Source organism: Osmerus eperlanus, chromosome 19 (genome assembly GCF_963692335.1).
Source record: "Osmerus eperlanus chromosome 19, fOsmEpe2.1, whole genome shotgun sequence".
In the NCBI taxonomy this organism is placed as follows: domain Eukaryota; kingdom Metazoa; phylum Chordata; class Actinopteri; order Osmeriformes; family Osmeridae; genus Osmerus; species Osmerus eperlanus.
The window spans coordinates 2,397,705-2,541,199 of NC_085036.1; the positions used below are offsets into that span (position 1 = coordinate 2,397,705).

General features: G+C 40.5%; 5 protein-coding genes and 1 long non-coding RNA gene across 8 annotated transcripts; 4 read left to right on the top strand and 2 right to left on the bottom strand.

The window, feature by feature from the left end:
• The first annotated feature begins 40,267 nt into the window (after nucleotides 1–40,267).
• Nucleotides 40,268–41,120, top strand: LOC134039284 (histone H2A). The gene has a single exon (XM_062485039.1). The coding sequence runs from the start codon at nucleotides 40,358–40,360 to the stop codon at nucleotides 40,742–40,744; it is 387 nt and encodes a 128-aa protein (XP_062341023.1). The 5' UTR covers nucleotides 40,268–40,357; the 3' UTR covers nucleotides 40,745–41,120.
• Nucleotides 41,121–41,221: 101 nt separating this feature from the next.
• zpr1 (ZPR1 zinc finger) lies at nucleotides 41,222–47,555 on the bottom strand. The gene is made up of 14 exons (XM_062485038.1): nucleotides 47,257–47,555; nucleotides 46,972–47,133; nucleotides 46,799–46,889; nucleotides 46,391–46,461; nucleotides 44,196–44,282; nucleotides 43,893–44,015; nucleotides 43,598–43,657; nucleotides 43,455–43,521; nucleotides 42,752–42,822; nucleotides 42,553–42,642; nucleotides 42,198–42,308; nucleotides 42,018–42,107; nucleotides 41,803–41,868; nucleotides 41,222–41,567 (listed from the first exon to the last, which is right to left on the bottom strand). The coding sequence occupies exons 1-14, from the start codon at nucleotides 47,374–47,376 to the stop codon at nucleotides 41,451–41,453; spliced, it is 1,326 nt and encodes a 441-aa protein (XP_062341022.1). The 5' UTR covers nucleotides 47,377–47,555; the 3' UTR covers nucleotides 41,222–41,450.
• A 6,520-nt stretch (nucleotides 47,556–54,075) lies between these two features.
• On the top strand, nucleotides 54,076–76,030 carry si:ch73-261i21.5 (zona pellucida-like domain-containing protein 1). Its single transcript, XM_062486151.1, has 11 exons — nucleotides 54,076–54,182; nucleotides 54,685–54,788; nucleotides 55,345–55,571; nucleotides 55,682–55,866; nucleotides 56,435–56,507; nucleotides 56,600–56,697; nucleotides 56,936–57,016; nucleotides 73,915–74,086; nucleotides 74,408–74,516; nucleotides 74,798–74,818; nucleotides 75,191–76,030. The coding sequence occupies exons 2-11, from the start codon at nucleotides 54,695–54,697 to the stop codon at nucleotides 75,340–75,342; spliced, it is 1,212 nt and encodes a 403-aa protein (XP_062342135.1). The 5' UTR covers nucleotides 54,076–54,182; nucleotides 54,685–54,694; the 3' UTR covers nucleotides 75,343–76,030.
• A 182-nt stretch (nucleotides 76,031–76,212) lies between these two features.
• hyou1 (hypoxia up-regulated 1) lies at nucleotides 76,213–86,906 on the bottom strand. 3 transcript variants are annotated; one of them, XM_062486148.1, is made up of 24 exons: nucleotides 86,727–86,906; nucleotides 85,512–85,584; nucleotides 85,157–85,250; nucleotides 84,859–84,937; nucleotides 84,526–84,680; nucleotides 84,210–84,286; nucleotides 83,922–84,103; nucleotides 83,702–83,817; nucleotides 82,878–83,064; nucleotides 81,921–82,055; nucleotides 81,717–81,799; nucleotides 81,301–81,433; nucleotides 80,968–81,155; nucleotides 80,630–80,768; nucleotides 80,437–80,494; nucleotides 80,260–80,336; nucleotides 79,890–80,078; nucleotides 79,332–79,513; nucleotides 79,096–79,183; nucleotides 78,656–78,912; nucleotides 78,425–78,509; nucleotides 78,066–78,315; nucleotides 77,834–77,935; nucleotides 76,213–77,624 (listed from the first exon to the last, which is right to left on the bottom strand). In XM_062486148.1, the coding sequence occupies exons 1-24, from the start codon at nucleotides 86,889–86,891 to the stop codon at nucleotides 77,575–77,577; spliced, it is 3,144 nt and encodes a 1,047-aa protein (XP_062342132.1). In that variant the 5' UTR covers nucleotides 86,892–86,906; the 3' UTR covers nucleotides 76,213–77,574. The 3 variants fall into 3 exon arrangements, with proteins under 3 accessions (XP_062342132.1, XP_062342130.1, XP_062342133.1); XM_062486146.1 differs by having other exon boundaries at nucleotides 79,332–79,516; XM_062486149.1 differs by lacking the exon at nucleotides 86,727–86,906 and adding an exon at nucleotides 86,512–86,720 and having other exon boundaries at nucleotides 79,332–79,516.
• A 299-nt stretch (nucleotides 86,907–87,205) lies between these two features.
• vps11 (VPS11 core subunit of CORVET and HOPS complexes) lies at nucleotides 87,206–97,865 on the top strand. Its single transcript, XM_062486150.1, has 16 exons — nucleotides 87,206–87,387; nucleotides 87,863–88,011; nucleotides 88,148–88,283; nucleotides 88,385–88,548; nucleotides 88,656–88,903; nucleotides 89,092–89,293; nucleotides 89,376–89,527; nucleotides 90,434–90,620; nucleotides 91,765–91,908; nucleotides 92,182–92,379; nucleotides 92,737–92,898; nucleotides 93,087–93,220; nucleotides 93,372–93,574; nucleotides 93,769–93,940; nucleotides 95,559–95,781; nucleotides 97,251–97,865. The coding sequence occupies exons 1-16, from the start codon at nucleotides 87,246–87,248 to the stop codon at nucleotides 97,416–97,418; spliced, it is 2,784 nt and encodes a 927-aa protein (XP_062342134.1). The 5' UTR covers nucleotides 87,206–87,245; the 3' UTR covers nucleotides 97,419–97,865.
• Nucleotides 97,866–131,641: 33,776 nt separating this feature from the next.
• Nucleotides 131,642–132,387, top strand: LOC134039923 (uncharacterized). Its single transcript, XR_009932840.1, has 3 exons — nucleotides 131,642–131,735; nucleotides 131,833–131,928; nucleotides 132,010–132,387. It is a non-coding gene; the product is annotated as an uncharacterized LOC134039923 (long non-coding RNA).
• Nucleotides 132,388–143,495: the final 11,108 nt, after the last annotated feature.

Sequence of the window (143,495 nt, forward strand, 5' to 3'; positions counted from 1 at the left end):
ACACATTTAAGTGAACGAACACAACAACTGAAATCCCTTGCACAGCTGTTGTAACCAAACTATTTTCCACAGCTATTTGCGTTTTTGGTGTGCACTGCATGCTGGGTACCCAAGGGCGCTGACGCTACAATATTTATTATCTAGCTGTCTTCCGGCTGTGTAATATGACGAGATGCTAGCGATGCAAACATGAAAGCTTGTCTCGGGGGGTCATGCATGTGATCTCACTACAAGCTTTTGATTACACGTGAGGACTGTTAGCAAAGTATTTCTATTCGTGTTTTGTTAGTGATTGAATGGTAATGTCAGCTAGCTAAAAACAATGTTAGTTAGCTTGGCTAAAATGGTTTTCATAGCAACAGATATCAACAAATCAGATCAATCTAACTTTATTCAGAAGGGGGGGGGGGGAACATATAAACTAGAGGTGAAATGGTAGGCATTGTTCTGCCTTGAAGCTGCGTGCGCATCCTCATTGTTTGTAACCACCAACCCATCTATATGTAAAGACAACATCCAAGGTAGCAATTTCGCCAAATTTGACTGCAGATTTTTTACACCATATGTACTTCGTTATGGTTTTTGAGTCAAACAACTTGCTAAATGATTAAATGTCTGTTAAATGTCAAATCCAACTTTAAATGTATAAAAGAGAGAATTAAACCTAGAGGTTGAAAAGGCTACGTTTGTCTAAACTGACATGCACAAACTCAGAGCACTGAGTTTCAACATCCATGTACACATTTTGTCTCTATTTTTTACTCTACTCTTTAACGCATGACTATGTTTAACTTAATGTCAGCACCTCTCTGTCATCAATTGTCTCTGGAGTGGGGGATGGGGGCTTCTTATCCAACAAATTACATCCCTGAACTTTTAAAACATATCAATGGCCTACTACAATTGTAAACATCCTTTGGCCTTCCCATGCTGGGAAGAAAACTACAGTTTTTCTTTGATTAAACGTTGACCTTGAATAAACGCTGCACCAAAAATGAACATTGTGTAATAAATGGCACCTTCGATTAAACGCCTCCCCCAAAAAATCAGAAAACGGTTATTTAATTGGTTAAATTAAAACACAGTATTTATTACACAAGTAATTTACAAGTGTAGCATACTATTATCCCATGAAACACTGGCAGGCACAAGTGTCTTTCTTGCTACAGATTTATTTGAAGCTTTTTCTCCAAATCCACCGTTAAAACTAAACTCACGCTGTAATGAGAAAATAAAGACCACATTAGCTTAATATGAACATGCAATGACATGCGCAGCATGTAAATAACATTCACCAAAGTCAAATACAGACACAAAACAACATACTTTGTTGGCTGCATGCTGTAGCCTACACAAGGGAATAGAGGTTTCCTTAGATTGCTAACAACCTCTATAACAACCTTAAACTTATCACTTACAGTGAATGTGCATAAAGCTCCAGGACCTGACAACATCCCTGGCTGTGTTCTCAAGGCCTGTGCTCCTGAACTGGCAGAGGTGTTCACTGACATCTTTAACCTCTCCCTGTCGCAGTCTGTCGTCCCCAATAGGTTCAAGGGGGCCACCATCATCCCAGTCTCTAAGAAACCATCAGTGAGCTGTCTCAATGATTACCGCCCTGTTGCCCTGTTGTGATGAAATGCTTTGAGACTTTAGTCAAAGACCACATTACATCCTGCCTGTCACCTGCATTAGACCCACTCCAGTTTGCATATAGGCCGAACAGGTCTACAGATGATGTTGTAGCTTTGGCCTTGAACACTGCTCTCTTTCACTTGGATCAGAACAACATATACGTGCGGATGCTCTTCATCGACTTCAGCTCCGTTTTCAACACCATAGTATGATATGGAAAAATTCTAGCGGCACTGTGTAGATTTGAATAGTCAAGAGATGGCGGTTACAATAAATTTATTTTGCTTGTACAAATCAAGATTGAACAAAGTACTTTGTGATCAGTCATAACGAAGGAGGTGCTAGCCACAGGTCGTTCGCCAGAGTGATACAGAACAACCCCAAAACCCTGCCTTATATAAACTTTAGATCAAATGGTTATTCTGAACTCTGTGATTGGTCAGCACTGCTCAGTGACAGTGACTTCATATCAAGTTCCCACGGTTCTTCATTGTGGCCTCTCTCCCCAAACCAGTAGATAGTAAAACCACAGGGGTTCACCAGTCAAATGGTCAACTGTCCTTTGTGTGGGCCACTTCAAACAAGTCTACAGGAAGGGTCAGAGCAGCAGATCACAATAACAATACAGTTGAATCCACATTTGTCTCCAGACCAACTGTCTCTTCCCCCCAGGTGACAGAACTCTCTCAGGTCACCCAGACTTCCCGTCTCCTAGTTATAAAACTGCAAATGGCATCTCTACCAAATGTAGTTGACTCTTAATCAACTTTAGACTTCCGTTAAAACACATTCCTCATATATGAAACACACACATTATAACTGTATTCCAAAATTTCCATGACAATTACCATCCAGGCTCATCATAAAACTACAGGACCGAACATCAGTCCTTCCATGTGCAGCTGGACAGGACACAGGCAGTACGGTTAGGTAACATCACCCCACCAGTCTAACACTCAGCACTGGTGCCCCACAGAGTTGTGTGTTAAGCCCACTGTTGTACTCTCTGTTCACCTATGGTTGTGCAGCCACAAAAAGGTCCAACACTATCATTATGTTTGCTGATGACACCACCATTATCGGCTGCATCAAGAATGGTGATGAGTCTGCCTACAGAGCAGAGTTGACAACAATGACATCCTGGTGTCAGCATAACAGCCTGTTGCTTAATGTAGCAAAAACCAAGGAGTTGATAGTGGACTACTGGCGGCTGCAGGGAGAACATGCACCCATTCACATCGCGGGCACAGCTGTGGAGAGTCAAAAGTTTCAGATTTTTTGGTATCAACATCAGTGAGGATCTGAGCTGGACACCATATTGGTGTGGTTACAAGGACAGCGAAACAGAGGCTCTTTTTTCAGCGGCGACTGTGGAAATTTGGCATGGACTGCACTATACTGACCAATTTTTACCGGTGCACCATTGAGAGCATACTGACTGGTGGCATTACAACATGGTTTGGCAACAGCACTGCCCAGGACAGGAAGACACTACAAAGAGTGGTCAAATCTGCACAGCGTATTACAAGGACTGCATTACCATCCATTCAGGACCTTTACAGCCAGCGGTGCAGGAGAAAGGCCAAGTGGATCATTTCTGACCCTAGTCATCCCTGCCACAGTCTTTTCTCCCTCCTGCCTTCTGGAAGGCGATACAAGAGTATAAGGTCCTGTACCAGCAGATACAGGGATAGTTTTCTCACACATGCCATCAGGATGCTGAACTGTCCTTGAAATATCTTTTTGCACTACAATTTTTCTTATTTTTTCTACCCTTTTTCTCCATTCTTTAGTATTAAATTTTTTTATTCTGCAAGTTGAACGGACATTGAGCACAAAGAATTTCATTACTTATAAATGCTGTTTATGAGTATATGATAATAAACTTGAACTTGAAACTTTTATCAGAGCTTTAAATTGTCTGTGCTTCGCTTGCTGTTGTCGACTCTCTCACTCATGAGCGTCCCAAAAGGCCTTCAAAATAAAGTCACGTAATAATTCTGAATACAATTATATAATTCTAAATTAAGACATTGCTTGAAAAAAAATTATACATTATTATAATGCAATTGCGACAATTGCATTCAGGCCTATAGATAGTTATACATATTGTATACAATATGGCGAGGTAGCTGACTTAACCATTCCTGAATGTGCTTTTCATCAACACCAAGTTTGCGTGCTATAGATCTGTTGCTGGTGGTGAGTGCTTTCTGCACAGGTTTCTGTTTGAAAGCTGTAAGAATGTTACGGCATGCTGCGTCAGATTTGTACACAAAGTAGAGACACGCGCGGCATACATTTTACACTGGGCTTTTGTTTGACTTCCTTGTCTATTCTGTATTTGTCTATGGCTGCACTGCAGCTACAATTCACTGAATCTCTCTTACCAATTAAACGTTGCCCTTGAATGAACGCCACCCTCGAATAAACGCTGCACCACTAACTGCTCTATTAAAAGGGTTCACTATGAAGCAAACCATTCTAACAAAATAATAACAACATTTACAATGATTTCAACAAGAAGTCTCTCTGACTTGACAACTCTCTAAACAAGCAACTTTCCAAAGCAATCTCTGAAACAGCTGACCAGTGTGGTAATTTTATGTTGACAACTAAACCGCTGATTGGAAGTGCGCGGCTGATTGCCAATCACGAGATAGGGAGACTGATAGCCAACCGACAACAAACGCTGACTAGACCATACCTGCATGCAGCGAATAGAAAGAAAGAGGGGAGAAAAGAAAAAACACACAACCACAACTATACAGACTGAATTAGGACATTTTAAACATGGGTCCGTAACAAAGACGTTGTTAAAAATGCTCATTCACATTCATTTTTCTCAATTAATCTTATCACTTAAACACACTGGTTTAGCATTTTTTCCCACAAGGAAGTCTAACCTCAACAGTGGATCCTTGGTCCCTGGATCTCTTGCTGGAACATGGCATCTAAAAAACACATAGAAAAACCATCAAAAACTATGAAATGTAACATACCACACTACTGCTTAACAATTTCATAGTCTTACATTATCATAACTTCATACTCAACAGTTCTAGTATACAGACCTTTAAGAAAATATTGAAATGGTTAGGATTCTCAAAACACCAATCTCTGTACTTAAAAAAAATATTTAGACATCCATTATTTACCTTTATTCAATTTACACTGTCTACATTCAAATTTAAGTCTGTAAAATGTAAACATAGAGAAACGGACTCGACTATAAATACAAATTAAGACCAATTGAGAACAATTTATCTTGCAAATGGTTTTTACTTTAAATTCATGTTTCACCAAAAGAATCATCACAGTTTAACACAAATAACCAAACCTTACTGTTAAAATACTGCCAAGCCACTGACTCACATTAGAAAATTAAAACAAATAAACATAGCCTAGAAGATGTACCTGTAGGTCAATTACATAATCAAGAGCATGGAGTAGGAATGGATGGATGACAAAATACCCCGCCGAGCCCAATCCATTAAATATTTCCTACCCATAAGTTAATTTCCTGAAATGCAATAATTCACCAACATTTTGACAATTTCATGCTCCAAACTTTGTGGGAACAGTTTGGAGATGGCCCCTTCCTGTTCTAACATGACTGTGCAACAGTGCACAAAGCAAGGCCCATAAACACATGGATGAGCGAGATTGGTGTGGACGAACTTGAGTGGCCTGCACACAGTCCTGACCTCAACCCAATACAACACCTTTGGGATGAATTAGAGCAGGGACTGCGAGCCAAACCTTCTTGTTCCACATCAATGTTGGACCTCACAAATGCACTTCTAGAAGAATGGTAAAACATTTCCATAAACCTCTTAAACCTTGTGGAAAGCCTTCCTAGACGAGTTGAAACTATTATAGCTACAAAGGGTGGTCCGACATCATATCCTATGGTTTAAGAATGAGATGTCACTCACGTTCATGAGCGTGTAAAGGCAACCGAGCGAATACTTTGGCAATTTAGTGTATAAAATTGATACAAATATAAAATGTTATCAAGAGATAGGAAATCGTGCAGCATGGTACAAAATGCCGATTACAAACGTATTGTAGGTCTATAGGCTTTCAATGGAACTCCTAAACGATCAAACCATGAACCCAAACAAAGCTAGCAAGCAAAACAACCATGGTACCATTGCTACTTGCTTATGCTAGGTAGCTCTAACTGTGCAGCAAACTAGGCTACCTAGCTACAGTTTCAAAAAGAATAACTTACGATGTGAAGACCGTCAGAAAAACTTGGAACGAACAAACAAAATTACATCAACAATGACATGTAGCTAAAGATAGAATAACCCAACCGTAGGTACGTACAGTACATAAATTTGAAACGCCATCCACAAAAGCAAAAACTAGCCTTAAGGGTTATAGCTTGCTCGGCATTTGTTTGACCTCCTTGTCTATTTGTTTGTGTATGGCCGCACTGCAACTACAATTCACTGAATCTGTCTTACTAATTAAACGTTGCCTTCGAATAGACGCCGCACCACAAATGATCATTGTGTAATACACGCTGCAGTGTTTAATCGAAAGACACATTTGGAACTCACCGTACTAATTTAAATTACATCAACAATGACATGTAAAAATAGAACAACCCAACCGCATAGTTACGCACAGTATACAAATTTCAAACGCGTCTCACAGAAGCAAGTATAATGTTAAAGATTTTACGACTTGCTAGCCTGTAATACTGTCTGTGCAAAGAGATATCCTTAGCTCAGCTAGCCTAGATAGATTAGCTGCTATCCTGTTTACGACAGTATAAAAGTCTTCAAGTTATCATACGAATACAAACGCTAAAATACATGTTTTGTACTGCCATTGTAGGATCTTATTACTCACTGTCAAATGTAACAATGAAAATCTCTGAGGGCTGCAGGAGTTCTCCAACGATAAAATAAAATGGTCGTCTTCTTGTGCGTGTACCAAGCTCGCGCGTGTGTCAAGGGGCTCTAGCCCCTTGTGTGTGTGAGAATGTGGAGCACGCGCGCACAGGAGCAAAGGGAGAGAGGATTTGGGGAAACAGCCCTAGAAATTAGCCAAGCATGCATGTTTCAAATATTCACTAAAAATCGAGTTTTCATGTTACAGTCAACTTTTTCTCAGATTTGTGTACTCAACATTCTCAAGAGTCTTCATATGAACTAGTGATTGAATCAGAGTATAGTTTTTTGGCCGGCGGATGTGTAAAGCATTATTTTAGCATTAGCAATAAATTCAATTTGCTTTATATCAATCATTTTTAGAGGTATGAAGTTGCCTTTGCACATGGTAACATGTTGTAGTGTCTTCCACGTGACATACCAAGTTTGGTGTTGATATCTCAAAGATTTGCTGAGATTTGACCAAACGTCCTGTTTGGTTGCTTTGTTGCAGATTTTGATTGGCTCTACCGGACAAACGGTTTTGAAAATCAGAAATCCCTACGATAACTTTTGTGAGGCTCAGTCTGGATATCATCTATGGCAATTTTGAAGAAAATTCGACCAAAAATGTAGGAGGAGTAGGGAAAAAACGCGTTTCCTTAATCTTTATTGTACAGACAAATTCAATATGGCGGCCGTTATAGCTTCTTGAGGCTTTTTTATTCCTCATGAGAAATAAGGCATATGTAATGAATTTCAGAATTTTGGGACTTATGGCCTGCAAATGGCATCAATTTGAAAATTGACATATTGGGGCGTGGCCTGTAGCGCCACCTATTGTCTCACATGGCCCATGTTTGGTATGGTAGTTACTAATGGTCTGCAGTTTCAACATGCCAAATTTCAAAACTTTTTACGGTACTGGTCTAGGGGCTGCCATTGACTCCCATGGGTAAAACATAATAATAATACCACCAATAACAATAGGGTTCTCCTACCGGAGGAACCCTAAATATAGCTGCAAGCAGCAATGGAGGGGCCAAGCAGTCCAGAGCAGGACATGGCCTCCATAGCACTTGTGCAACAATTAAGTCACAACAACCTGTTGCACTCATGCAACACACCAAGTTTGGTTGAAATATATGTTTGCGTTCAAGAGTACTGAGAGTTCAAAGTTATTTTTCTGGTATAACACTGCAGGCCTCCTCTGCTCCTCATGGGAACGATGGAACCCAAGTTTGGTGACAATCGCGCAAATGGTTGCTGAGATATGCTCTTGCGCCTCGTTTGGCGGCTTCGCCACCGCTTTTGATCGTCTCTACCAAACAAACGTTTTTGAAAATTGAAAATTCTTCTGATTGCTTTTGTGAAACTGGGTCTAAAGATCATCTTTGCCAAATTTGGTAAACATTGGACAAAAATTGGGGCGTGCAAAAGGTTTTTATACTTTTCCATGAAATCCAAAATGGCGGCCACGTCCGTTCGAATTTTATGAAAAGTTATTAATAGTCAGGCTTGATATCTCACAAGACATCAACAGACAAAGAAATTACTTTATTAAGGTAAACACTTCAACAGTTATTAGCCAAAACACGTTTATGCTTCCGGCCACGCCCCCTTTTAGTCACATGACACAATCTTTGGAGGACATCCTCAGAATAAGTTTCCGAGGCGGCCTACCAAATTTAGTTTCACTGCCTCAAACAACTGCTGAGATATGACTTCACTTCCTGTTTGGTGGCTTTTCTGCTGATTTTGATTGGCTGTCACGGACAAACGGTTGTGGGTATCAAAATGCTCTACCATAACTTTTGTGCGGCTTGGTCTGAAGAGCATATCTGGTAATTTTGAAGAAGATTTGACAAAGATTGTAGGAGGAGTAGGCTTTCAAAGGTTTTTGATAAAACCGGAAATAGCGGAAAATCTATAAACCGGAAATTGACGCCATGGTGTGCATTGAATTCGGCTTGATCCAGGGAATCCAATGGAACCTCATTTTTGAAAATGGGTCATACTGTTTAAAAGTTGCGTGTGTAAACACAACTCCAACTTTGACCCATTGGTGGCGCTAGAGTGCCCGAGTATGGGACATGAAACTTTGTGAATTGGACCAGGGGACTGTCCCCAATGAGTGTGCCAAATTTCACAACTTTCGACCAAGCGCTTCTAAGGCCTGCCATAGACACCCAGTCTTAAGAAGTATAATAATAATAATAATAATAAAAATAATAAATATAGCTGCAAGCAGCAATGGAGGGGCCAAGCAGTCCAGAGCAGGACATGGCCTCCGTGGCGGATCAGGAGCATGACGGTTCTTTGTAGAACGCAGTTTGGGGATTTGCGCAACAATTCCACTGTCTGTGTCTGAACACTCAGTAGAATGTGAGCCAGCATGGCTGGTCTCTTCACTGTCTTTGTTAGCGGTGTATTGCCTTGTGGCACAAAAAGGGGTCGCTGCTTTGAGGACAGATATGGCCTCCTCGCAGCTTCGCTGCTTGGCCCCTAATAATAATAATAATAATACTAACAATAACAATAGGTGCCTCGCAGCTTCGCTGCTTGGCCCCTAATAACATTAGGTGCCTCGCAGCTTCGCTGCTTGGCCCCTAATAATAAGAAAAGGTAGAAACACTTAAGTGGCTTCGCCGCTTCGCGGCTTGGCCACCAATAATAAGAAAAGGTAGAAACACTTAAGTGGCTTCGCCGCTTCGCGGCTTGGCCACCAATAATAAGAAAAGGTAGAAACACTTAAGTGGCTTCGCCGCTTCGCGGCTTGGCCACCAAATACAAGTTATACCAATCTACATTTACAGGTCAGGAACCATTGTGAGTTTAGCTAAAACCTAGAACATTTACCACCAACTCTATAAAACACACAAAGGTACATACTGATCCACAATACCCAATACTCATCCACACAAAACTCATGGATGGACAAACCATATGCACTATGCATATGCAGCTAAAGGAACTGGAGCAGCAACAAATAAACTGTCCCCAACGAATCTTTGAACTACAACAAAGACTAAACACAGGGGTAATACAGTAGGAATGAAGCAATATCACAATTTGGACCTGAATTAAGTAAATGTAAAAGATAGTTGGAATTGCATGTAATCACGTAAAAAAGTTCAAGGTTTGTTTGTCTTGATAAAGGCTCAGCTTATGCTGCATGAACAATGGGGGAGGCCTACCCTTTCCCAGATCCCAACATTTGGACTCAGTGTGACCATTTCTTAGACAAGCATGACAAAATCTAACTTTGTTGTTAGCATAAAACAAGCGTGTGGGCTGAATAGGCATATTTCTACCAAGATCCCAACATCGCATTTCGGTGTGTCCTTGTCTTTTACAGAAGTTACACTGTATATGAGGGTCTGCTGGGGCTTGGGTTTTACCTCTGTCGCCATTTTTATGGCAGCAATGCGTGGCGGATCAGGAGCACGACGGTTCTTTGTAGAACGCAGTTTGGGGATTTGCGCAACAATTCCACTGTCTGTGTCTGAACACTCAGTAGAATGTGAGCCAGCATGGCTGGTCTCTTCACTGTCTTTGTTAGCGGTGTATTGCCTTGTGGCACAAAAAGGGGTCGCTGCTTTGAGGACAGAGTTGAGAAGACATTTGCCAATTAAATGTACACTAATCTTCAATGTTTGTTTCTTTTCTGCTTTCTTTTTATGGACTCCTACAGTTCGCCAATGTTCAATTATTTCTGCTAGCGTAAAATCAGTTTTAAGACCGTTCTTGTCTTTCTTGCTCAATTCAAATCAAATCAAATTTATTTGTATAGCCCTTTTTACACGCAAGCATGTCACAGAGGGCTTCACATACGCCCATAGAACTGCCCCTCAACCAACCTAAACCCTCAAGGAAGACAAGGAAAAACTCCCAAAAAACTCTCAACAGGAGAAAAAAATTGAAGAAACCTTGGGAGGAGCAATTCAGAGAGGGATCCCCTCCTCCAGAGAGGGTTGGTGAGAGAGAGGAGCAGAACACAGGCTAAATTCAGATAACGTTCGGTTAACGCTAACTTCTTCCCATAGGTTAAGTAATTTGTTAACTTCAGTTTCCCATTCAATTTTTTGTTCTTTTTATGCAGGAGCTAATATCAGAAACTAGTAATAGGCTTCTACCAACAGAACCAGGCGGAACACAATTAATGTACATTTGTAAATGCTTACTCACCGCACCATGGTTTGAAACTCCGGTATACCAAACTGTAACTGAATTGCTCGAAACATATCACGTAGTCGGGTCACCAAAACTGTAGGGGGTTAAATATTGTCCAAACAACCAAAACGAATTCCCCTATGGTTTAAAGGAAGATGGGAAACTGAATAGTGTATTAGCATGAACCAAATCATGCCAATACCAATAGAATTCCAGGTATTTGACTCTATGGGTTAAATCAGAGCAAGAATGGTCAAAGTACGGTTAAATGAAATACGCATTTAATAACATTGCAAATGAATGAAATCAATTACAAGGCAAACATGTTACAATATGAAAGCTTTAAATCTTACATACTCTACCATGATCATTGTAAATCAGAGAGAAAGCAAGAGGTGAGCAAGGAGTAGGACAGTAGGACAAGGGAGAACTGAGGAGAAAGTCTCAGGAGATGAAGAATCCACAGAACAATGCATTACAATTCCCTTTATACACAAGGACAACCAATCAGACCACATCTTGAATGGGGTGTGAGGGCCATCAAGTTGAGACCGTCCAGAAACTCCAGACTTTAGCATATGAGAGGTGGGGGCAGGTTTGACACCCAGCCTTACACCACTCAACCAATCTTCATTGACTTAAAGGAGACATGACATGCTGTTTTTGGATGCTTTTATATAGGCCTTAGTGGTCCCCTAATACTGTATCAGAAGTCTCTTTCCCGAAATTCATCCTTGGTGCAGAATTACAGCCACTACTAGCAGTCCCACAAGGAGCTTTCCTCAGAACGCGCTGTTTTGGTGTCTGTAGCTTTAAATGCTAATGAGGAGCGGAGGGGCGGCACCATGCGCTAATGTTTACAATGGATGTATCGCAATGGCTGTAGCCCCATTGCTGTAAGATGCTTCGAATTTGCCCATTCTCATCTGATAACCCTGGTTTGTAGAGGTACACAGTCAGTCATTTCAATGAGGGGAAAGGCGCGCGCCATAACACCAACAGCAGAACGGTTATCCAAATAACAAAGAAGTGTACAACACTCACGTTACAGCATGTGTATTCACACACATACTCGATGCTATATACCTTTCCATTAGCGACAGTAACTCAGATGTTAGCTGCAGAGCTAATGTTACAGCCACATTCTAAGGGTAGCAAGCTAGGTAACCATATACAGTAAAGCTACAAAATGATATAGCGTTAGTTAACTTACTTGTCCGAGGTTAGTAGCTGGACGAAGGAGAGTTAGTACTGATCCAGAATTTAATTTCAGCAAGGCCAATTTTGTATTAGCTCAAGTTGAGGAAACAGTCGTGGCTGAAGTGTTTGGCGCAGACATACAAAACAAATGCGCCTACAACAGAAGTTGTGTAGGCGCATTTCCAGAGAAAATAAAATTAAGATACTGGGTCTTCATCAGGCTTGGATGAAGGAACTGTAAAAAGATTTTTGTTTTCCTTTGTACATCCAAACTGAGCAAATGTAATGCTTCGTTCGTTTACAAGCCATGATGTCTCTCTAGGATAAAAACACTTGCACGGTCGTAGCTCAGTTTCTTATTGGCGGGCCAGATTCTCTGGGCGGGCAAAGCAGAGAGAGGGGAGGTAACCTTCCTCCTTGTGATGTAACAAAGAGGAGATTTTCAAACAGGGCAATTGTGCTTTCATTTTCTGAAAGGCGGAGAAGAACACCCAGGGCTTGAAAATTCTAGCCACTGGGGGACCAAAGGCAGGCTAGGGGAACTCATATTAATGTTAAATAACCTCCTAAAGTGAAGTTTTCATGTCATGTCACCTTTAAGGTTAACAAATATAAATTGGCAGTGACATTATCAACAACTGTACGCTATTTTGTAAGCTACTGGTTAATTACTGAGAAAATAATTAACCCTCGTGCTGCCTTCGGGTCACATGACCCAAAGGTTCATAACGAACCATCGTTGTGTTTACCCAATTTTACCCAATACAAAAACAAATTAAAATAATTTTCTTTTAACCTTTGCAATGTGGGGGGTCTGAGACAGCCTAGCTGTTAAAAGAAAATGCTTCACTTTGTCTTTGTATGCGGTAAATTTGTCGCAATACGACGGTGGGTCACAATGACTGATGGGTCAGAATGACCCGAAGATAACACAAGGGTTAAGCTTGTATACTATATCACATTCATATTTCAAAAAAAGTATACATTGAAGATCGCTAAACTTCCCACTGTGAGAGCACAAATGGTAAGGGCAGAGCCTCTGGCGTCTGTGATGGGGATACCCAAGGATAAATTGTGGCGCAACAGCAAGCAAAATAACATTACAAATATAGCTGCAAGCAGCAATGGCGGATTCCTCCTCAAATAAACACTCATTGCTATGTTTTACAACCGGAGGATTGAGCAGAAGACTAGAAACCGTTCTGTCAGAATAAAAAAATAAATAAAAAATATATGCCTGTGACTGGTTTTCAACCTATAACCATTCACATGTCAGCACAACATCTCATCCAATTAAGCCATTCCCAGATGAGGAAATGTATTGTTCAGTGTAAAATAAGACATTTCTACAATGGCAAGCATTGTCAGATTTGGTCCAAGCTCAAACAGCTGTAATTCAGTCATATTTTCACATATGGTGAAACTTTGCACGGTACTTCAGGGGGGTGTCACCTTAAAGCCTATTAGGTTTGAAAAACCATCATTCTAAATGACATTTGATTTAGTGACACAAACATATTGAGGCAATGTGGACATTTACATAAATACACCCCTTTCAGCCATGTTGTATTTGATTCAATTGTCCCAAGTAACGTTTTGAAATACATCAATTATACAAATCTGTACAAGATGTCAAGTCAATTGGAACTTTGGTTCAAAAGGTTTTCCCAAATTATCACTATACAGGAAAATCCATCATGGCGGGCCTTATGGGCAGGGCTGGACTGGGACAAAAAAATGGCCCTGGCATTCTTGCTCAGACCGGCCCACGGTACACCCACCAGTACACCACCCACCAGTACACCAAAATAGTTAAGAGATGTGATTGGGCCACCCCAGTGTTATTAAGGAAAATGAACCAATGGGCTGCTGTCCTGCTTCATGGGACGGCCGTTGGCCAATTTTAAGTTTATAAAAAAAATATATATTAAGATTTATATATTAAATATCATAACGGCCCCAAGAGCGTCGGCCAGATTACCAGTCCAGGCCTGCTTATGGGTCATTGAGGCTTTTTTGTTCCTCATAAAAAATGAGCCATGTACACCAAGTTTCAGAAGAATTGGAGCAATGGGGTTGCAATGCCATCACTTTGAAAAGTGGACATTTGGGCGTGGCCTGTGGCGCCACCTATGGTCTGATGTGGGCCATTCTTGGTGTGGGTTACTCAGTGGGCTTTAGTTTTATCTACCGGAGGAACCCTAATAATACCAACAATTCCAATAGGTTTCTTCCTGACGGAGGAATCCTAATAAAAAAGGTTAGGAATACACAGGTTTGAAGACAGCTGGACAGTACACAGAGTAGCCTTATTCAAGAAATACAACACAGGTAATACCCATGGCAATATACAAGTAATATCCAACACAAGGAATGTACAAAATACTTTTAATGTAATTGAAACTAAATGAAAATGTACAGGGTCTGTTTTCCCCCCCTGGATAGGGATGGGAACCTACAAGGATAGAGACCTGTGTTAGTCAGAGGATGTTTGAACGGAGTTGCAAATTAGTGGAGCAAGGAACAGAGTGACATTAATTAAACCCGAGCAAGGAGCGCACATTATTAATGGTCCAGTTTCCCAGACATGGATTAAACCTGTAGAAGGAAGATTGGAGCAAAATAGTTTTTTGACCTCTCACTCACTCGTACTCTCACTCGTACTCTCACTCGTACTCTCACTCGTACTCTCACTCGTACTCGTACTCTCACTCGCTCTTAGATATACTTGAATATTTTATGTACTTTATGGATAATTTCATTTGTTTGTAATGTTGCTTCAATAGTTTCAAGTAAACATTTAAATACAAGTGGACTCGTGGAATCTTTTCAAGTGACATGTGGTATGAGAGACAAAGTCGAGCGTCAAGCTAAAGCTTCAAATTGGAACCTAGGAAACTACATTTAGTAAAAAAACTGGCTATTCACGGATTATTGGATTCCGAATTGGACTGGCTGGATAAAGAGGATACAATTTCATGGACTTTGTGGCCTTTCATAGACTATTGTTTGAACGAAAAACGACGACAGTAAGTTGAATATTGCTATGGATTGGTATTCTACTGATAGCTAAAAGGACGACACATGGGAACACGTCTAAAGGACGACACATGAGAATGCCCTCCTCTACGGGGAATGTCCTCTCCGAGCTCGGAGAGGAATGCCCGAGAGCTCGACGTGCACCGAGAGCTCGACGTGCACCTCCTGAATTTTCTAACTATCCGTCATAATTTCGGAGAGCTACGGAGACCCCCTTGGCTGTGATTGGTCAGTATTAAGAACCGCTTGCGTCAGGGGCGGGGTTGCCGTGATAAACAAGAGGAACAGAATCCTTTGACCGCCATTGCTGTAAGTTTTTAGAATTCATATTTCAGCTAAACAGTACATGTAAATCAGCATCTGAATTCAAATGTGACGAGAAATGGGCAGTGTAGTTGCTGAAAATGTGCGTATTTTATTGATGAAACGGCTAATTTGTAAATTTGCTCCGACTTCTCGATAACCTAGGTAAAGAGTTTTCAGAAAATCAAAAGAATTGGTTTGAGCCTCGGCAAGCATCAACTATTGATTTATTTTGGAAATGCAAAAAATGGATGAAAGATGTTATGGCGCGTACTGAGCAGTCAGAGGAACGTGCAAGAGTGCAACGTGATGAGTCTGTGTACTCAAAGGCTTCAAGTAAACGTTCTAAAAGGTCGAGTTCACATAGATCAAGTATTATTTTGGCGTCCTCAATGAAAATGAAAGCAGAAATAGAGCGTGCATCACTAGAGGCTAAAGCAGTAGCTTTAAAGGAGAAACTGGCAATAGAAGAGGAGGAAGCGGAGTTTGAGGCAGAGCAAAAGAGAAAAGAAGCTGCAATAAGGGCTAAAAAGGAAATGCATGTAATTCAAACAGCAATAGCGGAGTCAGATGCAAGTTGGAAGTTTTGCAAAAATATGAGGATGCACATGATGATGTGAGCATTTGTGAATCTGATATTTCAGAAGATAAAGGACTATCAACTTTTTTGAGGCCACCACAGCATGCCACGCTTGCACAGAATTATTCCCAATTTGTTTCATTTAATCACAACTTGTCAGCAGGAACAAAAAGAGTGTCAACGAATGCAAATAGGCATGACAATGATGGAAAAGTGCTTGAAAGTTTGTGCAAGGCCATATCGCAACAAGCCAATGTGACAGAGTATCTAGTGAAGAATCACAAGGCATCTTTACTTCCTGATCTCACTATTAAAACATTCAAGGGTGAACCACTGGAATATAAATCCTTCATCAGATCCATTGAACATGGAATAGAAAGTCGCACTGAGGATGACCGTGATCATTTACAGTTTTTGCTGCAGTACACAAGTGGACAGCCACATGAGCTGGTAAAGAGTTGCATTCATATGCCACCTTCGACAGGCTATGCCAAAGCAAAACAAATGTTAAAACAATTAACTTTGGTGATGAATACAAGATTGCAGAGGCATACATAAAGGAAGCCATGGACTGGGAGACAATCAAGTCAGAAGATGGTGCTGCACTACAGTCCTTCTCATTGTTTCTAAAGGGTTGCTCCAACACAATGTTAGATATTACCTACATGGAAAGTTCGCCTGCGACCTGCAAGAAAAGACAAAGAATCAAATCAAATGTATTTGTATAGCCCTTTTTACACGCAAGCATGTCACAGAGGGCTTCACATATGCCCATAGAACTGCCCCTCAACCAACCTAAACCCTCAAGGAAGACAAGGAAAAACTCCCAGAAAAACTCCCAACAGGAGAAAAAATTGAAGAAACCTTGGGAGGAGCAATTCAGAGAGGGAACCCCTCCTCCAGAGACGGTTGGTGAGGGAAAGGAGCAGAACACAGGCTAAACATAGTCATACAGTGTCAATGGGTTTTGAAACACCAAAATCCATTGTTCAACTTTATAGATGTAGGACAGGACCGGGAGACTCGCGACCAGGTCCAGCGTTGGCCGACCGACGACCAGGCAGGTGCTGACAGCTCAAACCCCCCACACCACAAGGGATGTGTGTGGGGGGGGGAGCAGAGAGAAGAGAGCAGGGATTAGAGAATGCCAGGAGCAGCTAACAGTTACAGTCATAATAGAATGAGATCCCCACCAGTCAAGTGTGGACTGGTGCAGCAATTTAACAGAGCAAAAAAGAAAAGAGTAGGGTTTAATGACTTTGTTGAATTTGTTAACAAGCAAGTCAAGTACGTATTGCACCCTCTGTACAAAAACATAAAAGAAAACGTCTCTAACACAAAGGATTCAGTCCGACAGAGGGCAAAGGGACAACATACGGAAAGGCCTACAGCCAAAAGGGTTTTCACAACATCCATTGCCTCATCAACAGAAAATAAAGATAAGAAGAAAAATGAGAACTCAACATCAGACAAAACAAAGGCTGTCTCAGTGGATGTCAATAGCAAACCCTGTCTTAACTGCAATGGAGAACATCATAGCCTCATAGCCTGTAGAGGATTCAAGAGCAAGCCACATAAGGAAAAACTTGAGTTTTTGAGAAGAAAAGGACTGTGCTTTGCATGCTTGAAACATGACCATATGAGTAGCAGCTGTCAAGAGAAAGCTCAGTGTCAAGAATGTTCTCGTTCGCATCCCACCTTGTTGCACATTGCATTCAAAGACTCAAAGGGAGAAGCAGCGAAGGAAATGAATGATCAGCAAGCCGTAAATAACACTCAAGCTCAGAAGTCAGAAACGTGGTGTCACCGGGGCCGGTAAAGAAGATTGTTATCTTTCAATCATTCCAGTACAGGTCAAGGCACAAAAATGGACCAAGATAGTGACAACGTATGCGTTTTGGGATTCAGGAAGCTCTGCTACCTTTGCTACAGAGTCACTAATAAATCAGTTGAACATGAATGGATGCCACACAAGCATCTCATTGCGAACCATGGGAAATGAGTCGGTGGTGAACACACACATTGTGACAGGACTTGAAATCAGTAGCCTGGACGGTGACAAGTGTATTGAGCTTTCAGAAGTGTTCACTCAGAAGGCCATTCCTGTGACTAAGGATAATATCCCATGCCAAGAGGATGTCATCAGTTGGCCTCACCTGAAGAATGTGAAACTTCCCGCCGTTGAAGCAGAAGTTGGACTATTGATAGGAGCTAATGTTCCCAAAGCAATAGAGCCACTTCAAGTGGTGAGTAGTGTGGATGATAGACCGTATGCCGTAAGGACAGCATTAGGCTGGACAGTTAATGGACCTCTTAAAGGAGGAAATGATGGACTGAGGTCTGATAGACCGGCAGCGGTTACAGCAAACCGAATCTCAGTAACTAGGCCAGAAGAGCTTTGGCATCAACAATTTAAGATGGACTTTCCCGATGCAAGGCAAAATGAAGACATTGAAATGTCCAAGGAAGACCACCAGTTCATTGACATGGAGTCTCAGTCATCACAATTGAAAGATGGTCATTACAGTATTTGCCTTCCACTAAGAAACAAATCTCTGTGCATGCCAAACAACAGATCAGCGGCAGAGCAACGTGCACTGAACTTAAAGAAGAGATTTTCTAAGGATGCAGATTATTGTGCAGAGTATGTTGCATTCATGGAAGATGTTGTCAAGAAAGGCTTTGCAGTGAAAAGGGACAAACTGTTGAAGAAGGAGCTTGAATTGGAACTTCACAAGTCAATATATTGGACAGATAGCACAGTTGTGCTGAAATACTTGAATAGTGAAAGTACCAGATTCAAGACTTTCGTTGCTAATAGAGTGTCAGCCATTCTGGAGCTCTCGGAAGCTTCACAATGGAGGTATGTCAATACCAGCCTGAATCCAGCGGATCACGTCTCCGACGGATCACGAAATGTGAGAACTGGCTTTCAGGACCGAGTTTCTTGCTCTGCGGTGAAGACCAGTGGCCGAAGAATCCAGATGCGGAAATGATAAAGGTGGATGATCCAGAGGTCAAAAGAGTACAATCACATGCCATTCAGATGCAAGAGCACCAAGATCCTTTGGGCCAGCTGATGATGTATTACTCATCCTGGACAAAACAAAAACGTGCAGTAGCTTGGTTTTTGAAATTGAAAAATATGCTGAAAGAATTGAAAGCAAAGAAAAAGACAGAACCAAGTTCATCTAGCAGTGAAAGAAGGAATCAGTTCAAGAACAAATATAAAGAAACACGACTTACCTGTGAGGATTTGAACAAGGCAGAGACAGAAATTGTGAAATACGCCCAAAAGCAAGGATTCCAAGAAGATCTAAAAATGCTACAAGAACAGCAAAAGGTAAAGAAAAGTAGTTCGCTTCATAAACTGAATCCAGTACTACAAAATGGGATTATGAGAGTGGGCGGCAGATTGAGCCGAGCGGCAATGCCAGATGACTCAAAGCAGCAATCCATCCTGCCCAAGAACTTGCACATTACAGAGCTTGTTCTTAGACACACATGATGTTACAGCGCATGAAATCATATGCTGGCTCAATTGCGGCAGAAATTCTGGATCCCAGGAGCAAATGGAGCCATTAGGAGAATCTTGTCTAAGTGCATCACATGTAAGAAGCTTCACGGCACAGCTGGCAAGCAACTCATGGCAGATCTACCAAAATGCAGTGAGTTCTGCCTGACGATCCTCCATTGACGAGAGTTGGCATCGACTACTTCGGCCCATTTCTGGTAAAAAGTCAGGTGGCTGAGCGGTGAGGGAATCGGGCTAGTAATCTGAAGGTTGCCAGTTCGATTCCCGGTCATGCCAACTGACATTGTGTCCTTGGGCAAGGCACTTCACCCTACTTGCCTCGGGGGAATGTCCCTGTACTTACTGTAAGTCGCTCTGGATAAGAGCATCTGCTAAATGACTAAATGTAAAATGTAAATGTAAAAAGGGGAAGAGGACACGTAAAAAGGTACGGTGTAATCTTTACCTGTCTTGCCATTCGAGCGGTGTATTTGTAAGTAGCGTCTTCTCTTGACACTGATGCATGCCTGAATGCAATTAGAAGATTCCTAGCCAGAAGAGGACAGGTCAGAGAGATGTATTCAGATAATGGGACATATTTGAGAGCAGCTGACAATGAGATGAAGAAAATGATAAGTGAGTGGAACACCAGTAGGATTGAAAAACACTTGCAACAGAGGGGTATACAGTGGCACTTCAACCCTCCAACAGGTTCTCACCACGGAGGAACCTAGGAGCGGCTTATCCGCTCCGTAAGAAAAATCCTGAATTTCACAGTAAAGGAACAGCTTATGGATGAAGAGAGTCTTCACACCCTTTTGTGTGAGGCTGAGGCCATCATAAACAGTAGGCCCATAACTAAAGAATCTTCTGACATGAATGACTTAGAGGCCTTAACCCCTAATCATCTTTTGTTACTGAAAGTAAAACCTGAGCGGCCTCCAGGAGTGTTCAATAAGGATAATCAGTACGCAAACCGAAGATGGAAACAAGTCCAGTACCTCACAGACATATTCTGGAAGCGCTGGTGCAGAGAGTACCTCACACAGCTCCAAGAACGTCAACGATGGACAACACCTCAGAGGAACTTCTGCGTCGGTGACGTAGTGCTGATTGTGGATGACACGTCGCCAAGAAAGTCCTGGCCACTTGGAAAGATCTTAGAGACTTTTCCTGACCGGAAAGGATTAGTTCGGCAAGTGAAGGTCAAGACCCAAGCCAATGAACTTTTGCGCCCGGTAACAAAGCTGTGCCTGCTGCAAGAGTCTGAAGAGGATTAATTGACTTTTCTGTGAATATAGTTAGTTCGTTATCTACCGCTTGTCCGGGGGTCGGGTCGCGGGGGCAGCAACCTAAGCAGGGAGGCCCAGACTTCCCTCTCCCCGGCCACTTCCACCAGCTCTTCCTGGGGGACCCTGAGGCATTCCCAGGCCAGCCGCGAGACATAGTCCCTCCAGCGTGTCCTGGGTCTTCCCCGGGGCCTCTTCCCAGTGGGACGTGCCCAGAAAACCTCACCAGGGAGGCGTCCAGGAGGCATCCTGATCAGATGCCCGAGCCACCTCAGCTGGCTCCTCTCGACGCGGAGGAGCAGCGGTTCTACTCTGAGCCCCTCCCGGATAACCGAGCTTCTCACCCTATCTCTAAAGGAGAGCCCGGACACCCTGCGGAGAAAGCTCATTTCGGCCACTTGTATTCGCGATCTCGTTCTTTCGGTCACTACCCACAGTTCGTGACCATAGGTGAGGGTAGGAACGTAGATCGACTGGTAAATACAGAGCTTCGCCTTTCGACTCAGCTCCTTCTTCACCACAACGGACCGATGCAGAGCCCGCATCACTGCGGACGCCGCACCGATCCGCAGTGATGCGTGTCGTGTCAACCAAGACAGCCCTACAACATCCAGAGCCTTAAGGAACTCCGGGCGGACCTCATCCACCCCAGGGCCCTGCCACCGCAGAGCTTTTCAACCACCTCGGCGACCTCAGCCCCAGAGATAGAAGGTGATGAAGAAAGTGTTTTGTCCGTCTCTTCATAAACGGCGTGACTAAGTTCAGTTGAGTTGATGACAACACGACACCAGGCTTAGGTCTCAATCATGTCTCTCCCCCTTGGGAAAGCCGGAGGACCATCTTTTATAGGGCACAAGAATGTAAACATAGATAGTGACAGTCAGGCAGTAATGACGTTACAACAGTCTCAGAAAAAGAGATTCACTGCTCCCAACACATGACAACTCTCAGACTAGAGAGTTCATAGTTGGCGCTCTCCTTGTAGTCATGACAAGGGACGTTTAGCCAGTACTTTCTCCTGACCCCGAACATCTATTAACCTGACACATAGACACAATATACTCTTATTATTAGCAAGCTTACATGAGAACGTACTAACTAGTATCCAATGACTAGTTCTATTGATTAGTGAATAATGTAAGCACACAGGAAATCCCAATTTCTTCCACAAAGGGCCCCCCTCCGATGTCCCCAGACTCTGCCTCCACGTCGGAAAGCATGTTGGTGGAATTAAGGAGGTCTTCGAAGTATTCCTTCCACCGATCCAGGACGAGCCCCGTTGAGGTCAGCAGCGCACCATCCCCACCATATACACCAGGGGTACTCAATTAGAAATCCAAAAGGTCCACTAACCAAATTTCCATTCAGTCCAGGGTCCGGAACAATTATGGTTTATTTTTCTGGTCCTTACCTCAGAGTTCTGGGGGTAATTTTGTTCAAAGTGTCCATGCTTTGTGTCATAGTGACCATAGCCGCGGGAACATAGAACATAGGATATTTTATCAGGGGGGTGCTGCTGGGGGGGGGGGGGGGGTGTTTGATGTGATGCTAGTTCGTGAGAATGCTAGGATACTTAATGCGAGCGCGCGTAGCACGCAAGACCATTTTTTTGCCTTTATTTGAGCACAAAGTAGTTTTTTGAGCTTTATGTAAAATGAACATAGCCGTTTTTCAATTGGTAAAACCTTGTCTAGTGAAGGTGATGTCTTTTTGTCTCAATGTTTCAGCCCCACCCTTACGTTTCTTAGCCTGGTTTTCCATTGTTATTCTTCTCCCGGTGCTCCCGATGACCAGTCCGCTACTGCGGGGCTGGGCTGTGCCGCGGTGGTGAATTTGGTCATATCATCGGAAATTCTCGTGCTGTCAGGGGGTGCTACAGCACTCCTAGTTCCCACGGCCATGATAGTGACGTTTCACATTAGCTACCATGACAAGGGCAACCGTCTCATTAAACACATCGGTTTTGTGCGCCCCACCGGCAGCACAAATGCATACTTGTCTGAAATTAGGTATTTTTGGATTTGAATTTTCACCGGGTTTAGAGCACTCCATGTTTTTCGCTAAGGAAGAAACGGGTACTGTTAGCAAATCGATTAGCCTGCGTTGTTGTGAATGACACACACAACCTGACCCACAGAGGTTGCAACCGACTTTCAGTGAGTGAGTTGTCATGGTGATTACAGTTATTAAAGCTCCTGATTGGACCTTTGTATTGGACAAGTAAGATAGAAACCACATTTAGTTGGAACAAAAAGATGTGCCGGTTAAAATGGAAACGTTCCGTCAAAATGAATTAATTCCATAATAATATATCGGTTATAGGTCCGGGTCCGGATAGGGAACTGCCTGGGTCCGGACCCGGACCGCGGTCCGCCAATTAGTGACCCCTGTCCTAGTGGAAGCACTTCCCTGTCTCTCGGTACCAACATTACTGCTGCTGTGTGTGAAGGCGAGCATGGTTTGAATGACAGCAATCCAATGCAGCCTGTTCTGCAAATGTACCCCATGTGCATTTTCAGCCAAGGTCCTAGGCATCGCTCTCAAACTTGGTTAGAGAACTCAGCCAAGCTACATGCATGTTTCTGCTTCCCCTGTCGACAATTTGGATCCAGAAATGATAAAGACATCACCTTCATAGACAAGGTTTTTACCAATTGGAAAACGGCGGCGGTTTATTTTACATAGAGCTCCAAAAACTATTTTGCGCTCAAATGAATGCCCAAAAATGTCGCCACAGTGGCAATGAAGATTAGGTTAGTAGTCAGATAGTTTCACCTATTGAAAGACTCTTGATTTAAGTAAGGGGAGTGCCGAACATGTTCTGTCGCCGTTCGACTTCCTAAACAGCTGTGTATAGATGTTTTTGTAGTGTGTCTCGCGTAGGCTACAGCGTTGCAGTGAGCAACACTGGTTTGAAACCACAGGTAATGATAATTTCACCAACAAATCGTTTACTTGTAATGTAATATCATAATAAATCCTACAATGAAAATGTATTTGTGAGGAATGTTTATTTTAACGATTGAAAACAGATGCATCATAGACCACTGTAGTATGTGTTGCCCGGGCAACAGAGGCTAATGTTATGCTAATGCTTCAGTGAAATAGTAGACTACCGTTTCCGAAAGTAGATGTGGGCCTAGTTAGCTATAGTTAGCCTAGCTATCCCCAAAGTTAACAGATGTGAAACAAATGTTCTGCTACAGGTAGTCACGTGTGTTTTCGTGACGTTAGTGACGTTAGTAACGTCAGTGACTGTGGCTAGCAAATTAGCCACCGTTAGCTTCACTTTTCACCACAAAAACTTAACATGAGCCTAAACCATGCAACGGAACGTAAATAAAAATACAAGCAATTCAATCGCTACCAAGACGAAACTTTTGACACCTAGGTTGTCTATTTAGTCCAAATATTGACGAAGATTTAGGGGTGGGAAAATAAATAATAATAATATATATGTGAGAGAACAAAGGTTGTGCCCTTGCCGAAGGCAAAGCACACCCAACTAGAGAGGATACAATTTCTGGGGAAATTGTAGGGTGTGTTTGCTTGCGTCGGTTGCAGATGGGTCCATTTAGTAAACAAGCTGAACCCCCTTTGAAACAAGCTATTCTAACCACATTGTCACCGGCAACAGTGGCACCTTAATGCACGGGCTTACCTGGGCTTAAGCCCGGGGCCTCGACCAATCAGGGGCCTCTTAATAATAATACAAAATAATAATGATGATAAATGTCCGTATTCGCGGTGTCATTACTCTGCTCTACAGTGGCATCTGGTGGTGTATGTGCAGGGAGGGGAGCCCCCCCCTCCCCCTTATCTAAAAAAAATGTAACAAAATGTAACAAAAACTAGAGAGGGTACAATTTGTAGGGTGTGCTTGCTTGCCTCGGTTGCAGATGGGTCCATTTAATATGAAACAAGCTGAACCCCCTTTGAGACAAGCTATTCTAACAACGTTGTCACCCGCAGTATTTTTCAGATGGAATCGCGATTCAAACGGTACCATCTGCTAACTGAAAATATGCCCTCAGTCTAGAGCCCTGCGTGGAGAAGTTGAATTGTGCTACGAGCAAGCTAGCCTAGCTGCTGTTGCTAGCCAAACTTCACTGAGGGGATTGTTTGAATGCGTCAGAAATTAAAAACGTTTCTTTTGACACAAAGTTTAGGCTGTGGCATTGAATACAGCGACGCACAACACAAGCTTGAGTTTAAATACATAATTTATTGTGACATTACTTACTGTACATGCAAGTCTTGAATTGCTTAAATGTATAATGCTGCTAGTACACCACGGCACGATACGATGCTGTGCAACAGCAATGCACGTTGTATCCATGCGTCGTTGCTAACGTGTGCTGACGTTGTGACGTAGGCTAGCACTGAGTTCCCTTCGTTGACACAAGGCACTTTTTGCCACAAAAACTGAATTTCAGCCTAAACCGTGCAACGGAATGTAAATAACAATACAAGCAACTTGTGCGATTGTGCGATTAGCGTGAGGGGGGCCTCAAAAAATGAAAAAAAAAGTCCATAGCCCAGGGGCCTCAAGTGCTATTAAGACGCCCCTGACCGGCAGTATTTTTCAGATGGAATTGCGATTCAAACAGTACTAGTACCATCTGCTGACTGAAAATATGCCCCCAAACATGTAAATAAGCTTGATATTTATTTAGGGGGAATGGCTAATTCAAAAAAAGTTTGCTGGAAGCGATCATTGTCAGTAACAAAGCCAAAAGCGACTTTTTGGTCTCAGTCTAGAGCCCTGCCTGGAGAAGCTGAATTGTGCTACGAGCAAGCTACTGTAGCCTAGTGCTAGCTGCTGTTGCTAGCCAAACTACACTGAGGGGATTGTTTGAATGCGACGGAAATTAAATGCTTTCTTTTGACATAAAGGTTAGGCTGTGGCATTGAAGACAGCGACGCACCACACAAGCTTGAGTTTAAATACATTCTTTAATGTGACATTACTTACTGTACATGCAAGTCTTGAATTGCTTAAATGTATAATGCTGCTAGTACACCCCGGCATGATACGATACTTGCTGTGCAACAGTCTCTATGCACGTCGTATCTAATGCGTCGTTGCTAACGTGTGCCGACGTTGTGACGTAGGCTAGCACTGAGTACCCTTCGTTGACCTAAGGCACTTTTTTGCCCCAAAACGTAATTTAAACTTAAACCATGCAATGGAACGTAAATACAAATACAAGCAACTCAATCGCTACCAAGACGAAACTTTTGACACCTACGCTGTCTATGTAGCCCAAATATTGACTGAGGCTTAGTGGTGGGAAAAGAAAGAATAAGAATATATATGTGAGAGAACAAAGGTTGTGCCCTTGCCGAAGGCAAAGCACACCCAATGAGTAAATAGTTATCACCCTGGCCTCTTTGCTTGTGGCGTTTCTGCAGCTGCCTTGCAGTAAAGCCATAGTTAGCCTACCCATCTCCCAGAAGTTAATGATCTGCTAAACTAATGTTCTGTGAGAGGTAGTCACGCGTGTTTTCGTGACGTTAGCAACACCAGTGACTGTGGCTAGCAAGTTAGCCACCGTTAGCTTCACCTTTCGACACAAAAACGTAATTTCTACTTAAACCATGCAACGGAACGTAAATAAAAATACAAGCAACTCAATCGCTACCAAGACGAACCTTTTGACAGCGACGTTGTCTATGTAGCCCAAATATTGACTGATGCTTAGGGGGGCAAAAAGAAATAATAATAATAATAATAATATATATGTGAGAGAACAATGGTTGTGCTCGCCGAAGGCGTGAGCACACCCAATTACATACATTTGTAAATAAAAACTTTTTTATTTATTACTTTTTTGGGGGGTTTTACTTCAACTTAAATATTTAAGTTATACAATATTGAGTGTTCTGACTAGCTGTATGTAAAACAATACAAATCTGACTGTCTTTAAAATAAATATAATAATAAATATTCAATAAATTATCGTCCGCATCCAAGCGCTTTTTGTCAATGAAACGCCTGTAGCAAGTGGAGTGAAACCCAGCGTCTTCGGGAACATTGTCAAACTCAACTTCTAGACAATGTTTGTATGTTTCTGCTATTCTCTATACACTGCAAGCCAAGCCACCTTTTGACGCTGTTTCTGAATGTATCCCACCGTGTGCGGGTAAAATCCTTTGTTCTTTCTTTATGGACGTGAGATGCATATAGCATTGTTTAAAATCCTTTCCACGTAGTTTTGAAGTAGGTCTGGTCGTAATTTCCTCGTTTTCGCTACGTGATATTGCAGACATCCCAACCTGCAGAGACTCATTTCAGGGAGGTGGTTTCTCCCCCCCCCCCTAAACCAGCTTGCCACACTCTCCCTAGCATCAAAATCCTATCTCCATGGGTTAGCTCCATGGCCCAGGGCCGTAACTCGGGGGGGATAATTCATTTTTACAAGGGGCCACATGAAAAAACCTGAAATGGGCCGCATCAACGATAACTTGAACTTAATCTTGCTCACTATTCATTTTTTCCTATTGTAAAAAGCAGTGAAGTATATATTTTGATTATCTGCTACTGGTTATATTCTGTAAATATTTATATAAATATTTTAAATTTTGGTTTAGGTAAAATAGGAAAAGACTATAGAACTAATAAACAGTAAAAACAAACAAAAAAATAATTACATCAGTGTTTCATTTTATTTGTAACTAGTTAATCTTCACAAACACTGAAAAGTTGTTTTGCAGTATGTTAAAGATATGCAATTGATCAACTTTATACAAAAAGCAATACTTTTTTTCAGTTCATTTTATTCTGTGAGAGAAATCCAGTGGGCTTGAACAAGTGCATCGAAATCTGGCTGAATGTCTGAGGTGGATATGCGAAGGACAGCTGACAGGTGATGATCAGGGTCTGCAGTTTAACTAGCAAACCATCAGCCCGCACCCACTGAATCAGTCAAGTTCTTATTATGTACGCGTTAGTTTTTTTTCTTTAGTGCCGATTCAAATTGAAATCCTTCAACACAGCGACCTGTTCTCCACAAACTAAGAACACAACTTTGACTTTGACAGCTTTGACTTTGACTATGGAACGCCAACTGTGCCAAAACGTCTGAATTGTCGTTCGTGTACAGACGTTACATTTTAATGTACGGCTGCTGTTTTTAACGTCTGTACACGTTTTGAAGTCTGTACACGGCCGTTTTTAACGTCTGTACACGTTTGGACCATCTATGCTTCCATGCTATTGGTTGGGACCAATATAGCCACCCCCCATTTTGACCTAGTGTCTGCGCTAGGCTGTATATAGTCCTACTGTGATCATGTGGGCCAGTGTGCAAATTATACAATGACAATCGGGGCTGTCAACTCAGTGCCCCCCCCCCCGCCCCGCCTCCGGAACAACGTTCACCCCGGCCGCCGCCCCAACCAAGTAAACGGCAATGGCACACACACGCACTACTAAAACTACAAACACTATTGTAGTCATTTCTTTCTGAAATAAAAAAGTTGATATTTACAAAACTACCAGAGGAACATATCTGACTGTTCATCACAAAATACGGTAGTTGGAAATCTCTCCAGATTCTGACAAGCAATGAGACAGATAAATTAAGCTATTGCTTGATACAGAGCTAGCGATAGCTATCTTTTAAGTTGGTGGGTGGTGGGTGGACAGATTTTTGGGGGGTATTAGATAACTTGCCTTTCTTGAACTTTCTCATGACGCGGAATGTACCGCTACGTAGCTACACTGAGGTGATTGAACCAGCACACTGCCTGGTCACTCGCGCTGTTTCTTGAGTTGTATTGGGCACTTGTCACTCGCGCTGTATTTATTGAGTGACTAGTGATTTATTTTGACTAGATGGCAGTCAGTCTGTGTGTGATATTCCCTGCCATAAAGTCAACATTTCTGTGTATCGCCAACCTGTTACTGAATGAATATGGTAAATATATTGTAATATTTACGATTACAGGTAAGAACGATATATAAATGTATCGACCCCCCCGACCTGTGGATTTTACCTCTTTTAGGGGGGTCCGAGCCTTAATCCCCCCCCCCCGTAATTCGCACACTGATTTCAGTTAATCAAACACCTGCAAGACCCAGTGAAATGTTATAGACTAGCTAGCTCTAGCAAAATAACGCTAGCATCGCTAACAACATTACTAATTCAACTTTGGTAGTGTAACCGAGCTCTGTGTAAGTTCGTTTTAGATCTAATTGTATATGATCATGTGGACAAGACACGGACGCGGCAACTCCCGAGGGACAAAACACTGTTGGGGAAATCAAGACGTCCGTCCGGTAGTAGAAAAAGGAGTCGAAGACAAAATACCTTTTAAACAGCTCAGGGCAGCTTGATGGTTTATTTCGGAAAGGCAATAGCGCATTCACAAGACATACAGGAAAAGACCAAGACCAATGCCCCAACTCTCATGTTTTATAGGGTAAATGAGAATAATCCCCCGCCCTGCATAATAATGATGGCACTATACTGGAAAGTTCTGAACTTTCTTGTAACCTAACTTCCTCACCCCCCTTCCTCCTTGCGTGTATTGCTTTGGCTAGTAATGATGTTGATGAACTTCCCAACAGCTGAATGTCAGAAATATTAATCTATCAAGCATTGCACAGTCAGTCGGTGAACAAGTTTAAAGATCCTGTAAAGTGGACCTTGAAACTAGTTTTAAGTTCGCCACACCACAGAATAATGTGTTATTAACTACCCATCCAAATTCGAATGAAAAAATAACACCGACAAGTATGTTAAATTAGGCTTTGAAATCGTGAAAAAATCAGCAGTCTTCTCTTCTTGAGACTGGGGGGGCGTGTCGCCTGAAGGAGCTGAAACTCCGCCCCTCGCTGCCTAGTGCCTACCTCCGACCCAGATAATGGACGCTATGTCAAGCCGAACAAAACCGTAAAATTAGAATTTATTTGTTCAATGAGTGAAACATACAGATGCATATAAATTAAATGTTCCCCTGAGCTGTAACAGTAAAAATGGACACCAGAGACAGCAGACAGTGAGCTCTTCAACTAGGCTACTTCTCACACATTAGCTACCATTTCACCAAAATACCATCATTCTACACCGAGTAGCCTAATATCAATTTAGCGGTTTGCACTAACTCATAGCAGAGATACCTCTGGAAAAGTTATCTAGTATAATTATAACAAGCACACAGAACTGAGTGATGAACTGCTGGCGGCGGTGGATGGTCCAGGTGCGACCGGAGGATGAACGGCCGGGGGGGCGATGCTCGGTACGGCTCCGCGCTGCAAGAGAAGCCGTGTGTTGGTGAACCCCGTCTGTCTCTGGTCCATGTTACTGTCTGCCGTGAAATGGTCAGTGGCGCAGAGGCGGTTGTTGGAGTTTAACCGGAGCTTTCCATGAGCGTGGCTCTTCACAAAATCTATCCACCTATTTTTCCTTTCATTATCAAAAGGGAACTTATAGCGTTGCAGCGCAGCTGGAGTTCTTGCATCCAGGGAAGATGCAGTTGCGGGTGGTGGGAGACATCCTGAAGCTAGCTAGCTAGCCGATGTAAGCTACAATAAAGGCCGAAATATGCTTCTGCGTCTCTGTTTACGGATGGGCGGGCGCACGGATACGCACGGATACGGACGGATATACTTCGTTTATGGTTCTCCGTAGGCTGTGGGTGCTGAAAACAATTCGCCGCCAGAAGAGTAGGTGGCGCAATGGTTTTTTGTAAGTCGTCGTGGAGTGTTTATTTACCTAGGTTATCGAGAAGTCGGAGCAAATTTACAAATTAGCCGTTTCATCAATAAAATACGCACATTTTCAGCAACTACACTGCCCATTTCTCGTCACATTTTAATTCAGATGCTGATTTACATGTACTGTTTAGCTGAAATATGAATTGTGAAAACTTACAGCAATGGCGGTCAAAGGATTCTGTTCGTCCTGTTTATCCCGGCAACCCCGCCCCTGACGCAAGCGATTCTTAATACTGACCAATCACAGCCAAGGGGGTCTCCGTAGCTCTCCGTCACTCTCCGAAATGACGACGGATAGTTAGAAAATTCAGGAGGTGCACGTCGAGCTCTCCGGGGCTCTCCGAGGGCTGACGGAGAGCTCGTAGAGGGCGTTCCATGGAGACGAGGGCGTTCCCATGTGTCCGTTTTTCGAAAAACGCAGAAGCATATATTGGCCTTAACAGTACAGCAGGAGCAGCCATTCAGTGATCTGACGTAGATGGGGCAAAATGACGTAGATAGGGCATTTTTTGGCTCCGCCCATTAAAACCTGATCTGAAAACGGAAGAGAAACTGTTCTTCGGTCTAACTCCACATTTCAGTGTGACAAAGTTTTAGCGCTTTGCACATGCTTTCAGGAACTCATTTCACACGTATATAATGTACTTAGAAGCAAAACATGGAATTTACTTTACAGGATCTTTAAGAAAGCTTTATTGCTTGCGGACGGCCCACAAGGAGACAAAAACATCACACGCCATTGTGCTTCAAAGTTTGTCTGGTTCACAAGTCTTCAGGTACCATTTATTGGTGAGAAGTCTCCTCCCCTGCATATGAGCTGTCAATATGATCGATCCCAGAGACAGAGTGCGCGTGCACGTGGAAACTTACAGAGTTCTCCGACCCTAGGCTTGACCATATGATTCACTCAACACAGATAAGGTTTATTGCACCTCTAGTATGATAATGGTCAACCTAGGTCAGTTTGTTTACGTAAGCCTAGTGTCATCTATAGGTCATGTGGGGAGAGGGCTCTCTACTGACAAAAAAATGCTAGCACCAGTATTTTCAGAATATAACCTTACATTCTAAATTTCTCCGACACTGAATCACCCATCTTCTTCGTACTCCCCCTCCAATGTTCCAGGCCTATGGCCTTGGTTCCCATCATAACAGACTCTGTGTCTCTCTCCATCTCTCCTAATTCGGCCTGGTTCAGCATAACCGATCACTATTGGCAATGACAGTGGTCCCATGAGATTAAGCTCCCCGTACGTTCACCCCTACTCTTTACCCCCTGTCTCATCTTCTCACCCTTTCTTGACAGGCCCTTTAGAGCCGGATGACCTCACCATAGGCTGTTGTGCAATAAACGCAATAACAGCCTATCTTCCCAGGAATACCATTTCCTTTCTCAGACTTAGTTTGCCAAATCAAGTCCCCCACCAGACATTTTCATCTATTTGGAGAAAACCAGTTTCAAGCGGAGTTTATCAACTGCATGGTGATTTTTACCTACGCAGTTAGGAGTCAGCTATTTTAGGCCCCAGAACCTAACCTGGGGTTACCTTCTTCTAGTTTGCCTTGCCACCCCATAATCAATCTCCCACGACAACACCCTTGTCCGTTGTCACATAGAAAGGTCTGCTACAGTAGGCTATTGGTCCGTGTACCTTGTGGCCATTGTTTTTTCTATTTTGCAACCCGTGTTGACAAACGCAAAATAGGGCCGTAATATCGTTTTGTCACTTTAGTAAATCAAACACACATTCCCTGATCGGGGCTGTCCGGTCCCTGTACGACCGGTGCCAGAGTTTGGTCCGCATTGCCGGTAGTAAGTCAAACTTGTTCCCGGTGAGGGTTGGACTCCGCCAGGGCTGCCCTTTGTCACCGATTCTGTTCATAACTTATATGGACAGATTTCCAGGCGCAGCCAGGGCGTTGAGGGGGTCCGGTTTGGTGATCTCAGGATTGGGTCGCTGCTTTTTGCAGATGATGTGGTATTGTTGGCTTCATCGGGCCGCGACCTTCAGCTCTCACTGGAGCGGTTCGCAATCGAATGCGAAGCGTCTGGGATGCGAATCAGCACCATCTGAGGCCATGGTTGTCGACCGGAAAAGGGTGGAGTGCAATCTCCGGGTCGGGGAGGAGATCTTGACCCAAGCGGAGGAGTTCAAGTATCTCGGGGTCTTGTTCACGAGTGAGAGAAGAATGGAGCGCGAGATCGACAGGTGAATCGGTGCGGCGTCCGCAGTGATGCGTACTCTGCATCGGTCCGTCGTGGTGAAGAAGGAGCTGAGTCGAAAGGTGAAGCTCTCTATTTACCAGTCGATCTATGTTCCTACCCTCACCTATGGTCACGAACTGTGGGTAGTGACCGAAAGAACGAGATCGCGAATAAAAGCGGCCGAAATGAGCTTTCTCCGCAGGGTGTCCGGGCTCTCCCTTAGAGATAGGGTGAGAAGCTCGGTCATCCGGGAGGGGCTCAGAGTAGAACCGCTGCTCCTCCGCGTCGAGAGGAGCCAGCTGAGGTGGCTCGGGCATCTGATCAGGATGCCTCCTGGACGCCTCCCTGGTGAGGTGTTCTGGGCACGTCCCACTGGGAAGAAGCCCCAGGACACGCTGGAGGGACTAGGTCTCTCGGCTGGCCTGGGAACGCCTCGGGGTCCCCGAGGAAGAGCTGGTGGAAGTGGCCGGGGAGAGGGAAGTCTGGGCCTCCCTGCTTAGGTTGTTGCCCCTGCGACCCGACCCCCGGACAAGCGGCAGATAACGAACGAACGAACACACATTTAAGTATAACGGCTTGGTTTTGGTTGTTTCGTTTTTTGGGGAATAATGAAATAACCATATAACACAAATGGTATAACGAGCCATTAAACGATGTTTATTCCATATCCTTTATGCTGATATCTGCAAAAGATGAAATATAGGCTTGTAATATCGATTTGTCCATTTCGTATGTCAGAACCAGATGATGGGGAAATGCGTGGTTTCCGTTGTTTTGTTTTATTTTTGGAATAACAGAATAACCATCTAACACAAATGGTATTACGAGCCATTTACTCGTTTGTTTGATTATTCCATATCCTTCATGCTGGTATCTGCAAAAAATGATAAATAGCCTCGTAATATCGTTTTGTCCATTTTGGATGTCAGAACCAGATTATGGGGAAAGGCTTGGTTTCCGTTGTTTTGTTTAATTTTGGAATTACGGAATAACCATATAACACAAACGGTATAACGAGCCATTTACTCATTTGTTTGATGGCACAAGTGAAAAAGAGAGAGGGGGAGAGATGTGAAACTATTGGGGGTGTTGTTACTTCCAAACACCAGAGGGCAGCAACGACTAGCTTTTTTTTTTGTTTTTTATCTGTAGGCCTACAATCTTGACAACATAGCAGCAGGTTCTTTAGTAGAAGACACACACACCAAACTGGAGGCACATGTTGACCGAGTTTGCTAGTTGATACTTAGTTAATAAATATTTGATGAACCCTAGTTTCTTTAATATATATTAGAAACATTACAAGACAGGGCTCCAGTGTGTGTTCAAACAAGGCCAAAAGTGCCAGACGGTATCAGTTGAAAAAGACAATCACACCCGTGCAAGAAACACTCCCCAACCCTCCCCCCACCTAAATTACCGCTTTCAGTTCTGTTGTACGTTTTAATGAAGTGCATTGAGGCAATCATAGTAAGAAAGTTGAGGTCATGTGAGGCTACCTTTGCAGTTTACATAGACACACAACTGACAGAGACTGTTGTGGATACTTTTTTCAAAGTTTCAAAGCATATTCTATGTCCAAATTATACTTCTTCAAAGTCCAAAAACAGCACGGAGCAGCAACGAGAGGGTTCCCAGGAAAATCTGATTTTCTTTGTCTGTGCTTCACCTTTTATATCCAACAAATTACACCCCTGAACTTTTAAAAGAGATCTATTGGCGTACTACAATTGTAAATATCCTATGACTTCTGCTCCAATTGGGCCTTGATGCAATGCCATCGAATATTTTCTGCTGTTTCTGCCACGTTTTTAGGGACTAACAAGGATTTTTTTTTAAAGCTAGTCGTTGCTGCCCTCTGGTGTTCGCAAGTAATAACACCCCCAATAGTTTCACATCTCTCCCCCTCTCTCTTTTTCACTTGTGCCAGTATACATAATACGGCCGATCAAATAAATGAGAAAATGGCTCGTTATACCGTTTGTGAATCCGTGTATCATTCGTTCTTTCATTTTTCAATTGATAAACCAAAAATTATTCGTTTTTCCGTTATTCAATTGAGAAACCAAAAACGAGAAACCAAAAACGATTGTTTTTCTTGTTATTCAATTGAGTTTGCAGCAAACTGCGCGCAGCCAACGGGCGTATGAGTAACAACTTCCGGGTCACCAAAAACACAATTTCTAAATCATTTTCGGTCAGTGCCCCGTTTTTGGATTTGGTTTTTGGATTTTGGTTTCTCAATTGAATAACAAGAAAAACAATCGTTTTTCGTTTCTCGTTTTTCGTTTCTCAATTGAATAACGGAAAAACGAATAATTTGGGGGTTTTGGTTTTTGGTTTATCAATTGAAAAATGAAAGAACGAATGATATACAGATTTTTGTGTTATATAGATATTCCGTAATTCCAAAATTAAACAAAACAACGGAAACCAAGCCTTTCCCCATAATCTGGTTCTGACATCCAAAATGGACAAAGCGATATTTTTTGCAGATACCAACATAAAAGATATGGAATAATCAAACAAACGAGTAAATGGCTCGTAATACCATTTGTGTTAGATGGTTATTCCAAAATAAAACAAAACAACCAAAAACAAGCCGTTATACTTAAATGTGTGTTCGACTTACGAAAGTGACAAAACGATATTACGACCAGGAGTGCCAGGTCTGTGTGACAAAACCAGCCCGATGGCCAATCAAAACCAGCCCAAAACCAGCCCAATGGCCAATAAAACCAGCCCAAAAACCAGCCCAATATCAGAACTCAAAATATGCCCCTGCCAAACCATATACACTGCTTTTAAAGTCCAATCATTGCCAAATGTATTGTAATATCTACAAAGTAACACCAAATGTTTAGTATGCCAGCATTAAAAGCAGTTTTCAGGAGGTTTTCTCAGGAGACTGAGAGCATTAGGCACGTGTGCACACGCACAGTGCGTATGTGTATGAGGGCATGTCCCATGTCAATATGTGTACGTGCTGATCTGGAGTCAGTTTGGTAGAATTTGGGTATAAATAATTTCATTTAAAATATGTATTTTTATTTAAAGATATTCATGTAATTTGCATGCAAAATAGGTCTACCCGAAGCAGCGGACAAAAAATTAAACCCGCGGCAACACTTCAAAAGTAGCCCAATTCCGCAGGAAAACCGCGGACCTGGGAACACTGATTACGGCCCTATTTTGCGTTTGTGAACACGGGTTGCAAAATAGAAAAACCAATGGCCACAAGGTACACGGACCGCTATCCTCAGGATTTGCAAGTTAGTTAAACTTATACTATATCTAAAATAATTTTGTACACATAACAATGGATTCTGCCACTAAATGAGTGACTTGGCTTTATTTCTGGACATACTATCCACAACCGAAGTGTGTTACACAATGCTGTAGATCGCCTATACTCGTGCATTGCTCTTGGTACCCAGAATGCCATGCGGCAAGCTGAAAACCTTCTAAGGACATTAGCATAGTTTAATAAGCATTGTTTGGAGTTCTATAGTTGTGTTTGTTCTGTTTTGAAATGTGCAATGCTATTGTCTTTAGATCATTTGAGTGTTCACCCTAATTGGGAATGTTGTCTACTTAGATGGCAAGTAATAAATCGTGAGCAGTGGTCTGCTCAACGTTACCCGGCACAATGGTAACATTGTTTGCTTTCAAAGTGCGTTTTATATTCCAGTGCGGTTTATACTCCGATTTACAAACACAAAGTGCTCATTCTGGGGGGGGGGCTTCTTATACACGAACACGATGCGGCCTGTTTTCCGAAAAATACGGTAATCAGATAGACGAGAAATCGGTTCCCAATTTAGCCTAACATTGTGTTTACATCTGTGTTAGTAGGTATAATAAATAATACCTGCACTGTGTAGCTTGTACACTGACATTCTAAAATTATACATCCAAAGGGTTTCTTATCACACAGATTTAATGTGGTCTTGTTTAGGCCAATTCCCAAACTTTTCTTTGCTATTAGTTAGTTAAGATAATATATGAACATAAATATCATACTGTAAATTTGTAATGTTTTTGGGCACCAAGTTATTTATATTCCATAAGTCCATAAGTCCATCTGCTTGATTTCTGCTACCTGTCACGTCAAATTGCAAATTGTTTTTTTGGGTGTGTAAATTCACTTTGTTTTGTAAATAAACTATGCACTGTGTTATTTCTGTAACACAGAAATGCTATTATAAGTCCCTGGTGCTTGAGCTTTTTTTCCTAAAAATATTTTGGATGTTCCAGCACTTATAGACCCAGATTATACTGTATATATTAATGAAAACAGTGACCCAAGACTCTGGACTATGGACCCCCTGAAGTAACCTTGGCCACCCCTTGGCCACCCCATGTATAAAACTCTAGTTCCGCCACTGCTTGCAGGAACCTATGAAGTGACAGATCTTTCTTTTTTACCTGGCTTTTTCAGTTCCTCCTGGCATCTTTTTCCCATCCATTTTATTATTTTCGCATCAGCTTAATCTTGATAACTCCGTCCACAACAATAAATGATGGTTTCGGGTTGTCTCCATGAAAACAACCTTGTTACACGCACTTGTGTTTGAGAAAGAGAGCATGCGCGACAACTGAAAATGGCACTTTTAAATGCACGGTCTGATCATGCGTTTATTTAGAATAAAACCTAGTGTAGCCTATTAGCATACTTATCAGTCACACAGTAACTTAACAAACTTAACCCTCGTGCTGCCTTCGGGTCACATGACCCAAAGGTTCATAACGAACCATCGTTGTGTTTACCCAATTTTACCCAATACAAAAACAAATACAAATAATTTTCTTTTAACCATTCCAATGTGGGGGGTCTGAGACAGCCCGACAGTTAAAAGAAAATGCTTCACTTTGTTTTTGTATGAGGTAAATTTGTCGCAATACGACGGTGGGTCACAATGACTGATGGGTCAGAATGACCCGAAGATAACACAAGGGTTAACACATCGTTTTATTCGGTGTGTGAAAAAAACAAAGAGAAAGCAGGCGATCTGCTGGCCCAATTAATGAGCGGGCAGAGCGGCCCACCGGGAATTCTCCTGATGGCCACTCCGGGCCTGAATACTATTACTAAATGAGCAATATTTTAGAGGGTGTTATCGGCGAAGCGCCCGGACGTGTCAGGATCAGCTACGGTCGGCTACGACTGGCTCAAGGCTGTTCACACCAGACGCGCATTTCTCCGTGCCATTCACCAAGCCTTTCAGCTACTCTGAGCTTTCCTTTACGCTGACATGGTACATAAACATGGCATTGGCTATATCCCAGCATTGATCCTTATCTAGCCTACGTTGTCATTGTAAAATTGTTGCTGGGGTCATACAACTCCCTGTGCTTTTCAACTTCGAGAACAAATTTTATGTCATCCATCTCCTTGAATTTCTCGCTGATTTTAGAAATTGACTTGGGGGTTCTCTCTCGGTAGGCTATATCTGCACGCGTGTGTGTTGCGTGCAACGCGTGACAACTCGTTTCTCTCAAACAAACCATCTACGGGCATGGTAGCTCAAAAGATCAATCCGTTTCGAAAGGCCGTTCGTTACCAACATTGTTAGGTTTAATATAGGGTGAATATTGGTACGTAGGCCTCCAAAGTAAAAATCATTATAAAGTCTACAACTTTACAAATGTTCACCGTAGTCTACAATTAATATAGTAAAATCTTAATAACATAGGTATATCAACTAATATGGTGTCTTTTATCATCCTGCAGCCGATTTCGCATAGCCTGATCCAAACCAGACTCTTGTACATTTCATTTGTACAGAGAGTCTGGGCTCGCTCCATTGGCAAGCGTTAACTTCCTTGAAGGTGGGTACTCTGTTGAAGTTCAAAACTATTGGAATTGCCCAGAGCCACTCTGGATCTGCCATAACCAATCGCTAGCGTCGGCCTTAGCCAACTCCTTCACGGAGCTAGCTGGAAAATCAAACGAACCCTGTGGGGATTGTTCTTGCTCCGGCTTTAACTTCTGGATTTTCGGCAGCTTTGCCACAACGGACCAAATGGCTTCGCTCGCATCTTTCTCCGCCGCCATTACAGAACTACAACACAAACTAGCGCACAACATCAACGTCATCGTTCTCAGACACTCCCTCTGTTCGCTGATTGGACTTAGACCTAGTACAGAAGCATTCACCAAGCCTTTCATCTACTCTGAGCTTTCCTTTTTCACATTACGCTAACATGGTACATAAACATGGCATAGGCTACATGTTATTCCAACAGCATCCCAGCAATGATCCTTCTCTACGTTGTCCTTGTAAAAAATCCCTGTGCGTTTCAACTTTGAGAAATAATTAGATGTTGTCCATATCCTTGAATTTCTCGCAATGATCCTTCTCTACGTTGTCCTTGTAAAAAATCCCTGTGCGTTTCAACTTTGAGAAATAATTAGATGTTGTCCATATCCTTGAATTTCTCGCTGATTTTAGAAATCGACTTGGGGGTTCTCTCTCGGTAGGCTATGTCTGGACGCGTGTGTTGTGTGCAACGGTGACAACTCGTTTCTCTCAAACAAACAAAACAACTACGGGCATGCTGGCTCAACAGATCAATCCATTTATTTTCATTCGTTTTTATCGGAGTATACCACATGGAACGGTCGTTCGTTACCAACATTAGTTAGGTTTTATAGGGTGAATATTGGTGAAGTACATAGGCCTACAAAGTAATGTTAAAAAATTATTATAAAGTCTACAAAATGTTCACCATAGTCTACAATTAATGTAGTAAAATCTTAACATGCTTTTTTATACAAATATATCAACTATTTTATCATCCTGCAGTCGATTTCGCAAGCGTCTTGCGAAAAAACCCGACCAGTTGCCGAAACGATCGTTGCAGAAACGACTCTATTTTTAATAGATTAATACAGCCTATAAAAACTAAATGATTATGAAATAATGAAATTTAATTGTATTTAAAATAATTGACTAATTCAAAGAACAACGAAAAAATACTTGTAGGCTTAAAGGCGCACACGATCATCGTCTGTTCCTGTCAATCCTGCATGAGGGAGGGCCGAGCCAACTCACAGTCAGAGAGTTTACATTTATTTAGTCATTTAGCAGACGCTCTTATCCAGAGCGACTTACAGTAAGTACAGGGACATTCCCCCGAGGCAAGTAGGGTGAAGTGCCTTGCCCAAGGACACAGCGTCAGTTGGCATGACCGGGAATCGAACTGGCAACCTTCGGATTACTAGCCCGATTCCCTCACCGCTCAGCCACCTGACTCCCTAGAGAGTAGTCAAAACTCGGAGGAGAGCCATGACAAATCAATGCATTTTTAAAGATATGTGGTTACGGTTGAGTATGATTTCATTTCATAATTTAATCGAATTGTTTTCACACCTATCATAGTCAAATTCATAGTTAAATCATGTATTTTTTAAAGAGCCGTTAGGGAGCCAAAAGAGCCGGCTCTTTTTAGTGAGCTGAGCCATACGAGCCGGCTCACGAAAAAGAGCCGGAATGCCCATCACTATTTGACCGTGAGTAAACGAACAGTCTCGAAACGCAATGTCTGCCTTGTATTTATAAGATCGCAATGCAAATGTAGACGAAAATATCCGTGAACCCTATTGGAAACTCAGACCCTGTGACACGTTTGTCTGCTTGTACAATTGGTTGGTGCATTTCCATTAGAGTCGTCCAATCAGAAGACACCTTGTGGTACAAATAGGCCTACCAATCCCTCCAACGTTACGTCAATATACTCTTAAGTGAATTGTTAATGAAAAAGGTAGGCAACGCGGTTTGATTAGACTGTCCAGGTTATTCAATATGTCTGGAAGGGGTAAGACCGGTGGAAAGGCCCGAGCAAAGGCAAAGTCCCGTTCATCGCGCGCCGGTTTGCAGTTTCCCGTTGGACGTGTACACAGGTTATTGCGCAAAGGCAACTATGCGGAGCGCGTTGGTGCTGGAGCCCCTGTGTATTTGGCTGCTGTACTGGAATATCTGACAGCTGAGATCCTCGAGTTGGCAGGCAACGCAGCCAGGGACAACAAGAAGACGAGAATCATCCCCCGTCATCTCCAGCTGGCTGTCCGCAACGACGAGGAATTAAACAAGCTTTTAGGTGGTGTTACCATCGCTCAAGGTGGAGTGTTGCCTAATATTCAGGCCGTTCTTCTACCAAAGAAGACTGAAAAACCAGCTAAGAGCAAGTAACCAGCAGGGACCCACAAATCAAAACAAAGGCTTTTGCCTTTCACCTCGCTTTTTCGCACTCACTGAAAGTGGGATTTGTTGTAAATGGACAATGCTTCATAATATTGGTTTTTGTAACGAACACAATTTCCGACAGAATTTCGACAATTAATTTTAGATGTACTCTGCATACGTAAAACCGTTTTGCCTATTCTTGTAACTGGACTAAGTATGGTGGCGCATTTAAGGGTGGGGTGGAATAAACCACGAAGACAAATGGGACCAATTTTGGGTTTCCTATTTAGTGATGTAGGCCTAAGCCCTGAAGACATTTTGTGCAAAATGTGATGTTATTTGTTTATTTCAATAAATGTTATGTTCTGGTATAGCGCAAGCAAAGGTCACCAGTCTGTTGTTTTCCTTATCCGGGAACTTCTCCATGGACGGCTCATGAACAAAGGAGGACACTGATGCATAGCAATATGAGATATACAGCAGTAATGTATATATGATTTATTCTCTTCAACACAAGACTCTGGAGTAGCACATTCAATAGAATGCCAACATCAACATTTCCAGTAATTTCATGACTAACCATGACTGTCAAAGGGACTTTAAACCAAAACGTACCTTCCTTTTAAGTACATATTTAATACTCATATCCAAAACAATCTGTCTGAACATCAAGTTTAAGTGTAAAATATATGTATCTCAACATTAGCTGTCTTCACTCCTGATATCCTTCCGTCTTCATATCATTCAAACCAAGGTCTTCATTCTGCTCAAATGTTCGATTGTACTTTTCAGTTGTCATCTCTGGATCTGGGTCTGGAGCATATACGTTCTAAAGAAAAACCCAGTTAATAATTATACTTGTGACGCTCAGTATGTTTACTTTCAAGAATATGTATTATATGTATATATGTAAATATTTGAACACATTTGTAACATACATATACATTCCATGATGGTTTCAGGTATACTTTTAGTAATTCAGTATCATTTTCAAATAGTTTGGTATTTTGATGTGTCATTATTTAAATAATTTATATAAATATTGTCAAAAGAAGTTGTTTTACCTGGATATAGCTGTTCCCTGTAGGATCATCAAGAACTAAATGGACATTGAGGTTTCCTTCGATGATCTGAATATTTGGTGAAAGACGACACGGATGCATTTATATAAGCTTCACAGTCTAAACTCCAAATATTCCAATATCTTAGGTGACTACAGTCTCAAAAAGCACATGGGAAACATTGAAAACAAAGTTCCTAGTTTGACAAACAAGAAAACCTTGTCAATCTTCTGGCCAAACTCTTTTAGTTTCTGTGTCCGGTCTGCAGTGGAGCTATCTCCACATAAGAAGGGATTTTTGGAGACAATCTGTAGGGAACAGCAACAAACTATGAACCAAACATTGCAATTGCACCAATGTCATTTTAAACAAGCTAAGGTGACATCATAACTGCTTACCAGGTCTTTGATATCTGTGAGGATTCCCTCTACCGTAGTAAATTTGCCACCCAGAGCTGCCATCCCCATCTCAAACTCTAGTTCAGGAATGAGGATGCCACATGTCTCTGACTGCAAACAGCAAGAAGGATTTGTTTTGTATTTCACTCAAGTAAACAAATAAATGTGACTGATGCAACGATTCTAGTTCAAATGTAAGAGGGCCCTCATGAGACAAGCTCAATTTGGTGTTAATGTCAGACCTTTTAATGTACAACGGATATACAATACATGTAATCCATCCACACATTCACATGGGGAAAGTGAGAAGTTCAAAACAAGCAATCATAATACTGAGGGGTTGTGAAAACTGTACCTTCAGTAAGTCTCTGGTCATGTCAGAAGGATCTGTGATGTGAAGAGTGATCTTGGTGCCCTGCTGTTCTGTAGCTCCTCCAGATTTTACCTTCAAGGTCATACAAGGAAAACATGCTACCACTCCCACAAGGCTTTGGCGCAATTAAGTATTAATAGTTAGGGTCAATTTAGAGAAAGAACTGCAAGCAGTTTTGTACCTCATTGGTGCGTAGTCCACACGCATCACAGTTGGTTGCCATGATGATAACCTCCTTAAAATGAGGGATTTCTAAGGGAATGTCAAGGAATATTCAAATATTTGCAAGCACACAACTTAATCCAAACTCCAAAGTTTCTCATGCCTCATTTTATAGACTTAAAACATGCATGGACTAGCCTGGGTGCCAGCCAAACTTATCCCGCCCACAAAAAAAATTTGGTCGGGAAGTTGGGTCTGGGGTCGCTCAGTTGGGGAAAAACTATGTCCGAACAAGAGCTGTTCAGACCAATCAAATTGTCAGGGCGGGCTTTATACGATGATGGACAGATGGTCAACAGTAACGTAATCAACCACATCACCAAAGAGCGCTTGGGTTGAATTTGTTTTCAACAAACAACATACTACGTTGCTCTGATTGGTTGTAGGTCTATCCAATTGAGCGAAGAGGCATTTCTTTCCGGGTTCGGTTGAAACACGCCCCATACTCACAGCCCAACGGAGCGGTATCAGACTCATATTTTGAATTATGAGTATGACAACATCAGGCTATGCATGGACATAAGGAATGGACACAAATCCAACATATTTAGAGTGGGCAATAATCAAGTTGACCTTAATTGAAATCTGACCAAGAATTGCATTAAACATTTTAGCAGTACTACCAGAGTTGAGGTCTACCAACAAAAAGTTTAAAAGGATACGAACAAGCTTCATGTTTGTGGAGGCTGGCGCATTGCATCCTGGGCAGTTGGTATTAAACCTTAAAACCTGAGAGAAACGCACAACCAAATTTTAATGTATTTCTCAAAATTAAGAACCCATTTCAGTGCATCCGATGCCTCACCTCATTTCTCATACTGTCCAAATCATTCCCAGGCTTTTCCTCCTCTTCCTCCTCTTCAGCCTGTGCAGGACATGGAATAAAAACACAATCACACGGGCTCCCATGATGACGTTGACCAGAAAGTAGGCTACATTTTGAAGCACCTTTCAAAAAACGTCAGAATTCCCCTCATCAAATTAATTACTTTTACTTAAGCATCACCTTAGTACTCAAGTGTTTACATTAAAACAAGACAATAAGCAAAGCCCTAACCAGGAAAAGCCATTTTTGTCTGTCAGCTGTGGTTCAAGACTACCTTCAAACCCAATGTGATATCTTGTTGGTCAGTCCTGTTGTAGTGGGTGACTGTTAGAGCCTCGTCCTTCTGAGGAGCCATGGGGTTTTCCACAAAGCTGTTTCCAGATGGATCATCAACAACCTACAAAATATAAATTACATATGAAATTTGCTTGACAGAAAAGGAAACCTTCACCATTATATTTATGATTGTATTTTGTGTAGTTTAGACATTATTAAAAGATGTAGTCTGAATAAACGTATTCCAAATCTAAATTTGACACCCTCTCCCCATTCCTGATCGAGTCAAAATTGGACTCACCAGTGTGAATTCACTTTCAACATCTTTCAACTTCTTGAGTTTTTCAATAAACTCTTCAATTTTCTCTGCAGCTTCAGGGGCAGATACCTTTATGAAGAGGAGTGAGCATGACTTCATCTATGACAAGCAACCAACCTAAATATTTTACATAATTGAAAGCATAGTTCTGTGAAAAATTTGATTCTGTATTTTTGCATATTTATACCCTGAATGCCATTAAATGTTCTACCAAAATTTATGAATACATAGTGACCCTTTAATTTTATTTTGAATGAATACATGTTTGTAATGTTATATAGCACCTAGATAAATAACTTGCTACACCCCCATTAGCGGCAATTACTGCAACTCAAACACTTCCTGTAGGTGTGTATGAGTTCCACACTGCTGGGGAGGTATTTGGCCCTAACCCTAAGTGCTTCAGCCCAGTGACATATGTGGACTTTTGAGCATTATCTGCATGTTTCAGGTCCTACCACACCATGTAAACTTGCCTGTATGTCTCAGAGCATTGTCGTGCTGCATGACATAGCAAATGTAAACTTGCCTGTATGTCTCAGACCATTGTCATGCTGCATGACAATGGTCTTAATTTACTTAAGGGTGCTGCACAGAATCCCTTAAATGGTTTCCTTAGCCAAGGTGAAACATTAATGGATTTACTACATTGAACGTGAGTTCACAGCAGTAAAATTTGACCGTTTCCACGGAGAGCGGGTTAGTTCAGTTATATCGCTAGTGCATCACCTTACAAAAACTAGAGCTTGTTAGCTCTACCTAGACCTATGAAAAAAATTGAAGAAACGGCAAGAAAACCAAATTGCTCAGAAGAGGAAAATATTGTGCTTCTACAGGAATACAACAAAAGAAAGCACATACTACAAAGTTAATTTGATCCACAAATATCTGCAAACAAAAAACTAATGTAGGACGAAATTGCAACAAAAATAAACAAGAAGTTTGGTGAAGCGATCAATTCAAGAAAAAAAATTATATATATATATATGATATAGATTGGTATGTCCAAAAAAGAGAACCAATTACAGGAGGGAGTCCAATAAAACTGGTGATATCAACTTTACTTGTAGGTCTTGTTGCTACACAGTAACGTTTAAGTGAGAGCTACATCCAACTGTAGATCAAAATGAGATCAACAGTTACTCTGCATTTACCGGCTTGAGTCTAGATACTTCAAGGCCGTAGCCATGGAGTCAACATTGGGGGGTACAATCTGCTGGGGAGATTTCATTTCCTTCTTTTTTTGAACGTTTAGTTATTAAATTTGTTATGATAATTTTGGACAGCGTGCCTGGTGGCCTGTCGTAGCGTAGCACATTTATATTTTATAGCAATATTTCTATATCAATATATTGGGGGGGACATTTTGAACAAATTTGAATATTGGCCCTGAGCTACTTACAGCGGTAGCCGACGCATAAATAGCCTTCATGTTTAGACTGCAGCACAATAGCCTAACAGAGTGCTATAGGTGTGGGATGGGTTCATATATCTCCATAAACTCAGCCATGTTGCGGTAAAGAATAAGTCAGAGGTACCTTAAGTTTTCTTCCTTACTTTGTTTGCTAAGGGCTTTCATGCAACGCTTTAACAAACTTAACAAATCCTTAAGTACAAGACCAAGATAAGGAGAAAACCTTAAATACTTAAGGGAACATTTAAGGAAACCTTAAGGGAAAGACTTAAGGGTGCTTTGTGCAACCGATTATATTTTAAGGAAACCGTAACTCTGACTTTAAGGAAAATCTTAACTTAAGGTGTTTTGTGCAACCGGCCCCTAGAGACTTAAAAATCGCTTTGTCACCTTTACCAAACTGTTAAGCATCAACAAATTGTTTTTGCAAAGGTCTTGAAATGTCCATCCTTTGAGACATGACACACAAGAGAATCGCAGGGCAGTGGAGTTCACTGTGAGGGCATGTGTCTGATTTATATTGGGCAGAGCTGCTCGTTAACCAAAGCTTTCATAAATAAGCAGTTACATTCTGGGGGGAGAAGAGACTTTCCACACCATAAGATAGCATGATTGAAACTTCAAACACCAGAGAAATGAAAAACTTGAACAATGTGTACATTTTACCAGCAGTACATACATATAGTACCACAAACAAATCTGAACACCACATACAATGTAAAACAAAAATAATAATAATACCTTTTCACAGCACTGTACATACCCTTCTAAGTGGTTGGTCTTGCTCCAACCCTGCAACAGCTCGGTCTAAGAGGCCTTCAATGGTGCTGAGAGCTGGTAATAGAGAACTGATTTTAACCAAACAATGCATGCACACAACATTAATGAATAAAATGCAGTCAGTTAACCAAAAGCAAAGAACCAAAGAAGTCTGTTTACCCTAATGACAGACCTCTTCAACTACAATAGTATGAGTTGCTCTGAAGCTGTTCTTGTGTTTGAATTCCATTTTAGATTAATTTGTTAATGCCATATTTGTACATTGCATTGGACAAAAGCATCTGCTAAATCAATAAAACTTAAAATGTAAAAAGCTTAATATGCTAATTCTTTAGATTTAGATATTTAGATTCTTTAATTCCTTTCAACATTCATTTTTATTGATTCTTACCTCCTTTTTGAGTGTATGGAGGAATTTCAAAATCCAATTCTGGGATTCTAGTGGTTGCACTGTCTGACTTCACCACTTCCCGGTTCATATCCTGTTAAGAGGCAAACGTCTCAGATAGGAGTTGGTAATAATTAAGGCTACAATGTGTCCACAGTCCATTGAGCAATTCTAACCTGTTTAGACTTGATTTTGAGTGTATAAGTAATGCCTTGGTCCTGAATGCGACCTGCAGATTGGATTTCAGTGTTGGACCAGTTACAATTTGGACAGGAGAAGGAACTGATGATGATTTCTTTGAAGAAAGGAATCTTCGTCAGAAGCAGACGTGTTGTTCCCTGTGTGAAAGCACAATGACGTACACTTCATCGCCAATATACCTATGAGCTACCAAACGCAGCACTAAATGTAGGCCATTATAAAAAATAATACAATTTAGCAGAAATTGTGTCCGCACTTACGTTTTTATAACAATTCATGCACAGAGACTCGATTTCAGTGGGCTGTGAGTCTTCGTCATCAGCGTTGATGTCTCTGAAAACAGCACCACCTCGCACATTCTCCTCGCCTATAACTGACATTATTGTAATAGTTATCTATACTAAAGGTAAAAAGTACGATAAACCTGTAATTAAAATAAGAAAAGTAGCAAGCTGGCAAAAGCCAAACAGAATCTTAACGACTTGATAGCTCTTCAGACTTCCAGCAGTTTCCACCGGTTTCCACGCGTTTGCGCCTGTCTTCACCGGAAGATGTCAACGGTAGGTTCTTATTCTGTAAAGAATTACAGAAATGCGAAATCTTTATGTAGTCACCGCTACTGCGCCTTCAGGATAAATGCAGTACTACACCTTTTTTTATTTGGCTGTAGTAAAAAACAAACAAGATGATACAAGATGAACTAGAGAGGGTACAATTTCTGGGGGAATTGTAGGGTGTGCTTGCTTGCGTCGGTTGCACAGGGGTCCGTTTTTGAATTACATTTTTACAACTGATATTTCTGTATATTTTATATAAAAATGCATACTTATTATTTATAAAGATTACATAGATTTAAAAGCATTTTTTTGTGCTGCTCGTTTACAACTGAAAATACGAGTGAAGTGTAGAAATCTGATCAACGTCTTCTCATGTCCCCTGCAAGAGGCAGCCTCATAGCTGAATCAACGAATAAATTTGGCAGACCAGTGTAAAAATGGACCTAATCTCTATGACTTAAACGTCCTTTTAAGTTTTTCCCTTCTCTGATATTTTCAGGCATTTAGCCTACTCATATTGCATTCATTCATGAATAAAGAACGCCCTTTGAAGATTATTCTACGACGTTACCGGCAGTAGAAGATGGAATCGCGATTCAAACAGTACCATCTGCTAACTGAAAAAATGCCCTCAAAAACGTAAATAAGCTTGACATTTATTTAGTGGAAAATCGCTCATTTATAAAAAGCCCACTGGTAGCGATCATTGTCAGTAACAACGCAAAATGCGATATAGCCCTGTGTGGAGAAGCTGCCCCGGTAAATTGTACTACTACGGTACAGTACTAGACTACTGCTGTGTTCGTCTTGGTAGCGATTGCGTTGGTTGAATTGGATTTAACGTTCCGTTGTACGGTTTAAACTGAAATTAATTATTTTCATGAACAGATTGACAACGTTTAGGCTGTGACAATGAAGTTCAGGTTAGTAGTTAGATAGACTTTTGATTTAAGTAAGGGGAGTGCCGAACATCTTCTGTCGCCGTTTGACTTCCTAAACAGCTGTGTAAGTTAGATGTTTTTGTCGTGTCTCGCGTAAGCTACAGCGTTGCAGTGAGCTACACTGGTTTGAAACCACAGGTAATGGTAATTTCACCAACAAATCGTTTACTAATGTCAGAATAAATCCTACAACGAAAATGTATATGTGAGGAATGTTTATTTTAACGATTGAAAACAGATAACGCTACATCATAGACCACTGTAGTATGTGTTGCCCGGGCAACACAGGCTAATGTCATGATGCTAATACTTCAGTGAAATAGTAGACTACTGTTTCCGAAAGTAGATGTACTTCCTTAATAATATCAGCTTATACTGTACATTACACATCACAATTGTGTGTCATATCACAAAGTAAAATGAGTAAATAGTTATCACCCTGGCCTCTTTGCTTGTGGCGTTTCTGCAGCTGCCTTGCAGTAAAGCTATAGTTAGCCTAGCTATCCCCCAAGTTAACAGATGCGAAACGAATGTTCTGCCAAAGGTAGTCACGCGTGTTTTCGTGACGTTAGTGACGTTAGTAACGTCAGTGACTGTGGCTAGCAAATTAGCCACCGTTAGCTTCACTTTTCGCCACAAAAACTTAACTTCAGCCTAAACCATGCAACGGAACGTAAATTCCAATAGAAGCAACTCAATCGCTACCAAGACGAAACTTTTGACACCTACTTTGTCTATGTAAGCCAAATATTGACTGAGTTTTAGGGGGGCGAAAATAAACAATAACTAGAAAAGGCTGTTCCTTACATTTTGTTAAAATGTAAGCCTATTTTTTTATGTTCTCAGGTTACATGACTGTAAATATTATTTACTCTTAGCGACACAAGAGGGCGCAAGAGCACACAATAATTAATGTGATGAATGTTCATGTATTGTATTGTGACCTAATGGACTTCCCGTACATGGACATTTTTATGCGTAACGTCTTTACTTTAAAAAAGTTAGTTCGCGATCAACCCAACTGGCAGATGGCCACATTTCATTGTTCTGAAATAAATGTCCTATAATGAGAGAAGTCGTCAGCCTCCTTCATACGCATGGTCAGCAGCACCACTCTGCTGATAAAATTCAACAGTGTTTATTGAGTAATCGCATAACTAATTACACATGTAAACGGAGTAATCGTATTATTGGCATAAACTGACAATTGCTAGTAATCGTGTTTCTCATGGTCAAGTAAACGTACCAATCACCTGTGTGAGAGACTGAGTGGTGCTTGTCTGTTGTTACGGTGATGGTGCAGCTATGATTGCTAATGCGCTGAGGGCAGAGAATAAGAGAAATGTAGCTAGAATCCACACCTCAAACAAGATAACCTAGACGCAAAACTGTACGTCCAATCCAAAATATAAGGATATTTTCCGAGACCCAAGACTCTGCCGAAACCAGAGATATTCTTTATATATCTGTGCAGTCAGAAATACGACTCTACCTGCAGTTTCAAAAACGTGTTCCTTTTGCTTTCCTGGTGCTTGTTTGTTTGGTTGCCACGGTGATGGCGCAGCTGTGATAGCTAACGAGCTAGGCAGAGAGAAAAACAAACATTTACCTAGCATCCACACCTCAAACAAGTTGACCTAGACGCAAAACTATACGTCCAATCCAAAATATAAGGATATTTTCCGAGACCCAAGACTCTGCCGAAACCAGAGATGTCCTTTATATGTCTGTGCGGTCAGAAATACGACTCTATCGGCAGTTTCAAAATCTTGTTCCTTCTTGCTTTCTCTGACTGATTTTACTCACCTCTCCATTGAAGTTAGTGAGAGAATTTGAAAGGCTGCTCTCGCTTCAAGGCTCATAGCTGAAAATCTGTAAATGTGAGCGTTTTAGTAGTTACATTGGCTGAAAGAGGACAATTTTTCCTACATTTTAAGGTATAACTTGTTTCTGTAAGTTAAACTATATGAACGTTAGAGGAATTTGTTTGACAAATTAGTTGAATATCAGAAAAAGAGCAGCAAGCAGAGTGTGCCACTCTGCTTGCTGCTCATTCATAAAAATCAAGAAGGAGCAAACATTTTAATGTATTTCAAACTGTCATAATTCAAAATTGGCTGAACATTTGAAAAAGCCGAATCATTTGGGAATAGCTGAATGTCTTGTGAACATTTTAAAGGTTGAATGGTGTCTCTAGCTGAAAGTAAGCTGAAGTAGTTACGTTTGAAAGAGGAGGAAGCTTTTTAATGATTTGAAAGGATTTACCATTACTTTTAATGGGAGAATAATTTGCACAAAAACCTTAATGTCTTAAAAAGTATAAAAGTGAGAAATACCAAAAGTCATAGCCATCATCTCCTGAAGGAGCTGAACGTTTTGATACAAAAGTTGTAGGAATCGGTTAAAGTATGCAGAACGAGTTAAAGGCCAAAAAACGGCGGAAGAACTAAGAAGTTGAAAAACAACAATAATATATATGTGAGAGAACAATTGAGAGTGTGCTCTCGCCGAAGGCTTGAGCACACCCAATTAAGAACACGGACGATGCGGAGCAAATGCGCTCTCTCTGAGCCTCTATAAATTTAACGCATTTCTTTGGCCAAATATGTGTGTGTAAAAAATGCTGATATGGGATATGAAAATAACAATTGGCAATGTGCAAGCAGCCAGTTGAATGGTGAATTGATGCTGCTCTGTTGAATTCATGTATTTGTAAATCTGACTTTGAAAGAGTCAGTGCCTCCCCAGCCACAAACCTCACCGCACGTCACTGAGGGGTAGTGTTCGCACATTTTTGTACTCATTCATATCCATGAATGAGAACAAGCAGTTTCAAGGAACAAGTTTCCCACTGTGATTTCATCCATATTCAGTTACTAAAGGAGACAAAGCAAGTAAAAAATGATCATGCATGAACAGCATATTAAGGGTATTTGCCCGTAGGTATTGAAAATGGAAACCATGTTCAGATATTCTAGGGAGAAATATAGCCCGATGAACTGTTGACGGTCACAGTTTGACTATAGGAGTTCATTGTATTGGAAGCTAGTATCAAAACAAACTCTTGGTGCCGAACATCGGTTCTTATGTCGTAGAACAGAAAATGGACTCCTTGAACTGGAGAAGATAATTGGAAGATAAATGGAACTAACTTCTCAGGGGGTCATCGAAATCATAGTATTCGATATAGAAAAGGAATTGATAAGACTTTTTGTATTAGGCTATCAATCATCCCACATTAGCAATTTATGAAACGTCAACAGGCTATAAGTAGGCCTAATTGGTGACATATTAGTGAATATTCACAAAATGGGCTATGTGGTTCAAACCCATATTCAAACCCAAATCAATTTTTTATGGACACATAAAGGACATATCTCGTAGACCTCGATTGATTTCGTTGGTTCGATTACTGCAACTTTATACAGTGATTCTATTCTACGATGGCTATTCAGTTACATATCACTCATAACTTTCAATGAACTGTTCATTAACAATAGAAAAACTGGAGGGTTTGCGTCTCGCCGTCCTGCACGACTAGGGGGCGTTGTTCAGCTTGACACGGAACAGAGGTTACAGACGTAAAATGACCTTAAAACTCTCGCTTGATCTTGCGTTACTAACATGGATTTTTTCTCTCTGTCTTGGTACATCATAGCCTACATCCTTTGCCAACTTAAATACTGGAGAAATATTGTGATTCGACAATGCTCTTTGATGGACCTATCCCAAACATGCAGCGATATCAGGTTGTCTTAAATTAGCTATAGTGAATTGTAGGCTATATTCCTTGCAGACCGGTGACATTAAATAAAACGTTCAAGAGAGGCAGAGAACCATGTATTCGCAACATTTATTTACAAAATTAATTTGCCATCATCATTGGCGTCCAGATGAGAAAAAGTAGGATTCATTACGTGGGATTATAGCAGAGGCATACATTCTGCTAGAGTGTCGGTAAGATCATATGCAAACCATTGTAATGACAAACCCCCGAGGGTTTTTTAAGGAAGTCAGAACATCTCATTTGTTTAGGTGATGTTGACAGAGCCTGGCAGTTTTGTAAGGAAGGGTGTGTCGCTCATTCTCAGAGTCTGAGATCGAGAGAGACCTGATTTTTACACTAAGGCCTATAAAGAGTATCCCACGGCAAAAGATAGGTAAAGAAAACGCGAACCACAATTAAGGAGCTCTAAATGCACCGTTTCCTCTTTTGCAACGCGTTGCCAAAAATAACCTCAACAAAGTGACGCTTTGATAGGCCTACACATTGTCCCACTGTCAAGAAAGTGAACTCTTTTAGCAAACCTGATGAAAGTTTGTAAGTCTCAAGGAATGTTATACAGTTTTTGCTTCCCTCTTGTCCCTATGGAGTTGAAATAGTGGATATCGGAGAACAGGTTACAATCAGTTTCATCACAAGCCTGATCCTTTGCATTTTTTCTCTCACTGGGGAGTTGGAGAATGCCTTGGCTTCAAAGATCAAAGGTATAGGCTACATTTCAAAGAGTTGGCCATGTCTGCTAAAACCACTTTAACCTAGCTTAGTACATACTCAACTGCACTTTACTGTTCTCGTTGTGTAATGATATAGGCTATTGCTATTTAGTTTTATTTTAGACTTTATTTTCTCTTTTCTTTGTGCAATTTTTGCTGCTTGTGTTGTTCTTGTAATGCCACTACACTTTTTGCTTGCCATGTCCCAATAATTTTATTGTCCAGAATGATCCTGTGTAGTACTGTGCATGTGACAATAAATCTCTTGGTCTTGACTTTGATATTAAGTATTTTATCCACATTTTAACTACCGACACAGGCATCAGGAAATTTAGATGCAAACAAGCAAGCATCATTCAAATCAAAGTCTGTAGTCAACCTATAATATCATGTATGTTGAGATAGATATATTACTGAGATTTCCCATTTATTACACCAGATGCATTGTGTTTGCGTTCTGTATCCCAGAACTGTTACAACATAAATAAGAGTCTAGACGTCAACAATTGGGCATACAATTTAATTCTGGTAAATGTACTTGTCTGATGGTAAACATTGCTCATGCACACAACTACAGTGTGCCTTAAATACATTAGTACAGTGTCAAGTAACTGGTGCAGTTAACAATTAAACCAACCAAACATTATAATTTACTTCAAGGTAGCCTATGAAGACTTTGTTTACAAAAAACACGTTGTACAATGACCTGTGAGTTCATCCACTGTTGTTGGGCTGTGATGGTCTAAATATATTATAAATCACTGCAAAATTAAGAAATAAAGTTTAATTTACTTGTTCAAAGTTTCAGAATTTAGCATTGGATTCAATTCTGGCCATGTAAAAATGTGGCACTACCTGGTCATATCATCAATTATCCAAAAGGAACTTGTCTATACACCGACATCAAGTGTGATAATACAAGGTTATTACCAAACTTGTGTAAGAACAATAGGTTCTACTAGTATTCCTGGGATGTCAGGTGATCCGGACGTTGTAACCACAGCAGTTTAAGGCACTCACATTGCTTTCTTGGTTTTCCCTTTCTTCTCAGGTTGTTTCCTGTGCCCTCCTTCACCACCATATACTGGAAAAGAGGCCACCATAAATAGCCAGAGGTTGTGAAGAAAAGAAGAGACAGTGAATGAGAGATTAGAAAGACAGGAGTGAGAAAACACAGCCCATCCACACAAGGTAAATCTTTTTATATTAACATAAAATTGTCATTGTAATTGAACACACACAGTAACAAAATGTAGTTAAATGGTGATTAATCTTGTTTTGTAACTTTAACATATTTTCATTTATTGGAAACAAACAAATCTATATATTTAAATGGTTTTAATTTTGAGATGACAACTACTGTACATTTTATTCTGTTTGTTTACATCAGCAAATACAACATATTAACACTGTTGTACTGTCTGCACATTTGAATGTTCACTGATAATTAGTGATTTAGTCTAGTATGAGGTAGTGGGCGTAATGTCAATTTAAAAAGCCTCCCACCCTCCATGTGCCATCCCCCACCCATATCTCTGTGCTCATTATAGTGGGCTTGCTCTAAAACATCATGGGCATTTGGCATCTGCCTGTGTATCACATAGACTACAGTGCTATATGTGTTTCCAACCTGACATTTGCTGTGAAAAACAAAATTCAAGAGAGTCAGAGTGGATTTACCCCTTCCTTCTAGTTTGAGGACAATGTGGCTGGCCCTCCTTGTGTGTCAGCTTGCTCTGCTTCCTCGCATCCCGGCTCAAAATGTTTGCCAAACACACCCTACATTCAGAGAGCCAGGTCCGTAAAAACTGCTACCCCAAATTCAGTCTCACCACACATCTAGCTTTCAGTGTTTTTCCTTCCAACTCTACTATCTCACCTTTCACTCTTTTGGAACTTTCTAAGAGTCATGGGGGCAACCCCGAAATGAGAGGAGTGAAGACGAGTGCTGGGAAAGGGTCATATCTAATTTCATGTTTTCATATTTCAATTTTGAGACCCTTGTTGTTGTGTCATATGGTTAGCTATATCAGCTATACATCATGAAACAAACATTTGGATAGTTTAATAAGGAATGTTGCACATTTCAATGGTGTTTGTAAAACAAAATCTTAAGGCTTGCAGACAGATAGCAAAAAGACACATTGCTAGGCATGACTTGCACATGCTTATGTTCTCAATCCTGCTGAGAAGTGCTTTTCAGTCCATATATCCACACATCTCCTTTCTTTTTTCTGTGCTGATAATTAAGGTTTTGTACATTTTCTGTCAACTCCATTTACATCCTGTAAATCAGAATTAATTCCACTCATAATGTTGCTTATTGTGACTCTGATTTGGTCTGTTCCCACAGCCAACTCGGACATGGAGGTCGTATGTGGCACCGACAGGATGACACTTCAGATTCTCCTTTGTCCTGTGTACTACAGCGGCTACAATGAAACGCTGATGGCCCTCAACGCTCAGTACATGAAAGCAGAGTGCAGGGGAATACCAGATTGGTCAGTCAACCCACCTGTCCTGAAATTTAATTTCCTCATCACAGAGGAGGCTGTGGCTACCTGCTCTAACAAACTGATGGTAACCAACTAGGACCCAAGTGAAGAATTTTGGGAACTGATATGATCCAAATATTTGTCAAAACTTTACAATTCTTTGTATCCCTCCCCTCCTGTCTCTTTTTTTGTCAGGTCACCCAGGAAGTGGGTTATGGAATTTTCTCAGACTTTTCCAGCATTCAATTTGTCAACATCTCTGGCATGATCAACTCCCTGGATCCCAGCGCAGGCACCATCACCTACCGCCAAGAGATGGTGTACAAGTTCTCCTGTCGCTATCCACTCCAATACCTTGTGAACAACACTGAGATGAGTGTGTGAGTGACTGAGCAGCCTTGTACTTTCATTCCTAATGTGAAATACAAGCAACTTATGGAGTCTTTAGTGCTGTTTTTGCCTGGCATGATTGAACTAAGTTTTCACCAAGCCAAAGTATTTCCAATTTCATTCAGACAAGGACCACAAACAGCTTTGACTATGTGTACCCTTTATGGCATCATAAAATGACTTTCTGGACAAAAACTTTGTTGAGTAAAATATGGGGTAAAAATATGTATTTGCACATTGTATATACATTTGGACAGTAAATGATCTACAAAATGTATAATCTGCCACTTCTCAGAGTTATGTTGCTACCGACCCCAATTCAAGACAATACAGTGACGTGTTCAAATGTATGGAATTACCTGGGCTACTTATGGTGGGCTATACCCTTAAAGCTTGTATTACCCAATGTTTCAAGTTTCAAGCTAAGTGTAGTTCACCTGTTGGTGTGATTTTGCAAGTTCCCTCGTGTATCAAATGATGACCTGGTTGGTGTGGAGTTGTGTTCTTCTTGTGACAAATTGAAATAACTGAAAAGCAACCATTCTGATTCCCTAACAGATCTGGAGTAAGCCTGGCGGTCAAAGACAACAATGGGAGTTTCATCAGTACTCTAAGCATGCAGCTTTACTCAGTAAGGATGAATTGTATGATTTTGGTCACTGAGCAAACAGAAAAAAGGGCCCCAATTTATTATTTTTCACCCCTCCTGTAATTGTCTCCAAGGACATTTCCTACACAACCTTGCTCACGGTTCCAGATGGGGGCCTGCAACTGAAGACAAGGATCTTTGTACAGGTCAAAGCCACCAACCTTACAACAAGGTAAAGTGAAATAATCATTTAGTGGATCAATGCTGATCATTCTAAAATAAACCTGTGCTATAAAATAACACATTAGAACCACTACAAAGTCAGATATTTAGAAATCCAATGACTGACCATTTTGTGTCAAATTGTCTTTACTTAATTAACAGTTTCGTATCCTTTGGAGGAGGAATTGCAACTTCATATATAATCATAGATAAAGTATAAAAGTATAAAAAAACAATCTCCTCTATAGATTCAATGTGCTGCTGGACCGCTGTTATGCTACAACCAGTCCTCACCCTGTCAACAGCACTTACTATGATCTCTTTGTTGGGTAAGTGAGACTTCTTGAAAGGATGTAAACCTGTACTGTATGACACACCTTGTAGTACAGTGATATATCTGAATTATATTTTTGTTTGTTTATAGTAATATTGTGTATTCATTTTCTCTCTATTTAAGTGGCTGTAAAGCAGAACTGAAAATGAGTTTTAAGTTAACACCACAGAAGAATGTGTTGTTAACTACGCATCCAAATTTGAATGAAAGAAAAAACACAGACAAATATGTTAAATTAGGCCTTTAAATTGTGAGAAAATCAGCAGTCTTCTCTGCTTGATACTGGGGGGGCATGTAGCCTGAAGGAGCTTAAGCTCCACCCCCTCGAAATTATTGAATTTAGCAACAACAACTACCTAAATTAATTGCAGATATCATATGGGAGTCAGATGGCTGAGCGGTGAGGGAGTCGGGCTAGTAATCTGAAGGTTGCCAGTTCGATTCCCAGCAGTGCAAAATGACGTTGTGTCCTTGAGCAAGGCACTTCACCCTACTTGCTTCGGGGAGATGTCCCTGTACTTACTGTAAGTCGCTCTGGATAAGAGCGTCTGCTAAATGACTAAAATGTAAATGTAAATATCAGAACAGACCTACCTGCAGTCTCTTGAGTGTTTTAAGTGTTAATTACTTTGTCTTTGCATCGTACCAGCTGAGTAACAGAATGCAGGTTATATAAACCGTCTGTGATCTGATGTAAATAGGTGGCTGTGACGTAGATAGGTTGGGCTTTGCCCCACCTAAACAAAACCTGAGTTGAAAACGGGTGAGAAACCGGGCACTCTGCAAAGTTAGAAATGTCGCAGGTGTCCTTTTTATAATCCAACGAAGTGCAGTGCCGCTATTGACGTTGTTTGGATCAGCTTTCACGTGCATCCACGGGCATCATGGGAACTCATCCCAGCCCCTTCACTCTGATTGGTCCTCTGGTCATCCCTTTCCCCTCATCGTGACACTCAGCAACATGTTCAGCTCACATGGTGTCGGAGACTGTATGATAACTTCAGTGAATTTTGATTAGTTAATGAACTAATGCGATTAACAAATGCATTCACAATGAAATTAAACTAAGCTCTTACCGCACCAGAGTTAGTTATAAGGACAATAGGGAAATTCGGTTATTTAGAATCAAATTCACTTTCACAATCGATATGGCTACAGTGCTGACTGCTGGCGTAACAATAAATCGGCTGCTTTCAAAGGGGTTTGCTGGCTAGCTAACAGACAACAATAAAGTGGATATACTTTAAGTATAGATCAGTGAATTTGGTTACATAAATTAATGTGTTTACTGATGTAAAAACTGCCTGCACATTGCAAATGTACATGCAAGCGCTGTATGGTAAATTACCCAGTGGGCAATTTATTTTGAAAATACATTAAATTTACATCCAACATTGACGTCAAAAACCTGGTCAAATATGCAAATCAAACTGATGTCCTATTCTTGATAACCAAATAATGACACAAAAGTAATCAAATTTAAGAAAAGTTGTATTCATCAGCTTCAAATTTATAAGTAGAAATGTAGGCTGGATTTTGTCAAATACTTATTCTGAACCGGAACAAAGATCGAATACTGTCTGGCCCTTTTGGCGTCCCATACCATAGACATAATAAAGAATATCAGAATCAGAATGGGTTTTATTCGCCATGAAAGTTTGCACAGACAAGGAATTTGCTTTGGCAGGAAGGTGCAAACATTAAACATATAGGAATCTAAAATTTAAATATGAGGACTAACTATACTAAGGGTACATAACTAGCAATACTAAGTGGAATTAGATTAAAATAAACTATACAATAAAATATAAAATAAAATCTAAGTTGCAGTAATTTACTATATAAAAATACAAAAAATACAAATATTACAAAAAATACAAATGGTACAAGATTGTATTGTGCAGTGCAAAAAGAAGTGTGTTTTAAGGGCATTGAGTCATGAAGTCAGTATGAACCCTTGGCCTTGTTGAAGAGGCCAACAGTGGAAGGGAAGAAACTGTTTTTGTGGCTTGTGGTATTGGTCTTGATGGACCGCAGCCTTCTGCCGGAGGGGAGTGACTGAAACAGGGAGTGACCAGGGTGGGAGGAGTCAGCCACAATCTTCCTCGCTCGCCTCAGGGTCCTCGAGGTGTGCAGGTCCTCAACCTTCTGAGCTCTGCTGAGAACCAGGGCTTGTCCTCCACCATCATCCCTGTGCCCAAAAAGCCAAGGCCAACAGGACATAATGACTACAGACCCATCGCCCTGACCTCTGTGGTAATGAAGTCTTTCGAGCGCCTGGCGCTGGCACACCTTAAATCCATCACAGACCCTCTACTGGACCCCCTGCAGTTTGCCTACAGAGCAAAAAAACAGGTCTGTGGACGATGCAGTTAACATGGCCCTCCACTTCACCCTACAGCACCTGGACTCCCCAGCATCCTATGCCAGGATCCTGTTTGTGGACTTCAGCTCTGCCTTCAACACCATCATCCCTGCCCTGCTTCAGGACAAGCTCTCCCAGCTGAACGTGCCCGACTCCATCTGCAGGTGGATCACAGACTTCCTGTCTGACAGGAAGCAGTGCGTTAAGCTGGGAACACAAGTCTCTGACTCCCGGTCCATCAGCACCGGATCTCCTCAGGGCTGCGTCCTTTCCCCTCTGCTCTTCTCCCTGTACACCAACAGCTGCACCTCCAGTCATCCGTCTGTCAAACTTCTGAAGTTTGCGGACGACACCACCCTTGGGCACCAACATTGGGCTCATCTCTGACGGGGATGAGTCTGACTATAGGTGGGAAGCTGACAACCTGGTGACCTGGTGTAGCCAGAACAATTTGGAGCTCAATGCTCTTAAGACAGTGGAGATGGTTGTGGACAGGAAGAATACAGCCCCACTCACCCCCATCACCCTGTGCGACTCCCCAGTCAACACTGTGGAGTCCTTCCGCTTCCTGGGCACCATCCTCTCCCAGGACCTCAAGTGGGAACTGAACAACAGCTCCCTCACCAAAAAAGCACAACAGAGGATGTACTTCCTACGGCAGCTGAAGAAATTCAACCTGCCAAAGACAATGATGGTGCACTTCTACACAGCCATCATTGAGTCCATCCTCAAATCGGCGGACAATCGCAAACAGGGCTCGGGGGATTACTTTCACCAGTAAGATTTAACATCACCATACTATTGGTTGTATTTTGTGAAAAGAATAACCATGTCCTGTATCATAGCTACATGTATGACCTTTGCAGCAAAGCAAACCGCGTGAAAATCAGTATTCGGTATTCAGTTCGGTATGATTAATTAAATGCGCTGACAGCTCATTGCCCCAGCCAAACAGATTACACTGAGTGGAGCGGTTGCCCATTACAAGATGGTGGCCCCACGGCTCATCAGCGCCAGTAGGCAGTAGCGGTCGATGCAGCGTCTACTCTTTATTACAGGATTATTATTAGTATTATTATTATTAGGTCCATAAATATTTGGACATTGACACAATTTTCATCATTTTGGCTCTGTATACCACCACAATGGATTTGAAATGAAACAATCAAGATGTGCTTTAAGTGCAGACTTTCAGCTTTAATTTCAGGGTATTTACATCCAAAACAGGTGAACGGTGTAGGAATTACAATACATTTTATATGTGGCCCCCCCCTTTTTAAGGGACCAAAAGTAATTGGACAATTGGCTGCTCAGCTGTTCCATGGCCAGGTGTATGTTATTCCCTCATGGGAGTTCGTTATTTCATTGACAAGGAGCAGATAAAAGGTCTAGAGTTCATTTCAAGTATGGTATTTGTGTTTGGAATCTGTTGCTGTCAACTCTCAATATGAAGTCCAAAGAGCTGTCACCATCAGTGAAGCAAGCCATCGTTAGGCTGAAAAATAAAAACAAACCTATCAGAGAGATAGCAAAAACATTAGGTGTGGCCAAATCAACTGTTTGGTACATTCTTAAAAAGAAAGAACGCACTTGTGAGCTCAGCAACACCAAAAGACCCGGAAGACCACGGAAAACAACTGTGGTGGATGACAGAAGAATTCTTTCCCTGGTGAAGAAAAACCCCTTCACAACAGTTGGCCAGATCAAGAACACTCTCCAGGAGGTAGGCGTATCTGTGTCAAAGTCAAAAATTAAGAGAAGACTTCACCAGAGTAAATACAGAGGGTTCACCACAAGATGTAAACCATTGGTGAGTCTCAAAAACAGGAAGACCAGATTAGAGTTTGCCAAAAAACATCTAAAAGACCCTGTACAGTTCTGGAACAACATCCTATGGACAGATCAGACCGAGATCAACTTGTACCAGAATGATGGGAAGAGAAGAGTATGGAGAAGGGAAGGAACTGCTCATGATCCAAAGCTTACCACCTCATCAGTGAAGCATGGTGGAGGTAGTGTTATGGCGTGGGCATGTATGGCTGCCAATGGAACTGGTTCCCTTGTATTTATCGATGATGTGACTGCTGACAAAAGCAGTAGGATGAATTCTGAAGTGTTTCTGGCAATATTATCTGCTCAGATTCAGCCAAATGCTTCAGAACTCATAGGACGGCGCTTCACAATGCAGATGGACAATGACCCGAAGCATACTGCGAAAGCAACCAAAGAGTTTTTTAAGGCAAAGAAGTGGAATGTTCTGCAATGGCCAAGTCAATCACCTGACCTAAATCCAATTGAGCATGCATTTCACTTGCTAAAGACAAAACTGAAGGGAAAATGCCCCAAGAACAAGCAGGAACTGAAGACAGTTGCAGTAGGGGCCTGGCAGAGCATCACCAGGGACGAAACCCAGCGTCTGGTGATGTCTATGGGTTCTAGACTTCAGGCTGTCATTGACTGCAAAGGATTTGCAACCAAGTATTAAAAGTGACAATTAGATTTATGATTATGTTAGTTTGTCCAATTATCTTTGGTCCCTTAAAAGGGGGGGGGCCACATATAAAATGTGTTGTAATTCCTACACCGTTCACCTGATTTGGATGTAAATACCCTGAAATTAAAGCTGAAAGTCTGCACTTAAAGAACATCTTGATTGTTTCATTTCAAATCCATTGTGGTGGTATACAGAGCCAAAATGATGAAAATTGTGTCAATGTCCAAATATTTATGGACCTAACTGTATGTCTATGTCCCATACCCCCATATTAGTGATGTGATGTGACTCGGTTGGCAGAGGAACGAAACATTGATCCGAAGACACGGTCGGGAGGTTAACGATTCGTACATATGCCGGGTACGAGTCTTTGGATCCTTTTTCACGTGACCTGCATAGGCTCAGTACTGGTAGCTAGATAAAACATTGTTCATTTTTACTGGATCTTCGGATACGGATCTTTGGATCGATTTTCACGTGACCTGCATAGGCTCAGAAGAGGAAACATAAATTGATTTGTTTACCTCATTCACTTTCACGTGACTGGTGGTTTAGTAAGACGTGAATGATATTCGTTCACAAGTAATAATTACAGGTTTCATTATTTTAACCCCCCCCCCCCCGTTGAAATGAACGAATGACTAGAAAAAAGATTTGTTCCTTTTAATGAACGAGATTCAAAGAACCGAGTCCGTAAAAGGATCCGAACTTCCCATCACTACCCCATATCTGTCGGGAGCAGACCGGAAATAGATCCTCACTGGAGATAATAGGTGCGTTCAACATGGACTGGGGCTGCATGAAACAAAAGAAATAGTTAATTGCACAAACTTATGTTCCATTAAAACACGCGTTATTCGAAGTTTAACTGATGTTTTACATTTCAGGAGATGTTAACACATTTACCCACCTGATTAAAAGATGATGAGCTTGAGCTGGACACGATCGAGTTCAGATGACGTGAAAGTATTTTCCTTTGAGTCCTTTAAGGATTCTCGTGGCTCACACTTGACCTTGTCATAACCAGAGGCTACATAGCACAGCGCCATCTACAGGTGTGGTTTTAAACTGCAGAGAAATCCTCATTAAATGGGCGTATCAAACGGCTACATACCATAGAGTTAATATAACTAGAGGAAGTAACTTTTGTCTTCCAAGATGGCGTCCCCATTCATTTCTATGAAAAGTGCATAGTGGCGCAGTGAGGCAAGCGAGAGTACGAAACTGGACCGCGCCATCTTTCCACTTCCGCCTCTTCCGGTCTAGCTTTAAACAGTGGCTTTTTTTCCCTAGCTCCGAGACCTCGTGCACGCTTGCAACTAGCTGTACACGTCATACTTTGCGACAACCAGTCGCGAGCATAGATTTATATGGTTGCGAGCGTGTGAGCTAAGGCATTGCAGTGGCAGAATGGGGTACAAGTCCGATAAGAATCAGAGACATGATGCAAACTTTACGGAAATGTATGCTGTCACTGTATAGTATTCCTTTCACTTGTTTTTTAGAAATAGGCTATAGGGCTAAATATAGGGCTATTTTAGATGGAACTCATCACATATGTAGTTTTTTTTCTTCGTGATTTGAGTATGATTTCCAACACATTGTACCGGATTAAATAAACTGTTAACATGAACACTTAGCTCCGTCGTTGTTCTCGCCAGGCAAAGAAAGCTTAATAGTTATTTTTGTAACAGAAATCTTCCATAATGCAGACTTACCATAGCTTACTGTCAACTTTATATTCAAACGAAATGCCACGAAAATCACACTGCCTTCAATTTAACATCAGTGTAGAAATGTGGCTTGTGTTTTATATGTTCGTTTGGGTTAACCCAAACGCCTATTAATGGATATAACCTGATCTAACAAGACTTGGTAATAATGTAATAAATTGAGAAATGTGTCTAAAATATAATCTACTTTATTGAATGTGCCTTTGAAAGGGGCATATTAACAGAACTATATACAAGACGTTTCCATCAGATATAAGTGGGGGTGAAACATAGAGTCACTAAAGCAGTCTGGCTTTGACACGATCAAAAAAAGAATAATGAGTGTGTTTAACAAAAGTTCCTGAAGGCAAGACTAATATTATTTAAATATATATATATCATTTCCTATTGTGGTTATCAGTTAAAGTACTATTAATCTTCGTCTTTGCTCCAGATAGACATGTCAACAATCTATGCTCACGCTTAACATAATATAATATTTGCCATCATGTCATTAACGTTTTTACGAAAAATCAAATCTATTTTAAAATAACGGGAATAAACTATATGAACAACATTTCATGTATGTGTGACAACCATTTGCTAAACTTGCTACAACAGGGCAGGCAACTCAAGCCATTTCTCCCTGTGCTCATTCAATATGGCTCATTCAGCTCCAGGTAAATCGGCTATCGGCCAATGTGAACTTTTGTGCTCGTGCCCTGTTAGTATCCGCGAGCACATTTGCAGGCAACTTTTATTGACGTAAGCAAATAAATGGGGTGCTAGTTTACCCATTTCGGATTGGTTTCAAACTTAGCAAAAATCAGGAAAAATTCTTCAATGAAAAAGCTAGTAGTATGAGCCAGGTTCGAGAATCGAACAAAAATTATTGGGGGAGATAGTTTTGTAAATGTTGTTGGAAGTCAAACACGAAATGCAATACCACCTACATCCACCGGGGCCGTTGCTTCAAGCCGAGGGGCGAGGGGTGGGGGCTTGCTACATACGGTTCAAAAGGAGATGTGCCAAAAGGATGCGTTTCAGTTAGGAAAACATGCTATTTAAACTTAATCAAGTTGACGATGAATTCATTTTACACCATAAATGTATAAATATAATAATATTATAATATATTATATATAAATCCTAAGTAAACATACTAATCATTTATGTCAATGTGATGTCTATATTACATCAATTTCTACGTCTAAAATAACAAGTTGAATTTATTCTAATCGGACGTCAAACATATTGGCCTACATATACATGAACATTGTGTAGCCTAATAAACGCTGCCCCAGAAATACGGTAGTAGCAGCATGTCATTTTATATAACATTCTCTTGTGTTGCACTAGGAGCCCACTGTAGCTAAATACGTTTCAAATATCACATCAACATACCTTACTTAGCAAATAACTAGTTAGCTAGAGACTAGCTGTTAATCGGCATTAGAAGGGAAGCTTACAAAAAATAGACAGAAAACGAATAGCACGAATAACGAATTATTGCTAATAGGCCGCAAGGTGAACCACGAAAAGTATTTTAGAAAATGATTCCCGCTCCACAGTCTGGCATCTACACAATCTTTAGCTCATAAAAAAGAACGATTCGTGCTAAGCTACCAAAAAAATGTTTGTCGCTGAAATTCCAGTCAATTATCGCTAAAGCTATGTTTTATGCAGAACTAGTTTCTTCAGAGCGTAATAGGATTTTGGTGGCACGGTTCGACACGTGATCGTTCTACACCAGTAAGGTAGCTGCTTTTTGTCAACATGGATGGATATGTTTGGCAAATAGAGGATGGGACCTTGCACGTAACAGAAATTCGGCCCCTGACAGTGTTTTGCATGTGATACACTGCGGCTGCAAAAGTGCGTGTGAGACAGGCAGATGTTCATGTTTTTCTGCAGGACTGTGTTGCACAGACTTATGTCGTTGTTGTAATTGTGCCAACACAAAAGAAACTGAGGAACTGTAGGCATTAGAGTCTTATATTCAATACATTCCTTGAGAGCATAAAACAATAAATCCTTTATATCCTCCCAAATTTTTATTTTCTTAAAGAAAGCATTTCTCAACATCAGAAACACTTAAGGTGGCTTCGCGGCTTGGCCACCATTGGTGGCCAAGCCACCAATTTTCTACGTATTTGACGTATATGTTTCTACGTATTCTTATTATTGGGTGTGCTTTGCCTTTGGCAAGGGCACAACCTTTGTTCGCTCATATTATTATTATTATTATTATTATTTATTTTCCCACCCCTAAATCTTCGTCAATATTTGGACTAAATAGACAACCTAGGTGTCAAAAGTTTTGTCTTGGTAGCGATTGAGTTGCTTGTATTTTTATTTACGTTCCGTTGCATGGTTTAGGCTCAAGTTAAGTTTTTGTGGCGAAAAGTGAAGCTAACGGTGGCTAATTTGCTAGCCACAGTCACTGACGTTACTAACGTCACTAACGTCACAAAAACACGCGTGACTACCTGTAGCATCTGTTAACTTGGGGAATAGCTAGGCTAACTATAGCTTTACTGCAAGGCAGCTGCAGAAACGCCACAAGCAAAGAGGCCAGGGTGATAACTATTTACTCATTTTACTTTGTGATGTGAAACAATTGTGAAATGTAATGTACAATATTAGCTGATATTATTAAGGAAGTAGGCCCACATCTACTTTCGGAAACGGTAAAACATCTACACAGCTGTTTAGGAAGTCAAACGGCGACAGAATATGTTCGGCACTCCCCTTACTTAAATCAAAAGTCTTTCAATAGGTGAAACTATCTGACTACTAACCTGAACTTCATTGCCACAGCCTACACTTTGTCAATCTGTTCATGAAAATAATTAATTTCAGCCTAAACCGTACAACGGAACGTTCAATCGAATTCAACCAACGCAATCGCTACCAAGACGAACACAGCAGTAGTCTAGTACTGTACTGTCTGTAGTAGTAGAATTTACCGGGGCAGCTTCTCCACACAGGGCTATATCGCATTTTGCGTTGTTACTGACAATGATCGCTACCAATGAGCTTTTTATGAATGAGCGATTTTCCACTAAATAAATGTCAAGTTTATTTACGTTTTTGGGGGCATATTTTCAGTTAGCAGATGGTACTGTTTGAATCGCGATTCCATCTTCTGCTGCCGGTAACGTCGTAGAATAATCTTCAAAGGGGTTAATGAATGAATGCAATATGAGTAGCTAGGCTAAATGCCTGAAAATATCACGAGAAGGGAAAACTTAAAAGGACGTTTAAGTCATAGAGATTAGGTCAATTTTTACACCAGTCTGCCAAATGTATTCGTTTTGATTCAGCTATGAGGCTGCCTCTTGCAGGGGAAATGAGAACATATCATATTTCATTCTACACTTCACTCTTATTTTGAGTTGTAGGCTAAATGAGCAGCAAAAAAAAGATGCTTTTAAATCTATGTCATCTTTATAAATAATAAGTAGGCCCTATGCATTTTTATATAAAATATACAGAAATATCAGTTGTAAAAATGTCATTAAAAAACGGACCCCTGTGCAACCGACGCAAGCAAGCACACCCTACAATTTCCCCAGAAATTGTACCCTCTCTAGTTTTAACTGTTATCACTACTCAGTTTTAAAATATGAAAGGCTGGGAAATCATTTTCTATTGTGATGTAATAAAAAAACTCAGAACTTTTTCTCACAATACTGTTTACATACTTTCACACTGTTTTTAAGCTATAAACAAATTTTTTACAGTTGTTTTTGCATCCTTTTTCATCTGTAAAAACTATCGCAATGCATAACAATGACAGATATACTTATAACATTTTTTAAAGCACATACCTCTTTTAAACATTTTGTAAAACCTTCTTCACTATTCAAGCCATCAAAACAATCGTTTCGACTGCTTTCAGCAAACACACACATTTTCTTCAGGAAATGTACCTTTCTAGTTATACATCTTCTTCTGCCATGGGAGTCTATGGCAGCCCCTAGAACCGTATTGTCAGAAGTTGTGAAATTTGGCACACTCTTTGGGGCCAGTCCCCTCATCAATTTCACCAAGTTTCATGTCTCCATTTCAAACCCTCTAGCACCACCAATGGGTCAAAGTTGATGGTGTGTTTACATACTTTACTTTTGAACCACATGTCTCATTTTCGAAAATGAGGTATCGTTGTATTCCCTGGATCAAGACGAGTCCAACGCACTCTATGACGTCATACTTAGTTATATAGATTATCCGCCATTTTGAATGATAAGGAAAAGCGTTTTTTCGTATCTCCTCCTACAATTTTTGTCGAATCTTCTTCAAAATTGCCACAGATGATCTTCAGACCAAGCCTCACAAAAGTTATCGTATGGATTTTTGATTTTCGAAATCGTTTGTTAGTTACAGCCAATCAAATTGATGTGGCCGAATTGATGTGGCCGCCATTTTGAATATAACGTTTTTTCGCTAACTCTCAAATAAAGTTTGTCCAATCTTCACAAAATTTGGCACAGATCATCTTCAGACCAAGCCCCACAAAAGTTATATGGATTTTCGAAATCGTTAGTTACAGCCAATCAAATTGAGCAACTGATCTGGAAAAAGGGAAGTGAGGTCATATCTTAGTCAATCTTTGATGCATTGACTCCAAACTTGGTGTATGGACTCAGGACCCGCTTATGGTGAGGTCTGAGACAGGTAGTGACATTTGACTTCTAGGGGGCACTACAATAGGCAGGATTGTGTGTTAACCAATAACTGTTGATTTGTTTGTCTTATTTATGTGATTCCTTTGTCTCGTGATATCTTAGTAGATCCCGTGTCTGACACGTTAACTTGTGATACCAGCCAAATTGATGTGGCCGCCATTTCGAATTAATATAACGTTTTTTCGCTACCCCTCCTATAAAGTTGTCCAATCTTCACCAAATTTGGCACAGATCCTCTTCAGACCAAGCCTCACAAAAGACATCACGTTTTTTTGATTTTCTAAACCTTTTGACTGGAACAGACAAAGTCGTCAACCAAGCCACCATAAAAGAAGTGAGGTCATATCTCAGCACCTCTTTACTGCATTGATACCAAATTTGGTATAGGGACTAGGGACCCTGTTCTAAAGAGGTCCAATAGGTCATGCCATTTCACCTCTAAGTGGCGCTGCAATAAGCAAAAATCTGGCACCAATTATCTTCAGATCAAGCCTCACAAACGTTTTCACATGGTTTTTGATTTTCAAAACTGTTTTTCCGGTAAAGCTGATCAAAGTTGGCGATGAAGCCGCCAAAACAGGAAGTGAGATCATATCTCAGGAAATATTTGCTGAATTGACATCAAACTTGGTACAGGTGCTCGGGACCCTGTTCCAAAGAGGACCACAAAAGGTTGTGTCATCTAACCGCTAGGGGGCGAGCCCTTGTCTGACACATTTTAACTTGTGATACCAGATGAATTGATGCGGCCGCCATTTTACGTTTTATAAAAAGTTTTTTCCCTATTCCTCCAACAAAATGTTCCAATATTCACCAAATTTGGCACAGATTATCTTCAGACCACAATCACATTGACATGTCAAAATAGGACTGAATTACAGCTGTTTAAACTTGGGCCAAATCTGACAACCGCTTGCCAGTTGAAAAACTGGCAAGCGGTTATTTTTACACAGTAACTGAACACAGTAATTTCCAGCACTGAGAATAGCTCACTAGGAATTGGTGTCCTGGCAAGGGCAACGTAATAAGTTCAAATCCAGCCAAAGCCAACGAGCCTGCCATGTCACTGTTTTTCTGTTTAGCGAGACTGTAAGCCACTGCAAAGGAAGCCAGGTACAACTAGGGATGGGTATCGAGAACCGGTTCCCAGTGAACCGATTACTTGGAATCATCAGCCAAATTCTAACGATTCTGCTAACGGTTCTCTGTGCCGTTGCGCATGCGCAAACTTTTATAGTTTATTCAGACTGCAGCAAACATGGCAACTAGGCAGAAGCGTTCTAAAGCTTGGTTGTATTTCACACAACAAAATGACAACAACGCCACTTGTAACGCGTGTAAAAAGTCTATTTCGTCAAAGGGAGGAAATGCCACAAATATGAAGAAGCATTTGAACACACAGCATAAAATGAAGTTACTGGAATGTCATGTGTTCGATGCACGCAGGAGCGCAGCTAACGTTCGCGCTTCATAAAGGTGACCTAAACTCCTCAAAAGTGATCACAACCACTTGTCACTGTGTGAAGCAATTTGCCTTTATTGTGTGTAGTCAATCAAGTTATCTTCTGTCCCGTCGTTTGAAGCATACATTTTTGCTCCGACATTCGTCTCCCATTATTGATCACTTCACGTTAATTATCGAAGGGCGTGTGTTATCAGCAAACGTTCGCGTTGTCGTGTTAACCCAATATTAGCTAAACTGAGCGACACTGTCATATTATATGATTTGACATTGTATGATTTGTATGATTTGTATGATTTGACATTATATGATTGATTCTATAGCTAGCTACGCTAGCTATAGAATCTTCCATTTTCAGCCAAGGTCAAATAGAAGTGTAGAAGAAGAGCAACGACAAAATGTAAATGTATCTATGTATCTATGTAACTGTATATGGTGTGTAGCATTATAGAAAATTATATAAAAGAAAATTGATGTTAATTAACCCGTTTGTGCTCTTTTTTCCCCCCCTTTCCCAAGAAGAGTCAATAAGAGAATCAATAAGAGAATCGAATCGATAAGCAGGAATTGATGGAATCAGAATTGTTAAAATCTTATCAATACTCATCCCTAGGTACAACGCAGTTGCTAGCTACCTGTAGTCTAGCTACCTGTATCTATATATAGTCATGGCAATCTTCACACAAACTATCAAAATTATTTTAGATTTTCGAAACGCTTTGATCGGTACAGCCAATCAAAATCTGCGGCAAAGCCGGCAAACAGGAAGTTGGGTCGTATCTCAGCAAATCTTTGATGGATTAAAAGCTGCATTTATTCAGAACCCTGTTCTGAGAATGTCTAAAATGTTTTTTGTTCATTTTATCTGCTTTACCGGTTTGGCCACCTCATTGCTGCTTGCAGCTATATTATTTTCTGTATTATTGTTATAACCATAAATGAGGAAGGAAAGAGCCTTCTATATTGATGATAACTACGAACCAATGACCGTCTTTATCAGATTTGTGAGTAACCACTTTTCCAGGGTTCCTATTAAAACAAATCACAACTCCAGCAGATTTATTTGTACCATGGCTGAACAAAATCTTGTCTCCCCACTGACTTGACCAGAAGGTGGCATCAGATGCGCCTGAGTGAGTTTCTTGTAGGAAAGTAAACTGTGTTCTCTGACCTTTGCAAAACAAAAAAAATGCTTTTCGCTTTACGTTGTCCTTTAGACCCCTTGTATTCAACGAAATAAGAGATAAGTTGGTTTTCAAAAAAGACATTTGCTGATTGAACGAGCAGTAATACAAATAATAAATTAAAAACAAGTAAATAAAAAAGATGAACCAAGAAACTTGCTTTCTTCGAGTGTAAGAACGAGTAGGGTTTTCCCTCTTCAAAAGTTAACCCCCCTTATAAATGTTCAACTTCCATAAAGCCTATACTAGTCAGGTCTCGTTCCAAATGTTAAACTCCAGTAGCTGCCTCTAGTAATATAACTCTATGGGTTCTGCGGAGCGCCCAGGAAACAAACCGGAAAACAGATGTAATCATTTCCGCTGCTGTGCTAACCCAACGGCAAACCCAACTAGTTCACACAATCAACATTAACATTATTATTATTATGAGCATTTTGGGCGTTTTAAATTATTTAACTGTGAAGACCATGTATCCAAACCGTTCAAGTACCAAATGCGGGAAAATCCGAACAGTGATTTTTACTGCGTATCTCAGTGTGAAATTTCCAGATGACCTGATGTCGTACCGCCTGGCTAAATGCAGAATTCCCATATATTTTGAAAGCTGCCCTCCTCAACCTTTTTGGTGTAAAACTGACAACATGTAAAATGATTTACTTTGTGACATGACGCGAACGAGACGTGGCTGCCGCCTACAGTAAGACTATGCAGTCTACCGGGCGAGCCGTTCTCACTCAAATAAGACTATCCCGACCCAAATCAAAATTCCGAAAATCGACAGATTAATGGGGAATCGCTTTTTCTTCTAAAGGCTGCCATCCTCAACCTTTTTGGGGCAAAATTCACAGAGATATAAAATTGGAAACTGGAGGCATCTTGTGTAAAACAGCACCATGTCAGCATACATAGGGCGTACAGATCTGGAAGTGATGATGTCTGTTTTACCAAATACGGAAGTGTTTTCCGCAAAACCCCCCATTGTGATCTGATAAATATAGGTACCAAAACTACTAAGAAGAACTGTCATCACCAACTGCATCACGGTCACTGCACTATATCAGAGGATGTCTAATATCCTTAAACAGGCTCTGACTATATCTATAATTCCGGAAATCTGTGTGTATCACCGACATCATTGCGGGCACTGTGCCCTATCTATAATTCTAGGAATCTGTGTGTGCCAACAATTTTCTCACGGGAACTATATACTGTGGGGAAAAAGATTATTTGATTCCCTGCTGATTTTGTACGTTTGCCCACTTACAAAGAAATTATAATAATAATAATAAGACTTTATTTATATAGCACATTTCATACAAGAAGTGCAGCTCAATGTGCTTTACATAAAATAACTAAAAACAATAATACAGGTGATAAAAGTTATTAAAAAAAATTCAAAGCAACTCAACAAAAATATAACAACAAACATATAACAAACCAGTTATATAAACCAATTATGAACATTTTTATAAATTGATTTGCATTTTAATGAGTAAAATAATAATTTGACCCCCTTTCAATCAGAACAATTTCTGGCTCCCAGGTAACAAACTGAGATTAGGAGCACTCTCTTTAAGAGTATGCTCCTAATCTCAGTTTGTTACCTGTATAAAAGACACCTGTCCACAGAAACAATCAATCAGATTCCAAACTGGCCACCATGGCCAAGACCAAAGAGCTGTCCAAGGATGTCAGGGACAAGATTGTTGACCTACACAAGGCTGGAATGGGCTACAAGACCATCGCCAAGCAACTTGGGGAGAAAGTGACTACAGTTGGTGCGATTTTTCCCAAATGGAAGAAACACAAAAGAACTGTCAATCTCCCTCGGTCTGGGGCTCCATGCAAGATCTCACCTTGTGGAGTTCCAATGATCATGAGAATGGTAAGGAATCAGCCCAGAACTACACGGGAGGATCTTGTCAATGATCTCAAGACAGCTGGGACCATGGTCACCAAGAAAACAATTGGTAACACACTACGCCATGAAGGACTGAAATCCTGTAGCGCCCACAAGGTCCCCCTGCTCAAGAACGCACTTGACAGGCCCGTCTGAAGTTTGCCAATGAACATCTGAATGATTCAGAGGAGAACTGGGTGAAAGTGTTGTGGTCAGATGAGACCAAAATCGAGCTCTTTGGCATCAACTCAACTCGCCGTGTTTGGAGGAGGAGGAATGCTGCCTATGACCCCAAGAACACCATCACCACCGTCAAACACGGAGGTGGAAACATTATTCTTTGGGGGGTGTTTTACTGCGAAGGGGACAGGACAACTGCATCGCATCAAAGGGACGATGGACGGGCCATGTACCATCAAATCTTGGGTGAAAAATGGGTCGTGGATGGGTATTCCAGCATGACAATGACCCAAAATACACGGCCAAGGCTTCGAAGCAGGAGTGGAGTGGCCTAGCCAGTCTCTAGACCTTAATCCCCTCTGTGGAGGGAGCTGAAGGTTCGAGTTGTCAGCGTCAGCCTCAAAACCTTAATGACTTGGAGAAGATCTGCAAAGAGGAGTGGGACAAAATCCCTTCTGAGATGTGTGCAAATCTGGTGGTCAACTATAAGAAACCTCTGACCTCTGTGATTGCCAACAAGGGTTTTGCCACCAAGTACTAAATCATGTTTTGCAGAGGGGTCAAATACTTATTTCACTCATTAAAATGCAAATCAATTTTGCCATAGGTTTTTCAGATTTTTTTTGTTATTCTGTCTCTCACTGTTCAAATAAACCTACCTATTAAAATTATAGACTGATCAAAATCAGCAGGGGGTCAAATGATTTTTTCCCTCACTGTACACTATCTATAGTTAAAGTAATCTGTATTTGTGTGTCTTAATCACCAACTGCATCATGGGCACTGTGCGGTAGTTTAATACCACAAGTCAATAACTATTTTTATGGTAAATATTCTGGACTGTTAAATATATTCCATAATGTAAAGGAAAGCATTATGCAAAACCTTGTGTCTCTGTCTCCCAGGTGTAACCGCGATGGCCAGACAGTGATAGGGGTGAATGGACAACAGCAGGTAGCACGATTCTCCTTTGAGGCCTTTCGGTTTGTTCAACACCAGAATAGGACGCTATCAACCTTCTACCTCCACTGTATAGCCAGACTGTGTGAGACCTCTCTTTGTAGCTCCCTGCAACAGGTCAGTTGCTAAAACATGAACTTCAACTGATTGGAGTTAAGATGCTTTAGGCCCAGTTTCACAAACAGATGAATAATTCAGAATTTATATTGCATTGTGAATTGTCTGTAAACTTGAAATACAAGTTTTAAGGTTCTTACCATGACATAATATCTAGGAAAGTCCATAGAGATCAAATAGATATGTGAAATGTCAAAACGATAGTTCTGTTGACTTCAGAAACTCAAATATTAATATTTGCAACAAGAACAAAGGATGTAATGTTTTGCGTTATAAGACCATTGTCATGTTAAAACCCCACTCCCCCAACCCTTCATTCAGAACTGCACTACTAACAGATGGAGGCGTGATATCTCTCCAACCCAAGGCACCTCAGAGAGGGACATGGCCACAGTCAGCTCCGGCCCCATTAGCACACGAGTGGACAACGGTGAGAATCTGACTGTCCATCGTTCAATGACGTCTCAACATTCTGGGATGCTTCAACATTTATTGGCTTTTCAGCAAAAGAATGAAGGCACAGTAACAATTTACAGATCACTTTCCATACTCATCAATGTTATATGAATTAGTGGTATGAATTAGATCAGAGCTGTCAAATAGTCAATACTGATCATTATGTATTTTGAGGGACCTAGTGTAATCTCATTTCATAGGGCCCAAAATTCTGGTGATGCACCTGAATGAGATTTTTTCTTTTCTCTTTTACAGCTGGTCTTATTGAGTCTGAAGGTAGGCATATCATGTTTGGTCATGACTTGATATTATTATGCAGATTTATCCTGACAATGTCACCAATAAGTAAAAACTATTTATTTCTACATTTAACCCTTCAAGGGAAACAATCAAGAACAGATATAATTTTTACTCAGTAAGTCAAAACTTATCCATAGGGACATGGTTCTTTTGTTACCATCACAGAATCTTCAGATAATGTTCCACTTAAAACCATGTCAGTAGATATTGTTTGTACCCTAAGCCATTTTACAGTGGGTTCAGGTGACAAAATGGACCAGGTCAAACATTCTTGTTGCATGCAAGTGCATGAGAAACAAACCTGTCAGTTAGTCTACTCAGTCTAATCATGTCTGCTTGTTTCTGCAGTGGCTTCACAAGTCGACAAACATGCAGAAGGATGGGAAGTTGCCATAGCAGTGGGGATCATAGGTGCTCTCCTCCTCACTCTGGCAGGATTCATAACTTTTCAGATGTACGCCTCAAAGCAAGGCTGGGTTCGTCGTACTCACCTGAAGTGACGCTGTTTTTTAATGTACAATTTCCCAGATGGAGACCCCATTAATTTATGAAATCTCAATCTCAACACACATTCATATGTAGTATTTTTCTTTAATTTAACACTATATTTGAGTGTCAATGGTCAATGAAACTTCCTGTTTTGGCCGACAATTCATGTCCAGTTTACATTCACTGAGACAAATTGATATATTTCAAGATTAAGTCTGAATGATCCTTGGACTATCCATATTGCTTTCATTCACTCAACTAAGACCAAGGACATGGGACCTGAAACTAAACTAATCCAAATATCTCAATGGCAGGTATGACAAAAGGTCAGAGTCCAAAGAGAACACAAAAGCACTTATAATATGCATGAGCAACATTCACAGCAGTACTGCATGCTTGAAATGATTCTTCTACATTTGAAAGTGTTGTTTAGCTAGGTAGTGAGAAGGACTATCATTGTTTCTTCCTGTTCATCTGTTGGAATGAATGCTATGAAATGAGTACAGGGTTGGGTTTAGGAATACATTATTCAATTACTGGTCTGATGGTGCTGCATATCTTAACTCAAATTTGTGGTGGAATATAAAGGGGCATTTTGTACCTATTACTATCAATTTTGCAATCTCTACATATTGAGACATGCTATATAACAACATGAACAGCTTTCTATTATTTGAACCAAAACAGGTTTTAATAAAATGTAATTTACCTAATTTCTGTTTACTGTATGACATTTACTTTATACTTGTTTGTGATGGCTTCCGGGTCAATATTGTGCATAATATGTCCACTTGGGTATATTAATTCATACACATTTTCAAGATATTTAATGTGAAGAGGTGGCTGAAATTTATAAAAAACGATATTTAAGGGAAAAGACATAAAAACAAAACCTTTATTATTAACATTTTAGAAAGAAAACATTGGCATCTCCCACTCCCAATAAAGTATTGTCTTCTGCTCACAATCCAGCCATCTGAGGTGAAACAAGTTCAATATTTACTGGGCACTTATTTTCAATATTTACTGTTTTGGTCTAAATTGTCAAATTGTTAGTGTAAACAACCCAGAACATGCCTACTCATCCAAGTCAGTCATCCATTTCCTTTCATTTAAGGTCAAGATCCAAGGATCCAACCTCTGATGATTTGTCCCAAGGGCAAAGGTAGGCCAAAAGTTGAAAGCAAAAAGCAATACCAAAACAAAAACTAACTGCACTTCTTGGGCCAAGCAGCTCATGAGGCATGATAACCATCTGGTTATTTTCCTGTCAGTACAGCAGTCCTAAAGGTTCAAACTGAAAATCTTAAACTCAAAATTGGTAATTGAAATAGGGAAAATATCTAAACTGTATCAGGAGGAAAAGACAGAAAAATTACAAGCAACAAGGAGTTGAGGGTGGGTTTGTCATAGCCAAGCTCATTCCAATTGGAAGGTACATTCCAACTGGGTAAGCAATAACTTGGCAGTATCAATTTTATTTTCATGGCCAAACCTTGTCACTTTATATCAAATTTGAGAGATTTGTTCGTTTTTTCTTTTAGAAAAAACAACGTAGCATTCATAAAAAAAATTGACCCCGACATGTACTGTAAGAAACCTCAAGGCATTCTGTAGGATTTCTTTCTTATGACAAACCATTTCTCTTCCAGCAGTGGCATCATTATCACTCCAAGATATACAAATTGGCTTTGAATTATACAAAACTGCACAATAGCCATTTGCCCTTTGTGAACCAAAGACACTTTTGAAGATAACAGCACATGAAGACAACCCTTTTTGACCAGAACATGTAACGCACTGCTGCACTTAATTGGAGTTGGTCCTTTTTTACACAGTATGCAAGATGCAGCTGTATTGGACAAACATATGTTGCTGTATGAAAATGTATGATAATAAATAAAACTAACAGTATTTGAAATTCCTTAGTTTCAGACAATGGTGTGACTCACAAAAAGGAGCTATTGGGGTTGATTTCATTTGCTGGTTTTCCAGGGTTTGTAAGTGCTCTGCAGCACAGCATCACAGACAAGGGAAGCAAAACAAAACATGAAACAGGAGGAGGTGGTGGTGGGATAACGGGTGTAAGACTGGTCAAAATGTCTCAAAGTCTGATACATTCCCACTTCTAAGTTATTATTACTATTTTTTGGAGGGGCAAAACGAAATCAAAACACAGAAGAAACGTAACAACTTAACATGGTCAATAAATACAACAAAATGATTCCTTTCAGTTCCAGCTGTTATAATTCATCCTCTATGTGGTTTTCGGGTCGTTTTTTCTCAGGTGTTTCTGTGAATTGAAATTAAAAAAATGATACTTGTTTAGCTGGAAACGCATTTGGATAGATTTAAAACAAAAGGCTAAACGATACATCACAACTACAAAAAAATTGTCCTTTCCAACCACTGCACACTGCTGTTGAGTTATTGTAAGACTATACAGCAGTGCACATATGCAGACAGTTCCTATGGCAAAACCTGTTGCCATGGCAGATGTACCTGTACTCGTTTCATCCAAAATCTGTGATTGTATGGTTGGCTCTGCATCCTGTCCGATAGTCTCTTCGGTGGATGTCTCCTCAACCGGTGGCACAACACTTTCTGTTGGATGTCAGATGGATAATTTCAATATAGTCAATCACTTAAAATTAAATAATAAAATACACAAAAAGTGAAGTTTACAATTAGCACATACATAACTCGGAATACTCATAAAAATGCCCCCACGCACCTTTTGTGCTTTCCTCCGTTTGAGGAATTACTTTCTCTTCTGCAGTACCGTTAGCTTTGCTGCCTTCTGAATTGGTGCTGTTCTTGGGTTTAGGCTTGGCCTTGGGCTTAGCAAACTTGGCCTTGTTGAGCAGATAGTTTACCTCGCGGTCCAGCAAGGCCAATTTGGACTCAATGTCTTTGGACAACAGGACAGGCCTTTCTGTGGGAGAACGCTTGTCTTGCTCCGCCACAGTGTCATTCTTCCATGTCTGTGAGCAAGAAGAGATTAAAATAGCTTGGTTTCTGTTTCAAAGGTTGAATAACAATGCACAACACGTGTACAGAAATAGAATAAGCCACACAAAAGAATTACTGTACTGTGGTCTCGTTGATGACTTTCTCCAAAGTCTTCAGCTCAACTTCACTGAAGATCTGGTCATCCTCAGGAATGAGTTTTGCACTCCTATAAAGATAAGGTAAATTATCATGTCAGATCTCAAACATGACCATATACAATTCATCAAAACTCTAGCAATCCCTTAAGAGTATTCCATTGCCTTGTTCAAACCCTGGTGAGATCACAATGATGGCAACCACCGGGGCCCTCACCTGAGGAAGTAGGAAGAGGTGTTGAGCATGCTCTCCAGGGCAGCCAGCCGGTCAGGCCACTTTCTGCGTTCCTCCACCCTGAAGAACATGGCCTTGCACAGCTTCTTCAACTCTGACAGTTTCTCCCTCAGTTCTTTGGTAGCAGCCGAATAGCCATCTTCATCCATCCACTCAGAGGCCTGACTTAGCTTGGCTGAAATCTCCTCCTTCTCCTCCTCAGACACCACCGCCTGGAACTCGTCCTGGTAAAGCTTGTCCTACAGGTGTGGTACAAGTCACACTATCGGGGTGCCCCATATAGACCAATTTAAACACTACCATACCCCTCAACCCTAGGACTTGATCAGTGGGTTCCTTTTTTTTTTTATTGATTCTAATTGAACTTTTCCACCGTTTCAGATGACTGAGGTCAACAAGAAACTTTAAAAAAGGATCTTTACCTGTGTCTCAAAGATGAAAGCCTGCAGACTGTTCAGCATCTTCTCTCTCTCATGTTTCTCCAGGTCTCTGTCAGTAAGGTCTTGTAACCTTGAAAGGGAACAGAACATCTGTTAAAATTCTCAAACTACCATAACCCTAAAAGAACAAAAACGCAGCTCAGATCATCGAGTTTGAGCAATCCTAGCGCAATGGAAGAAATATTTTTCCTTCATAAATGAGATTGCAAGCAGCATACTTTTTCTTGGAGGTGTCGATTTGGTCGAGGGTAGGGTTGACGATATCGTTGACCAGCAGTTCTACAGTAATTTCTTCAGAGATCTTGGCCTTCTTCTGGGACTTGACTTTCTTCTCAGCTGCTTCTTCCTCTGCAGTTTTCTCCTCTTCCTTGGTTTCTGTTTTGTCACCTTCCTTTTCATCCTGCTTTAAGGGATTTAATTAGCGTCTTTGGCATTCCATTTGCTTTCTGGGAGCAAAAGCCACCCCCTCCTCCTTCATACTTTATGCATGATTTTGGATAACAAGACGGCTGATAAATGTACACCTAGAATAGGTTTATAAGGTTAGTATAGGTTATTATGTGTATTAGAGGTTTAGTATATTGTATAGAATATTATCTGTATATTTAGAAGGTTTACTTATTTAGCATAGATGTAATCTATGTTCTGTGTACATATGTCATGTTATGCCAGGTTGCCTTGCGTTGTCTTGTCCTAAGAATTTCAGTGCCCAGTCTGACCTTGTGTTGTTCTGTGCATCTGACAATAAAAGACTTGAACTTGAACAGTCTGCTCACCTGAGGATCTCCAGATTTCCCATTGGCTCCGTGTTCTTCAGCCTTCTCCTTATCCGTGTCCAGTGCATCTGAAGGTTGATCCTCAGCCTCCCGTTTGACCTCCTGGTTCTCCTCCTGACCAGCCTCCTCCTTCGTCTTGCCCTGCTCCTCCTGCTCCTTCCCAGGCTCTGGAGGCACCTCCTCCTCATCCTGGAGATGGAGAAATATATCATATTGCAATACAGAAAAAGCTGAGAAATTGGAACATTTTGTTTGCCTGATGGTAGGGAATTCTGCAAGTAATGTTGAGATCCTGCTAGCACATGCACTTAAGTGTCAACATGTACATTGCAGAAGCAAGCATGAGAAATTGAGAAAGTAAAAGGTTTACTTGAACTGGCTCGGTCATATTTGCGTTTGGTTCTGATGTCCCCCCTCCAAAAAGGCTAGAGATGGTATTTCCCAGTTCTAGACACAGATAAACAAGGGAGAGCAGTTATAAATAGAATCAAATGAAGGGAGGCCATTTTCATTGTTATTTTGCCTTTTACACAAGCACCAAACTTACTTGTCAGTGTCGATTCCTCTTCTTTCTCCTCCATAATAGTCTCAAAAACGGACTCAACCTAAAACAGCAACCAAAACTTCAAAATTGTCCAAACCCCAAAAGGAGGAGATCCTTCATGTTATTTGTGTAATTAATGAAAAGGTGCCTGTGTGGTAATGTAAAAATGTTTCAATTACTAAGCTACATCACTGACCCGGTCTAGCAGAAGGACTCCACTCTCATCCATGTTGAAGTGGGCCTTGATGCCCTTGGACTCTGCATCAACATGTTTGTGGAAGCTGCTGCCCACCCCAGACAGCTTCACTGTGGTCAGGTTCAGAGCACCAAACACGCTGCATGAACATTGACAAGATGGAGGTTGTTTGACGTTTTGAATTTTTTATATTTGAATGATAAGAGGTATTAATATTTAAAAATTGCTACGAAAGCTGACTAGTACTAAAATGGAGTGAACTTCATGTGCAAACAGCAAATTTACATATTGTTCATGTCAAAACTACAAAACATCACTCAGTTTATATCTTCATGTACCTGAGATCTTCTTGCCCCAGGAAGCTTAGGTCTCCATAATTGATGTAGAAGGCAAAATCATCGGTGTAGCGGTTGAAGGTGATGACCTTGCGCTGGGGGTAGGGCGCCATCCTCTGGAACAGGATACGCTTGTTGTGCTTCAGGCTCTTGCTTCCGTCCTCCTCTTTCGACTCGCGAGTGAACTCCACCTTGAGAGACAGACAGATGTTGCCAGGTTTGTGTGAATCCAAACAGCTAATGCTTTTAAAATCTGTTGCATGACTGAAATGCACTGTGGTACACAGTGGCTGATAGTTGAATGTAATATGGTGAAACGAGGACGGCCTGCACTACCTGAATCGGGAACACTGCGGCATCTCGAACAAGGAAGGGTTTGACCTTGAAGGCCTTGCTGAGAGCAGCCGCCTGGTACACAGCCCCCATGGCTGCTGCCTCGTCTGCATTGATGTTCTTTCCCAGTTCTTCTCTGAGAAAAGTCAAAACACACAGTAAGCACAAAACCATACGAGGGAAAACAGGCCACTGTGGTTGGTTAAATGTCAAATCCCATGTCGGCATTTCTGGTCAATAATACAAATCCATTAAAAAACACAAGCCTATAGTTTATGAAATACAATATATGCAGTTCCTACATCCAATGTGCAAAGTCCAAAGTGTAATAACTAGATGATTGGATTCACACAACTTCCCTCTATGTACAGTCAACATCTGCACCCTTCTGCCATTATGGCATATTGATCAACACTTACTTGCCCACAGCTTTGAGGAGGACCTCCTGAACTTTGGGCACTCTGGTGGCTCCACCTACAAGGATGACCTGCTCAATCTCATCCTGTTGGGTCAGGAAGGCACGTAATAAGCCTCATTCACTTAACTGTTGATCTGGTGACAACTTGCTCAGATTTAATCAAATGGTAGCTAGGAAGGACAACTAGGATGGAGAGTTGACTGACCAGGGACATTTCAGCAGAGCTGAGAGCCTCCTGCACAGTGTGAGGCACTCTTTCAAACAGGTCGGTGCACAGGGCTTCAAACTCCACACGGGTGACCTTAGACTTGAAGTCGATGTCATCCATCAGCCCTTCCACCTGAAACATTCATACAGGAGCGATGAGTACGCAAAGGACGCAGACAGCTGAAGAAAACCACACAACTCTTCACCAAGTGTCTCCTAAGCATACAGTAATGAGTAATATAAAAATACTGCTGTTTCATTAGGAAAAATATAGTATGCACTTAACCTTTCCCAACAGAGAATGTACCATGTGCACTCTGCCCTTATTTGGGAAAGGTTTGGTGTACAAAAGCTCTGCTCCTTCTTCTTGACCATCACCCCACTCTGTCAGTCTTTCTACAGTCGCTACTCCAAAAAACATTTAACATCCAGCTACTCATTACTACTGCTGACCCAAACTGAGCCACTTCAGTAATGAGTGTTCTCTTCAGTGCCACCAACTGGCTGTTAGATAAAGAGCCCATTAGCTGGAGCTCAGTCGGTTTACTGCAGCAGCAGCTTAAGCAAAATGCTTGCATGGGAGGAGACAGGAAGACAGACAGGTATTGTGGTATCAAAACGTGCTACTCTAAATGCACCTTACCCAAATCCTGCCAGCCCATAGAAGGGCATATATTTATACCAATACACAGCCACACAAAACAGTATGTCTCCCATACATCACAATCCAAGTTACATTGTAAAATATCATAGCAGCAAATCCAGTTGTGTTGAAAACATCCAAGTCCAGATGGGAATCGAATGCACAATGCCTGCCATTCACTGTAAGCCTTTCCTGAAAAATTACAGAGCACCAAATAGCAGAGGAATAAAGCAGGACAGCTGGAAGCAGGATAAAGGGATGGAGGCTCAAGAGGGGAGAGGTTAACACCAGGGACATCACGCAACAATTCACCTGGGCCATGAATTCAGCATTGGCACTAAGCACCGTCTTCAGCCTCTGAGCCTCCTTAAGGAGCTTGGCCATGGCGCGGTGGTTCTCCCGTACGTCCTTCTTGCTCTTCTTCTGCTCGTTGAACAGCTTGGCCAGGTGGTCCCTAAGCCTCAGCTCCATCTCAAAGCCCCCAAGTGAGCGGTCAAACCTGTGGATGACACCAAAGCCAGGCTGGGTGGGTGCATATACAAAAAGGAGGCAACAGTTCTGATTCATGACGCTGGGCGATTTTATTGTTCATGGGGAAGGTCGTCACTACAATGCAAAAATTATTAGGGATGCACAATATAATTGGCGGCCAGATTGGTTTAGGCCGATAAATGTTTATTTTCAGTGTTGTTATTATTATTGGTCCGATAAGAAAATGTGGTTGATAAATTAAAAGCAATATATTTTATTTTTATAAAAGAGTCGGCCATGGGAATCTATAATTGTAAAATGTAAGAAATCTGTTCATTTTGGTAAAAGAAAGATCTAGATGTTTTGTGCATTTAAGGTTTTAATAAAAGCCATTATTTGGTTGCCTTTTGTTTCTGTATTCAGACTCAGGCTTTGTATTTATCAGCATATCGGTTATCGGCTTCCAAATATAAAGTTATCGGTATCAGCCAGAATTTCCATATCGGTGCATCCCTAAAATTGATTACATAAAAAAAAACATATATGGTATATGCTTTTTTTGTTGGTCTGAGTAGGTGTAGGGGGTTGCACAGGCGAGTGCATAAATGGTGTGTTGAGAACATATCGTAACAGTGTTGGCCTACCTACAGACTGCCTTGACTCACCCTACACCTCGGATCTGCAGCTGTGGCTGAACGCCTGCCTCTTTGGTCTTTACTGTCTGGTAAGTGACAATGGTGGCCACTGTGCTGCCAGAGCCCATGTCAAAGAACATCACATTCTAGAAGAGAGAGAGAAATAGAGGGAGAGTCTTGGGTCAACTGGAATTTGGCAGTGAAACTTTTATTTGACCATGCAAGTTTGTTAGTGAAGGTAGAAGCGCACCTGTGCTGTGCTGTTGATGTCTTTCCTCCGGAACACTCCGTAGTTCAGGGCCACGGCTGTGTTGTCGTTAATGAGCTGAAGGACCTTCAGCCCTGCCATCTGGGCGGCCTGCAAGACGGCCCGACGCTCTGCCTGATTGAAAAAGGCTGGAACGGTGACAACTGCATCTTTAATGGGCTGCTCTGTGAAAAGACAAATTCAAAAAACAAAAACTTGTCAGTGTGGTTGTCCTACTTCTGCATACGGGGGTTTCTACTCACATAACGGCATTCTGTAAAACAAACCAACCAGCAAAGTCCTGAGCCAAGCTACATGAATAGTTCAAAACCATCCCCAGCAGCTCCTCTGGTGTGTACTGCATCTCTCTGTGGGACAGAAACCACATAATAGCAAGTTAACATTACTGAAGCCTCTTAAACTGTCCAACTATAATCACATTCCATATGACCCTGTTTAGCCATCAAGCACCATTTCTTCTCTTAATCATTATGATGATGCATGTCAAAGTCATGCAGTCCTGTCTTTTCAATAGTTTTTTATTTGATAGAAGACAGAAACTGCTAATTGAAATTGAGGCAAGTGAAAATGGTCAAATAAAACTTACTCCAAGTTTTTGAAGTAAACGGTACCCCGGTTCTCTTCTTTTAGTAGTTGATGCTCTGGAAAACGTTTTTGGTAGAGCGCCACCTGGAGGTTGTCATGCTTCTTACCTAGCAGGGACTGAAGATGTCTGTAAACAAACTTGGGGTTCTTCACAGACTGAAGAGAAAAGAGAAAGAATATTTGGTTACAGATGTTTACTTTTATTTCAGACCAAAGTGGAAAAAATATTACAGACTTAAGCTTAAAGTGTAATACTTTGACTGAACCACACATTTAATTAAAAAAAGGTTTGAATCTAGTTTTCCAAAATCGTTAAAAAAAAAAAATATCTTACCACTCCTAATGCACCATCTCCAAAAAGTCGCTCATTCTCTTTCAAACACACAGCAACTGGAGTTTTTCTTCTCGATTCCCTTAGACAATTAAGGGAAAAGAGACCATTTAAATCAATTGAGCGATCCAAGATGATTTAGCAAAGACCAAATTCTTGAGTATCACAAACTAGGCTACATTAGCATACCAGCAACTCAATATTTGAATAAACCAACAGCAAGTATTCTGAAAAGGAAAAAAACACTTGCTACTAGTGCAGACCCTTATTTCATGACATTTTAATATGGTAACACACTCACTTGTTCAGTGCAATTTCCATTGGCACGCCAGGTTTAACTATTGCTATTTTCATCCATTCACTACCCAAGTCGACCGACATGACTGCTACAGAGGCTGGAAATAAGTTACAACGAAAGATATACTATTAGAGGAAAAATAAGAGATAATGAAAATGTCTGAGTTGCACATGTACAAGAAACAATGCAAATTATAATTATGAGTTGTTAAATGTAGTGCAAAAAGTTAACATGATTAGTCACAATATTAATTGCATTATGTATACATATTCAAACATGGGATACCAGCTCAAGTCAGTCAATAAAGATAGGTAAAATGTGTTGTAAATTGTTTTTAATGATAATATACTTGTCATACCTGTGTGACAAGGCAGCAATGCCAAAACAAGGCACATGAGAGCACATACAGTCATCATCTTCTCCATTTTTACCTGTAAAAAATTTAAGCACAACATTGAATGCTCCGAAACGGCAATCCCTGACGGAACTGAAGATGCATACAATACACCTAGACGTTTCCATCCCTTTGAGTGTTTTTGATAAAGGTTGGAGAAACGATTCCACATCAAAGAGCATGCGAGATAGTTTATTGAGATAATCGAATTGACATTGTTACCAACATCTTCGACTCTAGGGGGTGACAGTGTACTGATGTTCTTCTGGTGCTTATAGTGTCATGTCCTGTAATAGGTAACGTGCAATAGACCTCCTTTGGCCTGATCCCGCCCACCAGATTGTACGAAGCCACACGTGCCATTAATGCAGCTGTTGTAGCTAACCTAATTCGTCCTATTCGGCTGTCTCAATTAGCCAGCAGGATAGCTGATGGGTCATTGGGGAGTAAACATGATGAAATGACAGACATAGACAAACGTTTACCAATACATTTTCATTGGCAAATAAACCTGTGAGTAAGTTGGTAGGATAACTTGGCCCTATAGCATGCCTATTGCAATACAACAAAGGGCACTATAAGAGTGTAGAAACGTCTAGAGCCAATGACGTATGCATGTTAACGTTATTGAAACACAGGTGATGCGACAGCAATCACTTAAGGCGGAGTTACCCTACGTTTGTGCTAGAAATGTCTAAGTAGAGGTACATCATGTTGGAACAACACGTTTTTATAAAGCCAACACTGGCCTAAGAACATCCCTTTATTAAAGACAGCACTTTAAATGCAAATGTTTGCAAAAACAGTTGCCATCTATCTTGTATGAAACTAGATCACTTGTAATGACAACCTGAATCGCTTTACCGTTCGAGATAAATAACAAAAATCAAGCCTGAATCAAGGAAATGTAGCCTATCTACTAACAAATGCAATGATGATAACGGCATGACAGAACTCAACTTACCATTCAGCCAGTTCAGTAAATTGAGCGGTTAGCTGGCTAGCTAGCTACCTATTTTACACGTGATTAAAACGAGAATAACATTCAGTAGTTGCAGCTATTCTTGATTGACTGGTCTGCGTGGTACAGTTCACTATTTTCGCTCGATCCAAAAATCGGGTCAGAGTCGCACTAATAAAGGTTTTGGATTTCCCTTGTTATCACCGGCTTGCTCTCACCATAGGGCCCAGAACGCGGCGTGATCTTATTGGATCCACACTATCCGTTGTACCGCGAGTGCAGCGATGACCCTCCACCCCGCAGAACCCGCCTTCTTTGCCGCACGCACCGGTTGGTGATAGGTCCACGTGCAAAGTGTTAAGTGCAAAAAAAGGATTGCTCATGTCATAGGTCCACGTTAAATGAATAGGCGTAAAATGTATGACATGACACAAATCCCCACATTTGTAGACATTTGTGTTAATACTCGTCATGTTGATCATACAATATTATGTACCTTAATGTTTCATCTCACATCTTTAATTTCGTTTCGTATTAACATTGCCTTTTCCTAATTAAAAGTTAAAAAGGGTACCTTATTTTCTCATATACCCGGAATACGTATGTGGATAACTAATAATATAGATTTACGCATTTAGATTTTCCCATTTTAAAGAATTGGTCGAGGAGGCTTCCTTGTGTGATTATCACGTGATTATCACATGACTTCCTCCGCGACCTAGCATTGTTAGCAAGAAATGGCAGCATTTTTACAGTGGAGGCGATTTGTCTTTTTTGATAAAGAGACAGTAAAAGATGCTGGAGATAATGGGAAGAACTTCGTACTCCCCGTTGGAATCTCGGCGTGTGATTCGGGCAGAGGACACATTGTTATTGGAGATATCCTTTCAAAGCAAACGTTGCCAGTGTCGCTATATATTTTGCTCAAGTAGAACTAGAGGTACAGTAGTCAGCTAGTTGTTTTGGTTAGCAAGATCAGATGACTAGCTTAAAAATGACTTCAGCTGGTTAGAAATGTCGATCCTCGTGCAATATAATATTTTTTTGCCATCAAACGTCCCCCACTACGGTGACCGCACAATATAGCGTCATTTTCAGATACGGATAGTGTCAACATATGTAGCCTAACCATATGTGATATAAACTTAATCCGTTTAGCCTACATTTTATGTGATTAGAAACCATATACTTCTGAGTTGCCAAGTGTCGAAAAAGACGCTGATGTTTTGAAAAGCAATGAGTTGTTACAATTTTTCTGTCGCTGTAGCTATGGCATAACGCTAATGTAAATCAAAGCATTGTGTTAGTATCACCTTATTCACTGTTATTTGAGCCGTGACCCTGAAAGTATTACATATGGATGGTCAGATCTGGTTTTTGACACGCTCCCTGCAGTTGACTTCCTTCCAGGCATATAAACTTCGTGTGACACACCTTTATCAGCTTAAGCAGCACAGCATTCTGGTCTCAGTTGGACAGGATGAGCCAGGAATAAACCCATTGGCAAGTGTCAATACATTATTTTGATAACCACAAAATACTGCTTGAATTGCATTAGCAGCTCTTCTTAGACTCTTTGTTTCAGTGGTCCAAAAAGAAAAATTTAAATGAATCAGAATAAACAGTATTTGTTTTACAGGTCAAAGTATGGAACCTGGACAAGCGAGACAGCGGGAATCCTTTGTGTACCAGAATATTTCCAGCTATTCCTGGGAACAAGCCAACAGAAGTTTCTTGTTTAAGTGTACATGAGAACCTCAACTTCATGGCCATTGGTAAGCAGCGTTTCAGTATTTCCTCATGAGACAGTATTCCTTTAGCTTAGACAAATTTGCTCCTTGTCATAAATGGATGACTGCAAACCATGTGCTTCCAGGATTCACAGATGGAAGTGTGGTGTTGACCAAGGGTGACATTACCAGGGACAGGCATAGTAAAACCTTAACTCTGCACGAGGGCACCTGTCCCATTACAGGCCTAGCTTTCCGTCAAGCAAGCAAGGTGACTAACCTGTTTGTGGCCACTTTGGAAAAAGTTCATGTAAGTTGTCTCCATAACTTTTGAGTTGTATTGTAAAATTCCATTTGAATTCAAGTCCTTACCTTTGATTCCAGCTTATTTTTGTGATTTGACATTTCTCTGCTCAGTGCTACACTCTGTCGGTCAAGGAGTACCCCAAATTAGAGCTGGATACACATGGCTGTGCATTGCGTTGCTCCTCCCTCACCGACCCCTCCCAGGACTCACAGTTTATAGTAGCAGGTGATGAGTGTGTGTACCTGTACCAGCCTGATGAGAGAGGGCCCTGCTTTGCTTTTGACGGCCACAAGATAATGGCCCACTGGCACAGAGGCTACCTCCTACTACTCACCAGAGACACCAAGTCACCCAACAAGTGAGGAGAATTCTAATGTGTGCTTGCACAGCTGAACCTCTGCAATATATTTCAGTTAAGAGTGTTTGGTTTAAGCCTGTCTGGTGAGAAGCTATCAATTATCAAAACACAAACTTCCCTTTATATGATCTTCAAAATTAAGTGCCTTTAATGAGTTTTCATGACCTGTTGTGGGGACATGTTTTCAGGCCTGGATTTGGGAGCAGAGAGACATCTCCATCTGAGAAACAAATCCTGAGCATTTACGACCTAGACAACAAGTTCATTGCTTACAGTGCTTCTTTTGAAGACATCATCGATGTGCTGGCAGAGTGGGGTTCTTTCTATATCCTGACTAGAGACGGCAAGATGTTTGTGCTGCAGGAGAAAGATACTCAAACCAAACTAGAGGTGAGCTCCAAAGATGTTACAATTGTTTACTTCAACCCCTTTCCCCCAGAGCAAGGCTCTTAATCAATCTCTCTGTGTCTAGATGCTCTTTAAGAAGAACCTATTTGTCATGGCCATCAACCTGGCTAAAAGCCAACACCTAGACAGTGACGGCTTGTCAGAGATCTTCAGACAGTATGGTGACCACCTCTACAACAAAGGAGACCACGACGGAGCTATACAACAGTACATCCGGTAAGGCACATGGAAACCAGACAGCTCCCCGTCAATTGAGACGCATTTTGGCAACACTTTATGTTCAAGTTACTTTAATTACCATGTAGCAACACATATAGCGCATATGCATAGCAGTACATATAGTAAAACATTGTATTTAGATAGTAATTGCTATATAGTTCAATTGTATTTAGTGTTATTGGTATAGATTATTAAAGTGTCAGAAGGCACAGAATGAGGGAAGGGGTATAAAGGGTAGGTGGATGTTGTGAAGGGGCATGTGAAGACTACGTTACCAAAACAAGATTCATGTTAGCATCCACTTATCCGATGGAAACCCCAACATTTACCCTGCAAGTTTTACTTGTGTAATAACTTGTACTGGTAAACCCTAATGAAGTGGGTTTAATTAACCCTTGTGTTATCTTCGGGTCATTCTGACCCATCAGTCATTGTGACCCACCGTCATATTGCGACAACTTTACCGCATACAAAAACAAAGTGAATAATTTTCTTTTAACCGTTGGGCTGTCTCAGACCCCCCACATTGCGAAGGTTAAAAGAAAATTATTTGTATTTGTTTTTGTATTGGGTAAAATTGGGTAAACACAACGATGGTTCGTTATGAACCTTTGGGTCATGTGACCGAAGGCAGCACAAGGGTTAAGTGCGTAATGAAGCATTTTCTGTGTACCAACAGTGTTACTATAGGTATTGTTATGTACTTTCATGGTATTTAATGTAATGTTTATGTTAAGTGTTGCCCAATTATTTTATTGGTGGGGCCAATTCAGCTTGATAGCAAAGCAAAATAATAACTCTTTAATAACCAAATTTTTCAACCAACATACTGTTCCATTTGCCAATATTTACTGACAGGACTGGAGATTGTACCCCAGTATTTACATTGCATCTTTCCTTAAGCACCATTGGGAAATTGGAGCCCTCGTACGTAATTAGGAAGTTCCTAGATGCCCAGAGGATCCATAATTTGACAGCCTACCTGCAGGCACTTCACAGGCTGTCCCTGGCCAATGCAGACCACACCACCCTACTGCTGAACTGCTACACCAAGCTGAAGGACAGTTCCAAGCTGGAAGAGTTTATTAAGGTTAGCATGGCTTTTTTGCCCATTTGGAAGTGCCGTATTTCTTCGATTAGACGCCGCCCTCAAATAAACGCCACCCTGGATTAAACGCTGCACCAAAAAAATAAAAAACGGTTACTTAATTGGTTAAATTAAAACACAGTATTTAAATCACAAGTGTATTATAATTCCCTCGAAGCACTGGCAGACACAAGTGGCTTTCTTGCTACAGGTTTGAAGCCTCTTCTCCAAATCCACCGTGAACACTAAACCCACAGTAAGGCCTACTAGTATAACGAGAAAATAAAGACCACATTAGCTATCTTAATATGAACATACAATGACATGCGCAGCATTTGAATAACGTTCACTAAAGTAAAATACAGACACAACAACATACCTCGTTGGCTGCATGCTGTACAATAGAGGTTTCCTTAGATCGCTAACATTCGTTAACAACCTTTAACTTTTATCGGAGCATTATATTGTCCGTGCTTCGCTTGCTGTTAGCTTGTCGACTCTCACTCACGAGCATTCCAAATGGCCTTCAAAATAAAGGCACTGTAGGCCTACACTTACCTAAAGTCACGTAATAATACTGAATGCAAATATATAATTCTAAATTATGACATTGGTTGAAAACAAATGATACATTATAGTAATGTAATAGCCTACGTAGCCTACAATATAGCGAGGTAGCTGACTTCACCACTGGCGAATTCGTCGAATTTCATCAACCCGAAGTTTGCGTGCTACAGATCTGTTGCTGCTGGTGAGTGTTTTCTGCACAGCTTTCTAACAGAAAGCTGAAGTGTAAGAACGTTTCGGCATGCTGCTTCAGATTTCTTCACAATGTAGACACACGCTCCAATTTTATATTAGGCTTTGTGTTTGACCTCCTTGTCTATTCTATGTTTGTCTATGGCTGCACTGCAGCTGCAATTCTCTAAATCTCTCTTACTAATTAAACGCCGCCCTCGAATAAACGCCGCCCTCGAATAAACGCCGCCCTCGAATAAACGCCGCACCAAAAATGATCATTGTGTAATAAACGCCGTGGCGTTTGTTCAAAGAAATAAAGTATAAAATAATGCTATGCATAATTGTGCTGATATCTTTTTTTTTTATGCTTAGACTGACTGTGTTTCTGGTGTCTTGTACCCGACAGAGCAGTGAGAGTGAAGTCCACTTTGATGTAGAGATTGCCATCAAGGTGCTGCGCCAGGCTGGATACCACCACCATGCTGTCTTCCTGGCCGAGAGACACATGCACCACGAATGGTACCTGAAGATCCAGCTAGAAGACCTCAAGGTAAATAACTTTAGCTTGTGGAGAAACAATTTTGGGTTAAGATCCATACCATGTCTCCTCATAACCAGGTCGTTTTATTTTTATTTTTTATTAAATATCCTCACTGTTCTAAATCTTGATTCAAACTATTGCACTGTCATTGTGACTAAAATAGTGAAACTGTCAAGATTGCACTTGATTAGAATTGATTAATGCATTATATCACGCTTTTCTTAATAGTGGTGGCCAAATGGCTACCATATCAACTCCTAATGTTCCATCTCAATGCTTCAGAACTACCAAGAAGCTCTGCGATACATTGGTCGGCTGCCCTTTGAGCAGGCAGAGAGCAACATGAAGCGCTATGGAAAGACTTTGATGCACCATGTTCCTGAGGACACCACACTCTTGCTGAAGGGTCTATGCACCAACTACCAGCCAAACAGTGACTCCACTGATGTGGACAGCCTGGATAGAAGCCTAACCAACAAGGTCTGTAAAAGTTCAAATGATGACATTTGACATTTGTATTCATTTAGCAGACTTTTGCCCAAAGCGACATACAGAAAGCGTGCATATAGTAGATCAGGTAATCAAGGACCAGAAGGACCAGTTCTTAACTAATAATACAATATAATAATAGTATGGAACAACAACTACAATATTACATAATTTTTGGTTCTGGGACCATGCAAGAAAAGCAACATCATCATATCTCAGGTTTAACAGGGTATATCAAAGCAGGTAGTGAAAAACCAAAGTAATAGTGGTCATTGATTACACTTATACGGTCCTTATATTTCCTAAATGAAAGGTGTACATATTTTTTATGCCTGTCCTGTCTCATAGGCCAACTCTGAAGAGTTCATCCCAATCTTTGCCAACAACCCACGAGAGCTGAGGGCCTTCCTGGAACACATGATAAAGGTGGAACCTTTCTCTACTCAAGGCGTGTACGACACCCTGCTAGAGCTTCGACTGCAAGACTGGGCTCATGAACAGGACCCTGAGGTTACTGCACCATTTACATTTAGTCATTTAGCAGATATTCTTATCCAGAGCGACATTTCCCAGAGGCAAGTACTTGCCTCACCTCTAGAACTCACACCTTTTCATATGCTGAGTTTTGTATTTCTTGCCTTATTTAGCTTTTTTGGAGCTGTTTTTGTTGACGCTGATGTTTTTGTCTTGTCCGGCAGAGGAAGAAAGTTCTCCAGGGGGCAGCTCTGTCTTTGCTGAGGAGTGACAACACTGTGTTTGACAAGGCCTTGGTACTATGTCAGATGCACAACTTCAAAGAAGGGGTCCTTTACCTCTATGAAAAAGGCAAACTGTGAGTCTGTAAACCTGTTGAATTTGATATGTAGTCAAATTACATATCAGGTTTTGCTTCATAAGTTTGATGAAAGGTTTAATTTGTAATATGCTAATTAGAAAAATTCATTTCAGAAAGATTCATTAATTGTGTCAATGATTATCTGCAGCTACCAGCAGATCATGCACTACCACATGCAGAATGAGGAGTACAGTAAAGTGGTGGAGGCCTGCAAGCGTTTTGGTGACCAGGAGGTGTGCTTGTGGGAGCAGGCGCTGGGCTACTTTGCCCGGAAAGAGGAGGACTGTAAGGAATACATAAGCGAAGTCCTGCAGCACATCGACCAGAACAATCTGATGCCTCCGCTACTGGGTGAGTTTGAGGCCACCTTGTTCTCTGACCAGTTTGTTTCAGTTTAAGATGGCAAGCTCGGACCTATTGTGTAAATCAAACGTATTTTGGCAACCTGCTAATGACTGCCTGACCAAGTCAAATTCTGACCAAAGAGGCTAGAAAGTTTTCGAAGGAGTCATGCCTTGATTCCTTTTCTGTTTGTGTCACCTCAGTGGTGCAGACCCTGGCGCACAATTCTACGGCCACGTTGTCTGTTATTAAAGACTACCTTATCAACAAGCTGCAGAGGGAGAGCCAGCAAATTGAGGACGACGAACGCAAGATCTGCCAGTACCGCGAGGAGACGGCCCACCTACGCTCCGAGATCCAGGAGCTGAGGAGCAGGTAATCCTCATCACGGTCCATTCCTGCTGGCTTCCCGAAGCTTAACAACATGCCACCTCCACATTATTCAGTAACTCCTTAAAGTGAATGAATGAATGTTCAAATTGCTTTAGAATAGAGCTCCTCTTGATTCAAGCATGCTGTTAGATCCAACACTGGATTCATAGCTTTGTTTTGTACTTGCAATTAGAAAGTTTAGAGGAAGAAACTTTGCTTTTATATTTTGGTAATAACCAATTCCTGATTCAGCTAGCCAATACCAATTTAAATCAATAAAAAGCACTAGGGATGCACGATGATATCGGCACCGGCCGATAAAAGCTCAAAATGAGCATTATCGGCATCGGCAGATATGAATATTTCTGCCGATGAGCCTTGCCGATAGGGTGCCGTGCGTCACAATGCGCACGTGACGACCGTGAACGTAGCATGAGTGCCAGCAACTTAAACTTCAAACATGTTGCCTCTGTGGAGGTATTTAGAGAAATGTAAAACAGATAACAGATACACATATGATTACGCATCTTAAGAGCCGTCATCCTGAGCAGCACCAAGACTTTTTGTAAAGTAAGAAGGAAAAAACACAGACAAAAACCCATCAGCAGCCTCTACTTCAGTCCTTTGACAAAGCTAGAAAATACAGCAGCGACCACCCAAAGGTAAAAGAGCTTAACGGCAAAAAAAATAGCTGAACAGAAGCCTACTGGTCAGCTGAAGTTGTCACCGTAGGTAGTTGGACTGAAAAGGTTTACATGACTCGAAGTTCAAGTGAAGGATAAAATGTCCTTGTATTTGCAATACAGAGCACACTGTTTGTCACTGAGTTGTTACAGGACTGTCTGCGGCTCACAAGACAATATATGGACCTTGGTTTTAAGTTTGATTATACTTTAAAGTGGGTCCTAAGGACTGAAGTGTAGGTCTGGACTACAGCTGCTTTTTTGTGCACTTGACCACTGTAAGTTTCAGTGCAATGTCAACTACTATGTCAGGGAAGCATTTGGCAGACCTGTTCAAGTAAGAGATGAATGTACATCTTTTATTTGAAAATTTATTTTTATTTATTTTACTCCTAAGGACTGAACTTTAAAGTCTGAACATAAAAATAAAATGTGGCACTGTTATATCATTTATTTTTAAGTAAAATATTTTACCTATTTTTCAGGGGTAAATGTCTGTCTACATTTGTAAAATGATACATTTATGGTAGAATCATTTAGTCATTTTTTTTCAATCAAATGTTGTTTGTCTTATGTGTTGCCTTATCTATAACACATGAGTGTAATAAGGTAAAGGTAGTACCGGAGACATACTTGGATTTCTCTTCAGTAAAATTAAAGTGTATATACGTATATCAGGGGAAAAATGTGTATATACATCGGTATCGGCCAAAATGAGTTTGAAAATATCGACATATCGAATATCGGCCAAAATCCAATATTGTGCGTCCCTAAAAAGGACACACAATAAGACATATAACATGATAAGACAAACTGACCACATGGCAAAGACAGTACAGCACACAACACTGTAAATACATGACAGTGACAGTGTGACCACACACTGTATTCAAATCGGTATCTAATATTTACCGATCTCTCGCACACTTCCTTCAAAGTGCAAAGATCTTCCAGAAAACCAAGTGCAGCATGTGCAACAGTCCCCTGGAGCTGCCCTCCGTCCACTTCCTGTGCAGCCACTCGTTCCACCAGCACTGCTTTGACAGCTACGCCGAGAGTGACTCAGAGTGTCCCACCTGCACACCGGAAAACCGCAAGGTGATGGACATGCTGCGCGCCCAGGACCAGAAACGAGACCTGCACGACCACTTCTCCAGACAAGTAAGCCGTCTGCTCAGGTTACACCAGGGGTGTCAAACTCATTTCGCATCGTGGGCCACATACGGCCTAGGGAGATGTCAAGTGGGCCGGACCATTAAAATTATACCATACTCTGCTATAAATAACCAAAATATCATGTCTTTCCTTTGTTTTGGTGTAAAGAAGCACAAGAACATTAGGAAAATATTGAAATTTAATGAACTATCCTTTTACAAAACATTTCATGAAACACCTCATATTTCCTTAGACAAATGTGCAATTTACTTTTATCATTCACAAATATGCATTGCAACTGATCCCACTGATTGTACAAAGGCACAAAACTTTAATTGGTACTGAAAAATATAGTAATGCACTTTAAGATTAAATGAGACTTTTAAAGAAAGGAATTTTTAAACCACTTACACATACGCATATAAAATCTAAATGTAATCCCTGCGTACACCTTACAAACTAAGGAGAGTGATTTTAAATGTGTAATGAAGAAAGTGTTCGCCTGTCCTGTAAATCTGTAAACTTCATACATGAAACATACATACACATACAATACATACTGAAAATTTATGGAGTTGTATGAACAGTAGAATTCCATCACACAACTTTTGTTTTGAAGCTGCTGACTAACATTAAAGTGCACATTTTTTAAATCACCGTAACAAGCAGCAGATGGCGCATTGATACCGTCTGCTGTTTTCAGTCTGTCTCAGTGATGCGGCTTGTGAGTGCGCCCCTTAGCGGATAATCCATGAATTGCAGCGAATTAAAAATATTAATTCCATGTCTTTTATGCATTTTTTCCACTTTCAAATTATCCTGCGGGCCTGATCGAACCTCCTTGGGGGCCGGTTCCGGCCCGCGGGCCGTATGTTTGACACCCCTGGGTTACACACTAGCTGAGGGAGGGGGGGGGGGGGGGGAGAATGTGAATGGTAGGATTTCCAAAGAGCATCTACTTTTAAATTTACACTCTCAATTCTTAGTTGACTGATTCTGTGGTAGCAAATCAACCTCAAACTATTACAATACTCCCACTGAGCTTTGAAGTGGGTATGGACCATATAGTGATAGAGTAATAGAGTTCAAGATAGAGTTTAAAATGAAAGAAGTAGGCTACTGAAGTAAACAATGAATTTCATTAACCCTCGTGCTGCCTTCGGGTCACATGACCCAAAGGTTCATAACGAACCATCGTTGTGTTTACCCAATTTTACCCAATACAAAAACAAATTAAAATAATTTTCTTTTAACCTTTGCAATGTGGGGGGTCTGAGACAGCCTAGCTGTTAAAAGAAAATGCTTCACTTTGTCTTTGTATGCGGTAAATCTGTCGCAATACGAAGGTGGGTCACAATGACTGATGGGTCAGAATGACCCGAAGATAACACAAGGGTTAATGTTTACTGCTTAAACTGAGAATTTGAGAATTAATTGGACTGAACTTGATTGAACTCACCCATTGGTCCTTTCAGTTACGGTGCTCCAATGATGGATTTTCTGTGGTGGCTGACTACTTTGGCCGCGGGGTGTTCAACAAGCTGACCTTGGTGACAGATCCCCCTGGTAGCAGAGGAGGAGCTGGGAGCCTGGATGCAGACCTACAAAGAGACTTCCTCATCCACACTAAGAGAAATACCTAACTCTACATCAAGAATAGAGTAGGCTTGCTATCCACCTGTTTTATCATTTGCATTACATTATGGTTTTCTGCACTGGTTGATAATGAATAGTGCCAAGCTGCGCACAATGCTCTAACGGAACAACCTGACTGTAACCTTTGTAGTCCAGGATAAAGTGTTTTATTGTAGTTATGCCCAGAATTCCAATTTGCAGAAATACTGTTCATTGAACACAGTTATTTGCACTGTTCTGGGGGGTCAATTGAGCAACTATGTTGTGAAATTCAGGTTATGCAACACCACAAACATTTTTTGGAAGAAATGTCTGTTTCAAATACTTAACCTCTTAATGTAATAACAATGTATGTTTTGAGCATGTCTCTGATTTGCAACTACAATGGGTAGTTATGTATGTCATATTTATTCATATCATGCCAATGTCGGGAATAAAGAAATATGGCTTGGTCAGGCATCTAAACATAATTTTGGCATTACTGCTTACATTTTTCTACTGTTATGCAGAGTTAATGGAATTCTTCGTTGCCACATTGTTAACCTAATTCAAGAAATGTTCAGTTACTCAAAATAAAATTTGTAGGCTATTTATAATGTAGCCTATTTATGAAAGGTAACATTAGGTGCATTCGACATGGACTCCGGCGGCATGAAACGACCGGCGAGAGTTGCCGCTTGCAGTCGGGGAGGAGTTAAAAACGGCTTCTTAAAATCGGACATTCCTGCTTCTCGTGGTTTTCTGCGTTAACGTCAGTCATGGCCGATCAAGCGCTGTTTGCTTACTTTACTTTATTTATAAATTAAACTTAATGTTTCCATTGGTGAAGAGGTGGTCTAAAACCCTTTAACACATTTTTTATTCAATTAAACAGTTTGGTCCGGATTTGAGCGTTGGCGAAACTGAAGGTGTCAGAATAATTACAAAACACGCGTGAAAGTTGTTGTGTGTGAGTCTGGCCAATCATGAAATAGCTGTGTCGTCATTAGAACCCGTGCAGTTGCTCTTGAGAAAATGCACTTGGCTACACCATAGATATATATAAAGACCAGGGGTCTCATTTATAAAGCTTGCGTACGCACAAAACGGGGCTGAAAATGTGCGTACGCCACTTTCCACGCAAAGGTTGTGATTTATAAAAAACAAACTTGACGGGAGAATGTGCGATCCTCCACGCAAACTCTGACCCTCCCGTAGGCCTACGCACATTTTGGAAACAGTTGGAATTGGCGACGCAGATGACCGTAGGCTACTGTAGTCAGACTGCAGAAAGTAAATGTGGGAAGAACGATTACTCGTAATATTTATATATTTTGTTTTCCTCACACACGTTTTTTTCACTCGATTTCATCATTATCATGAAGATTAAAGCCAGCAGTGTTATTTGCGCTTGTACTGAGTAATAATTGTTCCATAAACACCTTGTACAATCCAACTCAAATTTTAAATAAAAATTCAGCGCTGTATGTCTCACCATCAGATTGTCCACTACGTGATGTAGGAGGGGGAGATGCCCGAGCCCGACTGCATGGAATACATCACATATCCTACCTTTAGATAACTGCAGAACACAGTGTATAACTAAATATATTTCTTTAATACTGTGCATATATCATCATATGTCAAAAAATTGAAATACAGTCACTAAGCACCCGCGCAATCGCTACACTCTACGTCCTCGTTATCAGTCCAGACTTCAATAGACAACTGTTCAATAACAAAACGCTTTTGTTTTCAAAATTGTATCTCGACTCGCGGTATCACTGGCACAGTTGACGCCACTCGCACTGTTTTTTTTATTGGTGATCCACCGGCCACCAAATAATGTGGTTTTCGGGCCTCCGCCAATAGGCTAACAGTGTCTGAGAAGTTGTCATGCGCCATGATTCACCGTCAAGAAAAATCGCATGCCAGGGTCATTCATGAGGTGCTTTGCATTGACCATTTATGGTTAAAAATGGGCGTGTTCAGGGCGGGGTAAAATGCAGATTCACGTACGCACACTTGTGACTATAGTCTGTGATTTATAAAGGGAACATTGCTTACAGGTGTGCGTACGCACGGTTTTATAAATCTGATTTTTTTGGGGCGTACGCCATTTTAGGCTTTTGGGCGTACGTACACTTTTAGTAAGAATCCTACGCACAGTTTTATAAATGAGACCCCAGGGGCCTCATGTATAAAGGATTGCGCAGCTTTCATACCAGAAGATGGCGTACGGCCAAAAAGTACCTACGCACAGAAATATTCACATGTATAAAACCGGTCGTACGCCAGGTCCTGCGCACCTTTCCTTTATAAATCACAATCAACGTGAGATTGACTGCACGTGAACGAGCCACTGACCCCGCCTTGCCTCCTCCCATAAATGAATATGCAGATGGCCTATAAATGCGCTCCTGAGGTCATTTCTTTGTCTGAATTACCATATTTCTTCGAATAAACGCCGCCCTCGAATAAACGCTGCACCAAAAATTAACGTTATTTAATAAACGCTGCGGCGTTTATTCGAAGAAATACGGTGACTGTGAGATCGAGGTTCTGATAACAGAGGTGGAGGCGAGAAAATGTGTCCTGTTTGTCGGCCTGTCATCAGGTATTTGCGACAAAAGAAAGTCGGCGTAGTGGAAAACTGTCACCCTTTCTTGTTTTTAACCTGTAACACTTTGAGATTTAGCTAAATGTAAAGTGCATTACAAATAAAATTATTATTATTATAGGGCCATAAATGATGTGGGTTCAGAGAACCGGACCATGGCAGAAATTAAGAAGAAATGCTCCGATGTAAAACTTTAAATGAAGAAACGAGTGGTGGCGCATCGTAACAGCATGGCAGCTATAGTTAGTGACATGCATTTGAGTGATTTTGAGAGTGATTTTGTCATTCGTTTGACACCCTTAAGTTTAACATGTTATTAAGTGGTGGCGGATTAAACAGAAGGCTATAGCATTTCCCGTTTTGGGTTTTGATGTGATCATCCACATTAATGATCAAACTTTTATTTGTATGTTTTTTGAATAGTCAACGTCATAAACGTAGTAGTTGAAACTTTATTGGGTGTGCTCAAGCCTTCGGCGAGAGCACACCTCACTATTGTTTTCCTGTTTCTCTTTATTATTATTATTATTGTGAGAATGCTGTTAAGCATTCTCACTATTGTTTTCCTGTTTCTCTTTAATATTATTGTGAGAATGCTGTTAAGCATTCTCACTATTGTTTTCCTGTTTCTCTTTATTGTGAGAATGCTGTTAAGCATTCTCACTATTGTTTTCCTGTTTCTCTTTATTGTGAGAATGCTGTTAAGCATTCTCACTATTGCTTTTCAACTTCTCAGTTCTTCCGCCGTTTTTTGGCCTTTAACTCGTTCTGCATACTTTAACCGATTCCTACAACTTTTGTATCAAAACGTTCAGCTCCTTCAGGAGATGATGGCTATGACTTTTGGTATTTCTCACTTTTATACTTTTTAAGACATTAAGGTTTTTGTGCAAATTATTCTCCCATTAAAAGTAATGGTAAATCCTTTCAAATCATTAAAAAGCTTCCTCCTCTTTCAAACGTAACTACTTCAGCTTACTTTCAGCTAGAGACACCATTCAACCTTTAAAATGTTCACAAGACATTCAGCTATTCCCAAATGATTCAGCTTTTTCAAATGTTCAGCCAATTTTGAATTATGACAGTTTGAAATACATTAAAATGTTTGCTCCTTCTTGATTTTTATGAATGAGCAGCAAGCAGAGTGGCACACTCTGCTTGCTGCTCTTTTTCTGATATTCAACTAATTTGTCAAACAAATTCCTCTAACGTTCATATAGTTTAACTTACAGAAACAAGTTATACCTTAAAATGTAGGAAATATTGTCCTCTTTCAGCCAATGTAACTACTAAAGAGCTCACATTTACAGATTTTCAGCTATGAGCCTTGAAGCGAGAGCAGCCTTTCAAATTCTCTCACTAACTTCAATGGAGAGGTGAGTAAAATCAGTCAGAGAAAGCAAGAAGGAACAAGATTTTGAAACTGCCGATAGAGTCGTATTTCTGACCGCACAGACATATAAAGGACATCTCTGGTTTCGGCAGAGTCTTGGGTCTCGGAAAATATCCTTATATTTTGGATTGGACGTATAGTTTTGCGTCTAGGTCAACTTGTTTGAGGTGTGGATGCTAGGTAAATGTTCGTTTTTCTCTCTGCCTAGCTCGTTAGCTATCACAGCTGCGCCATCACCGTGGCAACCAAACAAACAAGCACCAGGAAAGCAAAAGGAACACGTTTTTGAAACTGCAGGTAGAGTCGTATTTCTGACTGCACAGACATATAAAGAATATCTCTGGTTTCGGCAGAGTCTTGGGTCTCGGAAAATATCCTTATATTTTGGATTGGACGTACAGTTTTGCGCCTAGGTTATCTTGTTTGAGGTGTGGATTCTAGCTACATTTCTCTTATTCTCTGCCCTCAGCGCGTTAGCAATCATAGCTGCACCATCACCGTAACGACAGACACGCACCACTCAGTCTCTCACACAGGTGATTGGTACGTTTACTTGACCATGAGAAACACGATTACTAGCAATTGTCGGTTTATGCCAATAATACGATTACTCCGTTTACATGTGTAATTAGTTATGCGATTACTCAATAAACGCGTCTACATGATTCTTTTTTATTAAGCGTTGTATGCTCCACGGACAAAACTTGCACCATCATCCTTCTGCAACAAAGTGTCGCCGTGTCTTCCTGTATCGGCTCTACTGCTGTATGTTTCGTTCCATCAACACATTGAATCCTACTAAGAAAGCCGAGTAAACGCACTCAATGGTAGGCTACATCTGCTACTGCTATTACTATCCCAACTATAATTTCAGCTGTTAAAACGATAATATTCTTGTTCCGACTAGCTAGCCTACTTCTTCTGTTTAACAGTTCAGCTTTCAGCTTCTCCCGCATTGTAGGCTATTTTAGCTCTTAGCTTCGTTAAGATGATGCAGATAATGCAGTTCAGCTTCCACACTGCCTCTTTTGTGTCACTCACACATTTTTGAAATTCATTTCAGCTTGCGGGTATTTTCTCATTTCTCACTTTTATACTTTTTAAAATATAAAGGTTTTTGTGCAAATTATTCTCCCTTTAAAAGTAATGGTAAATCCTTTCAAATAATTGTTGGAATGCTGCTCCAGCCCCTTTCAAAAATACCTTTCGGTTGCTTTGAAGCTTCAGCTTATAACTTTCTACTAAATTTTCACTATTTTCAGCTTTTTTAGCATGGTCAGCTATCCCCATTCAGGTTTTCAGCATTCTCACTGCTGTTTCGCAGGAACAGCCTTTTCTAGTTATTATTATTATTGTGAGAATGCTGTTAAGCATTCTATTATTTTTTCTATTCTATTCTATTATCACTATTGTTTTCCTGTTTCTCTTTATTGTGAGAATGCTGTTAAGCATTCTCACTATTGTTTTCCTGTTTCTCTTTATTGTGAGAATGCTGTTAAGCATTCTCACTATTGTTTTCCTGTTTCTCTTTATTGTGAGAATGCTGTTAAGCATTCTCACTATTGCTTTTCAACTTCTCAGTTCTTCCGCCGTTTTTTGGCCTTTAACTCGTTCTGCATACTTTAACCGATTCCTACAACTTTTGTATCAAAACGTTCAGCTCCTTCAGGAGATGATGGCTATGACTTTTGGTATTTCTCACTTTTATACTTTTTAAGACATTAAGGTTTTTGTGCAAATTATTCTCCCATTAAAAGTAATGGTAAATCCTTTCAAATCATTAAAAAGCTTCCTCCTCTTTCAAACGTAACTACTTCAGCTTACTTTCAGCTAGAGACACCATTCAACCTTTAAAATGTTCACAAGACATTCAGCTATTCCCAAATGATTCAGCTTTTTCAAATGTTCAGCCAATTTTGAATTATGACAGTTTGAAATACATTAAAATGATTGCTCCTTCTTGATTTTTATGAATGAGCAGCAAGCAGAGTGTGCCACTCTGCTTGTTGCTCTTTTTCTGATATTCAACTAATTTGTCAAACAAATTCCTCTAACGTTCATATAGTTTAACTTACAGAAACAAGTTATACCTTAAAATGTAGGAAACATTGTCCTCTTTCAGCCAATGTAACTACTAAAGAGCTCACATTTACAGATTTTCAGCTATGAGCCTTGAAGCGAGAGCAGCCTTTCAAATTCTCTCACTAACTTCAATGGAGAGGTGAGTAAAATCAGTCAGAGAAAGCAAGAAGGAACAAGATTTTGAAACTGCCGATAGAGTCGTATTTCTGACCGCACAGACATATAAAGGACATCTCTGGTTTCGGCAGAGTCTTGGGTCTCGGAAAATATCCTTATATTTTGGATTGGACGTATAGTTTTGCGTCTAGGTCAACTTGTTTGAGGTGTGGATGCTAGGTAAATGTTCGTTTTTCTCTCTGCCTAGCTCGTTAGCTATCACAGCTGCGCCATCACCGTGGCAACCAAACAAACAAGCACCAGGAAAGCAAAAGGAACACGTTTTTGAAACTGCAGGTAGAGTCGTATTTCTGACTGCACAGACATATAAAGAATATCTCTGGTTTCGGCAGAGTCTTGGGTCTCGGAAAATATCCTTATATTTTGGATTGGACGTACAGTTTTGCGCCTAGGTTATCTTGTTTGAGGTGTGGATTCTAGCTACATTTCTCTTATTCTCTGCCCTCAGCGCGTTAGCAATCATAGCTGCACCATCACCGTAACGACAGACACGCACCACTCAGTCTCTCACACAGGTGATTGGTACGTTTACTTGACCATGAGAAACACGATTACTAGCAATTGTCGGTTTATGCCAATAATACGATTACTCCGTTTACATGTGTAATTAGTTATGCGATTACTCAATAAACGCGTCTACATGATTCTTTTTTATTAAGCGTTGTATGCTCCACGGACAAAACTTGCACCATCATCCTTCTGCAACAAAGTGTCGCCGTGTCTTCCTGTATCGGCTCTACTGCTGTATGTTTCGTTCCATCAACACATTGAATCCTACTAAGAAAGCCGAGTAAACGCACTCAATGGTAGGCTACATCTGCTACTGCTATTACTATCCCAACTATAATTTCAGCTGTTAAAACGATAATATTCTTGTTCCGACTAGCTAGCCTACTTCTTCTGTTTAACAGTTCAGCTTTCAGCTTCTCCCGCATTGTAGGCTATTTTAGCTCTTAGCTTCGTTAAGATGATGCAGATAATGCAGTTCAGCTTCCACACTGCCTCTTTTGTGTCACTCACACATTTTTGAAATTCATTTCAGCTTGCGGGTATTTTCTCATTTCTCACTTTTATACTTTTTAAAATATAAAGGTTTTTGTGCAAATTATTCTCCCTTTAAAAGTAATGGTAAATCCTTTCAAATAATTGTTGGAATGCTGCTCCAGCCCCTTTCAAAAATACCTTTCGGTTGCTTTGAAGCTTCAGCTTATAACTTTCTACTAAATTTTCACTATTTTCAGCTTTTTTAGCATGGTCAGCTATCCCCATTCAGGTTTTCAGCATTCTCACTGCTGTTTCGCAGGAACAGCCTTTTCTAGTTATTATTATTATTGTGAGAATGCTGTTAAGCATTCTATTATTTTTTCTATTCTATTCTATTATCACTATTGTTTTCCTGTTTCTCTTTATTGTGAGAATGCTGTTAAGCATTCTCACTATTGTTTTCCTGTTTCTCTTTATTGTGAGAATGCTGTTAAGCATTCTCACTATTGTTTTCCTGTTTCTCTTTATTGTGAGAATGCTGTTAAGCATTCTCACTATTGCTTTTCAACTTCTCAGTTCTTCCGCCGTTTTTTGGCCTTTAACTCGTTCTGCATACTTTAACCGATTCCTACAACTTTTGTATCAAAACGTTCAGCTCCTTCAGGAGATGATGGCTATGACTTTTGGTATTTCTCACTTTTATACTTTTTAAGACATTAAGGTTTTTGTGCAAATTATTCTCCCATTAAAAGTAATGGTAAATCCTTTCAAATCATTAAAAAGCTTCCTCCTCTTTCAAACGTAACTACTTCAGCTTACTTTCAGCTAGAGACACCATTCAACCTTTAAAATGTTCACAAGACATTCAGCTATTCCCAAATGATTCAGCTTTTTCAAATGTTCAGCCAATTTTGAATTATGACAGTTTGAAATACATTAAAATGATTGCTCCTTCTTGATTTTTATGAATGAGCAGCAAGCAGAGTGTGCCACTCTGCTTGTTGCTCTTTTTCTGATATTCAACTAATTTGTCAAACAAATTCCTCTAACGTTCATATAGTTTAACTTACAGAAACAAGTTATACCTTAAAATGTAGGAAACATTGTCCTCTTTCAGCCAATGTAACTACTAAAGAGCTCACATTTACAGATTTTCAGCTATGAGCCTTGAAGCGAGAGCAGCCTTTCAAATTCTCTCACTAACTTCAATGGAGAGGTGAGTAAAATCAGTCAGAGAAAGCAAGAAGGAACAAGATTTTGAAACTGCCGATAGAGTCGTATTTCTGACCGCACAGACATATAAAGGACATCTCTGGTTTCGGCAGAGTCTTGGGTCTCGGAAAATATCCTTATATTTTGGATTGGACGTATAGTTTTGCGTCTAGGTCAACTTGTTTGAGGTGTGGATGCTAGGTAAATGTTCGTTTTTCTCTCTGCCTAGCTCGTTAGCTATCACAGCTGCGCCATCACCGTGGCAACCAAACAAACAAGCACCAGGAAAGCAAAAGGAACACGTTTTTGAAACTGCAGGTAGAGTCGTATTTCTGACTGCACAGACATATAAAGAATATCTCTGGTTTCGGCAGAGTCTTGGGTCTCGGAAAATATCCTTATATTTTGGATTGGACGTACAGTTTTGCGCCTAGGTTATCTTGTTTGAGGTGTGGATTCTAGCTACATTTCTCTTATTCTCTGCCCTCAGCGCGTTAGCAATCATAGCTGCACCATCACCGTAACGACAGACACGCACCACTCAGTCTCTCACACAGGTGATTGGTACGTTTACTTGACCATGAGAAACACGATTACTAGCAATTGTCGGTTTATGCCAATAATACGATTACTCCGTTTACATGTGTAATTAGTTATGCGATTACTCAATAAACGCGTCTACATGATTCTTTTTTATTAAGCGTTGTATGCTCCACGGACAAAACTTGCACCATCATCCTTCTGCAACAAAGTGTCGCCGTGTCTTCCTGTATCGGCTCTACTGCTGTATGTTTCGTTCCATCAACACATTGAATCCTACTAAGAAAGCCGAGTAAACGCACTCAATGGTAGGCTACATCTGCTACTGCTATTACTATCCCAACTATAATTTCAGCTGTTAAAACGATAATATTCTTGTTCCGACTAGCTAGCCTACTTCTTCTGTTTAACAGTTCAGCTTTCAGCTTCTCCCGCATTGTAGGCTATTTTAGCTCTTAGCTTCGTTAAGATGATGCAGATAATGCAGTTCAGCTTCCACACTGCCTCTTTTGTGTCACTCACACATTTTTGAAATTCATTTCAGCTTGCGGGTATTTTCTCATTTCTCACTTTTATACTTTTTAAAATATAAAGGTTTTTGTGCAAATTATTCTCCCTTTAAAAGTAATGGTAAATCCTTTCAAATAATTGTTGGAATGCTGCTCCAGCCCCTTTCAAAAATACCTTTCGGTTGCTTTGAAGCTTCAGCTTATAACTTTCTACTAAATTTTCACTATTTTCAGCTTTTTTAGCATGGTCAGCTATCCCCATTCAGGTTTTCAGCATTCTCACTGCTGTTTCGCAGGAACAGCCTTTTCTAGTTATTATTATTATTGTGAGAATGCTGTTAAGCATTCTATTATTTTTTCTATTCTATTCTATTATCACTATTGTTTTCCTGTTTCTCTTTATTGTGAGAATGCTGTTAAGCATTCTCACTATTGTTTTCCTGTTTCTCTTTATTGTGAGAATGCTGTTAAGCATTCTCACTATTGTTTTCCTGTTTCTCTTTATTGTGAGAATGCTGTTAAGCATTCTCACTATTGCTTTTCAACTTCTCAGTTCTTCCGCCGTTTTTTGGCCTTTAACTCGTTCTGCATACTTTAACCGATTCCTACAACTTTTGTATCAAAACGTTCAGCTCCTTCAGGAGATGATGGCTATGACTTTTGGTATTTCTCACTTTTATACTTTTTAAGACATTAAGGTTTTTGTGCAAATTATTCTCCCATTAAAAGTAATGGTAAATCCTTTCAAATCATTAAAAAGCTTCCTCCTCTTTCAAACGTAACTACTTCAGCTTACTTTCAGCTAGAGACACCATTCAACCTTTAAAATGTTCACAAGACATTCAGCTATTCCCAAATGATTCAGCTTTTTCAAATGTTCAGCCAATTTTGAATTATGACAGTTTGAAATACATTAAAATGTTTGCTCCTTCTTGATTTTTATGAATGAGCAGCAAGCAGAGTGGCACACTCTGCTTGCTGCTCTTTTTCTGAAATTCAACTAATTTGTCAAACAAATTCCTCTAACGTTCATATAGTTTAACTTACAGAAACAAGTTATACCTTAAAATGTAGGAAATATTGTCCTCTTTCAGCCAATGTAACTACTAAAGAGCTCACATTTACAGATTTTCAGCTATGAGCCTTGAAGCGAGAGCAGCCTTTCAAATTCTCTCACTAACTTCAATGGAGAGGTGAGTAAAATCAGTCAGAGAAAGCAAGAAGGAACAAGATTTTGAAACTGCCGATAGAGTCGTATTTCTGACCGCACAGACATATAAAGGACATCTCTGGTTTCGGCAGAGTCTTGGGTCTCGGAAAATATCCTTATATTTTGGATTGGACGTATAGTTTTGCGTCTAGGTCAACTTGTTTGAGGTGTGGATGCTAGGTAAATGTTCGTTTTTCTCTCTGCCTAGCTCGTTAGCTATCACAGCTGCGCCATCACCGTGGCAACCAAACAAACAAGCACCAGGAAAGCAAAAGGAACACGTTTTTGAAACTACAGGTAGAGTCGTATTTCTGACTGCACAGACATATAAAGAATATCTCTGGTTTCGGCAGAGTCTTGGGTCTCGGAAAATATCCTTATATTTTGGATTGGACGTACAGTTTTGCGCCTAGGTTATCTTGTTTGAGGTGTGGATTCTAGCTACATTTCTCTTATTCTCTGCCCTCAGCGCGTTAGCAATCATAGCTGCACCATCACCGTAACGACAGACACGCACCACTCAGTCTCTCACACAGGTGATTGGTACGTTTACTTGACCATGAGAAACACGATTACTAGCAATTGTCGGTTTATGCCAATAATACGATTACTCCGTTTACATGTGTAATTAGTTATGCGATTACTCAATAAACGCGTCTACATGATTCTTTTTTATTAAGCGTTGTATGCTCCACGGACAAAACTTGCACCATCATCCTTCTGCAACAAAGTGTCGCCGTGTCTTCCTGTATCGGCTCTACTGCTGTATGTTTCGTTCCATCAACACATTGAATCCTACTAAGAAAGCCGAGTAAACGCACTCAATGGTAGGCTACATCTGCTACTGCTATTACTATCCCAACTATAATTTCAGCTGTTAAAACGATAATATTCTTGTTCCGACTAGCTAGCCTACTTCTTCTGTTTAACAGTTCAGCTTTCAGCTTCTCCCGCATTGTAGGCTATTTTAGCTCTTAGCTTCGTTAAGATGATGCAGATAATGCAGTTCAGCTTCCACACTGCCTCTTTTGTGTCACTCACACATTTTTGAAATTCATTTCAGCTTGCGGGTATTTTCTCATTTCTCACTTTTATACTTTTTAAAATATAAAGGTTTTTGTGCAAATTATTCTCCCTTTAAAAGTAATGGTAAATCCTTTCAAATAATTGTTGGAATGCTGCTCCAGCCCCTTTCAAAAATACCTTTCGGTTGCTTTGAAGCTTCAGCTTATAACTTTCTACTAAATTTTCACTATTTTCAGCTTTTTTAGCATGGTCAGCTATCCCCATTCAGGTTTTCAGCATTCTCACTGCTGTTTCGCAGGAACAGCCTTTTCTAGTTATTATTATTATTGTGAGAATGCTGTTAAGCATTCTATTATTTTTTCTATTCTATTCTATTATCACTATTGTTTTCCTGTTTCTCTTTATTGTGAGAATGCTGTTAAGCATTCTCACTATTGTTTTCCTGTTTCTCTTTATTGTGAGAATGCTGTTAAGCATTCTCACTATTGTTTTCCTGTTTCTCTTTATTGTGAGAATGCTGTTAAGCATTCTCACTATTGCTTTTCAACTTCTCAGTTCTTCCGCCGTTTTTTGGCCTTTAACTCGTTCTGCATACTTTAACCGATTCCTACAACTTTTGTATCAAAACGTTCAGCTCCTTCAGGAGATGATGGCTATGACTTTTGGTATTTCTCACTTTTATACTTTTTAAGACATTAAGGTTTTTGTGCAAATTATTCTCCCATTAAAAGTAATGGTAAATCCTTTCAAATCATTAAAAAGCTTCCTCCTCTTTCAAACGTAACTACTTCAGCTTACTTTCAGCTAGAGACACCATTCAACCTTTAAAATGTTCACAAGACATTCAGCTATTCCCAAATGATTCAGCTTTTTCAAATGTTCAGCCAATTTTGAATTATGACAGTTTGAAATACATTAAAATGATTGCTCCTTCTTGATTTTTATGAATGAGCAGCAAGCAGAGTGTGCCACTCTGCTTGTTGCTCTTTTTCTGATATTCAACTAATTTGTCAAACAAATTCCTCTAACGTTCATATAGTTTAACTTACAGAAACAAGTTATACCTTAAAATGTAGGAAACATTGTCCTCTTTCAGCCAATGTAACTACTAAAGAGCTCACATTTACAGATTTTCAGCTATGAGCCTTGAAGCGAGAGCAGCCTTTCAAATTCTCTCACTAACTTCAATGGAGAGGTGAGTAAAATCAGTCAGAGAAAGCAAGAAGGAACAAGATTTTGAAACTGCCGATAGAGTCGTATTTCTGACCGCACAGACATATAAAGGACATCTCTGGTTTCGGCAGAGTCTTGGGTCTCGGAAAATATCCTTATATTTTGGATTGGACGTATAGTTTTGCGTCTAGGTCAACTTGTTTGAGGTGTGGATGCTAGGTAAATGTTCGTTTTTCTCTCTGCCTAGCTCGTTAGCTATCACAGCTGCGCCATCACCGTGGCAACCAAACAAACAAGCACCAGGAAAGCAAAAGGAACACGTTTTTGAAACTGCAGGTAGAGTCGTATTTCTGACTGCACAGACATATAAAGAATATCTCTGGTTTCGGCAGAGTCTTGGGTCTCGGAAAATATCCTTATATTTTGGATTGGACGTACAGTTTTGCGCCTAGGTTATCTTGTTTGAGGTGTGGATTCTAGCTACATTTCTCTTATTCTCTGCCCTCAGCGCGTTAGCAATCATAGCTGCACCATCACCGTAACGACAGACACGCACCACTCAGTCTCTCACACAGGTGATTGGTACGTTTACTTGACCATGAGAAACACGATTACTAGCAATTGTCGGTTTATGCCAATAATACGATTACTCCGTTTACATGTGTAATTAGTTATGCGATTACTCAATAAACGCGTCTACATGATTCTTTTTTATTAAGCGTTGTATGCTCCACGGACAAAACTTGCACCATCATCCTTCTGCAACAAAGTGTCGCCGTGTCTTCCTGTATCGGCTCTACTGCTGTATGTTTCGTTCCATCAACACATTGAATCCTACTAAGAAAGCCGAGTAAACGCACTCAATGGTAGGCTACATCTGCTACTGCTATTACTATCCCAACTATAATTTCAGCTGTTAAAACGATAATATTCTTGTTCCGACTAGCTAGCCTACTTCTTCTGTTTAACAGTTCAGCTTTCAGCTTCTCCCGCATTGTAGGCTATTTTAGCTCTTAGCTTCGTTAAGATGATGCAGATAATGCAGTTCAGCTTCCACACTGCCTCTTTTGTGTCACTCACACATTTTTGAAATTCATTTCAGCTTGCGGGTATTTTCTCATTTCTCACTTTTATACTTTTTAAAATATAAAGGTTTTTGTGCAAATTATTCTCCCTTTAAAAGTAATGGTAAATCCTTTCAAATAATTGTTGGAATGCTGCTCCAGCCCCTTTCAAAAATACCTTTCGGTTGCTTTGAAGCTTCAGCTTATAACTTTCTACTAAATTTTCACTATTTTCAGCTTTTTTAGCATGGTCAGCTATCCCCATTCAGGTTTTCAGCATTCTCACTGCTGTTTCGCAGGAACAGCCTTTTCTAGTTATTATTATTATTGTGAGAATGCTGTTAAGCATTCTATTATTTTTTCTATTCTATTCTATTATCACTATTGTTTTCCTGTTTCTCTTTATTGTGAGAATGCTGTTAAGCATTCTCACTATTGTTTTCCTGTTTCTCTTTATTGTGAGAATGCTGTTAAGCATTCTCACTATTGTTTTCCTGTTTCTCTTTATTGTGAGAATGCTGTTAAGCATTCTCACTATTGCTTTTCAACTTCTCAGTTCTTCCGCCGTTTTTTGGCCTTTAACTCGTTCTGCATACTTTAACCGATTCCTACAACTTTTGTATCAAAACGTTCAGCTCCTTCAGGAGATGATGGCTATGACTTTTGGTATTTCTCACTTTTATACTTTTTAAGACATTAAGGTTTTTGTGCAAATTATTCTCCCATTAAAAGTAATGGTAAATCCTTTCAAATCATTAAAAAGCTTCCTCCTCTTTCAAACGTAACTACTTCAGCTTACTTTCAGCTAGAGACACCATTCAACCTTTAAAATGTTCACAAGACATTCAGCTATTCCCAAATGATTCAGCTTTTTCAAATGTTCAGCCAATTTTGAATTATGACAGTTTGAAATACATTAAAATGATTGCTCCTTCTTGATTTTTATGAATGAGCAGCAAGCAGAGTGTGCCACTCTGCTTGTTGCTCTTTTTCTGATATTCAACTAATTTGTCAAACAAATTCCTCTAACGTTCATATAGTTTAACTTACAGAAACAAGTTATACCTTAAAATGTAGGAAACATTGTCCTCTTTCAGCCAATGTAACTACTAAAGAGCTCACATTTACAGATTTTCAGCTATGAGCCTTGAAGCGAGAGCAGCCTTTCAAATTCTCTCACTAACTTCAATGGAGAGGTGAGTAAAATCAGTCAGAGAAAGCAAGAAGGAACAAGATTTTGAAACTGCCGATAGAGTCGTATTTCTGACCGCACAGACATATAAAGGACATCTCTGGTTTCGGCAGAGTCTTGGGTCTCGGAAAATATCCTTATATTTTGGATTGGACGTATAGTTTTGCGTCTAGGTCAACTTGTTTGAGGTGTGGATGCTAGGTAAATGTTCGTTTTTCTCTCTGCCTAGCTCGTTAGCTATCACAGCTGCGCCATCACCGTGGCAACCAAACAAACAAGCACCAGGAAAGCAAAAGGAACACGTTTTTGAAACTGCAGGTAGAGTCGTATTTCTGACTGCACAGACATATAAAGAATATCTCTGGTTTCGGCAGAGTCTTGGGTCTCGGAAAATATCCTTATATTTTGGATTGGACGTACAGTTTTGCGCCTAGGTTATCTTGTTTGAGGTGTGGATTCTAGCTACATTTCTCTTATTCTCTGCCCTCAGCGCGTTAGCAATCATAGCTGCACCATCACCGTAACGACAGACACGCACCACTCAGTCTCTCACACAGGTGATTGGTACGTTTACTTGACCATGAGAAACACGATTACTAGCAATTGTCGGTTTATGCCAATAATACGATTACTCCGTTTACATGTGTAATTAGTTATGCGATTACTCAATAAACGCGTCTACATGATTCTTTTTTATTAAGCGTTGTATGCTCCACGGACAAAACTTGCACCATCATCCTTCTGCAACAAAGTGTCGCCGTGTCTTCCTGTATCGGCTCTACTGCTGTATGTTTCGTTCCATCAACACATTGAATCCTACTAAGAAAGCCGAGTAAACGCACTCAATGGTAGGCTACATCTGCTACTGCTATTACTATCCCAACTATAATTTCAGCTGTTAAAACGATAATATTCTTGTTCCGACTAGCTAGCCTACTTCTTCTGTTTAACAGTTCAGCTTTCAGCTTCTCCCGCATTGTAGGCTATTTTAGCTCTTAGCTTCGTTAAGATGATGCAGATAATGCAGTTCAGCTTCCACACTGCCTCTTTTGTGTCACTCACACATTTTTGAAATTCATTTCAGCTTGCGGGTATTTTCTCATTTCTCACTTTTATACTTTTTAAAATATAAAGGTTTTTGTGCAAATTATTCTCCCTTTAAAAGTAATGGTAAATCCTTTCAAATAATTGTTGGAATGCTGCTCCAGCCCCTTTCAAAAATACCTTTCGGTTGCTTTGAAGCTTCAGCTTATAACTTTCTACTAAATTTTCACTATTTTCAGCTTTTTTAGCATGGTCAGCTATCCCCATTCAGGTTTTCAGCATTCTCACTGCTGTTTCGCAGGAACAGCCTTTTCTAGTTATTATTATTATTGTGAGAATGCTGTTAAGCATTCTATTATTTTTTCTATTCTATTCTATTATCACTATTGTTTTCCTGTTTCTCTTTATTGTGAGAATGCTGTTAAGCATTCTCACTATTGTTTTCCTGTTTCTCTTTATTGTGAGAATGCTGTTAAGCATTCTCACTATTGTTTTCCTGTTTCTCTTTATTGTGAGAATGCTGTTAAGCATTCTCACTATTGCTTTTCAACTTCTCAGTTCTTCCGCCGTTTTTTGGCCTTTAACTCGTTCTGCATACTTTAACCGATTCCTACAACTTTTGTATCAAAACGTTCAGCTCCTTCAGGAGATGATGGCTATGACTTTTGGTATTTCTCACTTTTATACTTTTTAAGACATTAAGGTTTTTGTGCAAATTATTCTCCCATTAAAAGTAATGGTAAATCCTTTCAAATCATTAAAAAGCTTCCTCCTCTTTCAAACGTAACTACTTCAGCTTACTTTCAGCTAGAGACACCATTCAACCTTTAAAATGTTCACAAGACATTCAGCTATTCCCAAATGATTCAGCTTTTTCAAATGTTCAGCCAATTTTGAATTATGACAGTTTGAAATACATTAAAATGATTGCTCCTTCTTGATTTTTATGAATGAGCAGCAAGCAGAGTGTGCCACTCTGCTTGTTGCTCTTTTTCTGATATTCAACTAATTTGTCAAACAAATTCCTCTAACGTTCATATAGTTTAACTTACAGAAACAAGTTATACCTTAAAATGTAGGAAACATTGTCCTCTTTCAGCCAATGTAACTACTAAAGAGCTCACATTTACAGATTTTCAGCTATGAGCCTTGAAGCGAGAGCAGCCTTTCAAATTCTCTCACTAACTTCAATGGAGAGGTGAGTAAAATCAGTCAGAGAAAGCAAGAAGGAACAAGATTTTGAAACTGCCGATAGAGTCGTATTTCTGACCGCACAGACATATAAAGGACATCTCTGGTTTCGGCAGAGTCTTGGGTCTCGGAAAATATCCTTATATTTTGGATTGGACGTATAGTTTTGCGTCTAGGTCAACTTGTTTGAGGTGTGGATGCTAGGTAAATGTTCGTTTTTCTCTCTGCCTAGCTCGTTAGCTATCACAGCTGCGCCATCACCGTGGCAACCAAACAAACAAGCACCAGGAAAGCAAAAGGAACACGTTTTTGAAACTGCAGGTAGAGTCGTATTTCTGACTGCACAGACATATAAAGAATATCTCTGGTTTCGGCAGAGTCTTGGGTCTCGGAAAATATCCTTATATTTTGGATTGGACGTACAGTTTTGCGCCTAGGTTATCTTGTTTGAGGTGTGGATTCTAGCTACATTTCTCTTATTCTCTGCCCTCAGCGCGTTAGCAATCATAGCTGCACCATCACCGTAACGACAGACACGCACCACTCAGTCTCTCACACAGGTGATTGGTACGTTTACTTGACCATGAGAAACACGATTACTAGCAATTGTCGGTTTATGCCAATAATACGATTACTCCGTTTACATGTGTAATTAGTTATGCGATTACTCAATAAACGCGTCTACATGATTCTTTTTTATTAAGCGTTGTATGCTCCACGGACAAAACTTGCACCATCATCCTTCTGCAACAAAGTGTCGCCGTGTCTTCCTGTATCGGCTCTACTGCTGTATGTTTCGTTCCATCAACACATTGAATCCTACTAAGAAAGCCGAGTAAACGCACTCAATGGTAGGCTACATCTGCTACTGCTATTACTATCCCAACTATAATTTCAGCTGTTAAAACGATAATATTCTTGTTCCGACTAGCTAGCCTACTTCTTCTGTTTAACAGTTCAGCTTTCAGCTTCTCCCGCATTGTAGGCTATTTTAGCTCTTAGCTTCGTTAAGATGATGCAGATAATGCAGTTCAGCTTCCACACTGCCTCTTTTGTGTCACTCACACATTTTTGAAATTCATTTCAGCTTGCGGGTATTTTCTCATTTCTCACTTTTATACTTTTTAAAATATAAAGGTTTTTGTGCAAATTATTCTCCCTTTAAAAGTAATGGTAAATCCTTTCAAATAATTGTTGGAATGCTGCTCCAGCCCCTTTCAAAAATACCTTTCGGTTGCTTTGAAGCTTCAGCTTATAACTTTCTACTAAATTTTCACTATTTTCAGCTTTTTTAGCATGGTCAGCTATCCCCATTCAGGTTTTCAGCATTCTCACTGCTGTTTCGCAGGAACAGCCTTTTCTAGTTATTATTATTATTGTGAGAATGCTGTTAAGCATTCTATTATTTTTTCTATTCTATTCTATTATCACTATTGTTTTCCTGTTTCTCTTTATTGTGAGAATGCTGTTAAGCATTCTCACTATTGTTTTCCTGTTTCTCTTTATTGTGAGAATGCTGTTAAGCATTCTCACTATTGTTTTCCTGTTTCTCTTTATTGTGAGAATGCTGTTAAGCATTCTCACTATTGCTTTTCAACTTCTCAGTTCTTCCGCCGTTTTTTGGCCTTTAACTCGTTCTGCATACTTTAACCGATTCCTACAACTTTTGTATCAAAACGTTCAGCTCCTTCAGGAGATGATGGCTATGACTTTTGGTATTTCTCACTTTTATACTTTTTAAGACATTAAGGTTTTTGTGCAAATTATTCTCCCATTAAAAGTAATGGTAAATCCTTTCAAATCATTAAAAAGCTTCCTCCTCTTTCAAACGTAACTACTTCAGCTTACTTTCAGCTAGAGACACCATTCAACCTTTAAAATGTTCACAAGACATTCAGCTATTCCCAAATGATTCAGCTTTTTCAAATGTTCAGCCAATTTTGAATTATGACAGTTTGAAATACATTAAAATGTTTGCTCCTTCTTGATTTTTATGAATGAGCAGCAAGCAGAGTGGCACACTCTGCTTGCTGCTCTTTTTCTGAAATTCAACTAATTTGTCAAACAAATTCCTCTAACGTTCATATAGTTTAACTTACAGAAACAAGTTATACCTTAAAATGTAGGAAATATTGTCCTCTTTCAGCCAATGTAACTACTAAAGAGCTCACATTTACAGATTTTCAGCTATGAGCCTTGAAGCGAGAGCAGCCTTTCAAATTCTCTCACTAACTTCAATGGAGAGGTGAGTAAAATCAGTCAGAGAAAGCAAGAAGGAACAAGATTTTGAAACTGCCGATAGAGTCGTATTTCTGACCGCACAGACATATAAAGGACATCTCTGGTTTCGGCAGAGTCTTGGGTCTCGGAAAATATCCTTATATTTTGGATTGGACGTATAGTTTTGCGTCTAGGTCAACTTGTTTGAGGTGTGGATGCTAGGTAAATGTTCGTTTTTCTCTCTGCCTAGCTCGTTAGCTATCACAGCTGCGCCATCACCGTGGCAACCAAACAAACAAGCACCAGGAAAGCAAAAGGAACACGTTTTTGAAACTACAGGTAGAGTCGTATTTCTGACTGCACAGACATATAAAGAATATCTCTGGTTTCGGCAGAGTCTTGGGTCTCGGAAAATATCCTTATATTTTGGATTGGACGTACAGTTTTGCGCCTAGGTTATCTTGTTTGAGGTGTGGATTCTAGCTACATTTCTCTTATTCTCTGCCCTCAGCGCGTTAGCAATCATAGCTGCACCATCACCGTAACGACAGACACGCACCACTCAGTCTCTCACACAGGTGATTGGTACGTTTACTTGACCATGAGAAACACGATTACTAGCAATTGTCGGTTTATGCCAATAATACGATTACTCCGTTTACATGTGTAATTAGTTATGCGATTACTCAATAAACGCGTCTACATGATTCTTTTTTATTAAGCGTTGTATGCTCCACGGACAAAACTTGCACCATCATCCTTCTGCAACAAAGTGTCGCCGTGTCTTCCTGTATCGGCTCTACTGCTGTATGTTTCGTTCCATCAACACATTGAATCCTACTAAGAAAGCCGAGTAAACGCACTCAATGGTAGGCTACATCTGCTACTGCTATTACTATCCCAACTATAATTTCAGCTGTTAAAACGATAATATTCTTGTTCCGACTAGCTAGCCTACTTCTTCTGTTTAACAGTTCAGCTTTCAGCTTCTCCCGCATTGTAGGCTATTTTAGCTCTTAGCTTCGTTAAGATGATGCAGATAATGCAGTTCAGCTTCCACACTGCCTCTTTTGTGTCACTCACACATTTTTGAAATTCATTTCAGCTTGCGGGTATTTTCTCATTTCTCACTTTTATACTTTTTAAAATATAAAGGTTTTTGTGCAAATTATTCTCCCTTTAAAAGTAATGGTAAATCCTTTCAAATAATTGTTGGAATGCTGCTCCAGCCCCTTTCAAAAATACCTTTCGGTTGCTTTGAAGCTTCAGCTTATAACTTTCTACTAAATTTTCACTATTTTCAGCTTTTTTAGCATGGTCAGCTATCCCCATTCAGGTTTTCAGCATTCTCACTGCTGTTTCGCAGGAACAGCCTTTTCTAGTTATTATTATTATTGTGAGAATGCTGTTAAGCATTCTATTATTTTTTCTATTCTATTCTATTATCACTATTGTTTTCCTGTTTCTCTTTATTGTGAGAATGCTGTTAAGCATTCTCACTATTGTTTTCCTGTTTCTCTTTATTGTGAGAATGCTGTTAAGCATTCTCACTATTGTTTTCCTGTTTCTCTTTATTGTGAGAATGCTGTTAAGCATTCTCACTATTGCTTTTCAACTTCTCAGTTCTTCCGCCGTTTTTTGGCCTTTAACTCGTTCTGCATACTTTAACCGATTCCTACAACTTTTGTATCAAAACGTTCAGCTCCTTCAGGAGATGATGGCTATGACTTTTGGTATTTCTCACTTTTATACTTTTTAAGACATTAAGGTTTTTGTGCAAATTATTCTCCCATTAAAAGTAATGGTAAATCCTTTCAAATCATTAAAAAGCTTCCTCCTCTTTCAAACGTAACTACTTCAGCTTACTTTCAGCTAGAGACACCATTCAACCTTTAAAATGTTCACAAGACATTCAGCTATTCCCAAATGATTCAGCTTTTTCAAATGTTCAGCCAATTTTGAATTATGACAGTTTGAAATACATTAAAATGATTGCTCCTTCTTGATTTTTATGAATGAGCAGCAAGCAGAGTGTGCCACTCTGCTTGTTGCTCTTTTTCTGATATTCAACTAATTTGTCAAACAAATTCCTCTAACGTTCATATAGTTTAACTTACAGAAACAAGTTATACCTTAAAATGTAGGAAACATTGTCCTCTTTCAGCCAATGTAACTACTAAAGAGCTCACATTTACAGATTTTCAGCTATGAGCCTTGAAGCGAGAGCAGCCTTTCAAATTCTCTCACTAACTTCAATGGAGAGGTGAGTAAAATCAGTCAGAGAAAGCAAGAAGGAACAAGATTTTGAAACTGCCGATAGAGTCGTATTTCTGACCGCACAGACATATAAAGGACATCTCTGGTTTCGGCAGAGTCTTGGGTCTCGGAAAATATCCTTATATTTTGGATTGTACGTATAGTTTTGCGTCTAGGTCAACTTGTTTGAGGTGTGGATGCTAGGTAAATGTTCGTTTTTCTCTCTGCCTAGCTCGTTAGCTATCACAGCTGCGCCATCACCGTGGCAACCAAACAAACAAGCACCAGGAAAGCAAAAGGAACACGTTTTTGAAACTGCAGGTAGAGTCGTATTTCTGACTGCACAGACATATAAAGAATATCTCTGGTTTCGGCAGAGTCTTGGGTCTCGGAAAATATCCTTATATTTTGGATTGGATGTACAGTTTTGCGTCTAGGTTATCTTGTTTGAGGTGTGGATTCTAGCTACATTTCTCTTATTCTCTGCCCTCAGCGCGTTAGCAATCATAGCTGCACCATCACTGTAACAGACACGCACCACTCAGTCTCTCACACAGGTGATTGGTACGTTTACTTGACCATGAGAAACACGATTACTAGCAATTGTCGGTTTATGCCAATAATACGATTACTCCGTTTACATGTGTAATTAGTTATGCGATTACTCAATAAACGCGTCTACATGATTCTTTTTTATCAATCGTTGTATGCTCCACGGACAAAACTTGCACCATCATCCTTCTGCAACAAAGTGTCGCCGTGTCTTCCTGTATCGGCCCTACTGCTGTATGTTTCATTCCATCAACACATTGAATCCAACTAAGAAAGCCGAGTAAACGCATAGGCTACATCTGCTACTGCTAATACTATCCCAACTATAATTTAATCTGTTAAAACGATAATATTCTTGTTACGACTAGCTATTCTACTTTTTCTTCTGTTTAGCAGTTCAGCTTTCAGCTTCTCCCACATTGTAGGCTATTTTAGCTCTTAGCCTTGTTAAGATGATGCAGTTCAGCTTCCACACTGCCTCTTTTGTGTCACTCACACATTTTTGAAATTCATTTCAGCTTGCGGGTATTTTCTCATTTCTCACTTTTATACTTTTTAAAATATAAAGGTTTTTGTGCAAATTATTCTCCCTTTAAAAGTAATGGTAAATCCTTTCAAATCATTGTTGGAATGCTGCTCCACCCCTTTCAAAAATACCTTTCGGTTGCTTTGAAGCTTCAGCTTATAACTTTCTACTAAATTTTCACTATTTTCAGCTTTTTTAGCATGGTCAGCTATCCCCATTCAGGTTTTCAGCATTCTCACTGCTGTTTCGCAGGAACAGCCGTTTCTAGTTATTGTGAGAATGCTGTTAAGCATTCTCACTATTGTTTTCCTGTTTCTCTTTATTATTGTGAGAATGCTGTTAAGCATTCTCACTATTGCTTTTCAACTTCTCAGTTCTTCCGCCGTTTTTTGGCCTTTAACTCGTTCTGCATACTTTAACCGATTCCTACAACTTTTGTATCAAAACGTTCAGCTCCTTCAGGAGATGATGGCTATGACTTTTGGTATTTCTCACTTTTATACTTTTTAAGACATTAAGGTTTTTGTGCAAATTATTCTCCCATTAAAAGTAATGGTAAATCCTTTCAAATCATTAAAAAGCTTCCTCCTCTTTCAAACGTAACTACTTCAGCTTACTTTCAGCTAGAGACACCATTCAACCTTTAAAATGTTCACAAGACATTCAGCTATTCCCAAATGATTCAGCTTTTTCAAATGTTCAGCCAATTTTGAATTATGACAGTTTGAAATACATTAAAATGTTTGCTCCTTCTTGATTTTTATGAATGAGCAGCAAGCAGAGTGGCACACTCTGCTGGCTGCTCTTTTTCTGATATTCAACTAATTTGTCAAACAAATTCCTCTAACGTTCATATAGTTTAACTTACAGAAACAAGTTATACCTTAAAATGTAGGAAAAATTGTCCTCTTTCAGCCAATGTAACTACTAAAGAGCTCACATTTACAGATTTTCAGCTATGAGCCTTGAAGCGAGAGCAGCCTTTCAAATTCTCTCACTAACTTCAATGGAGAGGTGAGTAAAATCAGTCAGAGAAAGCAAGAAGGAACAAGATTTTGAAACTGCCGATAGAGTCGTATTTCTGACCGCACAGACATATAAAGGACATCTCTGGTTTCGGCAGAGTCTTGGGTCTCGGAAAATATCCTTATATTTTGGATTGGACGTATAGTTTTGCGTCTAGGTCAACTTGTTTGAGGTGTGGATGCTAGGTAAATGTTCGTTTTTCTCTCTGCCTAGCTCGTTAGCTATCACAGCTGCGCCATCACCGTGGCAACCAAACAAACAAGCACCAGGAAAGCAAAAGGAACACGTTTTTGAAACTGCAGGTAGAGTCATATTTCTGACTGCACAGACATATAAAGAATATCTCTGGTTTCGGCAGAGTCTTGGGTCTCGGAAAATATCCTTATATTTTGGATTGGACGTACAGTTTTGCGTCTAGGTTAACTTGTTTGAAGTGTGGATTCTAGCTACATTAGTTATTCTCTCTGCCCAGCTCGTTAGCGATCACAGCTGCTCCATCGCCGTGGCAACCAAACAAACACGCACCAGGAAAGCAGAAGGAACACGTTTTTGAAACTGCAGGTAGAGTCGTATTTCTGACTACACATACATATAAAGAATATCTCTGGTTTCGGCCGAGTCTTGGGTCTCGGAAAATATCATTAGATTTTGGATTGGACGTACAGTTTTGCGTCTAGGTTATCTTGTTTGAGGTGTGGATTCTAGCTACATTTCTCTTATTCTGTGCCCTCACCGCGTTAGCAATCATAGCTGCACCATCACCGTAACGACAGACACGCACCACTCAGTCTCTCACACAGGTGATTGGTACATTTACTTGACCATGAGAAACACGATTACTAGCTATTGTCGGTTTATACCAATAATACGATTACTCCGTTTACATGTGTAATTAGTTATGCGATTACTCAATAAACGCGTCTACATGATTCTTTTTTATTAATCATTGTATGCTCCACGGACAAAACTTGCACCATCATCCTTCTGCAACAAAGTGTCGCTGTGTCTTCCTGTATCGGCCCTACTGCTGTATGTTTCATTCCATCAACACATTGAATCCAACTAAGAAAGCCGAGTAAACGCACTCAATGGTAGGCTACATCTGCTACTGCTATTACTATCCCAACTATAATTTCAGCTGTTAAAACGATAATATTCTTGTTACGACTAGCTAGCCTACTTCTTCTGTTTAACAGTTCAGCTTTCAGCTTCTCCCACATTGTAGGCTATTTTAGCTCTTAGCTTTGTTAAGATGATGCAGTTCAGCTTCCACACTGCCTCTTGTGTGTGACTCACACATTTTTGAAATTCATTTCAGCTTGCGGGTATTTTCTCATTTCTCACTTTTATACTTTTTAAAATATTAAGGTTTTTGTGCAAATTATTCTCCCTTTAAAAGTAATGGTAAATCCTTTCAAATCATTGTTGGAATGCTGCTCCAGTCCCTTTCAAAAATACCTTTCGGTTGCTTTGAAGCTTCAGCTTATAACTTTCTACTAAATTTTCACTATTTTCAGCTTTTTTAGCATGGTCAGCTATCCCCATTCAGGTTTTCAGCATTCTCACTGCTGTTTCGCAGGAACAGGCGTTTCTAGTTGGCCTTTAACTCGTTCTGCATACTTTCACCGATTCCTACAATTTAGGTATCAAAACGTTCAGCTCCTTCAGGAGATGATGGCTATGACTTTTGGTATTTCTCACTTTTATACTTTTTAAGACATTAAGGTTTTTGTGCAAATTATTCTCCCATTAAAAGTAATGGTAAATCCTTTCAAATCATTAAAAAGCTTCCTCCTCTTTCAAACGTAACTACTTCAGCTTACTTTCAGCTAGAGACACCATTCAACCTTTAAAATGTTCACAAGACATTCAGCTATTCCCAAATGATTCAGTTTTTTCAAATGTTCAGCCAATTTTGAATTATGACAGTTTGAAATACATTAAAATGTTTGCTCCTTCTTGATTTTTATGAATGAGCAGCCAGCAGAGTGGCACACTCTGCTGGCTGCTCTTTTTCTGATATTCAACTAAATTGTCAAACAAATTCCTCTAACGTTCATATAGTTTAACTTACATAAACAAGTTATACCTTAAAATGTAGGAAAAATTGTCCTCTTTCAGCCAATGTAACTGCTAAAGAGCTCACATTTACAGATTTTCAGCTATGAGCCTTGAAGCGAGAGCAGCCTTTCAAATTCTCTCACTAACTTCAATGGAGAGGTGGGTAAAATCCGTCAGAGAAAGCAAGAAGGAAGACGATTTCGAAACTGCCGGTAGAGACATATTTCTGACCGCACAGACATATAAAGGACATCTCTGGTTTCGGCAGAGTCTTGGGTCTCGGAAAATATCCTTATATTTTGGATTGGACGTATAGTTTTGCGTCTAGGTCAACTTGTTTGAGGTGTGGATTCTAGGTAAATGTTCGTTTTTCTCTCTGCCTATCTCGTTAGCTATCACAGCTGCGCCATCACCGTGGCAACCAAACAAACAAGCACCAGGAAAGCAAAAGGAACACGTTTTTGAAACTGTAGGTAGAGTCGTATTTCTGACTGCACATACATATAAAGAATATCTCTGGTTTCGACAGTCTTGGGTCTCGGAAAATATCATTAGATTTTGGATTGGACGTACAGTTTTGCGTCTAGGTTAACTTGTTTGAGGTGTGGATTCTAGCTACATTAGTTATTCTCTCTGCCCAGCTCGTTAGCGATCACAGCTGCTCCATCGCCGTGGCAACCAAACAAACACGCACCAGGAAAGCAGAAGGAACACGTTTTTGAAACTGCAGGTAGAGTCGTATTTCTGACTACACATACATATAAAGAATATCTCTGGTTTCGGCAGAGTCTTGGGTCTCGGAAAATATCATTAGATTTTGGATTGGACGTACAGTTTTGCGTCTAGGTTATCTTGTTTGAGGTGTGGATTCTAGCTACATTTCTCTTATTCTGTGCCCTCACCGCGTTAGCAATCATAGCTGCACCATCACCGTAACGACAGACACGCACCACTCAGTCTCTCACACAGGTGATTGGTACGTTTACTTGACCATGAGAAACACGATTACTAGCAATTGTCGGTTTATGCCAATAATACGATTACTCCGTTTACATGTGTAATTAGTTATGCGATTACTCAATAAACGCGTCTACATGATTCTTTTTTATTAATCGTTGTATGCTCCACGGACAAAACTTGCACCATCATCCTTCTGCAACAAAGTGTCGCCGTGTCTTCCTGTATCGGCTCTACTGCTGTATGTTTCATTCCATCAACACATTGAATCCTACTAAGAAAGCCGAGTAAACGCACTCAATGGTAGGCTACATCTGCTACTGCTATTACTATCCCAACTATAATTTCAGCTGTTAAAACGATAATATTCTTGTTCCGACTAGCTAGCCTACTTCTTCTGTTTAACAGTTCAGCTTTCAGCTTCTCCCGCATTGTAGGCTATTTTAGCTCTTAGCTTTGTTAAGATGATGCAGTTCAGCTTCCACACTGCCTCTTTTGTGTGACTCACACATTTTTGAAATTCATTTCAGCTTGCGGGTATTTTCTCATTTCTCACTTTTATACTTTTTAAAATATTAAGGTTTTTGTGCAAATTATTCTCCCTTTAAAAGTAATGGTAAATCCTTTCAAATCATTGTTGGAATGCTGCTCCAGTCCCTTTCAAAAATACCTTTCGGTTGCTTTGAAGCTTCAGCTTATAACTTTCTACTAAATTTTCACTATTTTCAGCTTTTTTAGCATGGTCAGCTATCCCCATTCAGGTTTTCAGCATTCTCACTGCTGTTTCGCAGGAACAGCCGTTTCTAGTTATATCAACTTCTTAGTTCTTCCGCCGTTTTTTGGCCTTTAACTCGTTCTGCATACTTTAACCGATTCCTACAACTTTTGTATCAAAACGTTCAGCTCCTTCAGGAGATGATGGCTATGACTTTTGGTATTTCTCACTTTTATACTTTTTAAGACATTAAGGTTTTTGTGCAAATTATTCTCCCATTAAAAGTAATGGTAAATCCTTTCAAATCATTAAAAAGCTTCCTCCTCTTTCAAACGTAACTACTTCAGCTTACTTTCAGCTAGAGACACCATTCAACCTTTAAAATGTTCACAAGACATTCAGCTATTCCCAAATGATTCAGCTTTTTCAAATGTTCAGCCAATTTTGAATTATGACAGTTTGAAATACATTAAAATGTTTGCTCCTTCTTGATTTTTATGAATGAGCAGCAAGCTGGCTGCTCTTTTTCTGATATTCAACTAAATTGTCAAACAAATTCCTCTAACGTTCATATAGTTTAACTTACAGAAACAAGTTATACCTTAAAATGTAGGAAAAATTGTCCTCTTTCAGCCAATGTAACTACTAAAGAGCTCACATTTACAGATTTTCAGCTATGAGCCTTGAAGCGAGAGCAGCCTTTCAAATTCTCTCACTAACTTCAATGGAGAGGTGGGTAAAATCCGTCAGAGAAAGCAGGAAGGAAGACGATTTCGAAACTGCCGGTAGAGACATATTTCTGACCGCACAGACATATAAAGGACATCTCTAGTTTCGGCAGAGTCTTGGGTCTCGGAAAATATCCTTATATTTTGGATTGGACGTACAGTTTTGCGTCTAGGTTATCTTGTTTGAGGTGTGGATTCTAGCTACATTTCTCTTATTCTCTGCCCTCAGCGCGTTAGCAATCATAGCTGCACCATCACCGTAACGACAGACACGCACCACTCAGTCTCTCACACAGGTGATTGGTACGTTTACTTGACCATGAGAAACACGATTACTAGCAATTGTCGGTTTATGCCAATAATACGATTACTCCGTTTACATGTGTAATTAGTTATGCGATTACTCAATAAACACGTCTACATGATTCTTTTTTATTAATCGTTGTATGCTCCACGGACAAAACTTGCACCATCATCCTTCTGCAACAAAGTGTCGCCGTGTCTTCCTGTATCGGCCCTACTGCTGTATGTTTCATTCCATCAACACATTGAATCCAACTAAGAAAGCCGAGTAAACGCATAGGCTACATCTGCTACTGCTATTACTATCCCAACTATAATTTCAGCTGTTAAAACGATAATATTCTTGTTCCGACTAGCTAGCCTACTTCTTCTGTTTAACAGTTCAGCTTTCAGCTTCTCCCGCATTGTAGGCTATTTTAGCTCTTAGCTTTGTTAAGATGATGCAGTTCAGCTTCCACACTGCCTCTTTTGTGTGACTCACACATTTTTGAAATTCATTTCAGCTTGCGGGTATTTTCTCATTTCTCACTTTTATACTTTTTAAAATATTAAGGTTTTTGTGCAAATTATTCTCCCTTTAAAAGTAATGGTAAATCCTTTCAAATCATTGTTGGAATGCTGCTCCAGTCCCTTTCAAAAATACCTTTCGGTTGCTTTGAAGCTTCAGCTTATAACTTTCTACTAAATTTTCACTATTTTCAGCTTTTTTAGCATGGTCAGCTATCCCCATTCAGGTTTTCAGCATTCTCACTGCTGTTTCGCAGGAACAGCCGTTTCTAGTTATATCAACTTCTTAGTTCTTCCGCCGTTTTTTGGCCTTTAACTCGTTCTGCATACTTTAACCGATTCCTACAACTTTTGTATCAAAACGTTCAGCTCCTTCAGGAGATGATGGCTATGACTTTTGGTATTTCTCACTTTTATACTTTTTAAGACATTAAGGTTTTTGTGCAAATTATTCTCCCATTAAAAGTAATGGTAAATCCTTTCAAATCATTAAAAAGCTTCCTCCTCTTTCAAACGTAACTACTTCAGCTTACTTTCAGCTAGAGACACCATTCAACCTTTAAAATGTTCACAAGACATTCAGCTATTCCCAAATGATTCAGCTTTTTCAAATGTTCAGCCAATTTTGAATTATGACAGTTTGAAATACATTAAAATGTTTGCTCCTTCTTGATTTTTATGAATGAGCAGCAAGCTGGCTGCTCTTTTTCTGATATTCAACTAAATTGTCAAACAAATTCCTCTAACGTTCATATAGTTTAACTTACAGAAACAAGTTATACCTTAAAATGTAGGAAAAATTGTCCTCTTTCAGCCAATGTAACTACTAAAGAGCTCACATTTACAGATTTTCAGCTATGAGCCTTGAAGCGAGAGCAGCCTTTCAAATTCTCTCACTAACTTCAATGGAGAGGTGGGTAAAATCCGTCAGAGAAAGCAGGAAGGAAGACGATTTCGAAACTGCCGGTAGAGACATATTTCTGACCGCACAGACATATAAAGGACATCTCTAGTTTCGGCAGAGTCTTGGGTCTCGGAAAATATCCTTATATTTTGGATTGGACGTACAGTTTTGCGTCTAGGTTATCTTGTTTGAGGTGTGGATTCTAGCTACATTTCTCTTATTCTCTGCCCTCAGCGCGTTAGCAATCATAGCTGCACCATCACCGTAACGACAGACACGCACCACTCAGTCTCTCACACAGGTGATTGGTACGTTTACTTGACCATGAGAAACACGATTACTAGCAATTGTCGGTTTATGCCAATAATACGATTACTCCGTTTACATGTGTAATTAGTTATGCGATTACTCAATAAACACGTCTACATGATTCTTTTTTATTAATCGTTGTATGCTCCACGGACAAAACTTGCACCATCATCCTTCTGCAACAAAGTGTCGCCGTGTCTTCCTGTATCGGCCCTACTGCTGTATGTTTCATTCCATCAACACATTGAATCCAACTAAGAAAGCCGAGTAAACGCATAGGCTACATCTGCTACTGCTAATACTATCCCAACTATAATTTAATCTGTTAAAACGATAATATTCTTGTTACGACTAGCTAGCCTACTTCTTCTGTTTAACAGTCCAGCTTTCAGCTTCTCCCACATTGTAGGCTATTTTAGCTCTTAGCTTTGTTAAGATGATGCAGTTCAGCTTCCACACTGCCTCTTTTGTGTGACTCACACATTTTTGAAATTCATTTCAGCTTGCGGGTATTTTCTCATTTCTCACTTTTATACTTTTTAAAATATTAAGGTTTTTGTGCAAATTATTCTCCCTTTAAAAGTAATGGTAAATCCTTTCAAATCATTGTTGGAATGCTGCTCCAGCCCCTTTCAAAAATACCTTTCGGTTGCTTTGAAGCTTCAGCTTATAACTTTCTACTAAATTTTCACTATTTTCAGCTTTTTTAGCATGGTCAGCTATCCCCATTCAGGTTTTCAGCATTCTCACTGCTGTTTCGCAGGAACAGCCGTTTCTAGTTATTATTTATTTTTGCCCCCCTAAATCTTTGTCAATATTTGGCCTACATAGACAACCTAGGTGTCAAAAGTTTCGTCTTGGTAGCGATTGAGTTGCTTGTATTTTTATTTACGTTCCGTTGCATGGTTTAGGCTGCAGTTAAGTTTTTGTGGCGAAAAGTGAAGCTAACGGTGGATAATTTGCTAGCCACAGTCACTGACGTTACTAACGTCACTACGTCACTAACGTCACGAAAACACGCGTGACTACCTTTGGCAGAACATTCATTTCGCATCTGTTAACTTGGGGGATAGCTAGGCTAACTATAGCTTTACTGCAAGGCAGCTGCAGAAACGCCACAAGCAAAGAGGCCAGGGTGATAACTATTTACTCATTTTACTTTGTGATATGACACACAATTGTGATGTGTAATGTACAATATAAGCTGATATTATTAAGGAAGTACATCTACTTTCGGAAACAGTAGTCTACTATTTCACTGAAGTATTAGCATCATGACATTAGCCTGTGCTGCCCGGGCAACAAATACTACAGTGGTCTATGATATATCTGTTTTCAATCGTTAAAATAAACATTCCTCACATATACATTTTCGTTGTAGGATTTATTCTGACATTAGTAAACGATTTGTTGGTGAAATTACCATTACCTGTGGTTTCAAACCAGTGTAGCTATCTCACTGCAACGCTGTAGCTTACGCGAGACACACTACAAAAACATCTACAGTACACAGCTGTTTAGGAAGTCAAACGGCGACAGAACATGTTCGGCACTCTCCTTACTTAAATCAAAAATCTATCTAACTACTAACCTTAACTTCATTGCCACAGCCTAAACTTTGTCAATCTGTTCATGAAAATAATTAATTTCAGCCTAAACCGTACAACGGAACGTTAAATCCAATTCAACCAACGCAATCGCTACCAAGACGAACACAGCAGTAGTCTAGTACTGTACTGTAGTAGTAGAATTTACCGGGGCAGCTTCTCCACACAGGGCTATATCGCATTTTGCGTTGTTACTGACTGATCGCTACCAGTGAGCTTTTTATGAATGAGCGATTTTCCACTAAATAAATGTCAAGCTTATTTACGTTTTTGGGGGCATATTTTCAGTTAGCAGATGGTACTGTTTGAATCACGATTCCATCTTCTACTGCCGGTGTTGTGTCCCTACTGGTTTCCGAACTAACTGGTTTCCCAGCGGTGCGTGCACCTATCAGTCTGCCTCTATCACCAGATTCGTCACAAATTCACAAACATGTTACTGGCTATTCTCAAGTCGGATCTCATATTTGCTGCGCCGAATATGAAAGTATAAACTGCGTACGCACTACATTACCATTAACGACAAAATAAATGGAGACAAAATAAAACATTTGCAGGCTCGCATGAAATGGGATTCTATCGCACTAGACCAAAACACGTGATACACCAAAGGCCATTGCTTTACACCACGAGCTATTCTTGCTCATGGAAATTACTCAAATCAGATACGTACTTAGTAACCATCTTGGCCTTCAGGTAACATTTTGATTTGGCTTCTTCTGGAACAACTGGTTACCATAGACACTACCCGAATGTAGGCTACTAATCACGTATTTGGGGTTTGTTCCGAGGCAATAGCCGTATTTACCCCAACATCAAAGCTCCTTCTGACACCACATATTAAAAATTCATACTAACGTCGCTGCTATCCCAAACAATACGATCAAAATACGCGTAACACAACATGGAAACATTCGTTTCCTATGCGATTTCGTGTAGCCTATGGCTGAGTGTTTCTTCGCTATATCTTTTGAAATCAATTCATTTCATAATTGTATATTCTGAACAAATGTAATGATTACTACATTACAGCCATTCACGCCATAATAAATGGAAGCTAAGAAAATAAAAGATTCGAGTGGGATTCGATCCCACGAGCAAAAACACATCCATCGTTGCAATCCTTTGCATTACATCGCGAGCTACTGAAGCACATGGGTATAGAAGGAATGCAGTCACGAATTTATTAACTACGTTGGCCTTCAGGCAACATGTTGTTTTGGTTCTTCTGAATCAACTAGTTACCGTAGACACTACCTGAATGTAGGCTACTCATCACGTATTTGGAGTAGCCTGTATATGTAGTAATATTCTACCCGCAACACAGTACTGAAGGTGTCGAATTTATTTGTGACCAGCGTCCAGGAAACTTTGTGAGGTTTCTATGATACATACATTTGTATTTTATGTCAAACAAACACACAACACTCATGTAATACCATCATATTGTCTTTATTATGTGAAGCACTACACATGTTTGTATGAAGTACTATAAACAATTATTACATCTAACATCCAGGTAACTTTTGAGGTTACTTGGTTTGGGGTTCATCCAAAACAGCTGGTTACCTGTTAGGGTTACCTTGCCATGAATATAAGAAGTAGGATAATGTCTGTGCCCACGTTTCTAAATCATGCCACTTATCATAGGAGTCAATCAATCAATTAAAGTAATTTCACACAGTACTGTACAGCACAGTTAAGCGAATATAAATGGGGCAGGTGAAAGGTTCTTTCATTACATTTGTTCAGAATATAAAATTATGAAATGAATTGATTTCAAAAGATATAGCGAAGAAACACTCAGCCCAACCCAGTATCACACAAAAGCGTGTAATAGTCACGTTGGTCCACTTGGGAAAGCGTGTGAGTGTCACGTTTTGCCTCGCCAAGGCGTGAACATTACACGCAACCCAGTATCACACAAAAGCTTGTAATAGTCACGTTGGTCCACTTGGGAAAGCGTGTGAGTGTCACGTTTTGCCTCGCCAAGGCGTGAACATTACACGCGTGTATGAAGGAGGACTACCAACAGGGGGCGATAATTCAATTAACAATTGGATCCACCCCCGAGCCATGTAGGGACTTCCTGTCTCGTTGAGAGGATAATTGATTGTGGGTTGCTTATAAAAGGGTGTATGTGACAAATAAAGGGTCTTGTGCATGGAAATTGGACAGTGTGTGCTGAGGTTTTCTTAAGCTTGATGTCGTGGAAACCCCACACCCCTTAACCTGCTACAATTTATTTATATGTAAAGGTTACGTATAACCTTTAGTCAGTATATTTAAAAGTATATTTTTCATTGTATATCTACGTTTTTCATGATATCTTTTTCCTTTCTATTATTCTGTCAGTTGTTTCTGTGGTTACCAGTAAGGACTCTACTCCTTTGGAGTCAGCTGAGGAGGTTCCCACAGTGACCCAGTTAAACTCTACTCAGCACTTATTTGGTAAGATGACACCTTAATGTAACTTAGCAAGTGAGCAAAAATCATGAAACACATGATCATTTTATTTTATTTGTCCTTCAGACAGTGAGATGCAGAAACTGCAGGACATTTTTACTTCAGCAGAAGGTCAAAGTGCAAGTGAGGCGCCTTCAACGTCCACATCATGGAGCTTGCGCCAATCAGCAGCCCAAGAGGAGTGGCGGAAAGCAAGGTCTTATCACCTTAGCTCCTTGCTGTCCTGCAATGTGGTTCCAGAGAGAAACTGCATCCACTGCACATCTCCTGCCATCATTCGCTGCAGAGACTGCATGCCAGAGGAGTGGCTGTGTATGGATTGCGACATCCGCATCCATGCAAAACTTGCACTCCATAACAGGGAGTCCTGCATCGATGGGATTTACAAGCCCATTGACCCAACAGAGTGCTGTATGCAAAAAGATGGCAGATACACACTGTTCAAACAAGGTAGAAGTTTGCATGTTCTTCAGTCTATAGTTTTTTTATTCTTAAATTACAATCTGAACTAGAGAGGGTACGATTTCTGGGGAAATTGTAGGGTGTGCTTGCTTGCGTCGGTTGCACAGGGGTCCGTTTTTTAATGACATTTTTACAACTGATATTTCTGTATTTTATATAAAAATGCATACTTATTATTTATAAAGATTACATAGATTTAAAAGCATTTTTTTTTGCTGCTCATTTACAACTGAAAATACGAGCGAAGTGTAGAATGAAATGGATGTCTTCTCATTTCCCCTGCAAGAGGCACCCAGCTAACAAGGGACGTCCTGGGGACGTTCGGTGACATTCCTATTTGGTCCCCTATAGGTTATACCGTGACGTTATCCTTAGGACGTCGTTAGGACGTTATTAAAGTTCCTAAAAGGTCACAATTTAGTCAGTTATAGACATTATTTAAACTTTCAGGGGACGTTCCAGGAACGTCCGTGGTTGGTTATGATACGACGTTATGTTAAAAATTTTCGGGGACATTCGGGACGTCCCAGGAACGTTCCAGGAACGTCCCTGGTTGGTTATGATATGACATTATCTTAAAAACTTTCGGGGGACATTCGTGACGTTCCAGGAACGTCCCTGGTTGGTTATGATACGACATTATGTTAAAACATTTCGGGGGACATTCGGGACGTTCCAGGAACGCCCCAGGAACGTCCCAGGAACGTCCCTGGTTGGTTATGAAATGATATTATGTTTAAAACTTTCGGGGGGTTCCAGAACGTCATTCGTTGGTCATAACCTAACCATCTAAATTCCGAACGGATATTTTAGTTTGTGTGTCATTCTGTGATGTGACTTGCTCGAGCTATAGCCTACTGTCACTGTGGAAACTGTACAGTATTAAATCAATTGTTTATGTATGGTACCAATAACTTGCATTTGAGCGAAGTAATACATTAGTAATAAATAATTTGGTGATGTACCATCACTGAAACAAAACATCTAAGCTGGATCCAGCCTATCCAAGCACCAGCTGCGTCTCTAGAAATGTTCCATATAGCCTATTACAGCACATCTCTCGCGAACGTCACCGCTCGTGACGTGAACCCTGTTGTTGAGTGAAGAAAATATATCTTCAACTTAAGTTTTAGTGTTGATAGTATAGTTCTTTGTTATTGTGTTTTTAATGGTGTTTTTTGTGTAGTTGGCTAGTTTAGAGTAATTTAGCGCACTCCTGTGAATGTGGGCCACCCGAAGGACAGAATTTGAGGTAAATATGTTTTAATACAAACTTTAGCTCTGCTATCTATGTATTTGTATGTTTATCCAATGTGAAATAGCCATATCGAACATAAATGTATATTAATTTCTAGCCAATTTGAGTTGGCACTGGTTTTCTAATTCGGCTAAATTGAGACGTCGTACAGTACAGTACTGTATCGTCTTAATTTGTACAGTACAGTACTGTAGCTAACAATCTTATCGATAGCACTAGCTAGCTCTAAATCGGATGCCTACACACTAGTGGTGTCGTCTCTTTAAGGATACAGAAAATACAAAACAGCTGAAGCTACTTTTGGACAGGTGAAGGCTACAGCTCTAGCTAGTCAAGTAGCTCTAGAGTAGCAAGCTACTTTTGGACAGTTAGACTAGAGCTACTGTACAATGAACCAAGACGTTTTGCAAGAAAAGTAGCTATCATAATGACAGTTGGCTGTCATTGCCACTTAGCGTCATTGTTGTCCTGGTTACGGACTCAGACGCGCATGATCTCTACTTACTCTTGCTACGTCGGACAAGCTCTAAATCGGATGCCTACACACTAGTGGTGTCGTCTCTTTAAGGATACAGAAAATACAAAACAGCTGAAGCTACTTTTGGACAGGTGAAGGCCACAGCTCTAGCTAGTCAAGTAGCGTTAGCTCTACTGTAGAGTAGCAAGCTACTTTTGGACAGTTAGCTCTAGACTATAGCTACAATAAACCAAGACGTTTTGCAAGAAAAGTATCATAATGACATGCTACGTCGGACAAATGTTCACGATGAGTAGATGAAGGAAAATTGATTAGCATTAGCTAGATGGTTGTAAATATGTGGATACTGAAGGTCAGGGAAGCTTTCCGTTTCACTTGTTACGGTCCTAAAAATAACTCCAGGAGCATATGGATACAATACACTTCCACTTAATGTTCTTTGCATTTGATCTGCTGTCTAACTGTAGCTAATTCATGTTGCAGGTGTTGATTCCGGACGTACTGGTGGAGGACGAGGAGGAAGAGGAGGGAGAGGATGAGGAGGGGTTGACACAATTAAATATAAGAAAATTAATTCAGGCTTTTAAAATGCCTTTGAATAAAGTGTTTGTTTATACTGTAAATCGTGTTTTTTCTTCTATAAGCATACACATAATAAGTTACAATACAGCCTGTTATACAAGTTGATTTTTTAAAATAAAGAAGTTAAATTACATTGTTGAGTTTAAGTGAACACATTCAGTTTAGTTTTGCACTATAGGCTAATATGCATTGTATACTTTGTATACAATACATATCCATTATATGCATAAATGAGACTATAAATTAAGGTTCAGAAATTGATTCTGCATTTGGTATGCGAAAGTTATCAGGACGTCGCAAGGGAACGTCCCCATGACGTCGCAGACAAACATCCCCTGAACGTCCCCTAAATGTTATGAGGACGTTACATGGACGTCAGGGGACGTTTGTCTGCGACGTCCCCGGGACCTTCAGGGGACCCTACAAAAAGACGTCATGGGGACGTTCTCTTGCGACGTCCTGATAACATTCGGGGACGTTCAGGGGACGTCCTGGGGACGTCATTTTGTTAGCTGGGCAGCCTCATGTTGAATCAAAACTAATAAATTTGGCAGACCGGTGTAAAAATTGACCTAATCTCTATGATTTAAACGTAATTTTAAGTTTTTCCCTTCTCATGATATTTTCAGGCATTTAGCCTACTCATTGCATTCATTCATTAATAAAGAACCCCCTTTGAAGATTATTCTACGACGTTACCCGGCAGTAGAAGATGGAATCGCGATTCAAACAGTACCATCTGCTAACTGAAAATATGCCCCCCAAAACGTAAATAAGCTTGACATTTATTTAGTGGAAAATCGCTCATTTATAAAAAGCTCACTGGTAGCGATCATTGTCAGTAACAACGCAAAATGCGATATAGCCCTGTGTGGAGAAGCTGCCCCGGTAAATTGTACTACTACGGTACAGTACTAGACTACTGCTGTGTTCGTCTTGGTAGCGATTGCGTTGGTTGAATTGGATTTAACGTTCCGTTGTACGGTTTAAGATGAAATTAATTATTTTCATGAACAGATTGACAACGTTTAGGCTGTGACAATGAAGTTCAGGTTAGTAGTTAGATAGACTTTTGATTTAAGTAAGGGGAGTGCCGAACATCTTCTGTCGCCGTTTGACTTCCTAAACAGCTGTGTAAGTTAGATGTTTTTGTCGTGTCTCGCGTAAGCTACAGCGTTGCAGTGAGCTACACTGGTTTGAAACCACAGGTAATGGTAATTTCACCAACAAATCGTTTACTAATGTCAGAATAAATCCTACAACGAAAATGTATATGTGAGGAATGTTTATTTTAACGATTGAAAACAGATAACGCTACATCATAGACCACTGTAGTATGTGTTGCCCGGGCAACACAGGCTAATGTCATGATGCTAATACTTCAGTGAAATAGTAGACTACTGTTTCCGAAAGTAGATGTACTTCCTTAATAATATCAGCTTATACTGTACATTACACATCACAATTGTGTGTCATATCACAAAGTAAAATGAGTAAATAGTTATCACCCTGGCCTCTTTGCTTGTGGCGTTTCTGCAGCTGCCTTGCAGTAAAGCTATAGTTAGCCTAGCTATCCCCCAAGTTAACAGATGCGAAACGAATGTTCTGCCAAAGGTAGTCACGCGTGTTTTCGTGACGTTAGTGACGTTAGTAACGTCAGTGACTGTGGCTAGCAAATTAGCCACCGTTAGCTTCACTTTTCGCCACAAAAACTTAACTTCATCCTAAACCATGCAACGGAACGTAAATTCCAATAGAAGCAACTCAATCGCTACCAAGACGAAACTTTTGACACCTACTTTGTCTATGTAGGCCAAATATTGACTGAGTTTTAGGGGGGCGAAAATAAACAATAATAAATAATAATATAGCTGCAAGCAGCAATGAGGTGGCCAAGCAATCGAATGACCCATAAAACATGTTGTACATCCTCAGAAGAGGGTTACGAGTACACGCAACAAGTTTGGTGCGAATCCATCAAAGATTTGCTGAGATACGACCCAACTTCCTGTTTGCTGGCTTAACGGCACATTTTGATTGGCCGTACCGAGCAAACGGTTTTGAAAATCCAAAAAACATATGATGGCTTTTGTGAGGCTTGGTCTGAAGATGATATCTGCCAAATTTGGTGAAGATTGGAAAACATTTGTAGGAGGAGTACAGAAAAAACGTTTTTTCAGTAATTCAAAATGGCGGCCGCATCAATTCGGCTGTTATCACAAGTTATCATGTGTCACACACGGGATGTCCCAAGATATCATGAGACAAAGGAATCACTTAATAAAGGTGCCAATTCTGGGGAAGATTAAAGAAAAATTGTAGGAGGAGTAGGCTTTCAAAAGTTTTCGATAAAACCGGAAATGGCGGAAAATCTATATAACCGGAAATTGACGTCATAGGGTGTGTTGAACTCGTCTTGACCCAGGGAATCCAATGGTACCTCATTTTTGAAAATCGGTCATACGGTTCAAAAGTTACGTGTGTAAACACAAGTCCAACTTTGACCCGTTGGTGGCGCTAGAGTGCTCCAATGGGAGACATGAAACTTGGTGAATATAAAGAGGGGACTGTGTTTAATGAGTGTGCCAAATTTCACAACTTTTTACCATACGGTTCTAGGGGCTGCCATAGACTCCAATGGCAGAAGAAGTGTAATAATAATAAGAAAAGGTAGAAACACTTAAGTGGCTTCGCCGCTTCGCGGCTTGGCCACCAAATATAGCTGCAAGCAGCAATGAGGTGGCCAAGCAATCGAATGACCCATAAAACATGTTGTACATCCTCAGAAGAGGGTTACGAGTACACGCAACAAGTTTGGTGCGAATCCATCAAAGATTTGCTGAGATACGACCCAACTTCCTGTTTGCTGGCTTAACGGCACATTTTGATTGGCCGTACCGGGCAAACGGTTTTGAAAATCCAAAAAACATATGATGGCTTTTGTGAGGCTTGGTCTGAAGATGATCTCTGCCAAATTTGGTGAAGATTGGAAAACATTTGTAGGAGGAGTACAGAAAAAACGTTTTTTCAGTAATTCAAAATGGCGGCCGCATCAATTCGGCTGTTATCACAAGTTATCATGTGTCACACACGGGATGTCCCAAGATATCATGAGACAAAGGAATCACTTAATAAAGGCAAACGAATCAACAGTTATTGGCCAAAACACATTTTTGCATCCTGCGGCCACGCCCAGTGATCACATGACACCAAATTGTTTGGACATCCTCAGATGAGGGTTCCGAGTCATCATACCAAGTTTGGTGTTGATTTCTCAAGGATTGGCTGAGATATGACCCAACTTCCTGTTTGGTGTCTTTGCTGCCGATTTTGATTGGCTGTACCGGACAAACGGTTTTGAAAATCAAAAATCTTTGGATAACTTCTGTGAGGGTTGCTCTGACGATGATGTGTTCCAATTCTGGGGAAGATTGAAGAAAAATTGTAGGAGGAGTAGGCTTTCAAAGGTTTTTGCTAAAACCGGAAATGGCGGAAAATCTATATAACCGGAAATTGACGTCATAGGGTGTGTTGAACTCGTCTCGATCCAGGGAATCCAACGGTACCTCATTTTTGAAAATCGGTCATACGGTTCAAAAGTTACGTGTGTAAACACAAGTCCAACTTTGACCAGTTGGTGGCGCTAGAGTGCTCCAATGAGAGACATGAAACTTGGTGAATATAAAGAGGGGACTGTGCTTAATGAGTGTGCCAAAATTCACAACTTTTTACCATATGGTTCTAGGGGCTGCCATAGACTCCAATGGCAGAAGAAGTGTAATAATAAATATAGCTGCAAGCAGCAATGGAGGGGCCAAGCAGTCCAGAGCAGGACATGGCCTCCATAGCACTTGTGCAACAATTAAGTCACAACAACCTGTTGCACTCATGCAACACACCAAGTTTGGTTGAAATATATGTTTGCGTTCAAGAGTACTGATAGTTCAAAGTTATTTTTCTGGTATAACACTGCAGGCCTCCTCTGCTCCTCATGGGAACGATGGAACCCAAGTTTGGTGACAATCACGCAAATGGTTGCTGAGATATGCTCTTGCGCCTCGTTTGGCGGCTTCGCCATCGCTTTTGATCGTCTCTACCGAACAAACGTTTTTGAAAATTGAAAATCCATCTGATTGCTTTTGTGAAACTGGGTCTAAAGATCATCTTTGCCAAATTTGGTAAACATTGGACAAAAATTGGGGCGTGCAAAAGGTTTTTACACTTTTCCATGAAATCCAAAATGGCGGCCACGTCCAGTCGAATTTTATGAAAAGTTATTAATAGTCAGGCTTGATATCTCACAAGACATCAACAGACAAAGAAATTACTTTATTAAGGTACACACTTCAACAGTTATTAGCCAAAACACGTTTATGCTTCCGGCCACGCCCCCTTTTAGTCACATGACACAATCTTTGGAGGACATCCTCAGAATAAGGTTCCGAGGCGGCGTACCAAATTTTGTTTCACTGCCTCAAACAACTGCTGAGATATGACTTCACTTCCTGTTTGGTGGCTTTTCTGCTGATTTTGATTGGCTGTCACGGACAAACGGTTGTGGGGATCAAAATGCTCTACCATAACTTTTGTGCGGCTTGGTCTGAAGAGCATATCTGGTAATTTTGAAGAAGATTTGACAAAGATTGTAGGAGGAGTAGGCTTTCAAAGGTTTTTGATAAAACCGGAAATAGAGGAAAATCTATATAACCGGAAATTGACCCCATAGGGTGCGTTGAACTCGTCTTCGTCCAGGGAATCCAATGGTACCTCATTTTTGAAAATGGGTCATACGGTTCAAAAGTTGCGTGTGTAAACACAAGTCCAACTTTGACCCATTGGTGGCGCTAGAGTGCCCGAGTATGGGACATGAAACTTTGTGAATTGGACCAGGGGACTGTCCCCAATGAGTGTGCCAAATTTCACAACTTTCGACCAAGCGCTTCTAGGGCCTGCCATAGACACCCAGTCTTAAGAAGTATAATAATAATAATAATAATAATAATACTAACAATAACAATAGGTGCCTCGCAGCTTCGCTGCTTGGCCCCTAAATATAGCTGCAAGCAGCAATGGAGGGGCCAAGCAGTCCAGAGCAGGACATGGCCTCCATAGCACTTGTGCAACAACAACAACAACAATTAATCAATATATAAGCATGTATATTTCAAGGTGCTACTACTGTATCAATAACCAAAGTAGCAGCAACATCATAAAACTATTCTTATCCACATATCCATGTCAGTTCTTGCTCTAATTGATAAACAAGTGAGCTACCTGATAGCATTTGAGATGTTACAACCTACAGTTTAAATAACCAAGATATACCAAGAAAGTGAGTGAGTGAGTGAGCGAGCATCTACCTTCAGTCTGTAGTTTCCATCGATGTGTTATAAAGAATTCAGAGCAGCAACACTGTACCTTCTGTGCAGCCTCTGCAACATTGATGGGAAGGCAGCTGCCTTCAGGTTAATGCAAAAGTGCCTGACAAGACAGAAAGATTGACAATGCCCAGATGAGACAATGTATCACTAGAGTACTTGATTATTGACAATCCATTCATGCCAAAATTGTGGAAACCATGCATTTAAAAGCTTTGCATTTCATAGCATTCAACTCCAAGCACAACTGACCTTAGATGTGGTTTGAGTGTAGAATGGAACACGTGAAGAATATCTGCCATCTGTCATCAGACCCCTCAGTTGCTCTCCGGTGATGTGATAATGAGGAGCACCTCTAGCTCCACTCCAAGTCAATGGAGCCTGGTAACCGGAACTGGCTGCAACAATAATACAATGCTGTGCTTACAACATTTAAGAGACTGTAACTTGCACAAGCTCTAGGCATGCACTGTTAAATACCACTGCAATTTAACAACAAATGAATTAGGGCAGTAAAAAATACTGCACAAGGGAAAATGCAATGGGCAGCAAGTGAACGATGTGTGAAACAACTCAAAGGACTATCTGAGCTGTGAGCACCCACCCCCACTGAAATGGTTCCCACCTGGTTGTGCATGCCGACCATGGGTGCGACTCTCCTGCATGAGCTCGGACACTTCAGCTATCAGGCCGTCTGCTGAAGCAACATTTAAGAGCGTACCCCTTTGCCCACTCTAGGCTTCGCTGCATTGTTTCCAGCCTGAAAGAATTCAATGGTGTTAAAGTAGACAAGGCTAGTATTTTTTGTTGTTGTATCTAAACCAGTAATAATTTATCGACCATATCTCATAAGAACGTGAACAAATAGTCGCCTAGGTTGAAGGTTGAGCTTGCTTGCCTTCAGCAGTGGTTTTGCCTCAAAATACCAGCTAGCTAGACTAATCGACTTTAGGTAACAACAAAAAATGAATGTCAAGAATGTGCAGCACTGGAGCCTACTGTACTGACTACTGAGGATAGCAGATGGTTGGGGGTTGAGGCTAACTCGTTTAGCTAGCTACATAACTAGGGGACAGATAGTTGGATATGGACTGTCCAGCCTTAACATGGCAGCTTTCACGGATAAAAAAGAAACGCAAATAGCTAGTCTTTATCCAACAGTCTAGACTAGTCAGTGACTGGCTAGCTAGCAATGCAGAAGTATCACAGTAGCAATCCATTGCTAAAAAACAAACAAAAGCTATCCGCACAGCGAGTGACCAAGTTAAACCCCTGTTAGCCTAGCTAGCCGGTGAAGATTACGATTAAGTCACAAATAATGATTTCGAAAAAACTGTACCTTTGTCAACATGGACTGAAGGTCGTCGTGTCCAGGGTTATCCGACAGTAAAAGCTGAGTGCAGTCATTTAGTGTCTGCTTACACTGTCTTATGAAGTTCCTTCTTGCCATCTTCTCTTCCTTCAAACTTCTGTGTGCTGGGCTAAACTTGTTTTGAAATCTTCCGCTTCTACAGTGGGGAGGAGCTGGTACTTGAAAATACAGGGAAGAATCAAATCACACTAGCCCAGATAACTGCAGGAGGAGCTAGGGAAATTGTGGGCAGTGATTTGCATGTGGCGTTTATTTAACGCCTGCAATTGCACGTGTAAATATACAGGCGTTTATTTAACGCCTGCAATTGCACGTGTAAATATAAAGGCGTTTATTTAACGCCTGCAATTGCACGTGTAAATATAAAGGCGTTTATTTAACGCCTGCAATTGCACGTGTAAATATACAGGCGTTTATTTAACGCCTGCAAGCGTTAACTAACGCGTACATTCATGTGTAACTTTCGCCTGCACATTTACGGCTGCAGCCGCTTATGAAACAGCTGCAAGCGCTTCCTAAACGGGTGTCCAATCAAAAATACGCGTTTAAATTACGAGTACATTTGACCCTGTCGGCGTTCCATAGCAATACAGCATATTCTCGCTGCTAATCAACAGCGTCGCCGTGCGCGAACCCAGACAGTTTATATAAATGCCTATGTGCGTTAGCACTTCTCCCCACTGAATGTGCTGTCGGACCGGGCTGTCCAGTCCAAGTACCGGCTTCCCCGTGTGGAGATCCAACGCCTCGTCAGAGGGCAACCCGATGCAATTTTGCCCTCAGCCCGGAGGTGCAGCTCCTGGCCGCGCTGCGTTTTTACGCAGTGGGGAGCTTCCTGGAGGTGGTTGGGGACGGCACCGGCCTCAGCAAGGCATCGGTTTCCCGCAGTGTGGCAGCCGTGACACCGATCCTCCTGCGCCATGCCCGGACACACATCAGAATGCCCACCATACGGGACGAGGTCCGCCAGGTCCACCGTGGATTTCATGCCATGGCTGGGATCCCCCGGGTGATTGGTGTCGTGGATGGCACACTGATCCCAATCCACAATCCCTCCCTGGTGGATCCGTGCTGGATTGGGAGGAAACATTACGCTGCCTTCAACATAGGGTGCCACCCCTCTACTCCCAACATTAAACCCACTACCATCACACAACCCATACCAACTATCATGTAGGCTATAGGGCTTGAAAGCTAGGAAATGACGCAAAAATGATCCACAGAACACATGGTTGAAAAGGAAAAGAAGTTTATTTAAAAAAAAGAAGAGAAACAGGGTGTTGTGTGTGATTTATGCGCTGATAAAGTGGTGGGTGATCGATTTGCCTGGCATCGATTGACTTAGTTTCAGCATCACGGCGGTGGGCAGCTCCCTCTAAGAGCTTCTTAAGAAGCTTCTTTGGCGGGATCTTAAGAAGGCAGTTAAGAACGCGTCTGGGAAACACCCCTATCTTAGCGCTCCTTCTTAGCCGAACCCTTCTTAAGAGCCTTCTTAAGTCCTTAAGAACGATCGAATCTGGGAAACCCGGCCATTATGGTGTATGGCAAGATTAGTTGGTAGCTATATTTAGCCGGTTTGGTTTGTCATCATGTGTAATTTCGCATAATTAAACACGTTATTAGAAATCATCCGATTACTTCGTTTTACGATTGTTTGGAATCTCGTTTGTTTTAAAGAACGACAGTTAGCTATCATTAGCTTTCAGCTAACTCAGGGTTCCGTTGCGTAGCGATAAGCTACACAAATATTAGGTGACATTTCGGGTGAAGCGACACCTTGTGGTTTGGTTTTTCGTAACATAGTATACGAAATCGAGGGACACAGAAAGACGTACACTATGTTACGAATAGACTGAGGTGCTATATCACACGCAGAACTTCCGTGTGATGAACTTGCATAAGCCACCTTTATCTCAGTATCTGATTGCACTATGTTGACCACTCATGCTGCTCACTCTTAGTCTTATATATATTTTATATTTAAATTGTTTTATTCTTAGATTGTTTAGTTCTTAGAAATAA

What these genes read in the sequence shown, in the direction of transcription:
- LOC134039284 (XM_062485039.1), top strand. Translation starts at nt 40,358, where the DNA reads ATGTCTGGAAGGGGTAAGACCGGTGGAAAGGCCCGAGCAAAGGCAAAG.
- zpr1 (XM_062485038.1), bottom strand. Translation starts at nt 47,376, where the DNA reads ATGTCAGTTATAGGCGAGGAGAATGTGCGAGGTGGTGCTGTTTTCAGA. An exon ending in TCAAAATCAAGTCTAAACAG is followed by an intron (nt 46,890 to 46,971) that starts GTTAGAATTGCT and finishes GCCTCTTAACAG; the next exon opens with GATATGAACCGGGAAGTGGT. An exon ending in TCCATACACTCAAAAAGGAG is followed by an intron (nt 46,462 to 46,798) that starts GTAAGAATCAAT and finishes CTCTATTACCAG; the next exon opens with CTCTCAGCACCATTGAAGGC.
- si:ch73-261i21.5 (XM_062486151.1), top strand. Translation starts at nt 54,695, where the DNA reads ATGTGGCTGGCCCTCCTTGTGTGTCAGCTTGCTCTGCTTCCTCGCATC. An exon ending in TACTATGATCTCTTTGTTGG is followed by an intron (nt 57,017 to 73,914) that starts GTAAGTGAGACT and finishes TCTGTCTCCCAG; the next exon opens with GTGTAACCGCGATGGCCAGA. An exon ending in TAGCACACGAGTGGACAACG is followed by an intron (nt 74,517 to 74,797) that starts GTGAGAATCTGA and finishes TCTCTTTTACAG; the next exon opens with CTGGTCTTATTGAGTCTGAA.
- hyou1 (XM_062486146.1), bottom strand. Translation starts at nt 86,891, where the DNA reads ATGAGCAATCCTTTTTTTGCACTTAACACTTTGCACGTGGACCTATCA. An exon ending in ACATCAACAGCACAGCACAG is followed by an intron (nt 83,818 to 83,921) that starts GTGCGCTTCTAC and finishes TCTCTCTTCTAG; the next exon opens with AATGTGATGTTCTTTGACAT. An exon ending in AAGTCATCAACGAGACCACA is followed by an intron (nt 78,316 to 78,424) that starts GTACAGTAATTC and finishes TCTTGCTCACAG; the next exon opens with ACATGGAAGAATGACACTGT.
- vps11 (XM_062486150.1), top strand. Translation starts at nt 87,246, where the DNA reads ATGGCAGCATTTTTACAGTGGAGGCGATTTGTCTTTTTTGATAAAGAG. An exon ending in TCCAGCTAGAAGACCTCAAG is followed by an intron (nt 91,909 to 92,181) that starts GTAAATAACTTT and finishes TCAATGCTTCAG; the next exon opens with AACTACCAAGAAGCTCTGCG. An exon ending in ACGACCACTTCTCCAGACAA is followed by an intron (nt 95,782 to 97,250) that starts GTAAGCCGTCTG and finishes TGGTCCTTTCAG; the next exon opens with TTACGGTGCTCCAATGATGG.